This window comes from Ambystoma mexicanum, chromosome 10 (assembly GCF_040938575.1).
Source record: "Ambystoma mexicanum isolate Mex_15411 chromosome 10, UKY_AmexF1_1, whole genome shotgun sequence".
Classification (NCBI taxonomy): domain Eukaryota; kingdom Metazoa; phylum Chordata; class Amphibia; order Caudata; family Ambystomatidae; genus Ambystoma; species Ambystoma mexicanum.
Genome location: NC_090932.1, coordinates 225,363,890 through 225,508,068, shown reverse-complemented (window position 1 = coordinate 225,508,068; position 144,179 = coordinate 225,363,890).

Here is a 144,179-nt window from a genome sequence, read left to right as displayed (position 1 = left end):
CGCACAAGCACCCCTATAAAAGACCACGCCCAAGAGCTTATTCCCATTGTGTTTCTGGCTATTCTTCAGAACACATGATTTTTGCTGCCACCTGCAGACTACACCATCATCGAGATGGCATCCTTGGCTGCTGAACTGCCACTTGGTGCTGCACCTGCTTCAGCACCACCCCGACCCCCTCCACCACCACCACCTCCAAAAGGGCCTGAAGAGGGGAACAGGAGTGAGGATGCGGAGGAGGAAGAAGAGGATGATGAGAATGAGGTAGAGGAAATCCCTACTACCCGCACTAGGCGTGAGTCTTGGGTGTGGCGGTTATTTACCATTCATGGGAATGGTCCTAAGGCTCATGCGAACCGTGTTACCTGCAATGAGTGCAAAATGATACTCAGTCGCGGGAAGCATGGTAAGCACAGCTTTGGGACCTCTACTATGAAGCGACACCTGAGGTCATTTCACTCTGGGGCTATTCGCAGGGTTGTACCTTGCGAAGAACGTAGCAGGTTGATTTCCTCTACTTCATCCTCTGTTTCTGATCCTGTCACCACAAGGACCACCTCTGTGGGACAACGTCTTTCTCAAGCTGCCTCACAGGCCATACAGAATGCTGATGACCCTTACCTTTCGAGGGTCACAGTTGTATGTATGTACTGTGACACAGTACTCTGCAGGGGGGAGTGACTTCGGAGTGCTTTTGAGACTATCGTCTCAGAGCACGAGAAGACCTGCTCACTACCCAAATAAAACCCACTCTACATCTTCCTCTCTCAGCTCGCCCTTTCTTATCCCTGTGTTTGGTGTCCCCCCCTTTACCCTCCTTTACCCTCCTCTCCTAGTGTGTCGTGTCTGAAAAACCAAAAAAAATACTAAATTACAAAAATCAAAAAAAATAAGGCTCTTTTCAGAGCCGCCTTTCCCAGTTAAAAAATAGAAGTGAAAATAAATGAAGCAGGGCTCTTTGTATTTTTTAGAAGTCCGCGGACAGTTCGCGAACATTAAAAAAATTGGGTTGCTACTCCATCACAAACATTGTAATTTTCTCTGGAAAGAAGTGGTGGCTCTGAAAAGAGCCTTTGGGTGGTGTTTGTAAGTCAAAAATTGTAAATGCTTAACATCTACTTCAAAATCGTTGTTGTAATTCCAAAAAAGGTCGCAATGCATTTTGTACATTTCTCAGAAAAATCTGATTGCCAGCATAAGTAAGATGGTCTCCATCTCTGCGAAAAATGTATGTACTACAAAACATAATATTTTCATTGTGAAAAGAAGACATGCCAAAATCTCTTAGAAAGCCACAAACAGCCTTATTAACATTGCGCCTTGCTTTTTCCATTTGTGGACCAAATGAAGAAGAACAAAGCCACATTTGTCTCTGCGCAATCCGTGAAAATATCACTTGAGAATTAGGAAACATGTCCATAACCTTCCTAAGTCCTTCTTTCATAGCAAATTGCAAAAAAATTCCAGTCACATGTCCTAAACTGTTCCCTCCACAATGAATTACAATTATGTCTGGATGTTGCTCTGTCTCCAAAGTAGCACAGAGAGGTAGCAAGTCCAACCACTTCATTCCACGTACTCCATGCCAGTGTACTTCTACATGTGGGAATCCAAGATCTACAGCTACTCCACAGCTTTCTGCATGCACCTTCAACCAATGTATCCACGAATCTCCTAAAATCCAAACAATCTGTTTTCTGAAACACACAGCCATAGCTATCTTTTGTTCTCTCAACAAAAAGAGTATCTGAGAAAATCTCTCCTGGCACAACACACCCACCAAACTTTCCTGACCAATCCCTTTCAGTGCGTATTCTCATTTGCATGACTTCTGAACCCAAAAATCCCCGGATGTAACTCCCGATGTCCGCGAACTACCGCCATGTCCGCGGACATATCGTAACATGAACAGCCCTTCTACCATTTCCGCTACACTCTCTCTGCCATTCCCTCATTGGATGTACCTCAGAAATCACATGACCATGCACCAATCACATTCAAGACCTCTACATCTAACTGCAACATCATAGATCAGCACTGCAAATGTACTCTGAATCTCTCTGAGTACAAGTGTCATATCATTGGCAAGCAGCATCTACCAGAAATACTGTACAAGTCTTCAAGATTTCTACTTGCAGCTCCATGCATATCCATATGCATGAACACAAACTTCAGGTATGCATATTTTCTGTATAGTAGATGAACACATTTTCAAACAGACTTTTACCTTGTAAAATCTGTAAAATGAATTTACTGTACTTTTTTCAATTTCCTAAAATCAACTATCACGTGTAAACCTTTATACTTTTTACTTTCTTTATACACACACACTCAAATCATGTTAAACTAACATTTTTTAAATGAAATATATAGACTACATATATTCAAACAAAATTGCATGCAAACACAATCTATGTTTAAACCTTTATAAAAATACTTATACAATTTCATATTTTTTGTTTTTATTTATTTATTTACTTAATTACTTTAAATTAGACATGACATTGAGGCGCTATTACCTAGAACAGTTTACTTACAGAAATATTGGTATTCACTAATATATTATAAATTTCACAAGACATAGTAAAGATATTTATTTTTGCTACAGTCATTCAATACAATTTGTTCAATAAGAACTTATCATATGTACTGAACTGATGCAATGTATCTTATGTAAATAAATTAGTTTAATGGTTTTACAGAAGGCACTGAGGATTTCAATTAAAAAAATCAATATCTAAATTAAAAACAGTGCTATATACAAACAAAGTTACTAATTTGAAGCTTTTACAATTGCAGTGAAGACCAGTTTCCTGAAAAGAAGCAGCCGAATTCGAAGAAGAAAGAAAAACTAAGAAGTTACCTGTTAATTTAAAAAAAAAGTAAGTAAAATATCACCATAATATTTGTATTATTAATCAAATATACTATAACATTAATACGAGCTATTTCGGTTTCTAAAAATAGAGATTTTGTACCATTTTGTCCAAAAATGTCCATGTCTTAAACAGCGATTTACAGCCAGAATGGCCCACAAATTTCTATTTTTGGACACACAAATTACCCAACTGAACCACTACAATTTTCATATTATAGAACAAACAACTGTTTTAATTGTATACATTAGATTGACTATTTGTACTTTTCCACACCACTAGCTTACTTTTTTTTGTCATCTGAACCCCAGTTTAGTAACACATAAATTCAAGAATACCTATCCCTACTAGTTTTAGTTCCCAATGCACAATCACACACCATTACATACATCTTTATCATCTTACTCAAACACTCATGCACACAGCACACATACATTCCAGAACACCCCAACCCATATCTTCTTTATTTTTTTCAACAGACCCTAAAGAATGCCTACCAAAAGTCAAGTCCGTAGAAAGCAACGAAAAAGTAGAGCAAATGAAAATAAAGGTGTCCAACATAAGCATCCATCTCTAGCAGAATTTGTAAAAAAAAGTTGAAACAAAACAGCTAATACAATCATTTAGTGAAACACAAGAAGTGTCAAGTACAACAACTAATCAGATAAATGAATACCACTAAATTAGGCCAAAAAATACACAGTTAGAATACCCCAATTGGTATCTAACTGTCCCAAAATTTAACAATATCCAAATAGATAAATCAAAACCACTAAAATATATTAAAAAAATAGACAGTTAGAATACGCCAATTGGTATCTAACTGCTCCAAAATTTTATAATATCAAAACAAATGAAGAATCTGTTACTGCTCCAAAAAAATACAACAAAGCAAAGTATAAAGCATTAGCCAGAAACAACAAGTGAACACTGAAAATAAACAAACAAATAAACTGTAGCATAACAGAAAAAGGTTTTTTTTTAATCCAACATGGATTTTTTTTCTCCCACAGACCCAATAATTTTAGCAACAAATACAGAAACTGAGCAAATTGCACAGTATTCTGATTTGTACTCTACTAAATTTGAGGGTCGAAAAAAAATAAAAGTATATTGCTTATACAATGTAATAAGTCATTACAAAATACTAATACTAACATGCTATTTTCTTTTATCACAGAAATGAAGAAGAAAAACATGGACTCCCATTACTAGACCAAACAGTAAGTATACAATAATAAGGACAACCATAGCAGCATATCACATCCATAGTATCTAATACCTTTGTTCCTTATACATTTGTTTTTCACCCAAAGTTATAAGCAAATATGAATGTGATATGCTGCGGTGGTTGTTGCCAGGGCATAGAGTCTTGGTTGCATGGCCATTTGGCCATGCACCCAAAACTCTATGCCCTGGCAACAACCACCGCAGCATATCACATCCATAGAGTCAAACATTTGAACTATGATCTATGGGAAACTTTTAATGTCTGCGAACAATGTGAGTGTTCTTAGAACACTTTGAACGTGCCAGCAAACAATACGGACACTGTTTTCAGGACACCCCCTACGAACATTTCAGAACAACGCGATAGTTCTTAGAACACTTTCAACTTAACAACGAACAATACGGACAGCGTCCTAAGGACACCCCCTACGAACACTCCCCGGACACCGCGAGTGTTCTTAGAAGCGTCTTCAGAACACCCCCATTTTGTTTATTTGCGAACATTTCAGGGCACCACGGGTGTTCTTAGAACACATTCAACTTGACAGAGAACAATACGCACAGCGTCCTCAGGACACCCCCTACGAACATTCCAGGACACCGGGAGTGTTCTTAGAAGCGTCTTCAGAACACCACCATCTTGTTTATTTGCGAACATTTCAGGACACCGCGACTGTTCTTAGGACACATTCAACTTGACAGAGAACAATACGGACAGCGTCCTCAGGACACCCCCTACGAACACTCCCCGGACACCGCGAGTGTTCTTAGAAGCGTCTTCAGAACACCACCATCTTGTTTATTTGCGAACATTTCAGGACACCGCGAGTGTTCTTAGGACACATTCAACTTGACAGAGAACAATACGGACAGCGTCCTCAAGACACCCCCTACGAACACTCCCCGGACACCGCGAGTGTTCTTAGAAGCGTCTTCACAACACCCCCATTTTGTTTATTTGCGAACATTTCAGGACACCGCGAGTGTTCTTAGGACACATTCAACTTGACAGAGAACAATAGGGACAGCGTCCTCAGGACACCCCCTACGATCACTCCCCGGACACAGCGAGTGTTCTTCGAAGCGTCTTCAGAACACTCCCATTTTGTTTATTTGCGAACATTTCAGGACACCGCGAGTGTTCTTAGGACACATTCAACTTGACAGAGAACAATACGGACAGCGTCCTCAGGACACCCCCTACGAACACTCCCCGGACACCGCGAGTGTTCTTAGAAGCGTCTTCAAAACACCCCCATTTTGTTTATTTGCGAACATTTCAGGACACCGCGGGTGTTCTTAGAACACATTCAACTTGACAGAGAACAATACGGACAGCGTCCTCAGGACACCCCCTACGAACATTTCAGTACACCGGGAGTGTTCTCAAAAACGTCTTCAGAACACCCCCATTTTGTTTATTTGCGAACATTTCAGGACACCGCGGGTGTTCTTAGGACACATTCAACTTGACAGAGAACAATACGGACAGCGTCATCAGGACACCCCCTACGAACACTCACCGGACACCCTGAGTGTTCTTAGAAGCGTCTTCAGAACACACCCATTTTGTTTATTTGCGAACATTTCAGGACACCGCGAGTGTTCTTAGGACACATTCAACTTGACAGAGAACAATACGGACAGCGTCCTCAGGACACCCCCTACAAACACTCCCCGGACACCGCAAGTGTTCTTAGAAGTGTCTTCTGAACACCCCCATTTTGTTTATTTGCGAACATTTCAGGACACCGCGGGTGTTCTTAGAACACATTCAACTTGACAGAGAACAATACGGACAGCGTCCTCAGGACACCCCCTACGAACATTTCAGGACACCGGGAGTGTTCTCAAAAACGTCTTCAGAACACCCCCATTTTGTTTATTTGCGAACATTTCAGGACACCGCGGGTGTTCTTAGAACACATTCAACTTGACAGAGAACAATACGGACAGCGTCCTCATGACACCCTCTACGAACACTCCCCGGACACCGCGAGTGTTCTTAGAACAGTTTCACTTTGCTTGCGAACAAAACGGACACATATTGAGTCCTTAGAACACCCCCTAGTCAGTTTATTTAGAACATTTCAGAACACCCGTGATGTCCGCAAACAAATCGAACACAAAAAGAACGTCTAACACATAAAAAACACAACTTTCATCCTATCTCATACACTCCCACCCTCCCCAAACACTCCTAAACACCAACACACTCTACAAAATACACATTTTGAACAAAGATTCACCGCGCTGTCCGCGGACGTCCGCGAATCCAAGATGGCGGGAACTACCGAAAAATATGACGCGCTTCACGCTCCACGCCGTCCAAACAGCGAACACGTTGCATGTCCGCGAACATCACGCAAGACGATTGGCCAATCAGGACACTGTCCGCGGAGCGAACAGGGAAGTGTGTCCGCGAACCGAACACAGATATCACTAATTTTATTTTTACCTACTTTTTGGTCATTTTAAAAAAAACTACTGGACGGATTTTCACCAAATTTGCAAAAGCACGCTTTCGGGACCACGCCGCTGCTCCTGGTCCAAATTTGGTGGAAATCTGTCCAGCGGTTTGGGCTGTAGGCGCGAGCAAAACATTTTTCCCATTCAGTCTATGGGAAAAAAAAAAAGTTTTGGAACCCCCCCTATAACTTTGCCCCCCCCTGGAGGAATCCTCACCAAACTTTGCAAATAAATTCAGAGTGACCCAAATACTTTTTTTGCGAAGTTTGGTGAGGATCCGTCCAGGGAGAGCGAAGTTATAAGCCACCCAAAAAGTGCTCTTCCTATGGAAACAGCAACTTAACCATAACTACATGGCCACTAACATGGCCATGTAATATATATATATATATATATATATATATATATATATATATATATATATATATATATATATATATATATATATATATATATATATATATATATATATATATATATAAAAGCACAAAGCTTTTGACACCACTAGTTTTTTCCAAACATTTATTTGACATGAGAACAAATGGGGATTGCAAATGGGAATTGCCAAACGTCTGCTCCAGAGTCCTAAACCTATCTGCAGAGAGGGTCTGGATTTGGGAAGAAAGAGAAGGGTAACTGTCCAATCCAATTTTCGAGACCTCTTGCAAGGTACTCCCCAAGATTGTAAACTTGACGGTGTCATTGCTGCTATGTAAAGTGGATGCACTATGAGGAAGAGACAGATCACTGCTGCCGTACCATCTGCTCCTTGTGGCATCAGCCCTGCTGGCACACAGCCACCCCTCCATTTGACTGCCAGCTCCTAATTTGCTTTGTTTGCTGTGAACCGGCACAAAGAGTATACTTAAGATGGCCGCCGCTCCCCAGATGTTACACGTTGCCTAGCAACGCCTTCCATGAAGCTACATGACCCGATTGGCCACAGCTCACTATTTTCCGGGCCTAGAAGCACGGGAAGGCGCAAGCCGGCACCTCCCTCAGAAGGCCCACCTCAAAAGGACAGTGCCTGCCTGTGCCTGCGCGGGCCTTTCATGGCCTCGGGCCGACCACGCAGCTCCAGGCAACAGCGACGTTCACCACCTAGATTACAGACTTGCATGGCAAGCAACTCCCCCCCTTCACTAATGTACAACAGATTGGGTCCACCATTGCATACCTGCCAAACCGATGATCTGCCCCTTCAACCTACTGTGCGTTAACACTGCAGTCCCACAAGTACCTTCATATTGAAAAAACTGCCAGGCTTCCAGGTGCATCAGCCATACTTCCGCTCAGCTATCCACTAGCTCGGGCAATCCAGCCAGCTCGCTACTTCCCGCCATGTGTGAACTCTATTTCCATGCTGCAGTAGACCAAATGCGTGCCTTGTAGGTGTTCACTTGGGTACTCCCAGATAGCCTGATGTAGTGCGCCACTTCCACTATTGTCCTTCGGTTATTCGTGAAATTCTGCATATGGCCCACCCGATGCGTGCATCATCTTCTGGCCCTTGCACCTTGATTACTGATCGCACACAGCGTGCACTGTTCCTTCACTTTGTATCTTTGTGCTTGCCTCTTGTTTGAACATAACATCACCATGTGTTGACTCCAATTGCCTGCTTTCCCTTTGTTACACATTCTGACTACTCCATATGCCTGTTTTTATATGCTACTTTTTGATTGAAGCACATGCCTGTTTTATCCAAAGTGCACCTTGCATTTGACGAGCCGCGGTACTAAACTAACTACTCTATGGCCCTCATTACGACCCTGGCGGAAAGCGAAAAACGATGGCGGAAATGCAATACCGCCATCGAATAGCGCTCGGTGCGACTATGACCCGTCACCGCAAAGTACGAAGCCATTAGCGACACCGTAGTGAACGCCAACGCTAACTGCACCACCACCATGGCGCAAGGGTACGCCAATTCCGACCCTAGCGGACATGTACCTAACGCCATCAGGCATGGCGTAATGTACCATTCCGCCATGGCGAGAAGTACGGCATCGCGAATCAACCGTAAACGGCCCCACTGAGTGCCTGTACACCGCTCCCTGCCCACAAAGTACAACTCCCCGTAGGTGCAATGAAGTCACAATGCAACCATTGAAATGTACAAGTCACCCATGCATGCCAACGAACAAAAGCAACACAAGAGGGGCCAATGGGAGCTGCAGGGCACAGATGGCACGAATACAGAAGCCATCCCAATGGACATGACCACAGTCCCCCACCAAGAAACGCACGCAAACACAGGCACCTGTGACCAGCAATATTCCGAAAATCACATCATTCCACCAGTCCACCTGGCTGACCGGCATCTGTTACACAAAACCCAATCCCCCGCCCCTGAGCATGACAACATTCAAACTGTCATATAGGCAGCCCCCATCCCTGACCCCACGGGCTTAGTAGGCAAACGCGCCCAGTACAGTACCACGCAACTAAACCCCGAAGCTGGAACCCAATGCAGATCTCCTCACAATACATCGCCCCCCAAATAGGCATATGCCACATCACTTGCAAAGAAAAACGCTACACGGGCCAAATCAGAATAGCAATTTATGCACATCAAAGTCACCAAGCCCATACAGCCATCAGGCCATGAACTCCAAAACACTAATCACCATTGTGGGCTGCATCCGCAAGAAATGACCAGCCACTACTTGTGTGTCGCCCTGTTCCCCCATGGTACACAGAGCCACATTCACGTACGAAAAGGCAACATGGAAGCGCACAGAACCGCAGGGCCGTCCCAATGGGGAGGCACTAGTCCAGCTGAAAGGCCGAAATGTTGCTCCGAGCCACCAGTACTGCGTAAGGGCATGTGGGCCATTGGCGATCGTCCCATAAGATCGTAATGCTGCTCCACTGATTAACACGAAGCAGCAGGTGTCGGGAGTAAAATCCATCTGCAGGAGTGGCATACAGATGGCAGTGGCAAAAGGGGAGGAGATACCTGTCAACCAAAAGAAAAGAAAAAGAACAAAATGGCCATCAGAACTACATTCGAACAACTCACTTCAATGATCACACGAAATCCACAGCCATATGCATGCTAGCCCACTCAAAAGGATCATCACCACCCCAAAACCACTTGCGACTCATAACCATCCATATCGAGGTGCAAACACCATCACAAACGAGTGTACCTGTGCATGCGTCTGTCAAAACAGATTCCATCAGATGGGAATGTTAACGTGCATGGACACAAGTGTCTGAGGGCGCCTCGAGACAGGGAGGGCTCAACAAGGCCAGATAGACGATGGTCCCACTATGGCAGCCCTGCATCACATAGCGTAGGGGAGGCGGATAGATCCCAAGAAGCCCTGTACATGGCAAACTCTGTATCAAATCACCTGCCCATGCATCCATTCATCATTCCCTCATCCCGGGATCAAAACGCCTGAATAATTACTCACATAACATTAGAAACATCCATTGAGTCTGTGCGTTATGCAGCCTGCAAAATCCACAGTGCCCCAGCCCGTAATTCCAGTGTTGTGAAGTAACATGTATTTGGGAACGGCCGGCCTCATCGCCCACGTAGCTATTGCGCATCCCAAACTATTCATATCAATCATTGCTCCCTCGCCATGGGCCCTGTCTCAAGGACATTGAACAATAGAACGTTATATTTGCAGTCAGACCTGTGGGCATCTCCTCGCCGCTAGCTGAAGACCGAAAGCGCCGCCCTTCGAATTCCTCATTTGCAACACCACGTCGGAAAGGCATCTGTGGCCGTTTGAAATCACTAATTATTCCATCGAGTGCGGCTGTGTGTGAAAATGGCAACTGCCTTCACCCACGAATGGGACGCCCCGCCCGTCGTTGCAACTCGGTACAGTGATGCATGAGGGCCCACCGTTACTCGAGTACTACGTTCCACTGACCCTTCACAAGTCTGTTCGCGACTGCACAGATAGAATGGGAAACAATGGGACCATAGCCGAATGAACATATCAACCAATCTTACACGGCCATCGGGTACAAATACATGATAGCAAGAGCAAGATGCCATTCCCCGAATTGCAGCGTTGTGCGCGTGACGTGCTCGGCCAAAGGGGAGGGCAGTTTGCACAGGTGGAATGAATCACCACAGGTGGAGGCCATACAGCCTGAAAACACATAAATTGCACAGCCAGTCTCCTCCCACAACCACACCGAAATGCTACCGGCAGGACTCGCGATGTTGGCCCTGGGGGACCTGATAGCACTGCAAGTGCTCCAACTCCAAGAAGAAGACGAACACCAACTACAACCGGCCGCACGGAGGAGACGCAGGAGGAGGAGGAGGGCAAGGCAGGGCCAGCAAGGGCTGCCAGCACAGCCACTACCACCACGCAGGCAGCCCGCAATCCCACGCCTCCGAGCACATCCGTTCAACCTCACTGATGAGCAGATCCACACCCTCTACCGTTTGGACCGGGACACCATAGCCGCCATTGTGGACATGACACAGGCTGACCTTTTCAGCATGATAGATAGCCCAACCGCCATCCCACCCCTACTGAAGGTGGTGTCTGTACTCCACTTCCTGGCCACAGGCACCTACCAGCACACAGTCGGACAGTTGCATGGCATTTCTCAGCCACTGTTCTCACGGACACTATTGCAAGTGCTCGATGCCCTCCTGCAGCACGCAGACGACTACATCTCCCTACCACGCTCGGAGCAGGAAATTACAAACACGAAAGTGGGATTCCATGCACTTGCCGGCATACCGGGTTGCATTGGTGCCATCGACTGCACCCATGTTGAATTGGTCGTCCCACATGCCATGGAGGCCCAGTACCGCAACCGAAAACAATTTCATTCCCTGAATGTACAAATGGTGTGTGACTCCAACAGGATCATTACACATTGTTGTGCCCGATTCCCTGGATCAACCCATGATTCTATGGTCTTGAGGAACTCTACAATACCACGCTACATGGAGCGACACGCAGGGAACAGATCCTGGCTACTCGGTGAGTCTCATTACATGCATGATGATGTGGGGTATGTGAATTGGCAATGACCTGGCAGGAAGGCGGGGGGGGTGTGCGTACGTATCAATGGCATTCCACATCATACGTTTCTCGTCCACATACAGGTGATGCTGGATATCCACTGAAGAGATGGCTCCTCACACCAGTCCGGAACCCACGGGACCAGCATGAGGAGGACTACAACCATGCCCACTCACGTACCCGTGTAGTCATAGAACAGGCATTCGGCCTACTGAAGGGCCGTTTCCGCTGCCTCAGCAGGTCTGGCGGGGCACTCCTGTACCGCCATGAGAAGGTTGCAAAGATGGTGATGGCATGTGTCATGCTCCACAACATGTGCGTACGTAGAAATGTGCCCATGCCCCCTGACGCAGAACTGCAAGCACCTGAAGATGGTCATGATGAGGGTGGGGATGTGGCAGCACCTCATGGAGTCTGCGAGGCACCGGAGGCCCGTGACATTCGTCAGCATCTCATTGATGTATGCTTCTAGCACTAACGCCTGGTGGCTGATACATGGACACGGGACTTGTGGCACTGCGTGTGTCTGGGACATGCACAATATGGACTGTACGCCTATGATGGCCTAGTACACAAAGATCAATGTCCACACATCTCATTGGTTGATCGTGCACTTTTTATGGCATATGTGATGTCATGTTGAACACCCTATCGACCCGCCACCCAAGTGAGCCCAACACACCCCCTCCACCCCCCTACCTCCCCCCCGAACACCAGTGTCCAAAGATGCTCATTGTCAGTGGGCTGTCGCTATTGCATGCCCCCTCTGCGGGTATCAGGGGCACCCCTGCCTGTGGAGCGCAGGTTCCTTCCAGATCTACGTTGGGGGCTGCCCTGGACGGAACTTGCAACGGATGATGTGTCTGCCTGCTCACGTCCATGCATGTCCCTAAGGGTTTGCGAGAGCTCAGTGAGCACACGGCGCAATGCGGCAAGTTCGGCACATACGTCCTTGGCCGTCGCATGCAGTTCCCCCCTGAGGCTCTCGGTGCTTCTCTCCATTTGGACTCTCAGGCTCTCGGTGCTACTCTCGATTTGTGCCCTAAGTGTCTCAGTTGATGTTTCTATGTCTGCCTTAGTGCCCCCACATTCATCAGCATGGTCCTTGAGGAGCGTGGCCAGTTGCTGCTGTTGTTCGATCAACTGGTCGAGGGACTGTTGCCTCTGCTGGGCCATGGCCATTTGCGGGGGTGTCACAGAGGGGCTGTTGTCCTCATGTTGCCTTGCCACAGGGCTTGTGGGGGATGGCCAGTCGTCGTCTTGTGGGTGCCCCTGCGTGGTATCCTCATGTTGTACGGGATGGGACAGACAGGGGGATTGGGACAGGTCATGGATGGATCTGACTTCGGCATCCCCGTTTTCTGTGTCGGAGCATGCTGCCATCAATGGGGTGTCACCTATGGTGCTGCTGCCACCAGAGGCAGTGCCTTCTGTGGCATCCATTGGGGGGACCTGTGGTGGTGGTGTTGTGGGCATGCTGGCTGCTGGGGTGCCTGTTGATGTTCCCTCCTCTGTGCTGCCACCTGATTTGTGCTGCTGCCGTGTCTTGATGCGTGCAGCTGAGGTGGAGGGTCTCTGGCCGTTGGTCTTGGCCCTCTTTGCAGGTGTGCTGGTAGGGGTGTCCTGTAGCTCGTCGTTTGGATCGGACCCTGTGGTGGAGTAGAGGAGGGCGAGGGTTATTGATGGGTCTGTGGGAATGAGAATGGCATTGTATCACATGCATTGGGGTGGTACCTGAGGGTGATTTGGGTCGGGGCCTTGGAGGTGCTTTGATTTGTGTGTGGAGTGAGGGTGCAGTTGTTTGGCAGCCTGCAGTTAGGGTGTGCCTGCTGCACGTGTAGTGCGTGTATTAGGGGTTTTTAATTATTTATGTATTTATTGTGGGTTTTAACGTGCGCTATCAGGCCGATGTGTGTGGACGTTCTCCTGGACATGTGTTTCTGTTGCACTATGTGGACGCATGGTACTTCACATGGATGGACTGTGTGGATTTGGCATTGTTTTATCTGGCCCACCTACCTGTATCTTCGGATGTCTGCACTCCTTTCTCCATCCCTCCGACTCCCTCTATGCTCTCCATTCCGATGGTGGAGGCACAGATTTCTTCCCAGGGGGTCAACTTGATGGGTGATTCAGGACCTCCCCCGGTGGCTGTGGCAATGTTGCGGTTGGCAGAGAGTATGCTGCGGACGCGTATCCGCAGGTCGTCCCATCGCTTGCGGCATTGCTGTGGGGTGCGGGGTGCGGTCCCCACCGCACTTACCCGCTGTGCCACCAGAGCCCATATGGCCTTCTTGTTTGCAAGTGCCGTCCTGGTCATTTGCGTGCAGAAGACGACGGCAGCATTCTCCTGGAGGGTCTCTGTTAGCACGGTGAGTTCCTCACGGGAGAAGTGGACCTGCCGCTTGCGGTCGCACGCTTTCTTCGCTGCTTTTCCCATTTTTCTTGGTTTCGCTAGGGTGGTTGACGGGTTGGGGTGTGTTTCAGGGTAGTGATTTTAGTGGTTGTGTGGTTTTAGTGTATTTATAGGTGTTCGGCGGGATGTTTCCCGTTCCGGGCCCATGTTTTAACTTCCGTTTCCGTATATTTCCGGGCACCGTACTTTCCGGTAGGCGCACACTGCGGTGACCGCTAAGAGGGGTGGCGGTATTGCACCTAGGGCGCCGTACGGCGGCGGTGTGGGCCGTTTTGGGGTCATTTCCGCCATCGCGGACTTTGCACTTCCGCCATGCCGTGGTGCTCGTGCCCGATGGGTCGGAATGGGCCGCACTTTGCTCCTTCGTGCAATGGCGGAAACGCTATTTACGCTGTGGCGCTCCGGTCAGTCGCTTTCCGCCAGGGTCGTAATGAGGGCCTATGTGTCGAGCCTAACTGTCCTCACCCTCTTAGTAGTGCACTGTACGCATTCACAACTGTACTTGCTGGCCCCATTCGTTGTACAATTGATTGCTTTCCATTCTTGCCGCATCATACTCTGACTTGTTACCTATGTGATTCTTTATTTGTTACCTGGACTGAAGTATATGCTTGCCTAATCATGTTTCCGCACGTATTCTACTTATTGTAACTGATTGCATTTTTGTTGCATTACAACTAGTCCACACTACTTGCCTGGCTCATTGGATGCTATCTCCTCCAAACCACATGCCTGCCCAACTTAAGCTTCCAAGTTCGTACACTGTGTCTGTCCAGCCTCCTGTGTTAACCTAATTGTACACTGCACCCGCCCATACCGAGATCCACTATCAGCAGTTCACACAGGTTCTTCAAGCCTAGGATTACCTGCATCTGACTTGCCCAAGCTCCTACCTCCTCCAGTGATCACACTAGCATAGCCTCATACCATTGTCATCAAACTATGCATCTTTGTTATATAGCTCACTACCTTCAGTTACTACTCTGCATAGTGCCACAGCTCAATTGCTCAGTTAACAACATGCCCAATATCATCAGCACCACTTTGACTATGTGCAGTATACTCCCATTATCAAACAGCATCCCTCCATCTGCCTTTCTGCCCCCCTGCATTCATTCACCCAGTATCCAAAACTACATTTCACAATACACCCACAACGCACAACCCTTACCTAGACTCACCGGCCCTTTGGCTCCAATAATTCGCCATGAAACTGACACCCAATATTCCCTGTACACTGAAAAAAAGAAATGATAGACTGGGCACAAGATTCCTACATGCCACAGCAGCACCCAAAACGACCACTTCGACCAAACCCCGGGCTAACCGATTCACATCAGCCGGCCCCAAGAATCTTTCCATTAAAGGCAACTTAACTTGCGAAATCATCATGCCTACCCACATCAAGCATAGCCACAACAAGATCATCCCTCCCATTAAGGGCTCTCTAATTAACAACAGGTCACTCCCAGCCCATTCACTTGATATCGCGGACTACATCACATCACAAGATCTTGATTTCTTAGCTATCACAGTGACCTGGCTACATACCGCAGCTGGGCCCACTCTCTCTTTTTTTTATGCATTTAGTTTATATTCCGTAAAGAACAAACCTTTGCATTTTTTAATCAAAACAACAGGATAAAACAGAGAAAGAAAACACATATATAATCTAAAAGGATAATATCACTTAAGAATTAAAAAAAAACACAATTTCTTAACTACTATACATATAAAATAGGAAAAATGAAAAAAATGGTAAATAGGAGAAACAGTACTATCCTATTTAAGAAAACTAGCAATTGGCTGCCCTAATTTTCCATATGTTGAAAGAGGCCGCATTAATAACTATGGATTCTGCGCCCATCAGGGTTGACCAAAATTGATCTCGGGGTATATTTTCAATATCTCTAACAAAGCCCCCATATCCTTTAACATACAATGGTTTGAGTATGGCACATGCTGTTAGTATGTGTCTGCTTGTCATGTCTACACATGTCATCTTAATCAGTTTTATTCCATTTCTTCGTATATTCCTTTGTGCCTAGTATGTTAAACCTCAGTTGCATCGTAAATCGCTGCAGGGCCGGATTAGAGCATTTTGTTAGGTAACTTCTAAATTCACCTTTTTCAAAGCCCTGATGTAAATAGTCTCTATATCTCTTCAGACTGTTCAGTTTATCTGTTGCCCTGAAAATGTCCATCTCAGTGATTTTCTTTTTATGAGTAAGGCACATTCTGGGCGCTCACAAATTTCTCCCAAGGTGAGGCCTAAGTTATTCAAGACTTCTTCCGTGAAGGTGTGCAGATCATTAACAAATTTGTTAGGATTACTTTTTTCCAGGTTTTTGCACAATAATTGAAGAAGGTGGTTCGAGCTTAATGCCATCTTTTCGATTTTAAGATATAACATAACCCTTTTATAGGTCCAAATGGAGAGCAAGGGTTGTAGGCCGTACTCCAAGCACAAGGCCTCTACTGGAACTCCTCTTGGCATATTTATAATTGAGGGGAGGAGTTTAGCCTCAAATTTCTGGAGCCAAGCAACTTCACTGATAGAAATAGTTTCCAATGCGTAGAGAATAGCAGGCACTATGCTTGATTTGTATATTTGTACATAACCTTCGATGTTACTGCCGCCCCTATGCTCCGCATAGGATTTTATGGCTGCCCATCTCCTCCTTACTTTGTTACTAATATGTTCCTCATATAGCAAGGCCACTGGGGTAGACCATATTGGAAATCCTAGGTATAGAACATCCTTTGCGGTGGTCAGATTTGTATTGTCATAATTCCATTGTAAGTTCCTGGGCTTGGAGGATGACTCCTTCAGACACATTGTTTTCGTTTTGATTTTATTTATCACCATAAAGTTTTCTTTGGCATATTGATCTGATACTTCCAAAGGGTGATGAAGGCCGATCAGTGTTCGATCAAAGATTATGATGTCATCTGCATATGACATACTTGTAATCTTTATTGCATTTATGGTTGGTGGAACATTTCTAGTTGCCTTTAGAACTTCCTCCATGTCTGCCGTATAAAGTTTATAGACTATGGGGCCCAATGGGCAGCCTTGTTTGAGCCCCCGGTGAGTTAAAGTATAGTTTGAAAGAGCCCTCTCCTTATTTAGGTGAACAGCGACCGTTGTGTTACTGTATAACAGTTGAATGCAATAAAGCAAGGCAGGATGAATATCCCAGCTTTTTAGTTTTGCCACTCTCTCTCTTGTCATCCCTAATGAGTATTCTATTATTAGATGTGACAGAGATTCCAACCATACTAAGGGTGGGGGTGTTGCCTTCATCTCCAAAACCTCTCTAGGTCTCAGACCTCTATCGGGCCAACGTTTCCCATCAGCAGAATTACTGTCTGTCAAGCAGCCAAAAAAACACTCACTGTGCATCTTATTTACAGCCCACCAGGGCCAGTATCTACCTTCGAAGAAGCCATCACTACCCTTCTCTCAGCTAAAACCAAACTAAGCTCCCAGATCATTTTATTGGGTGACCTCTATCTAGGCATCCAAGACACTAATGATACCAACGCCTTAGATATTGACATCATCTGATCTCATTCACTATCAAACACGATAATCAGCAACCAAAGCAGAATCTTTCTCCCCAGTCACGCAAAAGGAACAACAGGGACATAACATTAGAGAAATTGCTTCTACTTATTCTAACTATCCTCACCAACTGCACTGAATCACATACAGACCCCACTGTTTTAGTGGACATCTATAACCAAACCCTCCTTAAGGCCATAAACACTATCACCCCACGCAAACTGTACAAGCCTAAACCCCGCGCACATCTCAATTCATGGTTTACGCCGCACCTCAGAGACCTACGGAAAAAAAAAAGAAATGCAGAGGCCCTCTGGAAGAGCCTCTCCATTGAAACCAACAAAGGCAATCTTCTGTCAGCATCCCTTAACTATAAAGAGGCGATACTACAGGCAAAAAAACAACACGTACAACAACCGGATCATCCAAGCTAAGTCGAGTACTAAAGAACTCTTCAACATTCTGAAAGAACTGGAATCCCTGTCTACCGCCCCTGACACCTGTGCCAAAGATATCACATGGTGCTCTAACATTCAAAAAGCACTCCTAGGCAAAATTACCATGCTCCAAGAAAAAGACGAATACAAAAAAACAAGTCTTTCTCTCGCCACACTACAAATGACTTCTCAAGCTCCGTCCCAATTCACCAGAAAGCTATTCAATTTTTCCACGCTATCTACTCATGATGTAGAAAACATAATACTCAAACTGAAACCATCTAACTGCCAGGAAGATACATGCCCAACCCCCATCATCAAGGAGGCCACCAAAGAATTGGCTCTGTTCATCACCTCCATAATTAACGCCTCCTGTAATACAACTATAGTCCCAAACAATCTAAAAGATGCTTGGGTTCTCCCGTTACTCAAGAAACCTTCACTTGACTGCAGTACCCCTACCAATTATAGGCCTATTACAACAGTCCCCTTCCTTTTAAAAATCCTGGATAGAGCAGCCTACTTGTAGATTCTAGGAGCACCTAGAAACTAACAACCTCCTCGGCCTTAGGCAATCAGGTTTTAGACCTAGACACGGGACGGAAACCGCATTGATTGACTTGAAAACTCAAATTGAAAAACTCAAAGACAACGGTAAACTCGCCCTCCTCTTACTGCTTGATTTGTCAGCAGCATTTGACTTGGTTAGTCACCAAGTCCAATGCAACCAGCTCATCTCAGCAGCACACAGAAAAAGCTACCAAGTGGGTCCAATCATTCTTGGAGAACAGATCAATGAGGGTCTTCTCGCTGACAGCCTCTGCCGAACTGGCTCCAGTCACTTGTGGAATCCCCCAAGGTTCTTGCGTGGTGCCAACCCTCTATAATGTGTTTACGAAGCCCCTTTTTGATAATCTTGGCCATTTGGGTGTCACCTACACTAATTATGCAGATGACACCGAAATACTCATCCCCATCACTGGCGATCACTCAGTTCACTCCAAAGCACTTAATAACATTTACTTGGTCATTCAGGCCTGGATGGCGCAACACAGGCTCTCTCTTAACGATGATAAGACAGAGCTACTCCTTCTCGGATCACAATACAGTCATAGCAAGCTAGATGCTAGCTTTGACTCCTTCATCATTGATGGCAATCCTATCATGGTTTCGAAAGACGTAAAAACTCTTGGTATCTACTTAGATTCCACTCTAACCCTAGCCCGACAAACGCAATAACATCCTCTATGGCATACACGTGCAAACTAATCACAGCATGCAGACCTTTTCTAACTAATAACAATTGCATCACCATAGCCAGAGCACTAGTACTGTTGAAAATCAACTATTGTAAAGCGTTCTACTTAGGTACCAGCCATTGGAACATTAATAAGCTTCAAGTCTTACAAAATAATGCCATTAGGTCCTCCATGAATATCCCCAGAGCCCAACATATCTCGGGAACCAGACTCAGTCTCGAGTGGTTATCTATCAACGAGAGAATCAAATTCAAATCCTTATCTCTCACGCACAAATGCCTCGCAAACCGTGCACCCTGCTACGTGTGCAACCTTTTCTCACAAAACATCTCTGATCGACCCAGCAGAGCAGCACAAGCTCATTGCCTCAAGATCCCAAGATTCAAACTTCAAAAGGCGGGTGGCAACAGCTTCCCCGTACTTGTCTCCAAACTTTGGAATACATTACCTATCCCACTCGGATCCAAACCATCCTATCCCTCTTTCAGAAGTAAAGTCAAAAGTTGGCTAATATCTCAAGAACTCTTGTCTACATACCTAGACGTTTCTGCCTGGTATAAGCTGAATCCATGGTGCACCCGACTCCTGCTCAATGTACAATTGTTTTATGCCTAGTACTTCTGTAAATCCTGTACAATATGCTATCAATGTCCATTGTATATAAGTAATCCTGTGTAAATCCTGTACAATATGTTATTAATGGCATCTGGGTGGACCTGTCTATTGCTAGGGAGGCCTACAAAAGGCTAACTGGACTCTATGGTGAAGAGCTGGGGACCATCCTTGAGATTGCTATGACCAGGCCCCTGCCCTGTCCTCCCAGAGGGTCATGACATTTAGCTGGCTTTCCTGAACTTTAAACAGAGGTTTTCTATGTAAGTAGAATGGAACCCTTTGCAACCAAAATGTGGGGATATGCTGGCCTTAAATCATGTCCCTTTATAGCAGCAGGTTAGGGGAATAGGGGGCGAACTGGGTAGATCCTTAGCCTATTTAACTAAAGAAATATTAATTTAATTAATTCCCCTTGGCAGAACAGCACGGGGTGATTTTTCTCAAAATTCAAAATGTACAAAGCTCATTCCTGGTGTGTGCTGAAAACTATATACTGTGATTTAATTGGATAATCCTATGGGTCCAGCTTCCCCAATACAGGCCTTTCAGTGGAGGGGGTTCTGAAATCCAAAATTCTTCATTCATCTCAAGTTTTCTGTCAGACTTCCCCAACACAGACCAAAGTAGGGGGTCGGGGTCTGAAAAACCCACTGCTAAATCACCCTGGGCCTCATTACGACTTTGGCGGTGGCTGCTACCAAAACCGTGTCCGGGTTCCCTGAATGGGGAATAACCGGGCCATTCCGAGTTTGGAGAGCCCGGTAATTCCTCCTACAGGGAACCCGGGCCCGGACCTTCCCCATTCCCATTTGAGCCCCCATAGGGCTCAATGGGAATGGGTGCGGGAGCTTACAACGAGCCGATTACGACCGGCCCGTTGTTAGCTCCCTGGTTCCCTCGCGGGACCCGCTATGGACGTCTGGTAAAACCAGACGTCCACATCGGGTCCCGCGAGGGAACCTTGTACTCTTGCAGAATGGGTTTAACGGGTCCGCCACCATTAGCGGCGCCCGTTAACCCATTCCGCAAAGGTTATAATGAGGCCACCTGTGTTTACTTTAAGGAACAATTGTGGGTGAAATCATAATTGCCGTATGGATTTGTACAAATATGTACACAAAACTGCCAGTCCTTTTAAGCACGCAGTAAAATCGAAATTGCACAGCATTGCAAATGTAATTGTTTTTGTTTATTGATCAGATTAATGATTTCTTGAAGTGACATTTGTAGAAAGTAAAGAATTGTGATTTGTGTTCTTTTCAACTCACTTGTGTGATTTATTTATGTTGAGAGAAGTTTATTGTGTTGCTGGTTATTCAACAGTTTTACTATATGTCACAATGTGACAGCAGGGTTCTCAATATTTATACAGACACAAACAACAAAAGATACAGTTAGTGCTCATCCGAAGTCATTGTCTTGGATAATTAGTCAATGACAAGTACATACCGTGGGAACCTCGAAGGATCACATGAGTAACACATCTTAAACAAATAGTGCATAGTGCTTAAATGCACCAAAATAAAACAAGTGTAAAATGGACACTGAGACTAAAAGTCATATAGTCAACACGACTGTGTTTCGGCCTTAGAGAGCCGAATTTGTAGCTGTTTTTGTGTGGGCCTTCACCAGGACTAGATAAGTGGTGGTGGGAGCTTCCTGTGGACTATGTTGGAAAGATGGGACAGAGAGACGTGTAAGGAGTGTGCGCAGGATTCTAAACTATAACTATTTGCATTAGTTAGGGCAATCAATGCATGATTTGAAAATTGAGGTGTCTCTGATTGGAGACGGATCTGCAAGTACTTACTGTGTGAAGTTGGAACCACAGTGAGGGATGGCAGACCATATGGACTGTTCAATAAGTCCTCGACCAGGACTGAGTAATTATCCTGTGGCGAAGTTCAATCTATGGGAAAGGGGTATTAATACCAATGCACAAAGGTAGAGAGTCAGTGTCCAATGCTAACACAAACTGCTCAAAGCAAACTAATTAGTCCATCTTACCTCATTTGGTAAGCCAAATCCAAATAGGTTGGTGGGTAATGGCATGTAGATGGCGGTGCGTCCGCAGGATCACACCTATGGGATGACATAAGAAATGCGGAGGCCCCTCTATGAGGTATGTCAGGGAGATGAGAGGTGTCTTTCCTACCGAATCGTTCTAGCGCGTGTAGAAGTGCAGAACACACAGAATAGGGAGTAGGACCCCATTCCCAGTAGCAGGCTAGTTGTAAAACACGTCCCATACTGTTAGTGAGGAAGGGTAAATCAGTCTTACCTTTCGTGGGGAATGCAATCACTGCTTCTAAAAACTGGATGGGGATGTCTGTGTTCCTGCTCTCTATATGGCAGAGGAGAGGCACAGAGGACCCCAGCCAAGATTCTCTATTCGGTAGCTATGGTCGAGCAATCAAGGCCTAACTTCTCAGGAGGTGATGCGGGCTGGTTCTTAAGTACAGTGTAGTCCCCAAGCACCCACAAAGGAATGTCCGCACACTGTATTAGTGAAAACACAGTCCTTATATAATTAAGGTTCAAAGTTATGTACACAATCACAATAACTCACTTTGTGCTCAGTTAATCTACAATGGCAAATATATACAGTTCTAAGTGGTACCACAATTATTATCCGATTTCATTAAAGTGCATCAACTGTACTCTGGTCAAATGTCACACAAATCAATTAATAAAGGTAACCAACAATAGGCATAGGAGGAAAGCAGTTGGTTAGAACAATTGGCAGAATACTGGCCTCTACCACTAGACACAGTTCTGTGTGGAGATCCCCCACCTGGGCAACCTGTAAAATAAAGATAAACTACAAGCCCAGTCCATATATTGTTCAATTAGTCTTATTTCCTTCTAAAGTCTTTCTACCACCCCAATGTACCTGGAATAGCAGAGTTCCTTGAGGAGGAGTCGATGGATCCTTCTTGAGTGACTCCCTTCAAAGCAGGAGCCACGGATCATCAATGGGCCTCGAAGAAAGTGAATTTGGCGTTGATGATCCTTGATGAAAAGTTCGGTGGCGTCGAGGCAACAGCTTCTGTCTTGGCGGTGCTCATCGACAACGAGTCAAAGACGTCCAGCAAGGATGAGGTGTGCGGGGCACCTCGATGTTGATAGTTCAGGACCGTAAAGAGTTTGTGAAGAACTTTGGCCAAGCAAGGGTGTCGAGTCATCCAGCATCTCTGCGGTCTTTGGGTGGTGGGAAACCCACCTGCGGATGCTCCTCTGTGTGTCGACGGCCTGGCCTTCTCCGGCGGTATAAGGCAGTCGGCGGTGCGGACAAGAGCGTCTGGGAATCAAATGTCTTAATCAATGGAGCGTTGCGGCTTCCGGTCGTCGATGGCACAGCGTCAATCGGTCCCTGCTTCTGGGCAACACAGCTTCGACGGGCCTCCAGCAGTTATAGCGAACCCTGGGCGACAACGGTGGATGGAATGTCCAGTGCTTCTCTTCGTTCTTCTCAGTGGTCCTCGTCTCCGGTCCGCAGCCTGTCGAGGGTCTGACTTACAGGGAGCTTCAGTGAATGTTAGCAGTGCTCGATGGTCCCTTGGAGCTCGATAAGATGACGCCTAACCAGGTCCTCTCTCGGATCAGTCCTCAATGAACTGGACAGCTTTCAGATCGGGTCGAAGCAAATGCAGCAGCAAATCTTCTTCTTCCAGCTGGGCTTCAAGGGTAAGCTTCAAGTGTCAACTTCAGCTTCTGAACGGCGTCATTTTCGATGTCAGTTTCAACTTCAGCTTCTGAACGAATTATAGCAGTGAGAGGCCCCCAGATATACTGATGATCTCCCATTCATTCTGCTGGGTCACAGTCAGGCAACCAATCACTCAGAAGGGCATTCAGGCAGTCAGTCAGCCAATCAGGCGCACAGTACATTCAGGCCATTCTTCTCCCTCTCAGACACTCTCAACAAGGAATGTGTAATGGGACAAGTACCCAGCCATTCAACACTACACACTGCATTCATACCAGTTTCGGGCAGGGCTGTCTCAGTCATTGTATTTCATACCAGAAACCAGACATCCACAACATGAAGTGCATATTGGTCACACACTCCATTAACTCAGGTCCCACCTACAGGGTGTACCCACAACATACAGTCACTGGGAAGGCTCCAGGTAGTCTGGCCTGGACTTCACTACAATACCATATATGGAACTTCCACCCAACAGCCAGTCAGGGGGAAGGGACAGAGTCAGGGCTTCCCATGTCTTTGGGAAAACCAGGTAACAGGCAACTGATTCCAATGGCAGTGCCTGGGTATCCCCAAAATGGAGGATACTCAGAGCACCTGTCAAATTCAGCATGGAGCTGCCACCAGCCCATACCCTGCTCTGTGGGCCACACACAGGTGCCCAAAAAAATACACTAGGGACAGAGGGATGTACTCCCACCCATGGGTGCCATAAGGGTATCCCATGGGTCTGTATACCAAACCAAAAATAGGAAGAGCTGCACTGCCAGGAGTCCCACATGGACTCCTGAGCAAAAAACAATACAGAACACCAATGAAAAAGGACTTCAGGACAAGGACAGGGAGTCCCAGTCCCTCCAATGCATTTCCAGCACCACACTGCTGTAGGGCGCTGGTGCCTCCAGCAGTCTGCACAAAATGTTTGTCCTGTTGTCATGGCTACAGTTATTCTTACAGCGGTGGACATTTTGAGCCTGTTGACGTGGCAGGAACCCAAGGCGAGGAAAGCAATTGTGTAATCCTGGCCTTCTGTGTATCATATGGCAAAAACAGACAATTTACATTGATGTCCGGGGTGATGGTGAAATTGTGATAAAATAAAAAGTAAAATCGAATTTTGTTGTCGCAAGTTGCCATGGCAATGAGCTGCGGGTAAAAGCGACATCTGTGCAATGCTGGATAGCAGCGTGTGCTGCTCAAAAAAGGCAGTGTGATCCTGGCATCATTGTTGGTGGAGCTGCTAGATATCAGGGATAGTTGTGGCTGCTCAAGTGGTGCAGCCAGTGCGCGCCCGTTGATAAAAATGATTACCAGTGTGTAATGATGAGTGTGTAATGACGTACCGTGGGGAAAGGTCAGTCATCCTCGTGTACATGTGGCGGCTACATGGACAAACCCAAGAGCAAGAAAAAATGTTGCATGGGTTAAAGAAATACCTCAGAAAATGACAAGAGGTGCATGTGTGCCATAAATTGCATTAGTGTTCACATTGGTAACATAGAGATTACAAATATGTCCATTCTCTTTGAGAAAAATTAAGTACTATTACAGATGTCAACGTGCTCCAAATAGGAAAAACATTTTGTACCGTGCTGTCTACGCTGTTCATTAGTCACGACACACACAGTTGTAGCACAATTTATCAGATATAGCCATACTTTGAGATCAATTAGGTCTTCTTACAGATGTCAATGTGCTTTAAATAGAGAAAAAACCTCTTTGTACATTACTGTGTTTCACTGTTCGCTAGTGATGCCTAACACAGTGTTTAATTGTTCAGAGTAAAGTGCTCAAGGCCCATCAGGGACTGGTCTCAGAGTTAAAAAGCCAGCTCTCTGAACACCATAAGGAAATAAGGAGAGAAGCAGGTGTGAGAATTTGGCAAATGAAATTAAAAATGACAAACAGTCATTGAGGCACCCTGACCAATCAGGGTATGGGAAAGGGCCATCTGATCCTTGGGTGATGCCTTCCCCATCAGGAACCTCATGCCAGCTAACCACAACTTCCTATGGGCCGTCTGCGACAGACCTCATGCTTTCCACCTAAAGCCAAACTGATCCAGAAGGCCAGCCCTTATCTGAGTTTGAGGAGTACTCACCTCTATCACATAGAAGGGAAGGTGGCCAGACCAGTGTGCCCTGGGATGTTAAGAATAATCCAGTGACTGCTTCAGACCATGAAAACTCCCTTGATTAGAAATGTGGAAGTTGGACTTAAAAAATGAGATTGCAGAATGACCACCTAGCTCGCTTCGTTGGAGAAGAACATTGAAAGCTTTAGCCCAGGAAGGGTATCTTAAAAACCTCCTTACCTTCAGTTGAGTCAGTCTGAGGAAGAGACTGAGTATTATTCTGTGTGAAAAGGTGACTACAGAGGAAATGACCCTGAGATTTCACAGCGGCACAGGCAAGTGGATTCCAGACCCTGTGGTTCTGGGATGTATTCCCAGTCTCATAGAGATAGGGAGCACCTTGAAGAGAGGGAATACAGTACCAATAGCAGCTCTGAGTCAGGAGGTGAATGGACTCAGGTGCAGAAGAAGAAAAAGACAGGGACACAGAGCAAGGGTTTTGCGAAAGACCCAATAAGACAAATCAAGGCCATGAAAAGCTTCCTGACCCCATAACACAAAAATGCCAAGTATTCAGTATATGAGCACCTGGAACTTTCTGAGCAGATGATGGCATCTTTCCAGATCAGAAATGATGTGAATTGTATAGCATTCGCTAAATGGACCGTCTCTCCTAAGTACTCCAGTTTCTTTGCAGGACTGGAGGACCAGGATCATTATAAATGTTCCACCTATAGGGTGGCCATTTCAAAACATTTCTCCTTACATGGAAATCCACAGGAGGCCTGGAAGGCTGCATATAATTTGCAATGTGGGGAGGATCAGGCACCTATATAGTTTGTGCAGGAGCTAAAGTGTGCATTTGCTCAGACTTCACTGCAGGTGAACACAAATAGTAAGGAGTTCATACCTACATATTTCCATGCACTCCCCAAGTACATAATGACTCGATTGGTGCATGAGTTTCATGAGCACAGAACCTTAGATTGGGTGATTGAACAGGGCACCAGGATCTATGAGGTCCAAAACCCGGCTGAGAGTATCAACACCCCCAAAAACCCCAAACCATCTAACACACCTGCTGCTGTGAAGGTGGTAGAGGTAAAAACTCGCTCCCTATTGGATCTGGGGATGGGGTAGCCTAAAAGTAACCCTCCTGCCAACAAAGCGAAATGGAAGGCAGAAGTTACCCCCCAACACAGCCCAATCAAATGGTAGTCAGGCAGGGGTACAAAACAATGATCACTCATACCCTGCCACCTACGAATGCCCTAGGTAAAAGGGTACCAAACCAATCCTGGGGTATGTATACACTCCCCCGGCCCAGGCGGGGAATCAATCAGGTAAGTACTGCCCGGGGAAACTTCCCTCCAAACTTCACTCAGGAGAGAAAAATATCACACCACCTCGCAATCTAAACATTTCCCCAGATATCCCCCGAACCAGAACTTCCAAAATAATCATCCTTTCTCTCCTCGGTTCCAGGACAATAGACCCCAGGACCCGGGAGAAGGGAGATTCAATAATTATGGGGAAAATTTCAAGTACCCGAGCTACTCTAGGAGAAGGGATGGTTGCCCTTTTGAGGAGCAGCAGAGGTATGACTCAAGACCTCCCTACAACCCAGTAAAGGTCTTGCAGCTGGAGCGACAGGTGCAGCAACTGACGGAGGACCTGGGGCGCATGCTGAGGGCTCTGTCCAACCCTCAACCTAACCCTGCTTCCTAGCATTCCCCAACACCCACGTCTGATGCCCCAGGGGGGAAATGACAGGAGGGAACATCCAACAAACGACAGGTTCCCGAGGCCCTGGTGGACGCCCAGGTTCCTGAGGCCCAGGTGAGGGGGGATGCAAAGCCCTAGAGGAAGCTTCCTTTTTCACCCAAACAGAAACCCTAAAAACCTCTCAACCTGAAAGTGACTCTTCCACCCCTGAAATGTTAGAACCCAAACAGCAAAGGGTAAGTAGGAGAGGCCAAAGATAACCCGCTTTGTGGAGGAACTCTAGATCATCCCCTTTGAAAAAGATGAGTCCCTGGAGGACTCAGGTAAGCAGATCTTCTCTTTAAAAAATGGGGGGATTCCTCCCAAAAAGAAATGGTTCCCAAAAGACCCTGAGTGGGACTGGGTAAGTATGGAAACCAAACCAGATCATGAAACCCATGAATCCCAAAATGGTGAGTCAGACAGAATTGAAACTGAGGGGGTGTCCTTTCCCCAAACTGTTTCTGAGAAGTACCTCCAGTTGAAGGTGGAGAGCAAAGAATTGGGGGAGAAAGAGGATTCCCCAAATCCAGCCATTGTTAGTTGCAAAAGTTTATTTACAAATTCATAAACTCTGACACAGAAAATTACCCAAGATTACACAGTGTTGGAGTTAAATATTAAGAAAATGACCATGGGCTGTCAAATAACTCCCACTTTCCTTGCACCTTGGAGGAGAAAGATGGCTGATTCTATGCACTGGACAGGGTGCAGGGTCAGTGTGAATTATCAGCTCTGGTGGATACTGGACCCCAAGCCACCAGCCTGTGCAAAAAGGCATTTGACCAACTAAACTCAGGACGGGGGAGGGCCACCAAATTCCCCTCACACCACTTCCTGGACAACGCCAACATTTCAACAGGAATGACATTTCCGTCGAAGGGACTGTGGATCGGGAAATAAAAATTGGGTGACATCGAGTTAAACATCCGGTGATAGTTGTGGCTCCAAAGGGCACACATTGTTTACTGGGGAAATATCTACTGAAGAGGGTATCACCTTGGAACGACTGTGTAAATAAGGTCCTCTGGACCAAGACTAACCGGCCTATAACATTAAAAATGAGTACCAATAATGTAAGTTTGAATGGTACCTGTCATTTAATTGATTGAGTTTCTAAGAAAATAGAATTCCATTTCAAGAACAACCACGTCCCAGACATCACTGCCATCTCTGTAGGAGAACAGGAAAACAAACAGGTGATTAGAACCCTTCTCTATTTTTGAAAACCAACCTTCCTCCCAGTTTTAAGTGGCAATCCACACTGGAATGGAACACCCTAAAATTTAACACCAGTCCAAAAGCAATAGAAACCCTGGGTACCGGGAAACCAGATAAGGAAGAATCCACTCAAAGTTTGATTGACATTCAGAAAAAGGGCAAACAGTTGTTTTTCCCCATTCAGTTAAATGAGGGGAAGGAGCCGGTGCTCGCCAGAGTATGCCTGAATAAGGGAAGGAGCTTCATCAGTGAAGAATTATTCAGGAAACTCCCAAAGGATCAGACCATTTCAACATTTAAAATGATTGACAAATGGGAAATAGGTATGGATACCCCAAATTCCAAACATCACCTGTATAGCAAGTACATGCTAAAAATGTCCCTTGGCAAAAAAATCATAGAACACATATGTTGGGTTGTGAGAGATGTCCCCTCCCCCTTTTATTTGGGCAGTGACATAGTCAACCGATTCGAATCAATTTGGACCTAATTAATAATAAAGCCTTGAGCCTGTCTGTGGGGAAACCCCATGGGCTTTGACAACATGGAAAAAGCAATTCTGTCAGGTCAATTGCTGCCTTAAGCACTTGAAGTTCAAGTGGGAGAAGAAAGAGGTTACCATCCCAGGAAAGGTGCGACAATTTACTAGTTCCCTCAAAATTATGCGAGGACAGAACCTCAAACATCAGAATGCCTATATAAATTTAAATTCCCATCTCCAACAACAAGGTTTGTATTTAAATCTAACACCTCTAGCAGACTTAGAACACAACACCATTCAAAAATCGGTGGCTAACAGTGACCCTAAAAGTATCATTTCGGGCGCCGACACCTTTATTGGAATGGTTGTTGATACCCAGCATTATTCTATTGATTTAGGTAATGAAATAATGGGACCAATCTCAGATGACTGTTTCTACATCAGCAACGGCATTCCTCCAGAAAAGATTTTTTACTAGGCATCGGGGGAATTTCATGGTGTACTTTTCCTACACCTACAGGGTGGAAGAGGTGACCTGTGACATCACGGGGGAGGAGGTAGTGTTCCGAGTTAAGCACCACTTCTTCAAATCCCTGGAACCTGCTGTCCAGGTCGACACCATCAAAATAGATCTCTCCACTCAATTGGAGGATACCCTTGAAAATGCCAAGCCCGAGGTCTTTACAGGTTCCAAGCTGATGGTCGAGAAATGGACCAATCTTGCTGATGCCTGTGAGACAGAGGAGCAAAGACAAAAGCTGAAACAGGTCTTCCTGGAATTCCAAGATATCTTTTAAAAGGACTCATACGACTGTGGATGCACATCCATTCATTCAACCACCATACCCACGGACCCCGAGATGGCTCCAAGATTTGTCAAACAATACCGGTTACCTCTCGTGTTCATGGAGTCACTCACAGAGATTATTAAGAACTTAGAATCCAGTTTGATGAATCGTCTTATCCACAGTACCTTGAACAACCCGGTACTGGGGATACTCAAACCGAATTGTCCATGGAGACTATGTGCAGACCTGAGGGAGTTGAACAAATGGGACTCCACATGTCAAGATGACCACTTCCCTACATTGATCAGGGACTGGCCTAGATCCAACGGATACTGGACAGTATCCGTGAGTAGGGAAGAACAGTACAAGTTTGCCTGTACCTTTGGGGGCAGCAGTACACATGGACCCAAACCCCCTTTCGATACGCAAACTCTGGTAATGAGTTCAACATCTTTCTACATAAGGGCATGCCCGACTTTGGCAAATGGGAAAACCTGGCCTATGTAGATGATATTCTGATTAAGAGCTCAAATGTGGAGGAGCATATAGCAGAAATCTGCTATGTTCTAACACAGTTGCATAAAGCCAGAGCAAAACTGTCCTTTCAGAAGGCACATAGGTGTAACACCCAAGTGAACTTCTTAGGGCAATAGATCACCCAAGGGTCTTAATCCCCAGTCAAAGAAGGTGGAAGCCTTATTGAAATGAAAAGACCCTACTACTCTGTGAGAATTAAGAAGCCTCAGTGGACTCACTAATTATAGTCAGAAGTTCATTGAAGACTATGCAGAGGTCACTCGACCCTTGGTCCATTTATGAAAGGCAAGAGTCAAGTGGAAGAGGGGTACCGAACATGCCAAGGCAGTTAAACAACTGAAAAGCCTTTCCCATTCTCCTTGTTTGGCTTACCGCATAAAGAACAAGGAGTTCTTCTTGGAGAACTTGCCTAACACCTGTGTTCTATCAAAAGCATGACAAGGTCAACAAGGTAATTTCATACACGAGCAAGACTTTGTCCTCTGTGGAGGAAAGATTCAATGACTTCAAGAAGGCACTCCTGGCAACGGTGTGGGCATTGACTAATTATCGGCCATTCATCCAGGGGGAGCACATCATTGTTGAGACTCCTCACCAGCCCTTGCAATATTTACAAAGTGACAGAATCCAGGCAGGGAATGTTAGTAATTCCAGAATTACTTCTTGGATTCTGTCCATGCAAGGATTTTCTGTGGAGGTCAAAACAAGAAGAGTCCGCTAGCGCAAGGTTTGGCAGACTTACATGATTGTGTTCAACAAAATGAAGTAGTCAGGTTACAGAATTGATGGCCATTCATCAAGCCATCCCAACTGCAGTGCACCACCAACTCAATTAACTGGTCATAATCACTGACTCTGATTATGTCAGGAATGGGTTCATGGAGCACCTGATTAACTGAAAGAATCGAGGCATGCTTTGTGCCAACAATAAACCCCTAAAGCATGCCAAAGTGATCCAGTAAATTGACGATCTGGTGTCCTCCAATGAGATGACCAAGTTGCCACCATCAACAGGTAACAAACTTGTGTAAATAGTCATCTCTCGACAGCCCAGTGGAGTAAAGATACCCCAAATGCAGATTTGATCACTGCTCAGAAAGAGGACCCAATCATTCGGAAATGTTATCGACAAATTGAAGACCATGTGTTTTCCTCTAACAGAGTTGGATTTTACCGGCAAAGAGGATCTCTGGGTGTTGATGAAGTTTTCCAAGATGTTCTGGATCCAAAAAGTTTTTTTGGTTAGGAGAGCCCTATCTGGCTGTGACGAGTAGGTGATATCTACCTCTTTTCGAAGCCTGATGTTGAACCATGCCCATGACACAGCCACTGTCAGTCAAAGGGGGCATCACACGACATTAGAAATCTTGCACAATATTGCCTACTGGCCACACATGGGCCAGGACATTCACACTTACCCAAGGGGCTGTCTTTTGTGTGCTCAATTTCAACCCAGTTCACTCCCACACAGAGCTCCTCTACAAAAAAGGGGAATGACACTGCCTTGGTCAGATTTGCAAGTTGATTTCAATGGGCAAATGATTCGCTCCTCTAGAGGAAACAGGTACATGTTGACTGTGAAATGCTTGTAAGGTGGAGACAGCTGCTGCAGTAATGCTCAATCACATCTTCTCTCATTTTGGCTTCCCTCAAAGGATTGAGTCAGATCGAGGAAGTCTTTTTACCAGTGAGGTGATGGCAGAAATGTGGGAGATTCTAGGGGTAAAAAGAAAACTCCACATTGCCTATTGCCTGGCCTCAAGCCGTAGAGAAATACAACAAAACAATTGTGAGTATCTTAAAGAAATTTGTCACAAACTCTGGACACAGTTTGGACATCTGATTACCGCTGGTCCTGATGGCTATTAGGTCTGCAACCTCTTCTGCAACAAACATGTCTCAAATTGAGTGGATGAAAAATGGTTTTACCTCAGCATCTGCTCTACAGAACTCAGGAGTAGACACTGATAAATGCATCCACTACTCATAAGTACATTTAACATTTAAGGAAGCACCTCCAGCATGCTTTTGCTCATGCTTATGCTCAGCACAATTTAGAAAAGTTGGCTTAAGGAATGAAGACCTATTATGATCTAAAGACCACCAAGAAAGAGTATGACGTAGGGGGCATGGTTTACCTGTACAATTTCCAAAGGAATCAGACCAAGAAGCAGACATTTCTCACATCTTGGCGTGGTGCCTTAAATTGTAGCTGAAATAAAAACTGTTGCCTACAAGATCTGCATACCAAAAGTAGAACAGACAGAAGAAAAATGGGTCCACATCAATCAGTTGAAAAGCTGTCATCCCAGACACACTTTATGACTGATTGAGGAGCCAAATGAAATTTTAGCAGAGGAACCATCTGAAGAATGAAAAGGAAAGATGAAAAACCAGATGGAAACTAAGATTTTTGGGGGCCTTTGATTACACCCCATCGTTCTTCCAGGATTCTTTGGTGGGGAAAAGCAGGGCAGAGTGAGGTTTCATCCGACATCCCCTTTTCTTTTTCTTATATTTTTGTTTTCTTGGAACCCGTCTGTTTCAATTTCCTTCATTAGGGAGTGGACACTCTAGGCTCCCCTTCCGTCTCTGGGTTAGGGGTGTGGCATGGCACCCCCTTGATTCTTTCTTTCCGGGATCCCTAGGGTACTCTCCGGACTCCCCTCTTGCCTCCAGGCTGGAAGTTAAGCAAGTTATTTATATAGAAAGAAAAAAAGGTTCAGTGCTTTTTAGACACCACCTTTCCCCAGAAGATTTACACTGAATTGACAAAAACAACAACAGCATACAATTATGAAACAAGACATTTTCACCTTTCACAAAACCGTATTCATTTATTTTCTTCCTTTTTACAATGAGCACTAAGTAATTCACTCTGTTTCTCTCTCTCTCTCTATATATATATATAAAAATATAAAACGAAGTAAATTGAGACAGACGGGTTCCAAGAAAACAAAAATATAAGAAAAAACAAAGGGGATGTCAGATGAAACCCCACTCTGCCCTGCTTTTCCCCACCAAAGAATCCTAACACTGACACCCAAAATGGCTTTGCATGTTTGTTCGCCGTTTAAAGCAAGACAAGAGAAAAATGGTCCCCTTCAAACAGAAAGATGCCAGGGAAAAGACATAGTGCGTGTAAACAAGATGTAATATATATTATGCTTCACATGCAAAATACAGACAACAAGGGAAAAGAAAAACTGTGTTCCATGGGTCACATGAAGATTTCATTTAGTCCCAAGGCAGACCCTTTTGGTTTGTTGATGGGAAAACTTCACAAAGAACTCCCTTGCTGGAATCCTGGCTTTTACATCCCCCCCAGCTATTAGCAACTGCAATAAAGTGTGTCCTGCTAAGGGTGTCAAAAACCAAGTGCCTGCCAGACTTGTTGTCTCTGAAAGCCCAGTTCGGGGCAGGACAAATGGTACTAGCCGGTGTATCCCGGGTATTTACGAGCTGCAACCAACTTCAAACAACCAATTTCAAAGAAACTAATAAAAAAACTCTGGTCACTGGCTGGTCCAGAGTGGCAAATGGCAAATGGCCTGGAGGAAGGGATGCTCACATTTGCACATATGAAGATTCCCTTTGTTTAAATGGACTGTCCATTTTCCCAGCATCAAGTCACACTGATTACATGTATGTTTCATTTTTTAGATAATGTCCCAGCGATTTTGGTGACATACAATTCATCCACCTGTGACTCAGGGAACTGTGATGGCCATCTAAAATGGGTTTCTGGCTGCTTTTAACATGTCCTGAATGTGAGAGTTTGCATGCTGGTGGAGGGTAACATTAGGAATATGGGAATTAAATTAAATGCTTCTAACTATTATGCTTTTTGTAAAAACAGCAGGAAATTGCCAAACGGCCATGCAACATGGTGCAGACCTCAGTGATGAAGATCTGGGGATCATCCTTGAGAGTGGAGTGACCAGACCCATGCCTTGTCCTTCCAGAGAATCCTGACATGCAGCTGGCTTTCCTGAACTTTAAACAGAGGTTTCTATGTAAGCAAAATTGAACCCTTGGCAACCAAAAGGTGGGGGATCTGCTGGCCTTAAATCCTTTCCCTTTATAGCAGGCGGGTGGGGGAACAGGGGGGCAAAACTGTGTAGATCCTTAGCCTACGTAACTAAAGAAATATTAATTTAACTAATTTCCCTTGGCAGAACACCACAGATTATTTTTGTTAAAATTCAAATTAAGAAAACTCATTCCCAGTGTGCACTGAAAACTATAGACTGTAATTTAATTGGGTAATCTTATGGGTCCGGCTTCCCCAACATAAGACTTTAAGTGGAGGGGGGTCTGAAATCCAAAATTCTCAAATCACTCCAATTGTTGCTATCCAGCTTCACCAACACAGACCAAAGTAGGTGGGGGGGGTGTCTGAAAAACCCACTGCTAAATCACCCTGTGTTTATTTTAAGGAAATAGTGCGGGTGAAATCATAATTTCCATATGCATTTTTCCAAATCTGTACACAAAATTGCCCGCCCTTTTAAGCATGCACAAACATTGAAATGCACAGCATTGCATACGTAATTGTTTTTGTTTATTGATCAGTTTAATTATTTCTTGAAATGAAATGTGTAGAAGTTAAAGAATTTTGATTTGTGTATTTTCAGCTCATTTGTATGATTTATTTATGCTGAGAGAAGTGTATTGTGTTGTGCCACGGATAAAGTGGTGTTTGACATTTTAGTATGATTTTCTTAACATCTAATTCAAATAAATATAACTATATTTCTTGTACATCGGCCTGGTTTTTGGCTTATCAATAGCTCAGGGGGAGGGAACGAAAGGGTATGATATGAGGCTGATATAGGTCTGAATAAAATAACTGACATTAACTGTTTATTGTGTGACATTTTGCTTGGGGAGGAAAGGAACTGCCTAGGTTGAGGGGGGCCTCTCAATAAAGTGTCACACTATGCATAGACCTGTGTACTCTGGTTAGACACAGCCTACAGGCACAGCCCCCTGTCATATTTAGTTGGAATCTGACAGGTGGAGTACACGATGCATCCCGAGAAGGGGGGAGGGCCAAACCATTCTCTGCAATGGCCAGCTTATTAACTCACAAAAGCTCCATTTGTCCACCCTGTCTTTTTGTTGAGCCCTGTAGCTGGTGGCAGCATTCACATACTGATCAGAGTTTAATTCAAACGGGCCCACACGGGACCTGGCTGCAGAGGCTAACAAAGGAGACAGGAAAACACAGCACACTTTCATATGCACTGTGTCAACTTGATGCCAGATCCCACACTCAGTATCGATTGACAGTGAAATGTCATGTCTGCGACTGGGGGTTTACAGTAGTCATCCCCGCAGGGAGACCCCATTCAAAAGATACGAGTTTATGGATTGACGCAGTCAGAAAGTCTGGTCAGAAAGTCTGGTCTTGCCGCACCGTGAAGGGAGACCTGTCGCTTTAATCAGGAACCACATAGAGCTCCATTTGAAGAAACCCATTGCTGACCGTCATAAACACAGTCACTTATCAACCGGGCTTTGTCCTTTCTTACTCCGCCATTGTTCTCTTCCATGTAGTGTTCAACAGCATCACTCACTGCCTGGAGGCCAAGAGGCTTGGTACCTCTCTCCAATGTGGTCTCCGCGGGATACACTGCAGGGAGCCAGTGCTCATCCAAGTCTTGAATGCCCTCATTAAGGGTTACAACTTCCATCTGTCATCCATCATCATTCTCCTTCTTCTCACTGCCACCTTTGGCACAACTGATCATCCCTCCCCACTTTAAAGCCTCTTATATCTTTGCTTTCAGGGCACCATCCTTCGCTTGGGAGGACTCCTACTTGCTTGATCACTCCATCTCAATTTCCTAAAACACTGGCATTTCCTAAGCTACGCCCCTTGTAGAAGGTGCCCTGGAAGGGTCTGTTCTTGATCATCTCCTCTTCAACACCTCCTCTGTCAGCGCTGTCATCTCCTCCTTCGGCTTCTCATAGCCTCTTTATCCAATACTACTCAAATCGTTTCTCCTTTCTCTCTTTCATCCCTGATTTGCATCCTCCCACATCCCTAACTGCCTATCTGCTGTCCATCACAGGATGGCACTGCATGGCCTAATGCTCAACTCCTCTAAAACGAATGTGATCTTTCGATAGGCTGCAAATGCACACTCTTCCTCCCCTGCTTTCCATCCTTTCCCCTGCTATGGCTGCCAGTCTGGACCCCATTAAAGCTGACCAAGCTATTCTATAATAGCGAGTTGAACCCTCTGTTAGACCTGGTGCACTGCTAGCAGTGGTCGAAGTGGGCGGGAGCGGTCGGGAGCGCTGCTCCTATACTTATTTTAATTAAGTTTTACCGTTCCGGAATGGTTTCGTTTTAAAATAAAAGCATAGGAAGAAGTTGAAACTTGCACTTTCAGTGCACTGCACTGGACGTTCCTTTAAATATCAGGCACATGTGTTTTGGGGTTTGTATTGTGCATGGGAGGGGGCGTGGTGATGGGGTTTGTGGGGGGCGGTGCAGGCCAGTAGGGAACATAGTTCCACTACTTCTTTTCGTACACTTTGACCATGCCCAGCTGTCTCGCCTTTTGAATCTTGCAGAACTCTAACCGTGTGCCCTATCTATCTCACCTCCCAAACATCTGTAATGTTCACCTGCATCTCATCTCTCACTGCACCAAAAGAGTAATCACCACCCTGGGCCACTGAACCAATGGTCAGATGAGCCACCCTCTCTACCCCTTTTCTCCTCTCAATAAGGTATTGAACTTTTCTCCCCATTTGCACTACAACTGGCCACAATCATTGTCCATCTCTGGCCAGCATGGAAAACTGCTCTCTACTCAAATTCCCTCTTCTTGTATTTACATCCATCCATTGGCTACCACGCCACTCCATTCCCTGCTACTAACTCTCTTTCACTCTGCACCCCCAAGCACTCCTCGCCATAATTGTCACATGCCCCTGCTGCGCTACCTCATGCTTTCACTTCTTTGTCCTCCCAGCTCCCTATTACTGGAACTCGCTACTCCCACAAGTAAGGGCATCTGAACAATGATTGGCGTCCGGAAGTGTACGAAAGTGTACTGTTGGACTGGCTGCTGTGTCGGCGTGCTCCGTCCTCAAGCACTGTAACTTTGGACTTGCTGCCCGTGGACTCGTGAAACCACTAGTCCGCAAGAGGAAGGTTCGCGTTCCTCAAAACACGCTGCTAGCGTCCTTAATCCTTGGAAAAAAAAAAACACCGCCCCACACCATCACCAGTCCCTCCTCCCTCCTGGATTTCCATTGGCTGCAACCTCTACAACTACTCCGGTCACGTGCACCGCGCGCGCACCGGAAGTGTACGAAAGTGTACTGTTGGACTGGCTGCTGTGTCGGCGTGCTCTGTCCTCAAGCACTGTAACTTTGGACTTGCTGCCCGTGGACTCGTGAAACCACTAGTCCGCAAGAGGAAGGTTCGCGTTCCTCAAAACACGCTGCTAGCGTCCTTAATCCTTGGGAAAAAAAAAAAAAAAAAGTAATTCTTTATTCGCTAAACCAAGTACTTACTAATAGTACTTGCTAGCGGTACTTGCTAGTATTTCTGTATTGCTTTGGAGAGTTGCTTTCCTTTCGAGAAGCTACGTTCACTAAAATACTTTTTCTTTTTCTTTTTGTCCCCCTCCTTAGACACCGCCCCACACCGTCACCAGTCCCTCCTCCCTCCTGGATTTCCATTGGCTGCAACCTCTACAACTACTCCGGTCACGCGCACCGCGCGCGCACCGGAGGTGTACGAAAGTGTACTGTTGGACTGTTTGACGGTGTGGCGGGTGTCGGGTGGACCCACATATAAGTAAGTTGTCTTTGAAAAATCTATGAAACTTTACTTTTAGCTTTGTGCACTGCATGTTACTGAAACTCGCACATTGTGCTTTTGGGTCATTATTATTATTATTACTATTAATCTAATTGTTCAATTATGGTTGGGAGTCTAAGAAATGGAAAGAGTGTCTCTAAAGATAAAACAGACACTGTGCTTGATGGTAATGTACCTATTCAGCTTCATGACTCCATCTTGAACGAATCTGTTCCTATACTGTTTGAGGCACATGGAACGAAACGGGTGATGGATGTTAATACGGTCCCCTACAGCCTCCAGTCTTTGTCTGTCGAACCAAATGATGACATAGAGACAAGACAGGGTGCGATTTCAGCAACCTCTTTTGGAATAGTACAAAAAGGTAATGCCTCAAAGATGCCCATATATACGACTCCTTTTAAGGGGAAAAATCCTCCCTTCTCATCTATTAAGATCGCTAAAAATGAGCTGTCAGACATCTCCATTATGGCGCCAGCTCTGATAAATGAATGGGAAAAACGCTGTTGCATCTCCCTAGGGCCTTCTTCACCTGCAATATTGCATCCCGGGGACATAGAAAGCATTTATTTGCATAATGAAGATATTATATCACATGTTGCATCTTCCTCTGAGCATGATACTCCGCTGATGCCACCTCTTACAGGCCCCTCTACCAGTTCGCCAACTAATCAAACTATGAGGGAATTATCTGGAATTGGGGTATCAGGGGTACTTGCGCCCGGAATCCCACATGTGAATAGTACAGGGGGTGTTGATGAAATCAATCCACTAGCTGAAAACACAATGAATAAAAACTTTGACACTGCTTCAAACAGTATTCTTAATCCACCGAATATGGGTGATGAAAATGCAGCATTCCCGGTGATCACCTCTATATTGAACCTATTAGATAAGGGGCATGACCTTACACACGCACATCTAATTACGATTAAGAATAATTTGGCTGACTTGTCTGGAAAAATTTGTAAAATTGAGGGATTTATGTTGGCCTATGTCACGTGTCAAAACGAAAAAATGATGTTGATTGACTCTCACCTAACAAAAATGGCCCAACCTATACTCACACGAAAACAGGATACCTCCTCTCAGACTGAGGAAGTATCGTATGCAAAGGCTCTGACTTTAGGGGTAAATATGCAAAATTTAGCACCTACAACATCCACTAATGTGTTGCTAAAGCTCATCCAGGCAAACTCTGTAAAAATAGATGAAGTGTTATATCGCTTAACGGTACAACAATGTCTTGCGCAAAAAGCCTGTGAAATGGACACTTGTGAGATACCCCCTGCGATCCTAGCTGAGGCTAATCACGAGGTGCATCCTAGTAGCCCTACGCCTCTTGTTGACCTGATAATGTATAATGACCCAGATCTTGGAGAATTAGAGGGTGACAAATCTAGTTCTGACGAAATTGTAGCCCGAGAAAAAGATTTAATTAATCTCGAAAGCGAAATTGTATCTAGCAAAGAAAATCCAACAACCTTTCTATCTCGAAAGATGAAACGCGCCCAAGCAAAAGCCTTAAAAAAAGTAAATCAAAAAATTAAAAAAACTCTTGCCCAGAGTACTCAAGAATCTTCTAAAGTACAAAAAAAAAAAGAAAAAAAAGAGAAAAAATTCAAGGACAACAGAGTAACCCTATTGATGACCAAGATGACATACATGCGGTGACTGAGAATGAGCAAGTTAATGAGATAGTGATTAATTTATCACAGTTGAACGAGGAATCAAAAGCACTGCTAAATTTGGCTCTTCCACATGAACAGAAACTAAAAGGTATGGGCAGGAAGAGTACAGAAAAAGACACACACAGCCAGACGGCTATGGCCTCTGATGAATCGAATGTTCAGAAGCAAGGGCGTCTTTCAGCATTCTACCCCGTTATTAAAATCAAGACGAGCAGAACAGATTCCACTCATGATACAAATACAAATACACAACACAAAGAAACCTCATGTGCGACTGTGAGTGAACTGATTGTTAAGGAGCTGCAGAAAATTAGAGAGGATACTCGGATTAATATGCAAAAAAACGTTGCGGATAATGAAAGTAAGGAAAGCGATGAAAGATCTGAAATGGTCAACGCGATAACTAAAAATATTCTTGAAAGCATTGAAAACGCTGCCTCTCATCAAGAACAAACGAACCAAAAATTGAGTAACATATCCAGAAATAACATTCAAGAAGAAAGTGAGTTGGAAAATCAGAGCCAGCAGGCACACACAAATTCAGTGGTAGCTATGGAACAGTGTTCCTTTTCAAGGGACACACGCTACATATTGGGTTGGCAGAGCGATCCCCAGATGAATGGTCAGCAAAGAATAAATAGATCATTCTTATTTAATATATATTCAAAGGGAGTCCGCAACTAAGAACTTTACACTCTAACGATATTGAATGGATTAGGCTTGCAAACCATAACAACTTGCGTATGATCTGTGCTCCTCAGTCACAGATTATTACGAAATTGTTATGGGAACACAGGCAGGACTTTGAGATGCGTGGCTTGGAATTATCTCTATTGCGATCTATTGAAGAAGCGGAGGTTTTTTTGGATGCACAGACTGCTCCGGATGAGAGCAAATCTGGTGAGAAGAGTCGAGCTGGTAGTCAAGAACAGGCAGCAGACCTTATCACCCAGATTACTACACTAGTAGGTGTAGCATCTAATATAACCTGGCTAGGGCCCCTAATGACATCTATCATCGATATGGCGGCAAATAAAAAACAATCCTAATCAGGCTGAACTGAGATTCATTTCTTGGAACTGCTGTGGGATGAAAAACCTGGGCGATTGGCTTAAAGAGTCTGTGTGTATACAATCGCCCACGGTCATATTCCTACAGGAGCCTTCTTTATTGATGGCTTTAACACTATTAGTGTACCTGCTCGCCAAGGATTAGCTGGTCGTCCTTCCGGTGGTGTGGCAATCTTGATTGATAATTCTATTGATCATAACGTGAAAACCTTATATGCTACAGACAATCTAATGGCAATTGAATTCTCCGTGTGTGATCACCCTGAGCATATTTATCTTTTAGTCTGTGTGTATTATAATCCTGCTAAGTGCCTTTTAGAAAAATTTCTGGAATTAATAGATGGGATTTTTTTGGCTGCTATGGAACGAAACCCGAATTACTTGATACTGATTGGTGGGGACTTTAATGCTATTTGCACTGACTTGGGATTAATTGACAGACAAACTTATATCTCTAAATATAAAACCAATTTAATTAATAGAGGCGATAATTTGCTGCATTACTTCAAAGCCTGGAACGTTGTCCCTGTGGACTTTGAAGCTGGGTTACTAAATGGTACCTGGAGGAGGGGTGGAGTCGAATCTTATCTTGACTACTTCTTTGTCTCAGTAAATCTTATGGGGCGCGTGAGTAGGATCATTATGATGGATACACCTTATAGTGATCACACGCCCATAAATATGACTATTAAATTAGTTTTTACAACTCTTGAAACTAGTTCTATTCTTAAATTGATTAACATCAAGAGAGTTGAACACTCAGTGAGATGGCATCCCTCCTTATGTAGAAGTTTGAACTTCTTGGTCAACAGGGACCTATGGAGAGTCCCCAAAGGAGATGATTCCAAACAGAATGTAATTTTACGTGAGGCATGGAACAATCTGATTATAAAAAAACACCTTCAATCATTCATAAACGATGTAGGGACGCAAAATGTTTGTCATCCTCACACGTTTAATGTGAAATTGCCTCTTTGAAATGTGAAAAAAATCTGCGTTTGAGAAAATTACGAAAACTGAATTTGACTACTGAACTTTATTTACTATGCAAAAAGAAAATCTGTTTAAAATACACTAATAAGAACAAACGTATTAAACACAGAATTAAGCTAATGGAGAACCAGCAAATCATGAAAGCCATTATTCGAAATGACACCCGCAGGCTCTGGTCTATCATTAATGATACTAATGGACGAGAGCAGCATGATTTAAGTTCTTCGGTCTCATCTGAATCTTGGAAATCATTCATGATTGAGAAATTCAAGTTACCATCAAAATTTCATAAAATTGACTCAAACATTTTAACTGAAAAGTGCAGGGACAAACTAGCACTTACTATGGATGAGATCTTGGATGCTATTAATCTACTTAAACCTTCAAAAGCTGCTGGTCCTGATGGGTTGCCTGCATGTGTTTTAAAGGATGATCCGATTTTCTGGGCTACAATTCTCTATACCAAATTCTCAAACATTCTGGATTCAAATTGCATTCCCAAATCTTGGCAGAATGCGATAATCATTCCTATCTATAAAAAGGGTGATCCAACTGACCCTGCAAACTTTCGTCCAATTGCCCTTATGGATGCTTCTGCCAAGGTCTTTGCCCTTTGTTTATTAAAAAGACTACAAAATTATATTGATAACAATGATATTTACTCAAAGTTTCAATCCGGATTTAGAAAGAATATCGGAACATCTCTTAATGCTATAATTCTTGCACACTTTATCTATAAATCTAAACTACCTGAGTCTGGACCAATATACTTTGCATCGCTTGATCTAACTAGTGCATTCGACTGTGTAATTTGAGAAGTGCTGTGGGAAAAACTATTGAATTTAGGTTTTCCTCAACGACTTGTGCAACTTCTTGCAATGTTACATACTAATACATCTTTCCAAATCAGAATAAATAGGGAAGGTGCTCTTACCTCGCCTATTGTTACCGAGATTGGGGTAAAACAGGGTTGCAACCTAGCAGCAATCCTATTTAACTTGTACCTTTCAGATATGGATCGATTGTGGACAGGCAATGGCATATTTCCGGTAAAACTTGGTAGTCTTAAACTTGATTGGCTTTGTTTTGCCGATGACATTATTCTGTTTGATAGGACCCCTTCGGGACTACAGCATAAATTAAACATTTTTTATGATTATGCTGCAGAACACAATCTCACGGCAAATTCTAAAAAATCTCAAATCATCATTTGTCATAATAGGAAAAAAATAAGATCGTACTATTGGACAATTGCGGGTAGCAGGCTTGAAATGGCAAAATCGATTAGATATTTAGGTTATCCTTTGAATAACAGCTATTCACTGAAATCATGGAAGGAGTTCTTAACTTCAAAATCTTGTTCTCTCCTATCAATGATGAAGGTGATTTATGCTAAGTACTGTATGTTCTCGGTTGAGCCTTTATTGGACTTCTACTTGTTAAAGGTTGAACCCATTATTCTTTATAGTTTAGATATTTGTCTAATGAACATTGAACAGATCCTTAATGGGATTCAAGGGTTTCTTTGGAAAAAAACCTTGTGCTTGTCATCAGCAATACCAAATTCGATAATTTGCCATGAACTGGGTCTATCTACATTAGCGTCAAAATGGAGATGGCGACAATTAATGAGCTATATGAAAATGCTGTTGCCCCCAGAAACTCATTGTATGAAGATCTTCACAGTTTATTACATAATGGTGATGTTAAATCGTTGGATATGTTTAAAAAACAAATGAATATGCTTTTGGACACCATTGCAGTAACAATTGAGGACTTAGAACTTGGTTTAGCTAGAAATAAACGCAAAATGTACGAATGGGACTGGAGGATGATAATTGAAAAAAATCATAAATATGTTTTATACACAGAGTGTGCGAATAGACTTAGGACGAGGGGTACTCTTCCACTATATCTTATGAAATGTCCCGATCGTAGAGTACGTAATATCTACCTAAGATTCAGATTAAATCAATTCTCTACTTTGGAACGTATCTTTAAATGGAATGTTGGTAGCGAATTGATCGTGCACCCAAATTGTCGGTTTTGTGCTTCGATTTGTCAAACTGAATCTATAAAGCATCTTGTGGTATATTGCCCATATTTTGAGGAAAAGAGATGCTTGTTATTAGGCGAATTTAATCCAGGCCCAACATATATTGCACGGGCCGCGTTTTGGGAACGCAGCATTCAAGGGGATAGTATGCGCTTTATTTTGACTTTATCAAGGCTCCTATTCAAAATTGACGAGGATTTGAAAACTAAAAATCTGGGCTTAAACATGCTTCTTGTTGAAGAATTACAGTAAATTAAATGAAATCGATGAATTCAGGATATAACTGATGTATTATATACTTTACTTGATTAATTGCATCATTATGTTACTTAAAGCAATGTTTTTTTTTTTTTTAATATACTATATACAAGATTGATTTGGGTTTTTTGTTGTCATGTATTAAGAAAAGGCCTATTGCAAAAATATATACTCATGTAAAGAAACTATATAAATTCTAATGTTACTAAGTATGAAAATGTGAAAATCGTAAAATAGAAATGATTTATGCTAAATATATCTTAATGCGTATAGAGAAAGAAAATGATTTTATGCGATGCTTCTAAGAAATGTAGTGTTTTAAAGTTGATGAAATAATTGTAAAAGTTTATAAAATTGATGTAAACTATAAACAATTTTTAAATAAAAAAAAATAAAAAATAAAAATGATTGGCGTCAAGATCACCCTTTAGAATGACCTTCTCTGACAAGAGGGAGGCCTAGAGTCTTAGAGTGCTATCATCCCAACACCCCTGTAGTGCTTCCTGTCCACTGTCACAAGGAATTGCATAGCTCTGTATATTTATTTATTTATTTTTGTTGCTTGTATAGCACACCGAACCCAAAGGCATCTGGGCGCTTGCTTACATAATAGATCACAATTGTTACACATGTTACAGTCGTACTTATTGCATTTTTACATTTATATATAAATACTATAAATACTTTGGACTGTGTTTTGCCTCTGTGCAGAGGGTCACCAACGACTTTCTCTGCTGCTCTTGGGAGTGCATTCCACTGGTTAAGCTTTTCCCGGTTCCATTCTGGTTCTGGGAAATTGGCTTTCCCCCTTTTTTTGAATATATATATATATATATATATATATATATATATATATCTGTATTTAATAACTGAAGATGTATTTAGGATCTGGCTTGTACTCTCCCTGTTTACTGTTTCAGGCTCCTACCACCATTTTAACTACTATATCACAACTTTGAGAAACACCTAGCAACAGGTCTGCCTCTCTCAACAATATGCCATTTCTGATAAATAAATACAAATACAAGTAGAGCACACAAGATGTAGGATGCATCTTGGCTCACATCAGAACTTATGCCAATTGGCTTGTACTTGATGAGGATGTAAGCTGGGTCCCTGCACTTTGTTTGGGTTGCTGGTAGTGCACAAGCATCAATTGGAACTGTGGCAAGTTTCTCCTGGGACCCGTGTTGTTCTGTTTAGTTTTAATACTGACTCCAAAGTTTATTTATTTATTTCAATTTGTATAGCGAACTGAAGCCCGAAGGCATCGAGGCGCTGTATCAGTGTTTAAGAAGGCTTGATTGAGGGTTACAAAGAAGCCGCCATTGATAAAGACTTGGTACAATGCAGGTTAGAAGGTTACATAGATGCAGCCATACCATACATGGTTACACAATCAAACAAAGAGTCTTGTTTTGATGGCCTTGTGAAAGGCGAATGGGAGTCAATTAGCCTGATGTGTGGAGGTAGGGACTTCTAGGGAGTGGCGGCCATGGTGGGGAAACTGGTTGCGACTGCTGGAAATCAACCTACTTTCTTGTTGATTGCGTGAAGATCTCATTATCAACCACCTGCATGGCCACTGATCTATCTGTCCTTAACATTCCAATATAGTAATCTCCCAAGCACCATGCACATGTTCACACTAGTGCACAGTTGTACCCCAAAGTCTGAAACTCTTTTGGGGCAAATAACTAGTCCAACATATATACCATTCTGGAAATGGGTTAAGTTGCTCTTTCCATGCCTCTGAGGCCCAAGGTAGATCTGATTAGTTTGTAAATGTTGCATGCATTGGTTGAAGATAAAAGAAAAAATAGAAAGCCCTGAAATGAGGTCAGGAATGCCAAATTCCCAATGCAATCCTCCGCCCTGTACGAGGGCGTGGGGGCCAGGTCAATATGCTATGTTGGTTGAATTTGCAACATGCACCGCTGCCATTTCCATGGACTCTGTGCACTCTTGTGGCTCTGCAAGAGAAATAAGGGGAGGGAGGATTGGTTAGGGAATTAGCTGGAAATGACAAAATGTTGTGCTGAACTGTTGGTGCTGGTAGAGGCAGGAGAAACTGGCATGATATGATATGGCATTTATAACGCGCCTATACAGTGTTTCAAGGCGCATCTGTGAGAGCGAGTTCTATAGATGGTTAGTGGTGTTTCCCTAGTGGTTTTTGTTTCCGAATGAGAGATCTTAAGGGGATCTGGGATCAGTGCATTGTCGGTGAGTTTTAGCAGTTTGTTGAATATCGACTGAGTTGTGGTTAGCCAGGTATTTATTTTAGCCGCGTTTTGCATCGACGAGTTGGTGTGTGTTGAGTGGGGTGTTTGAAAAGTGAGGTTCTTAGCTGATTAGGTTGTTTCGCTAGTTCTTGTGGGCTAGATTGATGCCTTTTGTTTGTTTTTGATTTGCCTGAAAATTAGCTTCTAGTTGAACATAACTTTAATGTAAGAATGTTTGCATTCGCTGGGTTGTGGTGGTGGCAACGTGTTGAAGTGCTGAAGTGTTGGCCTGAGAAGGCAAGCCCTTTTCGGTGGTGCTATGTTTGTCAGTTTGAGTTGTGTTTTTCCTTGGAGGATATTGCAGCAGTTGTGTTCCTTTTGATGTTTCATTAGTTGAAAGCAGTGTCAGGCGGTGTATTGATGGTATTGGTGTGGCGTCCTGTTGTAGTGTATTTACTATGAGGGATCAGTTGTGGTTTGCTTCCTATCAGTGTATTGAATGGCTAGGTTTTTAGTAGTTTCCAAAATGTCAAATGGGCTTTGTTTTTCAGATTTCTGTTGGGGGGTGAGTTCTACAGTTCTGCAATGAAGACAGAGAAGGCAGTGCCTCCGTACTTGTTTTTCTCATAGTGCCCTGATTCTATACATATGTCGTTGCATGATCTCAGTGTCCTTCTTGGGCAGTGGAAGGCAATTCTTGATTGGAGGAATTCCTTAAGGGAACGAGGGGAACAAGGAAGTACAAGGGGAGAAGTAGGATGCCCTATGAAGCCTAAAAGATGGGGGTACAAGGAAACAGGAAAGCGAAAAATTACATGGATTCTTTAAAAAAGGGTCGGGATAAGAGCGTGTCGTCCTTGCCTTGTAGATGCGTAACATCACCAGGACCCAAGAACCCCGTGGGCTTGCAAGGAAAATCAATCACATAAAACGGCTTGAGGAAGAAAGTTACTCTAAATATCAAAATACGCATGCTGATGGACCCTAGCATGGAGTCCCAGGAAAAAGGCCCCCTGTAAAATGCACACACAGGCTGAGACGATTACTATTATACCAGGTCAATCTCCACTTCATCTGCACTAGGAGACTCAATGCAGAGTTTATCATTCCACCACTCCCGCCTTAAAAAAATAGGCTCTCTTCCACCCCCTTTGTCCTCTATGTTTCTACCTTCAATGTTCTCCCGACTCAGCCTCCCTAACATCTGCATTTAAGCGACACAGCTTAGTGTCATAGGCATGTCCAGGGAGTGCATACTTGCCAACATTCTATGACCAAAAAGATGTAGGATTTTCAAGTTTCAAAAATAATAATTCGCATAGCAATGACATCACAGGAAAATACAATACATACATTGTTGGCACCATCGAAGCATTCTAAAATACACAACCCATCAAACAGCACAACATGGAAAGATGTTCAAATGTTAAAAATGTATAATTCTGAATGGCAAGTTAACACCAAATTTAATTACACAGAAGGTAATCACAGAGAGCTGGTAGGCAAAGTTTGCCACTGCTCTGTAGCAGCAGCCTGGGCAATACATTTGTATTCCTGCAGTGCATGCTGAACACTGAATGACATGCAGACTGATAACCCCCTCAGTCTGATACTGTGTGATGGCGTTATGCTCTGCCACTTGCCTTCACTGGTGGGTCACCTAAGGGTAGTGGATTGGTCTGAGCCTAATCAAAGTAATCACCTTCTAGCCCACTACACAGAAAATGTATATGTTGCATGCTTTGTCCTGGATGCTACCTTAGAGTCACATAAATCACCTGCCACTGTAAAAAGCAGTAGGACCTGTACTTCTGCTTCTTCTTCTACAATTTGGCACTTCAGAATTATTAGGTATATAACGACAAGACTCTCCGACCTCTAGAGGTAGGCAAGGCACTCTTCCCTATACTTCAAGAAAAGGGCAACCTATTTGCATCTTCTGTCATCTGCCTTACTGCCTCTCAAGTACATCTACATCTTCTTATACAACTTCATACTTCAGAACATTTGACATCCAAAGACAAGATATCTCGACCTGTACATGTAGGCAAGGCACTCTTCTTTCCTACACTTCATGAAAATGGCAGCCCCTTTGCCTCTTCTGTCTGCCTTTCTTCTACTTAAGTACTTCTGCTTGACTCTTTTCAAGAAACCCAGCTCCCTTCCCCAGCTTTGTTCACTCCTTCTTGGTTCCAGTAACTACCCTCAAGCTGTATTACCATTCTTCCAGATTCAGGTAGTAATGCCACCCTTCTATCAGAGGGCACTGGACCTTTAACAATCTCGTAAACCAAATGGATAGTTTTTAATGGGCTGGTTTTAATGTGGAAAGGTTTAGCGTCTTGGCTTGGGTAATGCTTGTTCTTTTAGTCAATGGAACAACTTCAGGACTACAAGAATAAATGTTTCAACTACTGCATGGTTTAGTCTTTAAAGGAAAGCAAGATTTAGGTACACGCGATCACTCTTTCATATAGATTTTTAGGTTTAAAGAGTTGCCTGTGATTCTATTTCCTATTTAATATCACAGAGACGGCTTCCGACTCCTGTAAGGAAATACAATGGGTCACACGCAACCTTTCTTTGATGCTCAATATTTGTATAACACTTGTGGAAATTAAAGTCAGGTTTTCAAAGTGGCTGTAACAAGCGTTCCCCTTTTTTATGGGAGACACGCGACCACTGCGGCAACAGTATATTCTTCGACAATGGATTTAACAGGCTCTCCTTCTTACACGTACACTATTGCTCTCACTAATAGTGTGTGTGATACGTTTCCATTATTAAGAAGAACTTCCACAATGATGAACAGTTTCTACCTCATGCAAGTTCTTTCTGAGCTGGTAACAGTTACCGGCAAGTCTTGTAAAGTGAATTTGAACGCCAAGCTTCACTCACCGGCTCCAGGAACACTGTGGTTGTGGGCTGCTTCATGTTCCCGACTTCTTCAACTTCTACTACTGCTTCTGGCTCTCTTGGAACCCAAACCCTTTGGCATCACATGCGTCTGGAGTCTGGTTACGTTAATTGGGAGTCTCCTTCACTCCTCAGTCCCTTGGCTTGCCTTCTGCTACTAGGCGCACATGGGGAAAGCTCCACTCTCAACACGGCTTCCTCAGTGCAGCCATGGCAATGCAGGATTTGAGACCACAGGACCCTCTATGAACTTGCAGGTGAAATCTGCTGTCTTCACGCTCCGGTGTCCTTTCTGTGATTACACTTCCACGTGAGTTGCCAGCCTCGTGCTCTGCTAGTACTACTTCTACTGCCTGCCTTCCAACTCCTGTTCCAGCTCCTTCTTCCTCTCCTCTCCTGCTGCAGCCTTTTATGCCTCACAGGTTTGGCAATTGGCTTCAGGTATGAGCCATTGACTTCAATTGCCTGACCTTTATGAAGGCTGTTAGGCTTAAGTGCCTGACTACTACATCTACATGCGTCTTCATTCCTCTTCTTCGTCTCAGTCCCTGTAGGATTCTGGGACATGTAGTTTACCTTATTAAAGTAGGATATTTCTACTTCTAAAATATCTTTAAGTGTAAATTTAATTCCCCTAGTAATTGTAACAGAGGAACTGTATGTTTTAACGGGGCTACAGGAAGATGATTTAGAGAAGACATTTCCGCCATTCCTTGTAGTGAACCTTTGGTAGTGAGGAGGGTTTTTAATTTTAGGTACAGGGGAGATTCCTTCTTTTGGCCTAATACGTTTTGGTGTTACAATTTTAGGGTTTACCACCTTAGTTTCCATGGGAGGTTTAGAGACATTAAAATGACAGTAAGCCTTGACTTCAACTGGCAACATCGTAATAGTCTCCCCATTAGAGGAAAGATACTGTGTCTCATCCCATGGCATCTCCCCACTTCCCTGGGCCTTGTCTCCACCAAGGTGATCCTCGTGCAGTACACCACCCCCAGGGTTGGGTTCAGGAAGCGTCTGTCATCCCCTGGCCACCTGCGAGGAGACTTTAAGCAGGGTTTCAGAGAGGGATCTGCAGGATTCTTAACAAGAGCCAGCAGCAGGCAACACAGCAGAAAGGGAAACAACCGGGAGGACTCACATACTAAAAAGCCAGTGTGGCGGGCTGCCGTTGACCTGAAGGTAGTGAGCATTTGGCCAAAAAACTATTTATAGCTCAGAAAGAAGATGCTCTAAAACAGGTGCTGACTTAAAACCTCATTTCTAATGTTGCTCGCTGAAATCCCAAATCCTGCAAAATAATTCGGCCACTTACTACCCCATCTCTATTACCAGAAGTACTCTTAATCATGACAGTGGTGCTGGAAGTATCCAACAGATCCCATGTCCGCCACCCAATTCTGCTAATCCCCATGCAGGCACTGCACGTCTCAAATAGCTGCCCCTTTGAGTTGGCTAGAAAAGGATTCCTACGTCTCTCAAATGTTGCAGCACTACTACCCAATCAGATGTTCTTGACAGCAGATCCAAGGCAACGCTCCTCTCTGAAGATGATTGTCAAGCACAGTCAATTGTTCCATATGTTTTTCTGGCAGGGCGTTGTGCCGAAACCTGTTTACTGGGTTGTGCTTTGGTGCGGTGGGGAAAGACTTTTCTGGGCCTGTTCGCCTCTACCCTCTTCTTTTGTGTGGGATACCCCCGCAACCCATGGAGGTTCGCTGCCACCTTACCCCCAATTCCCCCTTCTCATACATGGGGCACCCCCACAACCCTGGTACATCGATGGAGCTGCTCCCTTTGTCACCCTACTTTCCCACTGCCCCACCCTCTGCCAAGCCTAAACCCCACCCTGCAACCTGCCCGCTCCATAACTTGTCAGCCTCCCACCGTCGTTGCTGTGGCATCTGGGTCTCAAAGCAGAGGCATTGCTAGGGGGGGCCCTAGGGGCCTATAGCCCCTGGTCATTTGTTTGTAGCCCTGGATAGAAGCTCAGGGGCTACAGCCAAAAGGCAAGCTAACCCCGAGTCCCAACAGCCCTGACCTTAGCGTAGCCCCGGATCTCTTCTAGATCTAGCAACACCCCTGCTCCAAAGCAATGCGCAAATTAGCGCATGCGCTGGACTTCATAGGCAGTCATTCAGGAAAGGGGCGGAGAGCAATTAAGTAAACAATCTAATCAAATACAGTGAAGAAACAATAATCGATGTCCAAATAGTAATCATAGAAGGTTTTTAGGAAATTAAAACTGGAAAAAGAATATTGGAAACATAACCAGGGTCCATAGAACCATACAGTTCTTTCTATCTATATAGTAACCTTGCTCTCCCTTATGAAAGTGGGGCCCCAGAAGATGGTGCACACAATAGGAGGCAAAAGTGGATGTATCAGTGGGCGAGTGATTGGGCCCAAACATTGATGTATGAACACATGTGAACAGATACCAATGACAAGTGGCATGAGGCCTAACTCAGCACCTAGGGCCAACAAATGGAGTGAGCTCTCCCGGTCAACAATGCAATGTTCCTGAGGGCTCAGGGCCCTGTAGGGCCGGGTCATCCAGTCAAAGAAGTCTGGGTTCCAGGGCACCGATAGCTAGCGTCCAGACTCCTTGGTTGCACTCCTTGAGATACTTGTATGTTCGCACTCAGACTTTGGACAAACATTAGTCCAGCTTCTTCTGTTCCTGTGGCTCTTTACTGTACAGTAAGGGGTGTTTTATTTTGGGGGGAGGAATTGCAGAAATCCCCTTCATTATCTCTGGAAAATGTATGATTACAAATTTGCCAGAAATCCTCTTCATTATCTCTGGAAAATGTATGATTACAAATTTGCCAGAAATCCTCTTCATTATCTCTGGAAAATGTATGATTACAAATTTGCCAAGGCTCAACAAAAGCACAGGAATGCGCCAGAGCACCTGCTAGGGACATATCTCTTTCCCCTGCTCTTCCCTTTGGGCCCAGGCCCGACTGCTGGATTTCTTTCATTGACTTTGAAGGTGAATGAGGCTTTTGAACCTCACTCCGCTGTTGCGTTTGTTTTTGTTCTGGGGAAACTGGTTAAACTTTTTTAGTTTTTCGGTACTAGTGGCAACCTTCTCACATTACTCTGCCTTGTATGTTTTTCTCATGGCAGCACCCATCACCCTCTGTGAAGTGCTGGCAGGGGCTTCTAGACGCCCCTTTACATGGCATTTCGGGGGGCACTGATTCGCCCATGTGTAGGAGTGCTAAGAGGTCACCTCCTTTTTATAGCATATATGTTTTCCTGTGCAGCACAAGCCATTCATTTTCCATGGAGTGCTGTGGGGACAATTTGTGCCCCCTTTATATGGTTATAAGTAACTCTTTTGTTACTTTCCATGTTTCTTCTGAACAGGTTGGTGGCAGTTGATAACATGCTGCCTTTCTTTTGGAGGTAACATTGAGTGTTGTCTTTTTAGCTACGATTATGCCTTTAGGAGGATTATTTACTTAAAATGGAAATGGCGGCTCCTTGTTTTTTTTTAATCCTGTTTAAGATGGCATGTCTTTGTTGGCCATCCTTGTACCATTCCATGTCGGGGAGGGTTTCTTCCTTTGTGCATCTTTTCTGGGGTTTCCCCTGGAAAGCCGGAGTAGGAAAGATACCCGTGTGTAAGCTAGCAGGAAGTGGGGACACTAGCTGTCCACATTCCTACAGAGGTATGGCTGTTGCTGGGCAGATTCTGGGAGGCTGCCTGTCCACTATTGGACCTCTCCTCCAAATTTGAAGGTTGTGAAGTCCCTTATTAGAAGGCTGGATAACCCCCAATCTGATATCTGATCTGGGAAGAGCAACTGTTCCTGGGATAAAAAGTTGATCATTGCAACTGGAAGATCTCCGAAGACGAAGATGGATGAGAGATGCCATAGGACTCCTGCAGGAACCAGTCTTGCTCAGCCAACATCACCCTGTTTCGGATCACAACCTTCTGTTCAGCAAAAGAGTCCTTTGGAAGGTGCCTCTCTCCCTCTGAATGATGGGCCTAACTAGTCAGCTGTTGTGCTCAAAATGCATCACCGTGTGTGGGCCGAAGGAGCTTGCATCTTAGAAATTCACCTGCAGCACCCAGTGCCAGATTTGCTCCACTTTAAGAACTTCTATCCTGCCTGGGCAGTGGAATCTTTGTGGGCATGCTCGCAGCTCTGCTGCGATGCTGGAACACTGCAGTGCTGACCCTCATCCCTGCAGACAACCATGAGGATCCCTGCTAAGTCATGGAGCCTACCCGGCAAGCTTCCAGCACCATCCGAGGCTCCAGAGAAGCTAGAAGACTACTGCCAACGAACATCCTCAATCCCATGACTCAATGGCCCAGCACAACTAAGCCAGGCAAGTCTTCTGCACCTCTTCTTGATTGACTATGGGTGTTCCTAACTCTGTGAGTCTCCGGTGGCTGGGAACAGTTATATTTTTTTAGCCGCCCCTATCTCCATTCAGATGTGATTGGGCGCAAAGTCCTGTTTACATAAGCACTATCCACAGCTGACCTAGGTCTGTGGTGGCTGGGCCACTTTAGGGGCTAAGTCCTCTTGTACCATATGGTCCAATGGCCCCAAGGCCTTTCCCACCTGCTACCTGATGGTCCCTGCCAGAAACACACCCTTTGATCTTGATCTATCATACATTAACATCAAACTTTCTGCTTTGAAGGACCGCAAGTGTTATTTGCAAACCGTTTTCGGAGAGTTAATAGATTAAGTAAATGCCAAAGGAAATGAACTCCTAGTGTAATAAAAGTGTCTTAACCAAGGGTGATGTCTACCACTTGATGTTTAAACAATCTGTGTGTTCTTGCATCTGTTCCTTGCACTGAGGGTCTGTTAAAAACAAGCACAGGCAAAGCCAACAGTGTTGGTGTGGGTATGGGTGTCAGATAGGCATTTTCCAAGCATGTTCAGGATATTGATTCAGTGAAATAACTTTGTTAAAGGGACGTTATGGTTAAGTTGAACTAATACAAATCTAACCATTTTAATGGGAAAACTTTGTTAAAGGGATATTATGGTTGCAAGTAAAATCGAAAACCCCAAGAAATTTGTGATGTCATCTTTGATATCCTGGGTGTTAGTCTTATCAGTGCAGAGTGGTGTCGGGAGTTATGTTTGCTTAGCTTACCATAACTGGTGAATTTCTGGGGTTTTTCACTTTTACTTGTAACCATAATATCCCTTTAACAAAGTTTCCCATTAAAATTGTTAGGGTTTTATTAGTGCAAATTAACCATAGCGTCCCATTAACAAAGTTTTTTCACTGAATTTCATGGGTTTTTACCAGGATACACTTAACTTTTCCACATGTCCCTTACATCATAGTGAACCCCTGCCCCCATCATGATAGCCACAGAGTCCGTGGACTGTGCGCATGTCCGCGGACTTCGGATGGCATTCACATGGCCCAAAAGCATATGGGTTACCTTACATTATAATATCCTGCAACAAAGACAAATAACTACAACAGATATATGTAGCACATTCAAACATTCTATACTTATGAAACCAGAAGTACAATATCATAGGTTGCACAACAAAATGGAATGCACCAAGCACAAAACTGAACTGCACATCTAACAGTACAACCTCAGTGCAACCTTGCGTACACACTCGGAAGCAACTCCAAGGGGCTCCGAAGAAACCCTTACTGAAAGTAGTAAGTACACTATATTTCCTCTTATAACATTAGAGTTTTTTTTTATATGTACATGACTTCTAAGAAATAGCATTATTATTTTCTTTAAACAGTAATGGCAAGCACCCTGGAGTGGCTATAAGAAAATTGCCCCCACGATGAAATGAATGATGGAAATCACTGTAATGGTACAGAATTCTATTTTTAAACCAGAAAAAGTGTTGTAAATTATTGCACGTCACTACAACCTGGTTTTCTTTTTAACACTACATAGTGCAAATGAAGAAAGTTTGCCCCGAATTACCACTATATGAGCAAGAAGATGGGCAGAGACAGCCCCAACATGCAAATGTTGCAAATTAACTAATAAGTCTCTCTGCAAAAATGGATGAGGTGAACACTAATTTTGTACAGTTAATGGCATTTGTCAAAAGTCACATTACAGACAATATTCGCTACCACTGCCCCACTTGTACCTGTGCCCCTTCCCCCTGTCCCAGCCAATCATCCCCACCAAATTCCTTTAATCAACAACGCTACGATGAGACCTCAATCCTTTCCTCCGCTGATGAACAGCCTGTTGCAAACCCCAATTCCCCCATATCCCCTATATATGTTTCCCTTTCTGCTACCCCTTTCCTTTCCTAATTGAGTGTTTTTCTGTATCATAATAAATATTTATGTGTGTACTATTGGTGTGTGTGTTTTTTTTTTTAAAAGCCCCATCTGTAGTCTGCGGACAGCGCGACTGTCTGGGCTGTTCGCAACCAAAATGTAGGTGCCCCCAAACAGCACGCCTGTCCAGAGATGTCCGCAAAGTCATGATGAACTTTTATATAGTTTGGGGGCTCCGCCCCTGTCCTGCGTCACCTGGGCACATGCGCATCCGAACCACTGGGCCCTCAAAACACAGTGCCTGTCCGGACATGTCTGCAAAGCTATGACACACCTTTATGTAGTTTGGGGGCCCCAACCCTGTCCTGCGGTCACCTGGGCAGATGCACATCTGAACCCCTGTGCCCTCCGAACACTGCGCCTGTCCAGACATGTCCAAATAAGTTATGACGCACCTTTATGTAGTTCGGGGCCCAGACCCTCTCCTGTGGACACCTGGGCACATGCACATCTGATCCCCTGTGCCCTTCGAACACCACTTCTGTCTGCAGATGTCTGTAAAGTCGTGACCAGTGGTTGAAGTGGGTGGGAGCGGTTGGGGGCGGTGCTTCTCTACTTTTATTTTTTACGTTTTCTGTACCTATAATTTTATTTAAAAAAGGAGGCATTCCAGAATGGTTTGGTTTTAAAATAAAAGTGTAGGAAGAAGTAGAAACTTGCAGTTCAGTGCACTGAATATTCCCTTAAACAGCAGGTGTGTTTGTTTGGGGGTTTGATTGCAAGTGGGAGGGAGCGTGGCAATGGGGTTTGTGGAGAGTGGCGGCAGTACAGCAAGGAACATAGTTCCACTACTTCTTTTCGTACACTTCGACCACTGTACCCAGATCCTCTTACCGTTGACTTGAGATTACGGCACGGATTTGGCCTTGGTAAACAGAGTGTACATCATCGTTCAGCCATGGATGGCCTCGCACGGTCTATGCCTGAATGATGACAAGACGGAACTCATGATCCTTGTACCACCCCCACCATCAATAAACTCTCCCATAACTACTCCAACTTCATCATAGATGGTAACCCCATAATAGTAGCCAAAGAAGTTAAAACCTTAGGCTTCTACCTGGACGCCACCCTCACATTCAACAAACAGGTCAACTCCATGTCCTCCTCTACCGCCTACACATGTAAATTAATCAGAGCAGCCAAGCCTTTCCTCTCCTCTAACAGTTGCACCACCCTGGCAAGAGCCTTAATTTTGCCAAAGCTGGATTATTGTAACACCCTATATCTAGGGAGTAACAAATACATCACTAACAAAATCCAGAGTCTACAAAATAATGCTCTTAGAGCAGCATTGAGTATTTCCAAAATATCCCATATATCCGACATAAGGAGAGCTAACAACTGGCTCATCACAAAAGACAAAGGGCCTCATTACGCGGTAGGCGGTAAGGGATTACCGGCACCGGTAAGGGCACCAGTGCCGGTGATCCCTTACCACCCTATTCTGAGGTCCCTTAGCAGGTCCCTTCCTGAACGCCTGGTTTTACCAGGTGTTATGGAAGGGACCCGTTAAGGGACTTCCGAGCTAATAACAGTACCACAAATTGCGGTACTGTTATTAGCTCCATCCCCATTCCCATTGAGCCCTAGGGGGGCTCAAATGGGAATGAGGAATGGTTCCCAGAATGGGGACTTACTGGGTCCTCCAAGGTTGGAATGACCCAGTAAATCCCTATTTCGGGAACCCGGACCCGGAATGCGGTAAGGGGGTAGCCATGGTGCTAATAGCGCCATGGCTACCGCCTACCGCGTAATGAGGCCCAAAATCTCACTTAAAGTAGCATCACTCACTCACAAATGTCTCAACAACACTGCCCCACAATATCTCATTGACAGATTCCAGAGACACTCCTCCAACCGCCCCACCAGAACTGCCAACTCCAACCGGCTGACAGTGCCTATATTCAAACGCATCAAAACTGGAGGAAGCAGTTTCCTGGTAAAAGCTGCACAACACTGGAACTCCTGTCCCCATGCCCTAAGGGCAGACCAGTCTTACCCACACTTTAGACACAACCTCATCCACTTGATCCACTTGACTCCTACCTATTTCACCCTTCCCAGCCATTCCCTCTGCCACCCCTCTGTTTGTATATTATCTGTATATTTGTTCATTACTGTACAGCAATGTAACCAACGCTGAAAACCGTCTTGTTGCTTCCTGCGCCCAGATACCCTCGGGTCTGGCGTGCATTATAAATAATAAAACAAACAAACAGAGAGATATAGTAGTTCTGTTTGACCTACCAAACATGAGCCCACACACTGCCTGAACTTGCACTCACGTTTGGGTGACACTTCCTCCTGCCTTCAAATCTCATGAGTGTGCCGAATCCCAGCTGCAGGATTCAGTTCACCCATCTCTATTTATCGCTTCTCTTGGTTAACAAAAGAAAGGGAATGTACTCTGATCCTTCCTAAAGCAAAGCAGTGTTTATTGGCATTTTTCAAATATAGCAATTACCATTCTTAGTTGTGGGCAGAAAAATCCCTGGCAATTCCTTTTAATATTATAACTCACCTTTGGAAATCATTTGATCAAAAAAGTCAATACAATCTGTTGAATTTGCAGCAGAACATGCAATATGACAGTACAATAAAATACAGAGACAAATGTAACTATGCATACTGTTCATTATTCATCCGATAACTAACTTTTTCCGGTGGTAGCTCTGCCCATACACGTGACCAAGAGTGGTCAAGATTTGGTGAACATAAACAGGGGACAGGCAGATGCCTTCCCACTCATGAACATAAACATGGGACATTGCATCCCCCGCCCCACTTAAGAGATCAAATTCTGCAATCCAGCGCATTTCTTCAATCCATCTCGTGGGTCTGTGAATTGTTCTTCTCAATGGACTCTGAGCGGTGGGGGTGCATTCCTCTCTTTCACTGTCACTGTCATTGGTGTATATGTCCCCATCCATGACATCGGTGCAGCTCTGTGATGAGTTCTCTGAGAGGACAGTTTGCTCTTCTCATTGCATTTCCTTTCCTATTTTCTTGAAGAAAGAGGAGTTTCTAGTGATGTGTCCCCCATGGCTCGCCACTGTTATCATGGTCCCCTTGATGTGCGTCACAGTCAGGGGTTCTGGGCTGAATGCGGGAGATTCTTTGGACCATTGTGACTGTCGCACCAGCACTTTGAACATAAAGTTCTTTAAGTAGCGTATCATGCAGTGGATGGGAAGCAGAGTAACTCTTACACCAAATAACGGAACCAACTCAGGAAGATGGCAAGTTTGACTGTTTTAATATCAATTGTCTAAAACAGGAAGTTACAATGGACATCAACAGATGTCGCATAGCATTCTCTCCAAGTATTTCATAATAAATTACACTTTTATAGCAAAAATGTGTCATACTTGGCATCATACTGCGTGGCAAATAAGAAAAACCTACAGTAGAGTAGTGATGGATGAAGGGGAACATCTAAGTATTTTTTCTGTATGGGATTGGGTTGTGATTGGACATCTACTGTCAGGTGGACAACTCATGCCCAACCCTACTGCAAGTCATCTTCAACAGTTATTAGAAACACTTTATATCATTAGCCCTCAAACTATAAGGCCCTTAGTTATAAGGCCCTCTACAATTGGTTGGCACGCTCATGCTCTTCTGGAACATTGGGCTGACTAGCAGCATGTAAGCTCATACTCCAGGTGTCAGGAGATGGACATGACTTTACCTCCCCACCTAACTAGCCCAACATCTCTCATCACCCATGCCTTTTGCCATGAAGATTGTCTTTGAACTTGGCCTTGCAATGCATTCTCATCTCTGAGAATATAAGGGAGTGCTGGCACACGCTTATCATAGTTCTGGAACTGTATGCTCAACTCTATTTTCATCTTTGGTTCACGTGACAGGAGACCACAATTCGGCCCATTTTGCAGCATTTCATTGTCTTGAATTTATAAAACTTGGCACTCATGGTGTTCTTTATTTGCACCTTAACAACGAATGATTCAGCGTCTCACGTCCACTGCCTTCAAAGGTAGATAACCAGTTCTTGGCTGCTTCAACCTTAACACTAGGCCAGGCAGCTCTTCCAGGCCTTTCCACGATCTCATCTGCTTTTCTGCTGTGACACAGCTTTCGGCCCTTCTCTACAGGTGTTTGAACTTACTAAAGTTGCAACACTGATGTCCAGCCTCTACATAATGGCAGCTCCGCCTACAGTCTATTTACTACGTATGGCTAGCTTCTAAGATTACTTGATCTACTTGTGTTGCTGCATCTGTACAGTTATCTAAAGATTTGCATTTTCTGCCGTGCTCTTCACACGTGCAATCTTTGTTTTGCATATGAAAGTTTTCTTGATTCTTTACTTTGCTATCCATTTCTATAAGGTCCATACACTCCTTTATTCAGCCAATCTTCTCTGTGCGACATGCTTTTTTCCTCCAGGAGATTGTCCTCTCTGCGGGAATACATCTGATAGGGTTTTCTTAGTGGATGCCTTCTCTCGAAGATTCGCTGCAGAATAGTCATGTCTGCTGGTGTCAAACATGGCACAATTTCAGGCTGCCAGCATACAGATAGTAAGGGGCAGGACTTCTGGCAGATGCATTTGGCTGCTCCTCTACACTCCCCCCTCTGGTTGATTAATTGACCACAACTTCACCATTCTCCACATTATTGTTTCTACTCTAGAAGAGTGCTTCATCAGGGTCCAAATCTTCATCACTCCTTTCAGGGAACCTGCTGATTTAACATATTCATCCACACTCCAGATCATGTAGTTGTACTGTCCATTCTGATTACAATAGACCCATCGTCCTACGTACTTCTTGTGATTATTTGGGTACGGGAACTTCATTCCTTCGGGTGCTACGATGCTGGCCTCTATGTATTTCTTGACATCATCCTCAGTCATCTCCTTGGGTCCCACATCGATCATGATCTTCATTCCTACTGCCTTCTTCGCTGCCTCCTTGCACTGTGTAATTATTATCCTGATCACACAGAATCCAAACATCACCATCATTAATACAGCTTCAAGAAACTTGAAGATGTTCACCATCCATTGTGGAACCCATGAGAAGATAGACGCAAACCAACTGTCATCTGCAATGTCCTCCATCTCATTTTCCAACCTATTATGTAGATTCATCAGCAGTGTTATGGCCTCTGTCAAGGTCCCATTCTCGTAATTGTGAGAAGGTCTGAACGTGCAACATGAGGGCCCGATTTTAGCACAAACTCCTCCTTCCATTGCAGTGATCATGTCAAGGACATATCTTTCTGCAGGGTCATCAATCGTATGGCCCTCAATTCTTCTTTGATCGCATTGAATCCCTTTATGGTGGTATTGATTGTTTGCAGAAGTACCCACCTCGTGATCTGCAACCATTTGGCACTGGCCATCGTCTGGATCCCAGGCATGAAAATAGTTGTAAATATTGCAGCAGTCTGGCTAAACAACCTGTGCTCATATGCAATAGAATCAAAGGCTTGTATTGATGTTGCTGAGAAATAATTCTCCCTCTTTGTTTGATTGGGAAATTCGAGAGATCTTCTCCTTCTTAAATGGCCATCTACTTTTGGATATTCTCCAAAGAGCACCAAGGAACACGTCCCACCCCAATCCTTGGGCAACTTCATGTAGGGCCTGGGCCCACAAGCCGAGTATCAATCCATTAGGACGACTGTCCCTGCTCCCATTCTAGTAACGTCAACTGTGGTCTTGCAGCCTATGTTATCTCCCACATGCTTCTTTCCATGTCTTTGGAAGCACAATGTCGCATTTGTCAATGGGATCACAACCATAGGACCTGATTCATCTTCTACCCATGTCAACAGCTTGGCATGTTTGGCGCTTGACTTCAAACACCCATCGTTCACTCTCTGTACTTCTTGCACATATTCTGGCTTCAATAGATGAGCTGCACAGGACATCAGTCCCTCTTCCCATCCCTTCTTGGATTTCACACGTCCATAGGCTAAGACTTCTGTTTGTTCCCAGCATCCAGGTAATCCAGCTATTTCTATTTTGCCAGGACAGTCCATTCTCTTAATCTCTGCAATGACTACCTCTTCCTGACCTGCCGCCAGATAAGTAAGCATCTTGCATTTCCATGCAGGTTCCTTTTCCATCTGTGTAGTCTTGATATAATCATCCTGGAACAGAAACGACTATTGCGATCTTCATTGCAGAGTGGCCCAACTTCCTTGAAATTCTCCTCTGATCATGCAAGCTGCAAGATGAACAAAACACCTGGCATCATGTTCTGCAACTTCTCTAGAGATTAAGGTTTGTACTTCATCAAGGCATAGGGTATGAGGGCACAGACATAGCACCTTCCCTTAGATGTTCTCTCTCCCACCTTTCTCATGTGCTGGTACGACACATTATTACCCAGGTGTGTTAAATTGTCTAGATAGGTATTTATCGCCTTCACTATATTCCTCTGCATTTCTCCTAACTTTCTCATAAGCAAGGTTTATGTGTTGCCCTCAAAGTGAATCAAAAGTGGTTCTCATAGTGGGCAGAACCAAAGGGACATCTGCTTTTTTAGGACTAATGTGATAGAGAGTGTGAAACAGGAGAAACAGAAAGACAAAAAAAGTAATTTTACAGGCATATAATATGCATAAAACCATGGACATCCACCTTTCTCGCCATCCTGGTACTGGATGTGCTTGTTCACTCCCTAAAATCATGTTAGTTTCACCATTCCTCATTTCTAATGTAATCATAAGAAAATCCCTTCACTCCTGCAGCTGCAGTATATGCTCAATGATTGCAATTAACAACCTTCTAATTATAAGGCCATTCTTAGGATCCTGTAAAAAAGTGTGAATATCAAGGTTTCTTCTGAGTAGAGAAGATAAGCTTGAAGGACAAATACAAAAACAGAAAATACAATTCGATTTACATCCCTGTCGGTGAGGACGATCGGGCTAACCAAACAGATATCTAGTGAGAAATGAATCTGAATATTGATCTTGTTTCCAGCTTCTTATTAAGAACTGTCGTTTAGTCATAATTTTAATACATCAATGTTATTTCTAAACTTCATTTTTCAACATTCCTAAGGCTCTCAACAAGGGATGCACTCCTGCTATAATATGTATAAGGAGTATCCGATTGAGCCCTAGTCCAATGCAAAATCTGAATTAACAGCTGGTTGTTTTATCATCCTTCTTCTTCATCATCAATCGAGTCTGCACACAATGAAATTCTTCTTCTTGTCTTGCTTCTGGATCGGCAACCATGGGAGGGGCGGTCTTGCCTTTGTATTGTTTGGTGTCACTTAAATGAAGCCAAGCTCATCTGACTTGGACTTTTACTGCTGAGGGGGTTACATTTTCAATGACAAAGAGGCCATGGAAATGTATTAGAATGGTGTCACCAATAAACAGTTTAGGTGCCGATAAAAGTTCACTTGATCCGGTAGCTGGATTGTCTTCATCTGTGTTCTGAGACGACCCGTCTGATGCTTGAGTTGATCTGAAATGAGAGAGATGCTAGAGGTCATATATGTAAAATATTCATGCAATTCATCACCTAACAGTTTAGCTGTACTCCTGGCATCACTTTCATTCCTCAATGGAGGCATAGCAGGCGTTCTCATTCACCTCCCTGTTCGGGTTCATCGGGGGTGAGGTGATGGTCCAACTCAGGCTGATTCTGAAAGGCATATAAAGCTAAGGGTAAGCAATATGCCATCCCTTCTTCAAAGTTAATTTGATTTTGCCGATCCTTTAAGGAGGCCGTTGAGTCTCTCACATATTCCGTTCGCTTGCAGGTGATAATCAGAAGAAAATGTATGCTTAATATTCAATAGAAGCCCTATTTGCTCAAATAGGTCATTAACAAAATGTGGCCCATTTTCGGATCTGAGCACTTCACACAACCCCCATCCTGGAAAAAACTCTCACTCTAAAATCTTTGCTGCGTAGGTGGCGTCATGGTGTGTACACATCCATTAAACACCTCCAGCATTTCAACATAATCAATATGTAAATGCTGACAAGGACCATTTGGTCTGGGTATTACCCCACTAATCATTATCAGAGTATGCCCAGTGGTAAACCTTTGATATACGATGCAGTTTACTACAACAAATGCAATGTGTTCTAACAAATTTGGTATGAACCAGTCTTCCAAAATCATAGCAGCACGGCTCTCCATAGTTACATGCACGGGGTAATGCAGCTCTTCAAGATTATCTTTAACATTGCTACTGGCATCACCGGCTTTCCACTGCTATCCTGTCACCACAGTGCTTCTGTGGGGGATAAAGAACACCTCCTTCATTTCCATAATTCCTGCTCTTCCTGTTGTGCACTTCCTTGAATCCCCATGATTTGGGTCATTGGTGTTCTACAAAACCCTTTTTGCATCACCATGATTGTGACTACCTTCTCCCTTACATTTGGAGTATCAAAACTTGAAATATCTGGGGAAAATGCAACCCTTCTGGCTTCTACATCTGCAGCTTTGTTCCAGCAAGAAATACAATGGGCCTCATTACGAGTTGCCCAGTAAAACCGGGTTCATTACCGGCATGCCGGAATGAGCGGATCCGTGGTCATATGAACCCACTAATAGCGGGTGATTACGAGTGCGCGAGCACACGCGTTACCCCATGCCAGTAGTGGCAAAACCGCCATGCCGGTAACGGGCCACCAACCCCCTATACCGGCATTGCGGGTACCGCCCATTCTGTAACCGCGTCATAACAACCACTAAACACGGTAATACCGGCACGGTATTACCGTGGTCGCAAAAAAGGACCCGGAAATTACGCCATCGCGCCGGAACGGGAAATGAGCCGGTGGCCATCTTTAAAAACACAATCCATTGCCATCCTCCATAACCACCACTACACTCGTGTTGTGTGCCACAACTGAAGCAGGATGTCGAAAGGCCACCAGTAAATCCTCCCAAAGGAAGAGGAAGCAGCGCTTTTCTGATGCTGAACTGACTATGCTTGCTAACACCCTCGAACAGCATGCAGACACAATCAGGAGCAAAGACCTCAAGCATGCGGCACAAACCAAAAAAAAACAGGTCTGGCAGGAGGTCGCTCAGAGTGTGTCGGCAGTGGGGAGCACCCCAAGGAGTGTACGTGACTGCCGGAAGCGCTGGGACGACCTCCGCCTTCGGGTCAGCAAGATCCTGGCGGAGAACAAGAGGGCCGCAATGGCGACAGGCGGTGGCCCACACTCCCCTGTGAAGCTCACCACATTGGAGGAGACCGCAAGTGCATTCATTGACCCGGAATCCATAGTGGGAATAGGAGACCAGGAGTTCGGCACTGCAACTACCACAGAGGAAGGTGAGTGAACCATCACATCCACGTATACCAAAACATGATGTGGCACAAGTAATGTGGAAGTTAGACTAGGCAAGGCAATGCATCTTCCAAGACTACATCAACACATCCATAGAATAATGAGTGCCACACCCTGCACCACACGCATGCTGAGTGAAAATCCCAATCCCAACAGAGGTGCAACATGACCCCACCATGTCCATGGGACCCACCACACAGACACCAAACCAATGCTATGCCACCAGCTATGCATTGATTGCCAACATGTCCCCTCAGTACACCAAATGCCACACACCAGAAATGAAATGATGCCTGAATGTATGAACATATCACACCGCAATACATCATAGCTGCCATTTGACAACATCACTGATGACCTGCATCTCTTCTATCTCCCAGGCACCGATGAGGAAGGTGGAACACAGGACAGGGGTGCGAGTACATCGCGTGCACGCAAAGGGACCAGGGCCACCGCCACCCCCCGTCCAAGAAAATGCCTGCAGCAACACCCAGTGTGCCACGCAAGGCATCAACCCTGCAGGGGGCACCTGCAGCGACAGAACAGCAGCAGGCACCCACAACAGTGGGAGCCGTTCCGCCAGCCACCACGGACGTTGTGTCCACAGAGGTGGATGATGAGGCTGGAATCATGTCTGGAATACCCACCCCAAGCCCCATTGCCAGCCCCCACCCACCTGCGGAGTCTGAGAGCCTGGATGATCCGTGTCTCCATGACTCTGACCTTGGAGAATCAGACATTGGGATCTTCCAGGAGGACAGTGCCCAGGACGAGGAGCCCACGCAGGTGCCTTCCACCACCCTGCCAGCCACCACCCTGCCAGCAACCACCCTGCCAGCAACCACCCTACCAGCCACCAGTACACCTGCGGCCGACACCTCCTTCGAGGATCGCCTGGCAAGGGTAGAGGCCCGCCAAGAGTCAATGCTGCAAATCATGCATCGTCAGATCGACGCTGGGTATGAGGCCATGAGGGCCATAGCCACGGCCATTGCAGCCAATACAGCTGCTGTGGAGGCATCTACGTGTGCATTCAGGGAGTGCAGGGGTCACTGACACAGGCCCTTCGTGCCAACATCCCGCAAATGTAGCGTCAACACCTTGGCCTAGCCATGGCACTGACAATAGACACCTCCACTACAACAACCCCTTCCACCTCGGTGCAATCGAGCCCTGTGCGGTTAACGCGCAGGAGCGCACAGCGCTCGGCCATGGCATCCCCAGACCCAAACGTCTCAAAGAAATAACAGTATGGCCAATGACAATGTGAAGAACTACATTGGTGAAGGGAACACTGTTTGTTGCACACATGGGGACATTTGGGATCTGTGGGGTGGGTGAGGGAGTTTGTTGGGGTATTTTCTGGGGTTTGTGGGGTAGGTGAGGGAGTTTGTTGGGGTATTTTCTGGGGTTTGTGGGGTGGGTGAGGGAGTTTGTTGGGGTATTTTCTGGGGTTTGTGGGGTGGGTGAGGGAGTTTGTTGGGGGGTCTCAGAGGGGGGAGTGGGCACATTTATGCAGTGTTAAATAATGCACATGTTGTGAGAAGAAAAATCCATGGCTGGAGATTGTTATTTTTCGTGTGCGCCCATTTAATGTGTTACGGTATTCAGTGCCCAACTCCCAACATTCCCTGTGTGCATGTTCATATTGGCCCAGTGTCTGACTGACACAAGTCTTTCATAGTCCCTGTGTTTCAGAGGTATAGTTGAATTTGTGCTTGCCGTACAGCATGGCCATCCCGTGCATCACGTACTGGCAGTGGGGCTACTTCACCTCCATCTCCGTCCTCATCATCCTCACCCGGCCCATGCATGTCAATGTCAGGTGACAATGGTACATTTCTCCGGACGCACATGTCGTGCAACATGACACAGGCCATGGTGATCTTTGCCACCTTCTCAGGCCTATATAGGAGTGCCCCACCAGACCTGCTGAGGAAGTGGAACCGCCACTTCGACAGGCCAAAGGTCTGCTCAATGACTACACGGGTACGGGTGTGCACACGATTGTACTCCTCCTCATGGCCATTCTGCGGGTTAGGCACAGGGGTGTGTAGCCACGGCCTCAAGGGATATCCTCCATCACCAGCAAGCAGATTCAAATAGGTGTGTGTCACTCTGAACTCCCGTAATTCAGGGAGCACAGTCATGCCGCCAGATATTTGGTGTGGCCATGCACATGTCCCTGTAAGCATGAATAAATGTTATCTAGGTGCAATCTGTAGGTGTGGTAGTCTGGTTGGCATTCAATAGATGATGCAGGGTGTAATCATGCATTCTGAGGGAGATATGCTGTGGTAGTGCAACAATGTTTTGACTCCAATTCATGCTGTTCATTATTTACTATGCATGGTCACACTGCCCACATAGCCACACTTGCCGTCCTGTTCATTCATGCATTGCTTGCCATAACCATGGTGGCCTGGTTGTTTCCTCTTACTTGTTCTCATTGATATGCATTATTTGTGATATGTGGCCCAGTGAAGTGTCATGTACCGTTTGACTGGTTCAGGTCAGGAGTGTTTGGCTCTGCATGCATTCTCCAATCACCAGCTATTCCCACCCAGGTGTAGTATTGCCCCCCCTCATGCATCCCCACAAATCAGTACCCTAAAGCACTGCCATGGGACGGTTGTGCAACTCACCAAGCAGCCAGGCACGTGGTCCGGCATGTCGCTCCATTTGATGGGGTACCGTGGATTTACCCAGTAACATGGCATCATGTGTTGATCCAGGAATTCGGGTGCAGCAATGGGTGATGATCTTCCTGGAGTCACATACCATTTGCACATTGATGGAGTGGTGTTGTTTGCGATTGTGGTGCACGGCCTCTATGGCATGGGGGACTATCAATTCCACATGGGTGCAGTCGATGGCACCGACACAATTGGGCATGCCTGCCAGTGCATGGGAGCCTACTTTGGTTTCGGCTATCTCCTGGGCAGTCCGTGGTAGGGATATGTGGGTGCTTGCATGCTTCACGAGGGCATCCAGCACTTGGTTCAGCATGCGTGAAAATAGTGGTTGTGAAATGCCATGCAGCTGGCCCACTGTGTGTTCGTAGGTGCCTGTGACCAGGAAGTGTGGCACAGACACCACCTTTAGTAGTGGGGGGATGGCAGTGCATATTTGTATGTGGCTGGCAATGTCATTCTGTACCATGTGCACTATGGTGGTGATGGTGTCATGGTCCAGCCGGTACAGGGTGTGGATCTGCTCAGGGGTAGGGTTGAATGGGCTGGGTCTGGTGCAAGGTATTGCTGGCTGCCAGGCTCTGGTGGCTGCGCTGGTGGAAATGAATGGGCCTGTCTCAACCTCCTTCTCCTCCTGTGTCTCCTCTGTGCTGCCTGTTCTTGCTGCTGTTGTTGTTGTTGTTGTTGCAGTTGTTGCTGTAGTTGTATCAGTATAGGCAGGTACTCCTGTGCCATGTTTGCAAATGCTAGTGGTGGCATTTTGGTGTAGGAAGGGGTGTGGTGTTTAGTTGTGCTCCTTTTGTACTGGGCAACTCTGCATTGCCTACACCGGGGGGAGAGGGGGTTGTGGTGTGTGGGTGTGCTCAGTTCATACTGGCACAGCCTCCTTTGACTCCACCTGTGGGGATTGTGTGCACCTGTGGCAGCTGCCTTGTATCTTGCTTGCTGTTTGCGGGTGGTCTGAGATGCCTGTATGGCCGGCATCATGCAGGCCGTGATTACCGGCTTCGCTATGCCGGTATTTGCATGTATGCGTGGGTTGGAATTACCCCCTATTACCGGCATGCCGGTATTTGCTCCCCGAAGGGGCGCGCATACGCGCCTATGCCGCTATTAGCGGCACCGTTGTTTGGTATGCCGCTAATACCGGGTTTGCGGGTCGGAATGCTACGGAACGGTAAATGATGCCGGTATTTACATACCGGCATCGTTTTTCCCTTACCGGCATACCTCGTAATGAGGGCCAATCTGTTTGTTTAGTGTGAGAATCGCATTTAATGACCGTTATGGCCACTGGGAGTTGTAGTGCCTTAATAAGCCTGTCCAATAAGGACGCTGTTGCACTGGAGTGCCATCCGCATGGAGGCAGGCCCTATTTTTTCCAATGTGCTAACCCTGTGTTTACAGTTAATGTCACATAGGCGGAGCCACTGTACACCGTTACTTCCTGCCCATCTGTTTTTCGAGCGCAACAATAAGCGCTACCAATTCTGCTACTTGCACTTGCTACAACTTCAAACTCGCTATTTAATCTATGCCTCACAACAGCTGCGCCAGAATGCCTTTCCCCACTAGTTTGATCAATTTTCAAAGAACCATCAATGAAGAGAATTCCCCCTCCTAACAAGGCCTCTACCTTCACATGGGGTATATCATCATAGAATTCAACATAATTATCACAAACATGCACTTGATCGCCCTCTGCTATTGGCTCAGCTACAAATGTGGCAGGATTCACTATTTTACATCTGACCATTTTAACCGCTGGGTTCGAAATCATTACTTCATAGGTTGAAGCTCTTTGGGATGTCAATGTACCCTTGGGTAGTTCTAAAATGGCAAACAGAGCATGCTCCACGAAGAAAGTCATAGAGCAGCCCATGGGAATACTTGTAGACTTCTCAATTGCGAATGCGGCAGCTGCCAATGACTGTTTGCAAGGAAAGTGTTCTCTCATAACTGGGTCTAAAATACCAATGTAATATGCTAAAGGTTTGTACCCCAATGTAGATTTTTGTGTAAGCACTGCTGCCATGACCGTCACATTCGTGTGTGAGAATAAATAAAACTCCTCAGCATAACTGGGGATTCCCAAAACGGGGGCTGTACAAATGGCTTTCTTCAACTCTGCAAACCCTTCCACCATTTCCTCAGTCCATTCTATTTTTACTTTGTTCCCTTGTGCTTTCTTTAAAGCCTGTGATAGAGATCTTGCATATGTGCTGTAGCCAAACACCCAGGCTCTAACATAATTACATAGCCCCCAAAACTGCTGCATGTTTTTGTTTGGTTTTGCGGTTTTCATTATTGTCTCAGCCCTTTCAGGTGTCACCTCTTTTCCCTCCACGTGAAATCAACTGTCCTATGTATAACACCTCTTCTTGACAATACTTCACTTTCTCCTTGTCTACCTTGTATCCTTTGTCTGCTAAAATAGTCATCAACTGATTCAAAACTTGCCTATACTCCTCTTCTGTGGTGCTACAGATTAGAATGTCATCTGCGTACTGTATCACCGCACTCTTAAGATCAATATTGACTAGGTCCATTTGTAGGACTCTGTTAAAAGTTGGTGGAGACTTGCAACACCCTTTATGCAGCCTAGTGTGTTTCAGTCGAGTTTGGCAGAATGTAAAGGAAGTCAAGTCTTGTGAGTCGTTGTGCAAAAGGATTGAGAAAAATGCATTTTACAAGTCAATCACCATAATAAATCGAGCGTCCACTGGGATACTACATAGTGTCAACCCCGGGTTAGGAACTACAGGAAACTCTGCATCTGCAATCTGGTTAATTGGTCTCATGTCTTGTATGAATCTCCACGACCCTCCCTTTGATTTTTTGATAGGATACACCGCGGTATTGCACATTGGTTCTGATGGCACCAGAATACTGTTGGGAAGGAAGTGGTCCTATCCCAACCCCCTAGTCACAGCCAACATGAGTAAACTCTATTGAAGCTACAGGGAGAAAAATCGCACCTCCACGGTATGTGTAAAGAGTCTTATAAAATAGAAAATTAGATGAATAACGCCACCCATGTCTCAGCACGAAGACTCCATTTTGTACTAAGCCTACGCACCATTTTTTACTAGGCCCAAAAACCGCCACTCTGTGATGCTGCAGCACTCGCAAATCCAGTCTCACACACAGGGACCAAGCTATCAACATACCAGGCCAGCTCCGCATAAGCCTTGTCCCCACAGAAGTCCATCCGTTCCATGTCCTTTCAATGTTGCAAATACCTAGTATCGTTTCTCAAGAATGTGCTCTGCGAGGAGCGTGAGACAGTACCAGGCCCAAGCACTGCGTTCATCCATCTCCACTAAACTGCCAGAGCACCCCTGAATCCCACCCCTGCCAGGCCAGAGCCCACCATACCTCTCAGTCCCACTCTCTCAGTCCCACCCCCAACCCCTTCCATGCCAATAAACATCTAATCCCCTCATCTTGACCATTTCAGTTTACCCACCACAGATCTAAGCCTGTGCAGCAGCATTTATTCCCAATAGCAACACACGTCTGCTTGTATCATGAGGCACCAGAGAAGTTAGACGATAGATCAAACCCCGGGGAGAAACTTGAGTGCGGCAACTGCAGCATCAACAAATCCCTGAATGTGAGGTCAGCATGTGGGGTCAGCATGTCTATATATTATTCGCTCTTCTCAAAGGTACCCCTTTCGTATGATGTTCAGATGCCTGCCATTGCTCATGAATTACCGATTCTTATTGTTTAGCTTAGAGTAGATAGGATGTTTCGCCAGCATGACGCGACCTTGACTGCAAAATGAGCCCAGCTGACCCACGTGCGCCAAGATCAACCGGGAAGCAGCAGCTATCACCTATGGCATCCCCTTATGGCATCTCCTATGGGGCGGGCTGTGCTATTTTTTCCCCCCAACCAGCAACATGACTTTTTGCCATATACACTGTCATCACTAATGATGCGTTTGCCCTTTCAAATGTGCTGCTTGTGTCATTTTTGGCTGAACGGTTTCGGGCAGCAGAGTTCTTTTCTGGCATATAATATTATATAAACGTTGTTATCCTTGCAAAATATCTCTTGGTCTTATTCCCTGACGGGGTGCATGATTATTGGGATACGTGTTCAGAGGTCGATGCCTTCAGTAGCTTGTTTCATAAGTGCTGAAATAGTTTTGAAAATACCCTCATCAGCCTCTCGAGGCATGGGGTACTGTTTTGCTCGAGGTAAAATTGCCCCTGGCTTCAGCTTTCCTTTGACTTCTCCTATTCCCTTTAACACTCCTATGTCATGTAGGGCCTGTGGTCCATAGGACAGTTGGCACCTTTTCCAAGACTTCCTAAAAAAATGCTGGACGCTGCTGTATTATAGCTATTCGCTGTGGGATTTCCCTTTTCTCTATTCTGATCCAATATGTAATGCTCATAAAGTACACCACTTCATCATCTGTTGGGTCTTCTCTAAACATCTCATCATCAGTAATGTCCGTCAACTTGTACCCTTCTTCAATACCTTTTACTGTCCTCCATGGTCTACCCTCATCATCTGTTCCTTCGAGCATCACCATTTCCCTTTGTACTATGGCTGCTTCTAGCTCTATAGGGATTGTCTGTTCCCCCTCTTCGTCCATAGGTATCCGCGGCCTAAACAAGAACTCATCAGGTATTCTCACAATTTTCCTACTAAGCCAGGTAGCCATGTCAATGGAATGCTCACTTCATAAAGCACCTCGCAGAGCCACTTGCCCTGTGAACGCCAGTATAAATTTGCCCACATTTAAGTAGTTTATTCCTGGTGTGGAACACACTATCCCTTCATCAGTAAATGAAATCATCATGTTAACTTTTGTAATCAAATCTCTTCCCAAAATGTTAACTGGTGTCTGTTGTGAATACAACAATGGAACAGACATGTCACACTCTCCTATAGAGACTAGCAATTCATCAGTAAAAGGAACTCGACTCGTACCTCCAGAGAACCCTTGAGCATTCATGGCAATACCCGACATTGGATATTTTCCCTCTCATATACATAAACAAGTAGCGCCAGTGTCTACTAGAAAAGAAAAAGATTTGCCTCCTATCGTCATGTAGAGAAAGAGCCAAGTACCCCCACCTCAACCACTTCGCCTATATTGCCTATATGTTGGAACCAGAGTGTGCGGTACCAGTGAAAATACTGATATTGAAGAGAATCCTGGAGGCAAGGTTCCCATTGAGACAGCCATACCTGCATACGAGACAGTATGATGACCATTTGAATGAAATCCCAGAAGAAGCAGGACCAATAAATGGAAGGGAAGAACGGTGATGTCACATGAAGAAAACTGACATACATAGAAGAGATGCAGGTACAAGAGAATGGAGATATTCTATAAGGCATCAAGGAAGTATTAAAGATAAGTGACATCTTGGGATCAAGATGAAGAAACGTATGCTGCAGAAACGATGAAGATATCAAATTATTTTACACGTGTACAGATGCAAAGAAACGCAAGCAGACAAAGAATTCTTGAGGCTAGCTTTATAGTGAATAGATTGTGGCATGCGCCAACATATACATATATATATGTATATTGAAGTGAGTAAAGAATGGATGTTTCCACTATGTATTATAGCAGAGCTGGACGAGAGAAAGCAGGCCTCTTTTCCAGTGTGTCGCAGTTACAAAAGCAATGGAATTACAGCAGCAGATCTCAGAAAGGCAATGCTGGATGGTCTTATCAGGTTGGGGTGAGCAGACATTGGATACAAATCGGGTAAAAGAATGGAACTCTTGTTCAGAAGACTTGGACAAAAACAAGGAAGACATCAGAGGTCTATTAGAAAATAGTATTTTAAATACACTAGGGCTTGATTTTGTGGTCTCCAGTCACGTGTGTGGATGAAGTTGGATGAACACGATGGTCACACCTCCGCATGAGGGAAGAGCGTGCCTTCACTCCCCTGAATTCTCCAGAGCAAAAGAACACTCCCAAAGACACGTTCAAAGCCTTAATTGACAGCAGACCACTGAGGTGATGATAGATGAATATGCTAATTGGTGGGAAGCTATGGTTAAGACTAGCTCACCAGCACCTGGAAGGCCAGCCTGCATGCTGCTAAACGTAGGTGGAAAAGTACTGAAGGAGGTTAGACTGCCAACCAATTGTAGGGGCCCGCGTGATTAAGGGTCTTATAGTTTGTGTAACCGATGGGAGGTTGTGTATTTAGTGACATTCATAGTGACCTGTTTAAGAAGAGGGCTTAGTTGCCCCACCTGATGTTAAGAAACCTATCACTTTTCTTCACTCTCTTAGGTGAGTATGGCTCGTACACTTAGAGGTTCCTTAAGAACCTATCACAATTACCACTAGGCTTTTGTAGTTTGACACGTAGGATGACGTTAGTAATACATAGGTTAATGTCATCAATGATGATTATTTTCTATAAAAGATCATTTTTTTAAGATGCATTGTGAGATCTAACGCTGAGACGTCTGTTGATGTCTGTTGTACTCCCTGTTTTAGATAATTGATATTAAAACAGTTACCTTTTTGCCAACTATCTGAGTCGTTTCGATTATTGATGTTTGAGTAACTTCTGCATCCTCATCCATCTCAAGGGGATTGCTACCTCGTCTTAAAGGGCTGGAGTCCACCAGTTCACGTGGCAGCGGAGTGGATGGTTTAAAATCGATCGAGATAGTAGGCTTTGGGGTCCTGGAAATAACGCACAACCTCTGCCATTCGGCTGAAAGGACGTGAAGCTTCCTGTAGATAGCGGATATTAGTTTAAAGTAAGTTTTGCAAGCTAGGTTAGACGGGTCCCTTGTTTTGTGAGGCTGTTAAAGAGGCGCACAATCCTGAGAGTCAGAAGTTGAAAAAATGAATGGTGAGCAAAACTGAGTGAGGTGACAAAATTGTGAATGGGCAATGGGTGAAGAAAGTGATAAAGGAAAAACGAGTAACAGAGGGAGGTTGGGGTAAAGTAACTTGAGAATGTTGAGCATTGAAATATTAAGGTAATTGACTTGAGTAGAGGCCAAGCAATTTAAAGGTATCGCAAGGGAAGGTGCCACGGTAAAGGATAAGCCCAGTTTCCTGCGTTGTAAAGACACAGAAGGAATCGTTCCAAGAGCCCTATTGCAGGGTGACGTAGACTACGAACTCGGTTAAAGACGAGTTTAAAGAGAACGATTCACATCCCAATCTGGCTATTTTTAGTGGTAGGTAAAGGTCGGTCTTTAGGAGAGGATTGAAATATATGTGGCCGGTCGAGTATGTCAGTTTTTCTGTTAGTTTTATGTGACTGAATATGGGGAAAACAATAGAGGAATAGATGGAAGTGAAAAAAAACACGAGATTTGAGAATTCATTATTTATTTAGTGGAAATTGAATTGATGGTGTTTAATGAAAAAGTAGATTAAAGTAAAAAACTTGATATAGAGGGTTTGGAGCACGCTCATATTGTGTTGTTTTTCTGAAACATATTTTTGAAAATCTGCAAAGTGTAAGGGTGAATATTGACATGTGTCGAGTCAGAATGGAGGATATTACTTCACTTATGCACCAATGCAAACAGTTGCCGAAACACGCACCCAAGCTTAGACAGTACAGTGCAGAATGCGTTAAAGGGACGGCAGAAAAAATGTTCATGCCATGGCCACAAGGGGGATCTTTATCGAAGGCAGTTTTGCAGCATATGACAACATATTACTGCCTACAGCATATATGGGAGAAAAGTTAGATAAACAACTAGCAAGCTTAGAGCTCTGGAAAATGTACCAGGAGGAGAGAGAAGAGCCACCTCCTGAAGACTGGATATTGAATATATGCCAAGATGAGGGTGAGGAGCCTTCTGCTCCACCCGCGGCGCCTGAAGCTTACGGCGATAGTAAGAAAGATGATGGGTTAGTAATCCGTCATATGAGTTGCCTGCGCAAAGCAGTGACGAGGGCCCAGAGAAAATACCTGAGAGAGATGCAATCTCTAAGGTCCCGAGGGACAAGGAGAGACACGACAAGGCGAGAAGTGATCGACCAAGTACATCCATAGATATAGGATGAGAAATAAAGAGATGGAAAGGAGAAAAAGATAAGACTGATGAGTTAGCACTTATACAGAACAAATGGATGGGTGGTCAGATTGTGCTCAAACTCAATGGTAAGAGCATCGAGGACGTAAGGCAAAGGGAAGATTGAGACGGACAGGACAAAAAGGATAGAGAAAGAGAGAGGAGATTGAAAGAAGATGGAACAAAAAGAAAGGATAGACAAAGACGGGAACAGTTGTAACAAGAGGAGCAAATGAGAAAGCATGAAAGAGCAGAGGAACAGAGAAAGTTTGACAACAGACAGAGGGCAATCAAAGAATGAGAACGACAAGAAAGAAATAGCGAGGAAGAGGAGGAACAGAAATTAAGGGATAAAAGAATACAAAGACAAAAAGACGAGGAGATATGAAGGGCAAATGAAAGGAGAGATATGAAAAGAAAAGAGGAAACAAGTGTAAGAGAAGAAGCAAGGAAACAAAGAGAGTTTGATGACAAACTAGAAAGAAAGAGGAGGCAGAGAGCACGTGATCTTGAACGTGTGTTTTGCAATTTGGAAAAAACGAATGCTTTTCTTGCCTGCTGCTGCCTGCTACTGTTGCCGGCTGTTTTGCGCTGGGAGTTTCCACGAACTTGTGCTAAGACACACGCTTGCTTCCAGGAGGAGGCGGAGCACCGTGGCTGTAACGTGAACAGTCACGTGACCCTTCCTTGCCACAAAGCACAGCCCAATCCAGGCGAGCGCTGTGTGTTTTGCAATTTGGAAAAAACAAACGCTTTTCTTTCCTGCTGCTGCCTGCTACTGTTGCCGGCTGTCTTGCGCTGGGAGTTTCCAAGAACTCGCGCTAAAACACACGCTTGCTTCCAGGAGGAGGCGGAGCACCGTGGCTGTCACGTGAGCAGTCACGTGACCTTTCCTTGCCACAAAGCACAGCGCAATCCAGGCGAGCGGCATGTGTTTTGCAATTTGGAAAAAACGAACGCTTTTCTTGCCTGCTGCTGCCTGCTACTGTTGCCGGCTGTCTTGCGCTCGGAGTTCCCAAGAACTCGCGCTAAGACAGACGCTTGCTTCCAGGAGGAGGCGGAGCACCGTGGCTGTCACGTGAACAGTCACATGATCTTTCCTTGCCACAAAGCACAGCCCAATCCACCCTTGCGGCGATAAGCCCGACGGGGTAAAGGGCGCTGGCTGTTGTGCGGCTGTTTGGCGCTGGAGGAGTACAGTATAAAGGTAACTGACTGACGGATAAACAACATCTGAGTGTTCTTACCCAGAGCTGAGACTGGAGTCCGGTTGTACTCAGTGCTTCGGATAAACAAGGTGAGCTAACCCCGCACATTATGTAAACATCTGATACTATCTTTTTCTGAAAGCCGAGCAAAAAGCGCCAGATTCAAATAGTCTATCATTTGGGTAGGGTGTTCTCGGAAGACTGCGGAGGGACTGACCCCTTTGATCCCTAATCCCCCACAGTATGGAGATCATTCTAAAACTGAGCTGAGCTGAACACACACCTGTACAGACTCGAGCACTCACCCCAATAAGAGAATGACTGAAACGCGGACCTAATAGCACGGAACAAAATGGCGTCTGCTGGCCGCCTACACGCGGAAAGCTTGCTACACCCACAAACAAGATTACAGTTGCGACGATGGAACTCGCTGGCTACCCCTACCTCACGCAATCCCACACGGCGGCAGCCGAGCAAGCCCGATTGCAAACCTGACTGCAAGTCAGACTGTGACTGCACGGAGGAGATAAACCGTTCATCATCAGCATCTGATCCTGAAAACAGACAAGATCTAGACCAGACGCAAATAAGAGAAGGACAATTGAAAATTCCTGATGATATGATCACTAATCAGCTGCTCACTACAAGTCCGCAGAACGCGTGGGTAAACCGGATAGCGAGCTCCCAGCGGCTTTATGTCTCGCTCTCCTTAACACAGAAGGAGCCCCAGAAAGTGACCCTTTAATTGCGCTCCTGAGTAATGATACCTGCGACGCCGAGTCAGGCACTAATGGTTCTCCTCGCAAACTACCTCTAGAAGTCGACGTGGGCCAGGCCTTGACCCCCGATGAAAGTGGCATCATACCACAGGTCATCGAGACGGAAGCAACGAAGGAAAGCTCAACCACAAATAGAGCTGACTCCTCCCCAATCTCCTCGAAGAGTTTACTGGCAAACGGAGAAGTGCATCTGCATCTAAAGCAAAAAATGGGACTCGGGGATGAATGGGTTGGCTCTCCTAAAGACGATGAAGTTTTCCTTCAAGCACATCACGACACAATCGAGACTCTTTGCATCAATTAGTCTACTGCTATGGGATCCAACAGGAGAAATTCACTGAAGGTCGTTAACAAGATACTAAACGACATCTCACTAATAAATAAAGCACGAGGCTCCACAGTAAAAAATAGACCGGACACTCCAATCCACGAGCCCAGTGTCACCAAGGCCATTGAAGACATTGTAGATGTAATGAAGGAGACCTTGGGAGCTCCGCCTCTATCACAATGGAAAAACGCCTATGGGAAACGTAGGCGCATCGACCACAGCCTATCTCCTACCCTACCGTGTTCACAGAGAAAAGGCACAAAAATCCCTCTACAGACTTTAATGAGACCAACAACACCCCCATCCAGGCACGTAGGTGCCCTTGAGACGAGACAATCACCCCTCTCTTCGTCATCATCGTCAGACTCTTCTTACTCAGAGCAACAGTACAACAAACCAAGGTGCCCCAAATCCCGAACGCACCTAACCCCACAAAATAAGCATGAGGAGCTTTCTTCTGAACTAGTCGGATGTATAATGAAAGAGATTCAACCGCTAGAGATGTCTTCTCTTGCAATATCTATAGCTCCGTTTCTAAAACTATACAAGCAAGTAGATGAGAACCTCAGAGATCTGTCCACACTAGTTGCAATGATCAACTCAAAACTGGTAGGTCTGGACATGCAAATCACATTAACGAACCAAGTTCAACGAGATTCCAATAAAAGAATTGAGGCTTACCTGAATACTCTTCTGGATCAAAGGAAAACTAACGGATCGGAAAAAAAGTTGCTGGCAGAAATCACTAAAGAAGCACTCAACCTCTTAAAAACAATAAAACCCCAACGGAGTTTGCCAACGATAAAAGCATTAGCATCCGTCCGGATTCCCAAGAGATTATCTGCATGAATAACAAAACATGTGCTCAGGCGAGCACCTACCTGGAGCCCAATTTGAATAAACGCGATTCTCCATTGCAACAACCTGAGAGCATCACAAACGGAAGCCAAGAGGTGCCTAGCCCTCTGCCACCCCCGATAGATCTAACCACAGATGATGCCACACAGCAGAAAAGTTCACATGAAGACATAAGATTGGAGGAGATAAGGAATCCTGAAGTACTTGATAACATGACAAAAGTTATTCCGCCTAGTATGCACTTACAGGAACAACATAACAAGCCTTGCTTTCAAACAATCTTAGATAAAACGAGATCGACACTGAATCCAGCCTCCCTCGATCCACAAATACCAACTACCTCAACTGACATCGAGAAATGTGGCAGACAGCAAGATTGTGCCTCCGGGAATCTTGACACTGAGGCTGAAAGGAACAATGGTATCTTTGCGATCTTTAAGGGAAATACTAAACATATTACTGGGACACACATAAATCAAACTAGTAAGCAACCACAAACAAAAAAAAACAAAAATCAATGCATTAAGAACTCTCGACGTGGCAACAACTCCAGAAAGTTCTTACGTTACATAAAAACAGTAAATGTAACTGTAAACCAGAACATAAAACCTGTGGATCCAACCCTGAATAAAAAGAGCTTAGAAAAGGAGGTGACAGGTGAGCTCTCAGATCAAAAAAGTGAGGAATCTGACAAGGAAGCCGAACAAATGAACGAGCTGATGAATATGTCAACCTATGAGGACACTGATGAATTGGAGCCAACGGAACCTAAGACTTCAACTGGGTCACCTTCAAGTCAGAATGAGCCACCACAAGAGACAGAAAAAATGAGTATAGAACCAAACCCAACATCCACATTGTTGTCTTCACGTGTTACAATGCCACAAAGAATTTGTACAATGATCCACCAAGACCGAAAATACCGAAAAAGCGCTACCTGTGGAGGCTAGTTCTATCTTCCTCACTCTGTCAGAAAAACGGGAAAAGATGTTCAAGAAAAACGAGGCTAGAGAGTGTCAAATGACAAAAGTACCCAAAAGCTTTCCCCAGCCAGAACGCAGGAACGAAAATCGTGAGTTTCATTCTGATGTTCGAAAATTTGCACCAAACAAGTGCAATGGGAAAGGACTATCGGCGATCAAAGCTCCTGCTATAAAACAAGCCTCTTGCGAACACAAAGGAAGTGCCCCTCACCAAAATGAGCAGTCAGGCAACAAAACTTCCATATCCATCTATAAAATAAAGATGGAAAGAATAGAAAGTCAGGATCATGAACCGCAATAATGTTCTACGATTACTCCACTGCGTCCCGTGACTGAGAACAATACAATCGTATGACATCCAAACAGTGGAATTTCCACAGGAAGGCCAAAATGATCTTGTAATACTACATCTGAAATCAAAAATGATAACCAACAGTATCTTTGATGCAACGTCTGAGCTGATGTCGCTTGGATTCGACATTCTGGAATTAACCAACGAAGATATTTACAAAAACCACTCTAATAAAACTACAGAACCACAGTTAGTCTCACCCTTTTGGAAGAAAAGCAATGAAGTGAAGAGCTCTGAGAAAACGCGAGAGGTTGACCGACAGAATAGAAACCAGAGCAACGACAGCGATTGTGGCCTAAAAAAAGTGGAATACGCTCAAAACGACTTGGCGGAACAAATCCAAATCACAGTCATTGGTAATCAAGCCATCAACAAGAAAAACCACCAGGGGCGTGGCTAACTGCCATGTAGAGCGGACGTGTCTCCTGTGAGCTCCGCACCGATGTGCCATCATAAGCTGATTTTCATGCATTTCTGCTAACTTTTAAAAGCTGCAACTTGCACCATTCGTCGCCGGATCTCATCAGCTGTCGCTTGATCCGTCTTTCAGACGGTTGGAGACAACCAACACTGACGTACATCGAGCTAGAAGAGCCGGAGCCGAGAACCAAAATGGCGGCTCCCGCGTCCTGAGTTTCAAGGGACCCGGATGCGCCTGCACCGCGGAGGACGTCGTCCATCGGGGCCTGCCGGGGAGCCGGAACAACTGGCCAGCCCACACCGGGGTCGGGAGAGAGAGCAACCGCGTTCCTGGACATAGCGACCCGACCCCTGAGCCTCCATCCTGCGGCATCCTGCCCGTGGCCGCGGGGCCCAGCGGAGCCCTGACAAGACCTGTGGCCGGCCGGAGCCGCGAAGGTGAGTGGGGCGGGGGGTAACCAGCGACTGAGGACTTGCGACCGCATATCACCGGGGCCTTGTCCCACCTCCCCCCCGCCAACGCATATCTGCGCCTGGGAGTGTCGCCGAAGCTGACTCCACCACCTTGCGCCCCCCAGCCGACCCCGAGAGCGACCCAGGCCCGACGCTCCACATCCACAAGATGAATCCCCGGACTGCCGAAACCTGACGCCTGCCTCTTCGGATGCCTGAAGCCCCGCTTCGACGCCCAGATATTGCAGCCTCTCCCCCCCCTTCGCCTTCATCTTGGCCCTGGGCCCCGTGGCAACAGCTCGAAGAACCCCGCAGCACCTCTTACCGGCGACCTACCAATGACGCCCCTGGCGCGAGAGAACTGTGCGCTCACAAGATGGCTGGTAAAAGTAGCAGGCCAAAGCAACGGCAGACCACCCTGGAATCATACGCAGCCAGCGAATCTCCAAACCCTGAGAGCACGATTTGTGTGCCCACAATTCTTCAATCGGTCCATACAGCACCGGCGGCACCTGAACCAAGCAACACCCAGCTCCTCGAAGCCATCAAACTTCTACAAACAATGATGGAGCACAAAATCGATGCTGTTGCCGTTGACCTGGGCCTTCTGCGCCAAGATGTCCGCTCTCTGGCCGGCAGGACTGACGCACTCGAAATACAGGTCAATGAAAATACAGAATCCAAAACGCAACTCCTCCGAGACGTAGACGAGCTCCAACAAAGAGTCAAGAATTTGTAAGACAGGGCGGAGGAAGCGGAGGGGAGAGCCCGTCGCAACAACATTCGTCTCCTTGGGCTACCTGAGGGTATTGAGGGCTCCGACCCCACTAACTATATTGAGAACCTCCTGCTGCAAGAGGTGGGAGCTGGCAAACTCTCCCAAAGCTTCTCTATCGAAAGGGCCCACAGATCCCTTGCTAAAAGACCTCCGCCGGGCGCTCCACCCACGCCGGTGATCGCGAAAGTCCTTAATTAAAGAGATCGAGAAGTGATCCTAGCCTTTTCTCGAGCAGGTGGTCAAATCAAACGAGACTCTGCCACAATTGCAATCTACCCTGACCACACCTTCCAGGTTCAAATGAACAGAGCCCAGTTTATACACACAAACGCCAGATTGAAGGCAGCTGGGTTACGCTACATGCTCCTGTACCCTTCGAGACTCAAAGTGCTGCACAACAACAGGGCACACCTTTTTGAAACTCCGGCACAGGCCAGAGACTGGATGGATGGACAGCAAATTCCTGACATCGAAGAAAGAAAGTGGAAACCTAGATAACGTTTCTCCTGTTAGCCCGACAGCATTCAGGCAGACTTCACCCACCACTGGCGGGCGGAATGAGCCCCCTACTCAGCTGAACGGATCCTGATATGGAGACACTCGAGTCATGGTCCACTCCTCCCCCTGGAAATTTCTTTCCTTTCTTGTTTTTTGGGTGTACATACCCACCCGTAGGGCACCTAGTGACCCATGCACGGTCCTATGGAGCGGAATCCGGATTGTCATAACGAGGGTAACCTCGCTGGGCTAGTTCTATGTTTGGGTTGTTTACAGTTAAGGGGAGAGGGTGGGAAACTGGGAGTTATTACTACAGTTGGGAACCGCAAACAAGAATCACCAAGACCACGGAAGCACTCGTCAAGCATTTCAGCATCAATAAGACTCAGAGTCCTGCCGGCCCCACTCGTCCGACTACGCAACAACTATGGCTGACACAGTTAAGATCGTCACATGGAACGTTAGAGGCCTGAACAGCTTTGTCAAACAACGACGCGTCCAGTCCTACTTGAAGAGATGCAAGGTCGGAATCGCCATGCTCCAAGAGACTCACCTGTCTGCCAAAAAACTAGACGCCTTGGCCAAAACTTGGCACGGCACCCTAGTGGGTTCCACATACTCCTCCTATGCCAGAGGGGTCCTGATCTGGATTGCCCCCACGGTCCCCTTCAGGCTCACCAGCACCAAATCAGACAGCGAGGGGAGAATGGTTGTGGTTTGTGGTTCCATTGAGGGTAAAGAACTGTGCCTCGTCAGCACTTACGCACCCAACCACGACGCAACTACCTTCTTCCACTCCCTCTACACATGACTCACCCCGTATATGGACAGAATTATGATATGGGGGGGCGATCATAACTGCACCCTCGATCCTTTGCTGGATAGATCCGACGACAAACATGACCGCCCCTCCCCTCCGGCCAAAATACTTTCCAGATTAGTCCACCAGCTACAACTAAGTGATATTTGGAGGGACCAGCACCTGGGGCAACGTGAGTACTCCTTCTATTCCCCCCCACATGCCGTGCATACCAGGTTAGTTTATATCTTTCTCAGCCAGACACAGCAGTCCATGTTTGTTGATGCGCATTACTTGCCGAGGGTACTGTCCGATCATTCTCCCCTGCTGGTTACCTGGGAGGTGTTCCCGCCTAGACCCCCCATACCCACATGGAGATTAAGAGCCGAAGCGCTACTTGATACATCATTCAGAGAGCACATTAGAGACGAGACCGAAGAATATTGGGAGAACAACCTACACAGCGTTAAACACATAGGCACCGCCTGGGAGGCAAATAAGGTGGTCATGCGGGGTGAGATGATCGCAGCAGCCGGGGGCGCCCAGAGATCCATCACAACCCTGCTGGAACAGGCCGAGGGAGACCTGCGCACCCTCGAGGGCAGGGCTGACTCATCTCCCGATCATCTACTTAAAATTTCCGATTTTAGACAAACCTGCCTAAAGCACTGGGAAGCCCTTGGTAAACTAAGCTACGCCAAACACACAGAGAGAGTCCATGCCCTGGGAGACAAGCCCGGGAAACTCTTAGCCTGTCAAGATTGCTAACAGCTAGGTCTCTCTCCCGTGACCCCTCCTCACCTGAGGTTTCTGAAGAAGTGTTCAAAGTTCTTGAGGACCCTCTGCTTCCTCTAGTAGTGGTCGTCTGAGTCTTTTTTCCTTGTCCCTTGACCTTCTTATCGTGGAGGTAGGGTCGAGCTCCACTGGAGGCCACCTTGGCAACTGGGGAACTCCCCGCCAAGTGGGACCCCCAGTAAGCCCGTCCAAGTAATCAGGGAAAAAGCGTCTGCGGCACCAAAAAACCCTGAAGCACACAGGCTGAACTTGGAGCTTGATCTTTCCGGTGGTGGAATTCCAGAGAGAGATAAGGTATATAGAGGAAGGCAGAAGGAAGAGGAAGAGGTAAACAGAAACGGAGCGCCAAGGGTAGCTTTAGAGTGTGCAGGGGAACAGGAAAGTAAGGGAATAAAGCGACCCTATTCGAGTTGGCACCGGGAATCGAAGTCAGGAAGAAGGAGTTAAATCAACTGAAGGTCGGAAGAGAGAGAGTGGGAGCGAGGAAAGATGGAAACGAATCAATCCGGGTGGAAAGCGCAGAGCGAGGAAGGACGGAAGCCGGAGAAACTCCCGCAGAAAGGACCTGGAACCAGAGCGACCAGAAGGCGAAACGAACCAGAGTAAACAAAGTCACAAACAGGAAGTGGAAGCGATACAACGCACTGAGCGTAGGTCTCAGTGCGTTGTTATAGAAACAAAGACTGGGGGCGGCCATCTTGGAAGAAGACTAGACCGTGCGAAACGGTTCTGGTCGTAGATCACTCACCTAAGTCGGGAAAGGGACCATTTTTGCCAAACCTTCCATGGCCGGAACATAACAGTATGACCTCTTCTCCTCGGGGTTCCCCCCGGCTTGCCAGGATGTTTTCTGTGGAACATACGCAACAGACGAGGTGCATGGATGTGATGACAGGGTTCCCAGGTACGTTCCGCCACTGAGTATCCCTTCCAATGGATCAGATATTGTAGGGACCCCCGGTAATATCTGGAGTCAACAACTTGAGACACTTCATATTCTTCAGGCTCAGATACAGGGGGTATCTTTGGTTGGATTTTGGGTCTTTGGTAGGAATCAGGCACATAAGGCTTTAACAGGGAAGTATGAAAAACTGGATGAATTCTCTTCATCTTCTGGGGGAGTCGGAGACGGTATGCTACTGGGTTAATTTGTTTGATGATTGAGTAGGGTCCCAGGTATTTTGGAGCAAATTTGCCAAGATGTAACCATCTAGGTAGGTATTTGGTTGAAAGCCAAACCAGCGTTCCAGGTGTCCATTCCGGGTTACTTCGTCTATGTCGATCTTCCCTCTCTTTTGTCTTCTTGCGGCTGTCCTCCAATGCCTTCAGGGCCATCTTTTGGGTAGATCGAATTGTTTCCAATAAACTGCCCACAGCGGGAGAGTCTGAACAGTTTTTCCGAAGGCCTGGTACGTGGGAAGGGTTGAATCCATAGGTGCACAAAAACGGACTCATCTTTATGGCAGAATGATAAGTGTTATTATATGAAAATTCTGCCAAGGGTAACAAGGAAGACCAGTTGTCTTGCTCCCTGTTACAGAAACTTCTGAGGTATTGTTCTAGAGTGGCATTAAGTCTCTCAGTCTGGCCATTACTTTGTGGATGGAATCCCGATGATAGTGCTCTCTGTATTCCTATTTGTTTACACAAGGAAGCCCAGAATCGTGATGTAAACTGCGACCCTCGGTCGGAAAGAACTGTTTTGGGTAACCCATGCAGTCGTACTATTTCACGAAGGAATACTGTTGCCATTTCTGGAGCTGTTGGGAGTCCTGCAAGTGCAATAAAGTGGGCCATCTTACTAAAGGAATCCACCGTGACCATAATGGTTCTAAGACCTTCCGAGGGTGGCAAATCCACTATAAAGTCAGTAGACACGTGTTCCCAGGGCTGAGATGGTACCTCCGGTTGTTGCAACTGACCCAAGGGTCTACCAGTTTGGGGTTTGTTCGCTGCACATACCGGACACGAGAACACGTATTGTTTGACGTCTTGAGACAAGGTTGACCACCAGAAAAGTCTCCTTACCAATTCCGTCGTATTGCTCAGACCCTTATGTCCTGCCAGGGGAGACTCATGGCACCACCTCAGCACCTGTGTCCTCAGATTCTGTGTTGGGATGAATAAAGCTGAGTCGTGAAATAATAGTCCGTCTTTGAGAAGGAGATTGGGGTCTACTCGGTTGCTGCACTGAATTTCCTCTTGTATTGCCTGCAGAAAACTAGAAACCACTGAGATAAATTTCTTGTTGGCAAGGAGCAGCTCGTTGCTGGACTGTGTCTCAGAAGAAACGTCCCAACTTCTAGACAGGGCGTCTGCCAAGATGTTTTGAGAACCTGGTAGATATGTAAGGTGGAAATCAAATTGAGAAAAATAATAGGCCCACCTAGCATGTCTAGCGTTGGTGCACTCCATCTGTTGTAGCACTCGCAAATTACGATGGTCAGTTCTTATGACAAAGGGCTCCAGGGATCCTTGTAAGAGGTGCCTCCATTCCTCACAGGCTTTCTTCATTGCCAGAAGCTCTTTCTCCAGTACCGAGTAATTTCTTTCACTAGGACTCAAGGTCTTGGAAAAATAAGCTATCGGATGTTCAGCTGTGTCCTCTGATTTCTGGAGCAGAGCCGCTCCAATGGCATTCTCCGATGCATCTGTCTCCAAAACAAAGGGACGAGTCTGGTCAGGTTGAATTAGAATGGGAGCAGAAGTAAACAAACTCTTGAGATACTGAAAAGACTGTATTGCGTCGGAGTCCATCTGAAACCTAACCCCTTGTTTCAATAGTGCTGTGAGTGGTTAAACAATCTTAGAGAAGTGAGGGATGAATCGACGATAAAAATTCGCCAGACCTAGAAACCTTTGAATCTCCTTGACACACCTGGGTTCTGGCCATCGTAAAATGGCCTCGATCTTTCCTGGGTCCATCTTGATACCTTTATTGGATAGGATGAAACCTAAATAGGGAATAGAGTCAGCATGAAATTGACATTTTTCGGGCTTAACCAAGAGCTGATTCTCCTGAAGACGTCTCAGAACTTCTTTTACCACCTGGATGTGTTCGTTCAGATGTACAGAAAATATAAGGATGTCGTCAAGATAAACAACTACGGATCGGTATAGTAAATCTGAAAATAGACGATCCATAAATCTTTGGAATATTGCAGGGGCATTGACCAGACCAAAAGGCATCACCCTGTATTCGAAATGGCCTAGGGGAGTCCTAAAAGCAGTCTTCCATTCATCTCCTTCCTTAATCCTAAGGAGATGATAGGCCCCCCTAAGGTCCAGCTTGGTGAATGGATGTGACCCCTGCACCGCCTCCAGGATATCTCTTATTAGTGGCATTGGATATCGATCTCTACAGGTGATCCTATTGAGACCTCTGAAGTCAATGCAGGGCCTTAGTTCTGTAGTTCCCCTCTTGGGTATAAAGAACAGGGAGGCCCCACCAGGAGATCGTGACTCCCGGATCAGTCCATTCTCCAGATTCTCCTCCAGATATTCCTTAAGGGCCTTCCTTTCTGGGAGAGATAGTGGGAACATTCTTCCAAAGGGCACCACTGCACCCTCCTGTAACTCGATGGAGCAATCTTCTGGTCTGTGAGGTGGCAAAAGACGTGGAACCTTGTCTTCGAACACTTCAGAATAAACTTGGTATACCAGCGGAATGCTCGAGACAACCCTAGTCTGTAGAGTGTTACTTCGCCCCTCCTGTCTCACTGGTACCTGCTTACTAAGGCAGTTCTTATGACAGAACTCAGAGTCAAATCTTAATGTGTTGAGGGACCAATTGATGTAGGGATTATGCTTTCTGAGCCAAGGGATCCCCAGTATAATGGGGAAATGAGCCGCTCTTATCACATCGAAACTGATCTTTTCTTGGTGATCACCCATCTGTATCCATAAAGGTTCAGTCTCGGAAACTATGGGTCCAGAAACAAGAGGTGTACCATCAACTCCTTCGACAGGAATAGCTCTGTGTTTAGTCTGACAGAGAACTCCTTGATCCGTAGCCCAGACCCCATCCACAAAGTTCCCTGCCGCGCCGCTATCCAACATCGCCAAAACCTCCACGGACTTCTCGGTAACCAACTGTAATCGAACCTGGAAAACCATTAAGCGAGAATCCTCAGCTACACCTGAGGCTTGGGTGTGATCGCAGGGCTTGCGATGGTGTCCCCCGAAGTCGCCCCTGCACAGACTCGGGGGGTAGCGTTTCCCTTCTTCCGGGGAGGCACATCAGGACAATTCCGGAGTAAATGTTTAGATGACCCACAATACATACATAGGCCCAATTCACGTCTTCTTCGTCTTTCTTCAGGTGTCAGCGGGCCCCTGGCTGATCCAATCTGCATAGGTTCTTCAAATACAGACTCTGGTTTAGGTACCAGCTTGGTTGCTGGAGGAGGGTCATACGAGGGAGAGTAACCTCGTTGCTGTCTCTTCTGAAGGCGTCTCTCATTGAGCCGATATTCGATCTGTAGAGTTAAGGTAACCAGTTCTTGAAACGAGCCAGGTCGTGAAACCCGTGCTAGTTCATCTTTGAGTTCTTCGTGTAAACCCCTCCTAAAGATGGTTTGTTGTGCCGAATCAGGCCATCCAGCCTCGGAAGCCAGCTTCTGAAATTTGGAAACATAAGTTTGGACGTCTGCACCACCCTGCTTGACGTCCAACATTGCCTCATATGAAGCAAAGACCACCTCACGGCGATCGAATCTTGCTTGAAACTGTTGCGAAAATTGATCAAAATTCTGTAAGACTGGGTCATTATTAGTCACTAGTGGAGTGGCCCATGCCAACGCGTTCCCCACCAAGCTTGAGATTAGGAAACCCACCTTCGCCTTATCTGTCTCGAAGGTCTTTGGTCTAAACATGAAGTACACCTTACAGGCATCCATAAATTCCTTCCAAGCCCTGGGATGTCCATCATATTTGCCAAACGATAGAGGCATCGGGGGAAGGTCTCCTCTATCCTCATTGCGGGCGGCCACTTGTTGTCTCAAAGAGTTGTTCTCTGCCTGCATGTTTTGCATTTGTACTGTGAGACCCTGGATGGCGGCCACCAACTCCTGATATTGTTCCAGGGTAGCCATAAGTGTTTTCGGGCGTTGTATACTGTCAAGATTGCTAACAGCTAGGTCTCTCTCCCGTGACCCCTCCTCACCTGAGGTTTCTGAAGAAGTGTTCAAAGTTCTTGAGGACCCTCTGCTTCCTCTAGTAGTGGTCGTCTGAGTCTTTTTTCCTTGTCCCTTGACCTTCTTATCGTGGAGGTAGGGTCGAGCTCCACTGGAGGCCACCTTGGCAACTGGGGAACTCCCCGCCAAGTGGGACCCCCAGTAAGCCCGTCCAAGTAATCAGGGAAAAAGCGTCTGCGGCACCAAAAAACCCTGAAGCACACAGGCTGAACTTGGAGCTTGATCTTTCCGGTGGTGGAATTCCAGAGAGAGATAAGGTATATAGAGGAAGGCAGAAGGAAGAGGAAGAGGTAAACAGAAACGGAGCGCCAAGGGTAGCTTTAGAGTGTGCAGGGGCACAGGAAAGTAAGGGAATAAAGCGACCCTATTCGAGTTGGCACCGGGAATCGAAGTCAGGAAGAAGGAGTTAAATCAACTGAAGGTCGGAAGAGAGAGAGTGGGAGCGAGGAAAGATGGAAACGAATCAATCCGGGTGGAAAGCGCAGAGCGAGGAAGGACGGAAGCCGGAGAAACTCCCGCAGAAAGGACCTGGAACCAGAGCGACCAGAAGGCGAAACGAACCAGAGTAAACAAAGTCACAAACAGGAAGTGGAAGCGATACAACGCACTGAGCGTAGGTCTCAGTGCGTTGTTATAGAAACAAAGACTGGGGGCGGCCATCTTGGAAGAAGACTAGACCGTGCGAAACGGTTCTGGTCGTAGATCACTCACCTAAGTCGGGAAAGGGACCATTTTTGCCAAACCTTCCATGGCCGGAACATAACAGTATGACCTCTTCTCCTCGGGGTTCCCCCCGGCTTGCCAGGATGTTTTCTGTGGAACATACGCAACAGACGAGGTGCATGGATGTGATGACAGGGTTCCCAGGTACGTTCCGCCACTGAGTATCCCTTCCAATGGATCAGATATTGTAGGGACCCCCGGTAATATCTGGAGTCAACAACTTGAGACACTTCATATTCTTCAGGCTCAGATACAAGGGGTATCTTTGGTTGGATTTTGGGTCTTTGGTAGGAATCAGGCACATAAGGCTTTAACAGGGAAGTATGAAAAACTGGATGAATTCTCTTCATCTTCTGGGGGAGTCGGAGACGGTATGCTACTGGGTTAATTTGTTTGATGATTGAGTAGGGTCCCAGGTATTTTGGAGCAAATTCGCCAAGATGTAACCATCTAGGTAGGTATTTGGTTGAAAGCCAAACCAGCGTTCCAGGTGTCCATTCCGGGTTACTTCGTCTATGTCGATCTTCCCTCTCTTTTGTCTTCTTGCGGCTGTCCTCCAATGCCTTCAGGGCCATCTTTTGGGTAGATCGAATTGTTTCCATAAACTGTCCACAGCGGGAGAGTCTGAACAGTTTTTCCAAAGGCCTGGTACGTGGGAAGGGTGGAATCCATAGGTGCACAAAAACGGACTCATCTTTATGGCAGAATGATAAGTGTTATTATATGAAAATTCTGCCAAGGGTAACAAGGAAGACCAGTTGTCTTGCTCCCTGTTACAGAAACTTCTGAGGTATTGTTCTAGAGTGGCATTAAGTCTCTCAGTCTGGCCATTACTTTGTGGATGGAATCCCGATGATAGTGCTCTCTGTATTCCTATTTGTTTATACAAGGAAGCCCAGAATCGTGATGTAAACTGCGACCCTCGGTCGGAAAGAACTGTTTTGGGTAACCCATGCAGTCGTACTATTTCACGAAGGAATACTGTTGCCATTTCTGGAGCTGTTGGGAGTCCTGCAAGTGCAATAAAGTGGGCCATCTTGCTAAAGGAATCCACCGTGACCATAATGGTTCTAAGACCTTCCGAGGGTGGCAAATCCACTATAAAGTCAGTAGACACGTGTTCCCAGGGCTGAGATGGTACCTCCGGTTGTTGCAACTGACCCAAGGGTCTACCAGTTTGGGGTTTGTTCGCTGCACATACCGGACACGAGAACACGTATTGTTTGACGTCTTGAGACAAGGTTGACCACAAGAAAAGTCTCCTTACCAATTCCGTCATATTGCTCAGACCCTTATGTCCTGCCAGGGGAGACTCATGGCACCACCTCAGCACCTGTGTCCTCAGATTCTGTGTTGGGATGAATAAAGCTGAGTCGTGAAATAATAGTCCGTCTTTGAGAAGGAGATTGGGGTCTACTCGGTTGCTGCACTGAATTTCCTCTTGTATTGCCTGCAGAAAACTAGAAACCACTGAGATAAATTTCTTGTTGGCAAGGAGCAGCTCGTTGCTGGACTGTGTCTCAGAAGAAACGTCCCAACTTCTAGACAGGGCGTCTGCCAAGATGTTTTGGAGAACCTGGTAGATATGTAAGGTGGAAATCAAATTGAGAAAAATAATAGGCCCACCTAGCATGTCTAGCGTTGGTGCACTCCATCTGTTGTAGCACTCGCAAATTACGATGGTCAGTTCTTATGACAAAGGGCTCCAGGGATCCTTGTAAGAGGTGCCTCCATTCCTCACAGGCTTTCTTCATTGCCAGAAGCTCTTTCTCCAGTACCGAGTAATTTCTTTCACTAGGACTCAAGGTCTTGGAAAAATAAGCTATCGGATGTTCAGCTGTGTCCTCTGATTTCTGGAGCAGAGCCGCTCCAATGGCATTCTCCGATGCATCTGTCTCCAAAACAAAGGGACGAGTCTGGTCAGGTTGAATTAGAATGGGAGCAGAAGTAAACAAACTCTTGAGATACTGAAAAGACTGTATTGCGTCGGAGTCCATCTGAAACCTAACCCCTTGTTTCAATAGTGCTGTGAGTGGTAAAACAATCTTAGAGAAGTGAGGGATGAATCGACGATAAAAATTCGCCAGACCTAGAAACCTTTGAATCTCCTTGACACACCTGGGTTCTGGCCATCGTAAAATGGCCTCGATCTTTCCTGGGTCCATCTTGATACCTTTATTGGATAGGATGAAACCTAAATAGGGAATAGAGTCAGCATGAAATTGACATTTTTCGGGCTTAACCAAGAGCTTATTCCTCTGAAGACGTCTCAGAACTTCTTTTACCACCTGGATGTGTTCGTTCAGATGTACAGAAAATATAAGGATGTCGTCAAGATAAACAACTACGGATCGGTATAGTAAATCTGAAAATAGACGATCCATAAATCTTTGGAATATTGCAGGGGCATTGACCAGACCAAAAGGCATCACCCTGTATTCGAAATGGCCTAGGGGAGTCCTAAAAGCAGTCTTCCATTCATCTCCTTCCTTAATCCTAAGGAGATGATAGGCCCCCCTAAGGTCCAGCTTGGTGAATAGATGTGACCCCTGCACCGCCTCCAGGATATCTCTTATTAGTGGCATTGGATATCGATCTCTACAGGTGATCCTATTGAGACCTCTGAAGTCAATGCAGGGCCTTAGTTCTGTAGTTCCCCTCTTGGGTATAAAGAACAGGGAGGCCCCACCAGGAGATCGTGACTCCCGGATCAGTCCATTCTCCAGATTCTCCTCCAGATATTCCTTAAGGGCCTTCCTTTCTGGGAGAGATAGTGGGAACATTCTTCCAAAGGGCACCACTGCACCCTCCTGTAACTCGATGGAGCAATCTTCTGGTCTGTGAGGTGGCAAAAGACGTGGAACCTTGTCTTCGAACACTTCAGAATAAACTTGGTATACCAGCGGAATGCTCGAGACAACCCTAGTCTGTAGAGTGTTACTTCGCCCCTCCTGTCTCACTGGTACCTGCTTACTAAGGCAGTTCTTATGACAGAACTCAGAGTCAAATCTTAATGTGTTGAGGGACCAATTGATGTAGGGATTATGCTTTCTGAGCCAAGGGATCCCCAGTATAATGGGGAAATGAGCCGCTCTTATCACATCGAAACTGATCTTTTCTTGGTGATCACCCATCTGTATCCATAAAGGTTCAGTCTCGGAAACTATGGGTCCAGAAACAAGAGGTGTACCATCAACTCCTTCGACAGGAATAGCTCTGTGTTTAGTCTGACAGAGAACTCCTTGATCCGTAGCCCAGACCCCATCCACAAAGTTCCCTGCCGCGCCGCTATCCAACATCGCCAAAACCTCCACGGACTTCTCGGTAACCAACTGTAATCGAACCTGGAAAACCATTAAGCGAGAATCCTCAGCTACACCTGAGGCTTGGGTGTGATCGCAGTGCTTGCGATGGTGTCCCCCGAAGTCGCCCCTGCACAGACTCAGGGGGTAGCGTTTCCCTTCTTCCGGGGAGGCACAACAGGACAATTCCGGAGTAAATGTTTAGATGACCCACAATACATACATAGGCCCAATTCACGTCTTCTTCGTCTTTCTTCAGGTGTCAGCGGGCCCCTGGCTGATCCAATCTGCATAGGTTCTTCAAATACAGACTCTGGTTTAGGTACCAGCTTGGTTGCTGGAGGAGGGTCATACGAGGGAGAGTAACCTCGTTGCTGTCTCTTCTGAAGGCGTCTCTCATTGAGCCGATATTCGATCTGTAGAGTTAAGGTAACCAGTTCTTGAAACGAGCCAGGTCGTGAAACCCGTGCTAGTTCATCTTTGAGTTCTTCGTGTAAACCCCTCCTAAAGATGGTTTGTTGTGCCGAATCAGGCCATCCAGCCTCGGAAGCCAGCTTCTGAAATTTGGAAACATAAGTTTGGACGTCTGCACCACCCTGCTTGACGTCCAACATTGCCTCATATGAAGCAAAGACCACCTCAGGGCGATCGAATCTTGCTTGAAACTGTTGCGAAAATTGATCAAAATTCTGTAAGACTGGGTCATTATTAGTCACTAGTGGAGTGGCCCATGCCAACGCGTTCCCCACCAAGCTTGAGATTAGGAAACCCACCTTCGCCTTATCTGTCTCGAAGGTCTTTGGTCTAAACATGAAGTACACCTTACAGGCATCCATAAATTCCTTCCAAGCCCTGGGATGTCCATCATATTTGCCAAACGATAGAGGCATCGGGGGAAGGTCTCCTCTACCCTCATTGCGGGCGGCCACTTGTTGTCTCAAAGAGTTGTTCTCTGCCTGCATGTTTTGCATTTGTACTGTGAGACCCTGGATGGCGGCCACCAACTCCTGATATTGTTCCAGGGTAGCCATAAGTGTTTTCGGGCGTTGTATACTGTCAAGATTGCTAACAGCTAGGTCTCTCTCCCGTGACCCCTCCTCACCTGAGGTTTCTGAAGAAGTGTTCAAAGTTCTTGAGGACCCTCTGCTTCCTCTAGTAGTGGTCGTCTGAGTCTACTTTCCTTGTCCCTTGACCTTCTTATCGTGGAGGTAGGGTCGAGCTCCACTGGAGGCCACCTTGGCAACTGGGGAACTCCCCGCCAAGTGGGACCCCCGGTAAGCCCGTCCAAGTAATCAGGGAAAAAGCGTCTGCGGCACCAAAAAACCCTGAAGCACACAGGCTGAACTTGGAGCTTGATCTTTCCGGTGGTGGAATTCCAGAGAGAGGTAAGGTATATAGAGGAAGGCAGAAGGAAGAGGAAGAGGTAAACAGAAACGGAGCGCCAAGGGTAGCTTTAGAGTGTGCAGGGGCACAGGAAAGTAAGGGAATAAAGCGACCCGATTCGAGTTGGCACCGGGAATCGAAGTCAGGAAGAAGGAGTTAAATCAACTGAAGGTCGGAAGAGAGAGAGTGGGAGCGAGGAAAGATGGAAACGAATCAATCCGGGTGGAAAGCGCAGAGCGAGGAAGGACGGAAGCCGGAGAAACTCCCGCAGAAAGGACCTGGAACCAGAGCGACCAGAAGGCGAAACGAACCAGAGTAAACAAAGTCACAAACAGGAAGTGGAAGCGATACAACGCACTGAGCGTAGGTCTCAGTGCGTTGTTATAGAAACAAAGACTGGGGGCGGCCATCTTGGAAGAAGACTAGACCGTGCGAAACGGTTCTGGTCGTAGATCGCTCACCTAAGTCGGGAAAGGGACCATTTTTGCCAAACCTTCCATGTCCGGAACATAACATAGCCTGGCTCTACAAAAGGGAAACCCCCAGGCCGCCCATATGCCACATACTCGCACCAGATGGCACTACTGTGCATACCCAACTGGAAATCAACTCGGTCTTCTCCAGCTTCTACCATAATTTGTACTCTGAGACCCCCCCCCCGGACACGGGGATCGAGGACGCCCTTGACATCATCGATTTGCCAAAACTAGACCCGCATATGGCCGAGACTCTCGATGAGCCCATCACTCCCGATGAGGTCAAGGTGGTGATCAGAACGCTACTGGCTGGGAAGACCCCGGGCTCGGATGGCCTCCCGGGGGAGTTCTATAAAACCTACGAGGAAACACTCGACCCTATACTGGCCCAGGTCTATAACGAGGCCTTCGAGCGTGGCGCTCTCCCGGATTCCCTGAGCGAGGCCGTGATAATACCCTTACTCAAACCTGGGAAGGACGGAGCAGATTGTGCCTCATACAGGCCCCTTTCCATGCTAAATGTAGACTGCAAGATCCTCACTGCATTGCTCGCCTCCAGACTGCGCAGGGTGATCCCATTGTTGATCCATCAAGACCAGACCGGATACGTCCCCGGACGATCCATTACTGAGAACCTGCGTAGGCTGCATCACGTTATTTATAGTACCGAGGGAAGACCACAGAAACTTGCGGTGGCATCACTGGACGCCACCAAAGCTTTTGATTCCGTGAGGTGGGAATGGCTATATGCTACCATGGCAAAGATGGGAATCGGTCCCGTATTTCTAAAATGGACCCAGCTGGTTTACGCCAACCCCACGGCAAGAGTCCGAACTAATAGAACCTTTTCTGCGAAATGGTCCCTGCACAGAGGCACCCGCCAGTGATGCCTCCTATCCCTCATGCTGTACATCATTGCAGCCGAGCCTGTAGCAGCCTACCTGAGACAGGAATATGGAGATGGGGGTATCACCATAGATGGGACAACTCATCTTGTCTCCATGTACGCGGACGACACCCTCTTATATTTGCAGGACCCCGAACACCTCCTACCCTACATTCTGGAAACACTGGACAGCTTTCATAAGCATACCGGGATCCAGATTAACAAAAATAAATCTTGCCTCTACCCCCTAGCCGCACTACACAGTGATCATTATGGGTCCCTCCATACCCTAGATCTTGAATGGCAGGCGACATTGTTTAAATATATGGGGATAACCATACATCGGACCCCCGGCATGGAACATATACTTAACACCGTAAGGGCCAAAGACTCCCTCTCGAAGTCCATGGAATTTTGGGGGCGGCTTCCGCTCTCGGTAGCCGGGAGGGCGGGCCTCCTTAAGATGGTCGCCCTGCCCCGCCTATTGCACTACTTCACTAACATTCCCTTCTACATCCCCCCGGCATTCTTTAAAGACCTCAACAAACTCTGTAGGGGCTTCCTCTGGCAGGGAGGCAGGCATAGGGTGGCGTTGGCGACCCTCCAGAGACCATACAAGAGGGGTGGGCTGAAGATCCCCAATTTCGAACTTTACTTCCTAGCCAGCCAGCTGAGACACATTGTGCGGTGGATGGCCGACGAGAGCACAACAGACACCTGCCTCCTCCAACCGGCCCTCCCCCAGCTATTACTCAGGGATCTGCTGTGGACCAAGAGGGGGACTCTCGAACACTGCCCTTACCTCGTCAAGCTGGGACACCGACTCTGGAAAAGGGCCTGCAAACTTGTCGGGTCTGAAGACCCATACTCCCCACAGATCCCCATTGCTGCACTCATGTCCAACCATTCCTGGGGGCAACTTGAGACCCGTACTCAATGGGAGCCCCTGGGGGTGGCCACGCTTGGGGACCTGATCCAGGAGCAGATGGTTTTAGCCTTCCCTGACCTTAGTGACGCCACTGGCCTCCCGGCCAGGCAATTCCTACTGCACAGAGCGGTCATACGGGCCCTAACTAGCAGGTGGCCCGTCGTTGGCAACCTGAATGACGAAAACAAATGCATTGAAACGATTCTTAATGCCGCCGAGGGGGGCCACGAAACCTCACTTATTTACGAGGCCTTACTATGGGGCTCCACCAAAGAAGACCTCAGATACCGAGACAAATGGGAAGTCGAACTGAATCTGATTTTCGAGGACAAAGCATGGGGCGATATAACCCACTACCATAAAAAAATCTCCCGGAACGCCCGCTTACAGCTCATTCAACTGTACGTCACGAACAGAGCGTATCTCACCCCGGAAGCCATATCCAGATTCACTGGTGCGACCACCCAATCATGACCCAAATGCAGCGAGCCCAAGGTAGGCATGACCCACATGTTAAGGGGATGCCCAGTGATTAGAGAATTCTGGACTCAAGTGAGGGATAGAGTGGCCGGTGCAGACATTGACATCGAAGTGGAGGAGCCCTCGGCATGCATCTTGGGCAGGTTTAGGCGCAGCAGGGAGAACAAACCCCTCAACAGGCTGAGAGACCTTATTTACATAACTGCCAAAAGGCGCATTGACATGGGGTGGAAGAGCCCCAAAGGCCCACCTATGCCCCTATGGTGGGGGGACCTTACAAAGTGGATCGCTGCGGAAACCGCGGCATGGGAGACTGCGATCCAAGTGCAGAGGCTTGACTCCAGCAAAGAGCTACCTTATTTACATAACTGCCAAAAGCCACCGCTGGGTGGCCTTAACTGTACCCTTGTTGTACCCTGAATCACAGGAGAGCGAGACAGCTGTGGAAAGCGACCCAGGCTCGAGCATGGACTCTTGACGAACTTAGTGCTTACTGTGGTCTTGGGGTGGAGGGGAGGGAGGGAAGGGTGGGGGATAGTTGGGGATTTAATTTTTTCTTCTGATATGCTCAATCATCTCCACTGATACCTGTTTTACTCTTTGTTATTGTTTGTAATGAAACTAATAAATATATTTTTTTTAAAAAAAGAAAAACCACATAGTGGAACTGGAAAATAACGAAAACGAATCACCAGACAACTGGGGGTGGCTTGCAAAAGCACTGAATAAATCAACTCAAAGCTAATGCCAACTAGAAAACTCGCCCCCGACTGTCAAGTTTGGCTCCTGGAACACCAGAGGATTTGTGCATTTATACCAAGAGAACTGATTTCCAGGGTTGGATGTCGTGTGCCTTCAAGAGACTTGGCTGGACAACTGTCCCATTTCTTTCTTTATATGAGATCGCATTCAATCCAGCTATCAAACAACTGATGGGTAGGCCCATGGCAGGCCTTATTACCCTGGTCAAAAAAAGCTCCGGATACCAAATCCTCAATACCGAAAACGTGACTCCCTACATTCAGTCAACGACAATCGCACAAAGTAACGTAGGAAACAAGAAAATCCACATCCTGAATCTATACTGGAACCACAAGATAATAAGCAGCAGTGGATATATAGACCAAGTTACAACTGTCATAGATGATTGGTTCGAAGCAGACGCTGGCGCTGATACTGTGATTTGTGGAGACTTGAATATGAACTGTCTAACATCAAACATTGACTCGAATCCAAATAACTATAACAAAACACAACTCTCCAGTCAATGGGCGACAGAGATGGAGCTAAGAAACCTCATGCTAATGAACAGAAACTTAGCAGGTGATATTCCAGCTAAACCAACTTGGTCTAGAGGCACCCAACGATCGACGCTTGACTACTTTTACGTTAGTGAGAAAATACATCAACGCTCGATATCACTCGTGGTGCACCCTATGACCAACAGTGATCATGACTTAGTCATTCTGTCATGTATCACAGCCCATGGAGCTAAAACCTCAACATGGAACTTCCCGGTAATGATTGAATCCAACAGGGTCAGATTGAAATTAAAGAAGACAGAGGTTAAAAACATACTAACCACATATGTGGATGAGCAAAAGGAGACTGAATACATCCATCTCTTAGACGACTTCAAAGAAAAACATCAAGGACTCAAAGCTCGTGGCTTTGTTGCAAAACATAAATTTGACATAGAGGTGAGAAAAAGAAAGAGAGAATTAAGAGCGCAAATAAGACATCTACTGAAAACTGACTCCAATAGTTATCTAACTGCAAAAAGAGATTGTAAACAAAAGTACAAAAACTGGTTCCGAACACACAAAGCAGATATGATGCAGAACGATTCAGAACTAATCATGGAAAAATTGGAAAACAAAAATCCTCGGATTTTTGTAAGATAATCAACAACGAAGGAGCCCCGCAATTGGCATTACTGACAAATTTAATTACTGAAGCTGAGTGGATACATCACTTCTCGAAGCTATACAGTAAAAGAACAACCGCAGTAGAGACTCCATCACCTAACCTAGAAAAATGGAAGATAGATTTTGATAAAAACGACATCGAGGAGATAATAAAAAGAGTTAGCTCCTCCAGAGCACCAGGCCGGGATGGTCTAACAAACCACACAATCAAAGGAAATCCGGAGCTATGCCACACGATGTTCAAAAGAATAGTAGCCAATTGTAAAAGCCCGGATTCATGGAAATGCGCAATAATCATTCCAATCTTCAAGAAAGGGAACCGTTCTGACCCGACAAACTATCGACCCATTCCGCTGCTAGACGTGCTAGGCAAAGTGCACGCGACTCTGCTACAACAACAACTTGTGAAATGGGCAGCCGACTCAAAACATCTGGACCCACGACAGACTGGTTTTGTCAAGGGTGTAGGCTGCGCCTTGAATCTCCTCTTAATCAATCTTCTCAAAATGGAAGCCATAAGAACAAGAACCAAGGTGTACCTTGCACTGATAGACTTCTCACACACCTTCGACAGCATAGATAGAGAGCTACTATGGGAGAAAATGAAGACGTGGGAATGTCCGGAAGATCTGATAGCGGCCACCAAAGAGCTCCACACTGGTACAAGCATTAAAATTCGCCTGGATCGAAAAGGCACCCTGTCCAAAGCGATAAACACCTTCTGCAGGGTTAAACAGGGCGCCCACTGGCTGCCATAATATTCAACTTATTTTTATCGGACATCGGAGGAGCAATTGACAGCATACGCTCCTTTTCTCCAAAAATACACGGAGCCCCACTAAGTTGGATGTTATATGCCGATGACCTAATATTGTTAGATGTAACACCTATAGGCCTACAGCGAAAGATTGATGCAGTGGAACTATATGTGAGAGCTAACGACTTACAAATCAACAAAAAGAAGTGTGAGGTGGTAACGCTGCAAAACTTGAAAACATCAAAGCACAAAAAACCTAAATGGCACTTGGGAAAAGAGTGGCTAAGTAACACAACAAACACAAGATGCTTAGGCATGCAAATCAATTCAAGCCTGAATGACAGTCAATGGGAACAGGTAGCCAAAACCAAATGCCGGCAATTTGCATGCCAACCTAGCATATTACACAAGAAACACGGAAAATTCTCAATAAAACCGGTAAGGAACTTCTACTGCCAAAAGGTAGTGTCGGCCCTGATCTTTGGTGCAGAAAACGCTCTCGGATGCTCTGCGGATGTCTGATCCACCCTAGAAAACATCTTCTGGGTAAGAGTTTTGCAACTACCAAAGGGTACATCAACTGCATGTATCAGGTACGAGCTAAACTTAACATCAATCAACGCACTAGTTAGCTGGAACCTGTTGAGCCTCTTCAGAAAGGTGACTATGAAGAAAGTGGCCTTGAAAATTGAAATACTACAAAATCCAAGCAAAGGAAATCCCAACTGTCTGCTGTCGTTGTGGTATAAACGCTGCGAGGAAATATTGGCTTTCTACGACATCGACCTAAAAATCCTACATGACAACCCGGATGCCGCAAAAACTAAGGTCTGGCGACTGGACTGGATCGTGACTGGGAACTTAAGATCAGCTAACAATTTAATGAAGGATGTCCCGTGTGAAACTAGAAACCTAAAAACTCAACAGTCTTATATCGAATTGTTCCCAGATAATGGCAGCAGAGCCCTGTTTTTACACTTCAGACTAAACGCATTTAGAACAAGAGAGTGGTCTAGAGAGCTATGCAAAACAGAAGAACTCAATGTAGCCTGTAGATTTTGCAATCAGATGGAAGAAACCTTAAAACATCTGACACTCCATTGCAAGGGACTACATCGAGAGAGAACACTGACATTAGGGCCTCATCTAACGAAATTTCAAACGCCAAGCGCGGACGACTGGTGGCAAGCCCTGTTCAACAGCCTGGAGAAACAACTGAACTACGCGTTAATTTGCTTCCTGAGCCTGTTGAAAAAACTACTGACATAATACCTAAAACAAGGGAAAAACTGTAAGAACGCATTAAAGAGGCTCCCAGCTGGCAAAGGCTCAAATGCGGCCTGAGAGCTTATGGTGTTAAGGTTTTAACAGATGAGAGTTACCCAGACATTTAAAGGGAGACAAGTGAGAACAAATTGTAGTGTAATATCTGTTCTTCTTTTTTAAAGGTATTTTTGCCAATAAAAATAAAAAATAAAAAAAATTTAAAAAATGAACGTGTGGAAGAGGAATTAATAGATCCTAATCCAGTAGTGGCATGGGAAGACATAGAAGAGTTCTTCCCTGCATATGAGCCAATAGCAGGTCTGTCTAGAGCAAATCTAGAGGATGTGTTTGACTCTAGAAGCATTAGGGATGCTATCGATAAAGTCTATCATGTTATGAGGACTAAGAAAGTGCTGCAGGTGAAGGGTAAAAATGATCGACTCAAGAGTACACCGTTGTACAACAAAGAATGAGCATCTTGCAGTTTTGAGCCAAAGGAGCTGTCTTTAGATAGACTGACTCTGAATAGAGGTGAGGAGGAGAGAAGTCACACAAGTTGGGGACAAGATATGTCAGACGAGGACAGGGAAACCTTCCATGGGGAGGAGGAAGGCACTGCATGTGGCCCTGAAAGGTGTTTTTCAATGGATAAGGAAGTAAGGTGGTCGGATCTAGACCTACCCAAATCACGGACGTCAGAATCATTGACGCGGTTAGACCCATCTAAGGGGCGATCCCATGGTGAGAGGGGGGACTCACCACCTTATGTGAGCAGGCTAAGGTTGCTGCCAGGTAGAAGACACAGTGGAGCCATTGTCTATGCTATGCATAGACAGAGGATAGGAGACGAATGTGAGTTTGGGATCTCGCAGTTTCCTTTGTTAGAAAAGGGAGGAGCTAGGCCACAGTATATACCTTGGCCACAGTATATACCTTGGCCACAGTTGGATAAGGATAATTTAAGGTGTAAACTCCTGAATTTAACCTCTGGCACTGGGAAATGGATACATGAGTTAGAGAAAATGACAGGAGGGAACACTTAGCTATAGGGGACATTAAAGGTCTCCTGATTGCCATTCTTGGGGAAAAGGCTGATGACGTATGGTCAAGAGCAGGGTATTCTAGTGTTACCACAGTAAACAATGCTCATGATGGAGCACCATTCAATAACTGTAGGCAGTGGTCTGGAAAGCGCTTAGAGTACTGTATCCGGACACATCGAACATGGGAGCTATAATGGCAAAGAAGATGCAGGAAGAGGAGGATCCTCTTGTTTATATTCAAAATGTCCAACAGCAGAGGGCTTTGGAGACACGCGAGGCTTGGGGGAAATCAATACCTGTATTTTATCGTATATTATGCCAAGGGCTGCCAGAAGCAGTACAAAAGCAACTCAAGAAATTAGTGGGCATGGAAGCAAAGCCATTGGCAGAGATTGAGCTGACCATCGTGCATTATTGCAGGCTTTTACAAGAGAAGAATCGAAAGAAAGACGATGCTAGGAAAGGTGATTAGGAAAAGTTAGTGCAGAAAAAACGATCTAAGTACGCCATTGAAGGGGCGATGTTGACTAGTGGAGCCGGATTGGATTCGCAGCACGCAGCAAGCATGCCGCAGGAGAATAACCAAAGACAGTTCGATCACGGTAATAATGGATTTGCACCACTGGGAACGGGAGGCTTTCGAGATAGAGGCTTCCAGAATAATCAAGGAAAATTCCAGAGCAATCAAAGTGGGTTTCACAACATGCAGAACGATAGTCAAGGCATGCAGGAGGGGAAAGTTAGGAGACCTCCTCCTCCTATATGTTGGACATGTGTATGTCAGGGTATGATGCTTGCACATATAGAAGTCAAGGATTCTTCCAGAATGGGCAATTCTCAAAAGGGGGGACAGCAAACCCGCCTGCATATTCGCAGCAGAATGGAGATGGTTTACTCAGAATCAGACAGTGCAGCAAACACAAGCGCCGATAATGCAACAAGATTTTCAAACACAGTAGGCAATAATTAATCTCCCACAAGGGCAGTCACAGCAGTGACCCATGCAGATACAGCAGAGTACAAGCACAGGTCAGTTAATGATTCCTAGAATAGGGGGAGTCACTGTTGAAGGAGGAAATCCTTTCACAAGTTACGAGGATGAGAATGTATCCACAATAGGACAGTTCACTGGGAAACTTGTTGTGTTCAATACTATCAGTGACGCCTAATCCTCAAGAGGAACCAAGGGTTGATGTCAATATAGGATGCAAATCTTTTTCTTTTTTAGTAGACACAGGTGCACACGTTCATGTATACGAGAGCGGACATTTTCGATGTCTGGAAATGCCATGAATACTCAAGGGTTCACAGGAGCTACAAGCATAGTTCATTTTACTGAAGAATCTTCTGTCTCTATAGGAGAGTGTGACATGTCTGTGTCGTTGTTATATTCAAGGCAGACACCTGTCAATATATTAGGTCGAGATTTAATGACCACGTTGAACATGACAATTCCATTCACTTATAATGGCATAGTATTTTCAACACCAGGAATGCATTATTTAAACGTGAGTGAATTTATAATGGCATTTGCAGGACAAATGCTCATGTGAGGAGTTCTGTTAGAACCAGAAGTTTTTCACTATGGGGTACGCATTCTGTTGACATAGCTGACAGGTTTAGTGGGCAGAACTTTGAGAAGACCTGATGAATTTTTATTCAGGCCAAAGATACCTATGGATGAAGAGGAAGGGTGAATCTTTCCTTTAGAGTTACAAGCAGCCATAGCAGCGAGGAGAAATGGCTTTGCTTGATGGGAATGATAATGAAGGCAGACGATGGTGCACCGTGATTGCAATTGCGGAAGGTTACAGATTGACTGACGTCACTGATGAGGATATGTTTGGAGACCATCCATCATATGACGAAGTAGTATTTGAGATAAGCATTACTTATTGGGTGAGAGCAATTAAACGTGAGGTTCTTCAGAAAATGATGTTAGCCCAAGTATTTCGATGAAGACATGGCAAAAGTTCCAGTTTCATTATGGATAGCAGACCCCTATGACGTAGGCCTGTTGAAGGGAGTTTGAGAGGTGAAGATTAAATTGAAACCAGGAGCAATTTACCTCATGCATGACAGTATCCTATGTCTCGATAGGCAGATGAAGGTATTTTTAAGACGATATCTGCTATGATGGAACAGGGCATCCTAGTGATGTCAGAGTCACTGTGTAATACCGCAATTTATCCTGTGAAGAAAGGTGAAGAGGAGTTGTTGCGTTTAATTCAGGATTTACGCCTTATTAACCAGTTTGTAGAGGCCGAGTTCCCTCTAGTTCCTAATACTGCAACGATCTTATGTAATATCCCTGTTGAACTATATTTCCCTGTTGAAGCACGATATTTCACTGTGACTGACTTGAGAAATGCATTTTTCTCAATCCCTTTGCATAAAGACTTGCAAGATCTGACGTTATTTACGTTCAGACAGACTCATCTTAAAAGTACTCGCCTGCCCCAGGGGTATTGTGAGTCTCCGTCAATTTTCAATAGAGTCCCACAGATGGACTTAAGCAATATTGATTTGAAAAGTGTTGTGTGGCTTATTGGTCTCTAGCACCTCAGAGGAGGAGTGCAGACATGATTCAGTTCAACTGATGATTATTCTTGCAGACAAAGGATATAAAGTAGACAAGGAGAAATTGCAGTATTGCCTTTATTATTTATTTATTTGTTATTATTTATCTGTTTCTCCTCTGCTTGGCACTTTCCACTTCTCCCCCTTCCATGCACTTTTCCCCTCCCCCTCTCCCATGCATTTGCACATTCTCAATGTCACTGGGCCTAGTAAGATTGCTGTTTTCTTCTCCCCTGTTCCCCTCCCTTGTCTTGTTGCGCTCAGAAACACTTGTGTACAAGCACGATAGAAATAAAATATCAATATCAATATCAATAAAAAGGAAGTACTATACATAGGTAAGTTAATTTCACATGAGGGAAAGAAAGTTACTCCCGAGAGGGTTGAGGCTATGTTGAAAACAGTAAAGCCACTCACGATAAAGCACATGCAGAGATTTTTGGGATTGTGTAACTATGTAAGAGCATGGTTCTTTGATTACAGTTCATACATAAGGCCCTTGTTGCAAGCTCTGAAGACAGCATAGGCAACTCATGAGTACATTGTTTCGACTGAGGAAATGGAGGAAGGATTTGATGAGTTGAAAAAGGCAATTTGCACAGCTCCAGTTTTAGGGATTCCCAATTATGCTGAGGAATTATTTTTGTTCTTGCATACAAATGGCACTGTTATGACAGCTGTACTTACACAGAGAACCACGTTAGGGTACAAGCCCCTTGCATATTAAATTGGGATTCTAGACCCAGTAATGAGAAGTCATTTTCCGTGCAAACAGTCTTTGGATGCTGCCGCGTTCACCATTGAACAGGCTGCTAGCATAGTAATGGGGTGTTCCATGACAATGTTTGTTGAACATGCATTGTTTGCTATTTTGGAAAAACCTAAAGACACGTTGACTTCTCAAAGGGCTTCAGCATACGAGGTAGTCATATTGAATCCGGCGATTGAAATAGTCTGATGCAAAATAATGAATCCTGCCATGATTGTAGCAGAACCCCTGGCAGAGGACGAGCATGTACATGAATGCTCAAATTATGAGGAATTCTATGATGAACTCCCGAGGGGGAAGGAAAATGTGTTGCAGCTGGGGAGATTCTTTTTATTGACGGTTCTTCTAGAATCAATCAGAATGATGGACAAAGATATACAGGTGCCGCTGTGGTGAAGCACATGGTAAATGGCGAGTTTGAAGTATTGTTAAGTGCATGACTACCGTCTCACTTTTCAGCACAGGCTGCAGAATTAGTGGCGCTGATTATCATGCTCGAGAGACACGCAGACCAGGAAGTAACAGTGTACAGCGACTCCGCCTATGTGACGTCAACAGTGCACGTGGGATTAGCACATTGGAAAAAGAGGGGCTACCTCCAAGTGGACGGCACTCCAGTGCAACATGCAGCCTTATTGTACAGGCTTATTAGAGCACTACAACTCCCAGTAGCCATTCCAGTAGTTAAATACACAGCACACACTAAGAGATCAGACTTTATCTCACATAGAAATCAAAAAGAAGAGGAAGCAAAGCGAGTTGCATGTAGACATATTATTATGTTGTTTGATACGCCTGATGTGAATGAAAGCATATTGGTGATGATGAGTGTATCTGAATGTTATAATTACTTGTCTAGGATTCAATTGGCAGAGATTCAAGGGGAAGCACGTCAAGATGAGAAAGACTTGTGGACGCGGAGAGGGTGTTCTTTAACCCCTCTGAAGCATTATGGCGACAAGACAGCACTGGTAAACCAGTGATGCCTGTAGCCTTATTAAGGGTGGCATTGGAACAGCTGCACTATCCTGCACACGCAACTAGAGACAGCTTCTCTGCAGCTATTGCAGAGGATTGGTTTGTTCCGAATATAGTAGAACACGTTGCATTTTATGTAGTAAATTGTATCGTATGTCAAAAGTTTACTGCTGGGCACACACTGTGCACAATTAGAGGAGTTATTCCAAGACCTAATGGACCCTTTTAGCATTTACATATTGACTATGTCAACATGCTGCAAGTATGTAATGGATACAGATATATGATTGGAGTGGTATGTCCTCTCTCGATGTGGATTGAAGCTGGACCATGCACACACCCAGACTCTGCCTGTGCAGCAACATTTTAGTACGAGAAGTATTTCCTAGATGGGGAATATGTGAAGTATTAAGATCAGATAATTCCAATCTTCAAGAAAGGGAACCGTTCTGACCCGACAAACTATCGACCCATTCCGCTGCTAGACGTGCTAGGCAAAGTGCACGCGACTCTGCTACAACAACAACTTGTGAAATGGGCAGCCGACTCAAAACATCTGGACCCACGACAGACTGGTTTTGTCAAGGGTGTAGGATGCGCCTTGAATCTCCTCTTAATCAATCTTCTCAAAATGGAAGCCATAAGAACAAGAACCAAGGTGTACCTTGCACTGATAGACTTCTCACACACCTTCGACAGCATAGATAGAGAGCTACTATGGGAGAAAATGAAGACGTGGGAATGTCCGGAAGATCTGATAGCGGCCACCAAAGAGCTCCACACTGGTACAAGCATTAAAATTCGCCTGGATCGAAAAGGCACCCTGTCCAAAGCGATAAACACCTTCTGCAGGGTTAAACAGGGCGCCCACTGGCTGCCATAATATTCAACTTATTTTTATCGGACATCGGAGGAGCAATTGACAGCATACGCTCCTTTTCTCCAAAAATACACGGAGCCCCACTAAGTTGGATGTTATATGCCGATGACCTAATATTGTTAGATGTAACACCTATAGGCCTACAGCGAAAGATTGATGCAGTGGAACTATATGTGAGAGCTAACGACTTACAAATCAACAAAAAGAAGTGTGAGGTGGTAACGCTGCAAAACTTGAAAACATCAAAGCACAAAAAACCTAAATGGCACTTGGGAAAAGAGTGGCTAAGTAACACAACAAACACAAGATGCTTAGGCATGCAAATCAATTCAAGCCTGAATGACAGTCAATGGGAACAGGTAGCCAAAACCAAATGCCGGCAATTTGCATGCCAACCTAGCATATTACACAAGAAACACGGAAAATTCTCAATAAAACCGGTAAGGAACTTCTACTGCCAAAAGGTAGTGTCGGCCCTGATCTTTGGTGCAGAAAACGCTCTCGGATGCTCTGCGGATGTCTGATCCACCCTAGAAAACATCTTCTGGGTAAGAGTTTTGCAACTACCAAAGGGTACATCAACTGCATGTATCAGGTACGAGCTAAACTTAACATCAATGAACGCACTAGTTAGCTGGAACCTGTTGAGCCTCTTCAGAAAGGTGACTATGAAGAAAGTGGCCTTGAAAATTGAAATACTACAAAATCCAAGCAAAGGAAATCCCAACTGTCTGCTGTCGTTGTGGTATAAACGCTGCGAGGAAATATTGGCTTTCTACGACATCGACCTAAAAATCCTACAAGACAACCCGGATGCCGCAAAAACTAAGGTCTGGCGACTGGACTGGATCGTGACTGGGAACTTAAGATCAGCTAACAATTTAATGAAGGATGTCCCGTGTGAAACTAGAAACCTAAAAACTCAACAGTCATATCGAATTGTTCCCAGATAATGGCAGCAGAGCCCTGTTTTTACACTTCAGACTAAACGCATTTAGAACAAGAGAGTGGTCTAGAGAGCTATGCAAAACAGAAGAACTCAATGTAGCCTGTAGATTTTGCAATCAGATGGAAGAAACCTTAAAACATCTGACACTCCATTGCAAGGGACTACATCGGGAGAGAACACTGACATTAGGGCCTCATCTAACGAAATTTCAAATGCCAAGCGCGGACGACTGGTGGCAAGCCCTGTTCAACAGCCTGGAGAAACAACTGAACTACGCGTTAATTTGCTTCCTGAGCCTGTTGAAAAAACTACTGACATAATACCTAAAACAAGGGAAAAACTGTAAGAACGCATTAAAGAGGCTCCCAGCTGGCAAAGGCTCAAATGCGGCCTGAGAGCTTATGGTGTTAAGGTTTTAACAGATGAGAGTTACCCAGACATTTAAAGGGAGACAAGTGAGAACAAATTGTAGTGTAATATCTGTTCTTCTTTTTTAAAGGTATTTTTGCCAATAAAAATAAAAAATAAAAAAATTTTAAAAAATGAACGTGTGGAAGAGGAATTAATAGATCCTAATCCAGTAGTGGCATGGGAAGACATAGAAGAGTTCTTCCCTGCATATGAGCCAATAGCAGGTCTGTCTAGAGCAAATCTAGAGGATGTGTTTGACTCTAGAAGCATTAGGGATGCTATCGATAAAGTCTATCATGTTATGAGGACTAAGAAAGTGCTGCAGGTGAAGGGTAAAAATGATCGACTCGAGAGTACACCGTTGTACAACAAAGAATGAGCCTCTTGCAGTTTTGAGCCAAAGGAGCTGTCTTTAGATAGACTGACTCTGAATAGAGGTGAGGAGGAGAGAGGTCACACAAGTTGGGGACAAGATATGTCAGACGAGGACAGGGAAACCTTCCATGGGGAGGAGGAAGGCACTGCATGTGGCCCTGAAAGGTGTTTTTCAATGGATAAGGAAGTAAGGTGGTCGGATCTAGACCTACCCAAATCACGGACGTCAGAATCATTGACGCGGTTAGACCCATCTAAGGGGCGATCTCATGGTGAGAGGGGGGACTCACCACCTTATGTGAGCAGGCTAAGGTTGCTGCCAGGTAGAAGACACAGTGGAGCCATTGTCTATGCTATGCATAGACAGAGGATAGGAGACGAATGTGAGTTTGAGATCTCGCAGTTTCCTTTGTTAGAAAAGGGAGGAGCTAGGCCACAGTAAATACCTTGGCCACAGTATATACCTTGGCCACAGATGGATAAGGATAATTTAAGGTGTAAACTCCTGAATTTAACCTCTTGCACTTGGAAATGGATACATGAGTTAGAGAAAATGACAGGAGGGAACACTTAGCTATAGGGGACATTAAAGGTCTCCTGATTGCCATTCTTGGGGAAAAGGCTGATGACGTATGGTCAAGAGCAGGGTATTCTAGTGTTACCACAGTAAACAATGCTCATGATGGAGCACCATTCAATAACTGTAGGCAGTGGTCTGGAAAGCGCTTAGAGTACTGTATCCGGACACATCGAACATGGGAGCTATAATGGCAAAGAAGATGCAGGAAGAGGAGGATCCTCTTGTTTATATTCAAAATGTCCAACAGCAGAGGGCTTTGGAGACACGCGAGGCTTGGGGGAAATCAATACCTGTATTTTATCGTATATTATGCCAAGGGCTGCCAGAAGCAGTACAAAAGCAACTCAAGAAATTAGTGGGCATGGAAGCAAAGCCATTGGCAGAGATTGAGCTGACCATCGTGCATTATTGCAGGCTTTTACAAGAGAAGAATCGAAAGAAAGACGATGCTAGGAAAGGTGATTAGGAAAAGTTAGTGCAGAAAAAACGATCTAAGTACGCCATTGAAGGGGCTATGTTGACTAGTGGAGCCGGATTGGATTCGCAGCACGCAGCAAGCATGCCGCAGGAGAATAACCAAAGACAGTTCGATCACGGTAATAATGGATTTGCACCACTGGGAACGGGAGGCTTTCGAGATAGAGGCTTCCAGAATAATCAAGGAAAATTCCAGAGCAATCAAAGTGGGTTTCACAACATGCAGAACGATAGTCAAGGCATGCAGGAGGGGAAAGTTAGGAGACCTCCTCCTCCTATATGTTGGACATGTGTATGTCAGGGTATGATGCTTGCACATATAGAAGTCAAGGATTCTTCCAGAATGGGCAATTCTCAAAAGGGGGGACAGCAAACCCGCCTGCATATTCGCAGCAGAATGGAGATGGTTTACTCAGAATCAGACAGTGCAGCAAACACAAGCGCCGATAATGCAACAAGATTTTCAAACACAGTAGGCAATAATTAATCTCCCACAAGGGCAGTCACAGCAGTGACCCATGCAGATACAGCAGAGTACAAGCACAGGTCAGTTAATGATTCCTAGAATAGGGGGAGTCACTGTTGAAGGAGGAAATCCTTTCACAAGTTACGAGGATGAGAATGTATCCACAATAGGACAGTTCACTGGGAAACTTGTTGTGTTCAATACTATCAGTGACGCCTAATCCTCAAGAGGAACCAAGGGTTGATGTCAATATAGGATGCAAATCTTTTTCTTTTTTAGTAGACACGGGTGCACACGTTCATGTATACGAGAGCGGACATTTTCGATGTCTGGAAATGCCATGAATACTCAAGGGTTCACAGGAGCTACAAGCATAGTTCATTTTACTGAAGAATCTTCAGTCTCTATAGGAGAGTGTGACATGTCTGTGTCGTTGTTATATTCAAGGCAGACACCTGTCAATATATTAGGTCGAGATTTAATGACCACGTTGAACATGACAATTCCATTCACTTATAATGGCATAGTATTTTCAACACCAGGAATGCATTATTTAAACGTGAGTGAATTTATAATGGCATTTGCAGGACAAATGGCCATGTGAGGAGTTCTGTTAGAACCAGAAGTTTTTCACTATGGGGTACGCATTCTGTTGACATAGCTGACAGGTTTAGTGGGCAGAACTTTGAGAAGACCTGATGAATTTTTATTCAGGCCAAAGATACCTATGGATGAAGAGGAAGGGTGAATCTTTCCTTTAGAGTTACAAGCAGCCATAGCAGCGAGGAGAAATGGCTTTGCTTGATGGGAATGATAATGAAGGCAGACGATGGTGCACCGTGATTGCAATTGCGGAAGGTTACAGATTGACTGACGTCACTGATGAGGATATGTTTGGAGACCATCCATCATATGACGAAGTAGTATTTGAGATAAGCATTACTTATTGGGTGAGAGCAATTAAACGTGAGGTTCTTCAGAAAATGATGTTAGCCCGAGTATTTCGATGAAGACATGGCAAAAGTTCCAGTTTCATTATGGATAGCAGACCCCTATGACGTAGGCCTGTTGAAGGGAGTTTGAGAGGTGAAGATTAAATTGAAACCAGGAGCAATTTACCTCATGCATGACAGTATCCTATGTCTCGATAGGCAGATGAAGGTATTTTTAAGACGATATCTGCTATGATGGAACAGGGCATCCTAGTGATGTCAGAGTCACTGTGTAATACCGCAATTTATCCTGTGAAGAAAGGTGAAGAGGAGTTGTTGCGTTTAATTCAGGATTTACGCCTTATTAACCAGTTTGTAGAGGCCGAGTTCCCTCTAGTTCCTAATACTGCAACGATCTTATGTAATATCCCTGTTGAACTATATTTCCCTGTTGAAGCACGATATTTCACTGTGACTGACTTGAGAAATGCATTTTTCTCAATCCCTTTGCATAAAGACTTGCAAGATCTGACGTTATTTACGTTCAGACAGACTCATCTTAAAAGTACTCGCCTGCCCCAGGGGTATTGTGAGTCTCCGTCAATTTTCAATAGAGTCCCACAGATGGACTTAAGCAATATTGATTTGAAAAGTGTTGTGTGGCTTATTGGTCTCTAGCACCTCAGAGGAGGAGTGCAGACACGATTCAGTTCAACTGATGATTATTCTTGCAGACAAAGGATATAAAGTAGACAAGGAGAAATTGCAGTATTGCCTTTATTATTTATTTATTTGTTATTATTTATCTGTTTCTCCTCTGCTTGGCACTTTCCACTTCTCCCCCTTCCATGCACTTTTCCCCTCCCCCTCTCCCATGCATTTGCACATTCTCAATGTCACTGGGCCTAGTAAGATTGCTGTTTTCTTCTCCCCTGTTCCCCTCCCTTGTCTTGTTGCGCTCAGAAACACTTGTGTACAAGCACGATAGAAATAAAATATCAATATCAATATCAATAAAAAGGAAGTACTATACATAGGTAAGTTAATTTCACATGAGGGAAAGAAAGTTACTCCCGAGAGGGTTGAGGCTATGTTGAAAACAGTAAAGCCACTCACGATAAAGCACATGCAGAGATTTTTGGGATTGTGTAACTATGTAAGAGCATGGTTCTTTGATTACAGTTCATACATAAGGCCCTTGTTGCAAGCTCTGAAGACAGCATAGGCAACTCATGAGTACATTGTTTCGACTGAGGAAATGGAGGAAGGATTTGATGAGTTGAAAAAGGCAATTTGCACAGCTCCAGTTTTAGGGATTCCCAATTATGCTGAGGAATTATTTTTGTTCTTGCATACAAATGGCACTGTTATGACAGCTGTACTTACACAGAGAACCACGTTAGGGTACAAGCCCCTTGCATATTAAATTGGGATTCTAGACCCAGTAATGAGAAGTCATTTTCCGTGCAAACAGTCTTTGGATGCTGCCGCGTTCACCATTGAACAGGCTGCTAGCATAGTAATGGGGTGTTCCATGACAATGTTTGTTGAACATGCATTGTTTGCTATTTTGGAAAAACCTAAAGACACGTTGACTTCTCAAAGGGCTTCAGCATACGAGGTAGTCATATTGAATCCGGCGATTGAAATAGTCTGATGCAAAATAATGAATCCTGCCATGATTGTAGCAGAACCCCTGGCAGAGGACGAGCATGTACATGAATGCTCAAATTATGAGGAATTCTATGATGAACTCCCGAGGGGGAAGGAAAATGTGTTGCAGCTGGGGAGATTCTTTTTATTGACGGTTCTTCTAGAATCAATCAGAATGATGGACAAAGATATACAGGTGCCGCTGTGGTGAAGCACATGGTAAATGGCGAGTTTGAAGTATTGTTAAGTGCATGACTACCGTCTCACTTTTCAGCACAGGCTGCAGAATTAGTGGCGCTGATTATCATGCTCGAGAGACACGCAGACCAGGAAGTAACAGTGTACAGCGACTCCGCCTATGTGACGTCAACAGTGCACGTGGGATTAGCACATTGGAAAAAGAGGGGCTACCTCCAAGTGGACGGCACTCCAGTGCAACATGCAGCCTTATTGTACAGGCTTATTAGAGCACTACAACTCCCAGTAGCCATTCCAGTAGTTAAATACACAGCACACACTAAGAGATCAGACTTTATCTCACATAGAAATCAAAAAGAAGAGGAAGCAAAGCGAGTTGCATGTAGACATATTATTATGTTGTTTGATACGCCTGATGTGAATGAAAGCATATTGGTGATGATGAGTGTATCTGAATGTTATAATTACTTGTCTAGGATTCAATTGGCAGAGATTCAAGGGGAAGCACGTCAAGATGAGAAAGACTTGTGGACGCGGAGAGGGTGTTCTTTAACCCCTCTGAAGCATTATGGCGACAAGACAGCACTGGTAAACCAGTGATGCCTGTAGCCTTATTAAGGGTGGCATTGGAACAGCTGCACTATCCTGCACACGCAACTAGAGACAGCTTCTCTGCAGCTATTGCAGAGGATTGGTTTGTTCCGAATATAGTAGAACACGTTGCATTTTATGTAGTAAATTGTATCGTATGTCAAAAGTTTACTGCTGGGCACACACTGTGCACAATTAGAGGAGTTATTCCAAGACCTAATGGACCCTTTCAGCATTTACATATTGACTATGTCAACATGCTGCAAGTATGTAATGGATACAGATATATGATTGGAGTGGTATGTCCTCTCTCGATGTGGATTGAAGCTGGACCATGCACACACCCAGACTCTGCCTGTGCAGCAACATTTTAGTACGAGAAGTATTTCCTAGATGGGGAATATGTGAAGTATTAAGATCAGATAATTCCAATCTTCAAGAAAGGGAACCGTTCTGACCCGACAAACTATCGACCCATTCCGCTGCTAGACGTGCTAGGCAAAGTGCACGCGACTCTGCTACAACAACAACTTGTGAAATGGGCAGCCGACTCAAAACATCTGGACCCACGACAGACTGGTTTTGTCAAGGGTGTAGGATGCGCCTTGAATCTCCTCTTAATCAATCTTCTCAAAATGGAAGCCATAAGAACAAGAACCAAGGTGTACCTTGCACTGATAGACTTCTCACACACCTTCGACAGCATAGATAGAGAGCTACTATGGGAGAAAATGAAGACGTGGGAATGTCCGGAAGATCTGATAGCGGCCACCAAAGAGCTCCACACTGGTACAAGCATTAAAATTCGCCTGGATCGAAAAGGCACCCTGTCCAAAGCGATAAACACCTTCTGCAGGGTTAAACAGGGCGCCCACTGGCTGCCATAATATTCAACTTATTTTTATCGGACATCGGAGGAGCAATTGACAGCATACACTCCTTTTCTCCAAAAATACACAGAGCCCCACTAAGTTGGATGTTATATGCCGATGACCTAATATTGTTAGATGTAACACCTATAGGCCTACAGCGAAAGATTGATGCAGTGGAACTATATGTGAGAGCTAACGACTTACAAATCAACAAAAAGAAGTGTGAGGTGGTAACGCTGCAAAACTTGAAAACATCAAAGCACAAAAAACCTAAATGGCACTTGGGAAAAGAGTGGCTAAGTAACACAACAAACACAAGATGCTTAGGCATGCAAATCAATTCAAGCCTGAATGACAGTCAATGGGAACAGGTAGCCAAAACCAAATGCCGGCAATTTGCATGCCAACCTAGCATATTACACAAGAAACACGGAAAATTCTCAATAAAACCGGTAAGGAACTTCTACTGCCAAAAGGTAGTGTCGGCCCTGATCTTTGGTGCAGAAAACGCTCTCGGATGCTCTGCGGATGTCTGATCCACCCTAGAAAACATCTTCTGGATAAGAGTTTTGCAACTACCAAAGGGTACATCAACTGCATGTATCAGGTACGAGCTAAACTTAACATCAATCAACGCACTAGTTAGCTGGAACCTGTTGAGCCTCTTCAGAAAGGTGACTATGAAGAAAGTGGCCTTGAAAATTGAAATACTACAAAATCCAAGCAAAGGAAATCCCAACTGTCTGCTGTCGTTGTGGTATAAACGCTGCGAGGAAATATTGGCTTTCTACGACATCGACCTAAAAATCCTACAAGACAACCCGGATGCCGCAAAAACTAAGGTCTGGCGACTGGACTGGATCGTGACTGGGAACTTAAGATCAGCTAACAATTTAATGAAGGATGTCCCGTGTGAAACTAGAAACCTAAAAACTCAACAGTCATATCGAATTGTTCCCAGATAATGGCAGCAGAGCCCTGTTTTTACACTTCAGACTAAACGCATTTAGAACAAGAGAGTGGTCTAGAGAGCTATGCAAAACAGAAGAACTCAATGTAGCCTGTAGATTTTGCAATCAGATGGAAGAAACCTTAAAACATCTGACACTCCATTGCAAGGGACTACATCGGGAGAGAACACTGACATTAGGGCCTCATCTAACGAAATTTCAAATGCCAAGCGCGGACGACTGGTGGCAAGCCCTGTTCAACAGCCTGGAGAAACAACTGAACTACGCGTTAATTTGCTTCCTGAGCCTGTTGAAAAAACTACTGACATAATACCTAAAACAAGGGAAAAACTGTAAGAACGCATTAAAGAGGCTCCCAGCTGGCAAAGGCTCAAATGCGGCCTGAGAGCTTATGGTGTTAAGGTTTTAACAGATGAGAGTTACCCAGACATTTAAAGGGAGACAAGTGAGAACAAATTGTAGTGTAATATCTGTTCTTCTTTTTTAAAGGTATTTTTGCCAATAAAAATAAAAAATAAAAAAATTTTAAAAAATGAACGTGTGGAAGAGGAATTAATAGATCCTAATCCAGTAGTGGCATGGGAAGACATAGAAGAGTTCTTCCCTGCATATGAGCCAATAGCAGGTCTGTCTAGAGCAAATCTAGAGGATGTGTTTGACTCTAGAAGCATTAGGGATGCTATCGATAAAGTCTATCATGTTATGAGGACTAAGAAAGTGCTGCAGGTGAAGGGTAAAAATGATCGACTCGAGAGTACACCGTTGTACAACAAAGAATGAGCCTCTTGCAGTTTTGAGCCAAAGGAGCTGTCTTTAGATAGACTGACTCTGAATAGAGGTGAGGAGGAGAGAGGTCACACAAGTTGGGGACAAGATATGTCAGACGAGGACAGGGAAACCTTCCATGGGGAGGAGGAAGGCACTGCATGTGGCCCTGAAAGGTGTTTTTCAATGGATAAGGAAGTAAGGTGGTCGGATCTAGACCTACCCAAATCACGGACGTCAGAATCATTGACGCGGTTAGACCCATCTAAGGGGCGATCTCATGGTGAGAGGGGGGACTCACCACCTTATGTGAGCAGGCTAAGGTTGCTGCCAGGTAGAAGACACAGTGGAGCCATTGTCTATGCTATGCATAGACAGAGGATAGGAGACGAATGTGAGTTTGGGATCTCGCAGTTTCCTTTGTTAGAAAAGGGAGGAGCTAGGCCACAGTATATACCTTGGCCACAGTATATACCTTGGCCACAGATGGATAAGGATAATTTAAGGTGTAAACTCCTGAATTTAACCTCTGGCACTGGGAAATGGATACATGAGTTAGAGAAAATGACAGGAGGGAACACTTAGCTATAGGGGACATTAAAGGTCTCCTGATTGCCATTCTTGGGGAAAAGGCTGATGACGTATGGTCAAGAGCAGGGTATTCTAGTGTTACCACAGTAAACAATGCTCATGATGGAGCACCATTCAATAACTGTAGGCAGTGGTCTGGAAAGCGCTTAGAGTACTGTATCCGGACACATCGAACATGGGAGCTATAATGGCAAAGAAGATGCAGGAAGAGGAGGATCCTCTTGTTTATATTCAAAATGTCCAACAGCAGAGGGCTTTGGAGACACGCGAGGCTTGGGGGAAATCAATACCTGTATTTTATCGTATATTATGCCAAGGGCTGCCAGAAGCAGTACAAAAGCAACGCAAGAAATTAGTGGGCATGGAAGCAAAGCCATTGGCAGAGATTGAGCTGACCATCGTGCATTATTGCAGGCTTTTACAAGAGAAGAATCGAAAGAAAGACGATGCTAGGAAAGGTGATTAGGAAAAGTTAGTGCAGAAAAAACGATCTAAGTACGCCATTGAAGGGGCGATGTTGACTAGTGGAGCCGGATTGGATTCGCAGCACGCAGCAAGCATGCCGCAGGAGAATAACCAAAGACAGTTCGATCACGGTAATAATGGATTTGCACCACTGGGAACGGGAGGCTTTCGAGATAGAGGCTTCCAGAATAATCAAGGAAAATTCCAGAGCAATCAAAGTGGGTTTCACAACATGCAGAACGATAGTCAAGGCATGCAGGAGGGGAAAGTTAGGAGACCTCCTCCTCCTATATGTTGGACATGTGTATGTCAGGGTATGATGCTTGCACATATAGAAGTCAAGGATTCTTCCAGAATGGGCAATTCTCAAAAGGGGGGACAGCAAACCCGCCTGCATATTCGCAGCAGAATGGAGATGGTTTACTCAGAATCAGACAGTGCAGCAAACACAAGCGCCGATAATGCAACAAGATTTTCAAACACAGTAGGCAATAATTAATCTCCCACAAGGGCAGTCACAGCAGTGACCCATGCAGATACAGCAGAGTACAAGCACAGGTCAGTTAATGATTCCTAGAATAGGGGGAGTCACTGTTGAAGGAGGAAATCCTTTCACAAGTTACGAGGATGAGAATGTATCCACAATAGGACAGTTCACTGGGAAACTTGTTGTGTTCAATACTATCAGTGACGCCTAATCCTCAAGAGGAACCAAGGGTTGATGTCAATATAGGATGCAAATCTTTTTCTTTTTTAGTAGACACGGGTGCACACGTTCATGTATACGAGAGCGGACATTTTCGATGTCTGGAAATGCCATGAATACTCAAGGGTTCACAGGAGCTACAAGCATAGTTCATTTTACTGAAGAATCTTCAGTCTCTATAGGAGAGTGTGACATGTCTGTGTCGTTGTTATATTCAAGGCAGACACCTGTCAATATATTAGGTCGAGATTTAATGACCACGTTGAACATGACAATTCCATTCACTTATAATGGCATAGTATTTTCAACACCAGGAATGCATTATTTAAACGTGAGTGAATTTATAATGGCATTTGCAGGACAAATGGCCATGTGAGGAGTTCTGTTAGAACCAGAAGTTTTTCACTATGGGGTACGCATTCTGTTGACATAGCTGACCGGTTTAGTGGGCAGAACTTTGAGAAGACCTGATGAATTTTTATTCAGGCCAAAGATACCTATGGATGAAGAGGAAGGGTGAATCTTTCCTTTAGAGTTACAAGCAGCCATAGCAGCGAGGAGAAATGGCTTTGCTTGATGGGAATGATAATGAAGGCAGACAATGGTGCACCGTGATTGCAATTGCGGAAGGTTACAGATTGACTGACGTCACTGATGAGGATATGTTTGGAGACCATCCATCATATGACGAAGTAGTATTTGAGATAAGCATTACTTATTGGGTGAGAGCAATTAAACGTGAGGTTCTTCAGAAAATGATGTTAGCCCGAGTATTTCGATGAAGACATGGCAAAAGTTCCAGTTTCATTATGGATAGCAGACCCCTATGACGTAGGCCTGTTGAAGGGAGTTTGAGAGGTGAAGATTAAATTGAAACCAGGAGCAATTTACCTCATGCATGACAGTATCCTATGTCTCGATAGGCAGATGAAGGTATTTTTAAGACGATATCTGCTATGATGGAACAGGGCATCCTAGTGATGTCAGAGTCACTGTGTAATACCGCAATTTATCCTGTGAAGAAAGGTGAAGAGGAGTTGTTGCGTTTAATTCAGGATTTACGCCTTATTAACCAGTTTGTAGAGGCCGAGTTCCCTCTAGTTCCTAATACTGCAACGATCTTATGTAATATCCCTGTTGAACTATATTTCCCTGTTGAAGCACGATATTTCACTGTGACTGACTTGAGAAATGCATTTTTCTCAATCCCTTTGCATAAAGACTTGCAAGATCTGACGTTATTTACATTCAGACAGACTCATCTTAAAAGTACTCGCCTGCCCCAGGGGTATTGTGAGTCTCCGTCAATTTTCAATAGAGTCCCACAGATGGACTTAAGCAATATTGATTTGAAAAGTGTTGTGTGGCTTATTGGTCTCTAGCACCTCAGAGGAGGAGTGCAGACACGATTCAGTTCAACTGATGATTATTCTTGCAGACAAAGGATATAAAGTAGACAAGGAGAAATTGCAGTATTGCCTTTATTATTTATTTATTTGTTATTATTTATCTGTTTCTCCTCTGCTTGGCACTTTCCACTTCTCCCCCTTCCATGCACTTTTCCCCTCCCCCTCTCCCATGCATTTGCACATTCTCAATGTCACTGGGCCTAGTAAGATTGCTGTTTTCTTCTCCCCTGTTCCCCTCCCTTGTCTTGTTGCGCTCAGAAACACTTGTGTACAAGCACGATAGAAATAAAATATCAATATCAATAAAAAGGAAGTACTATACATAGGTAAGTTAATTTCACATGAGGGAAAGAAAGTTACTCCCGAGAGGGTTGAGGCTATGTTGAAAACAGTAAAGCCACTCACGATAAAGCACATGCAGAGATTTTTGGGATTGTGTAACTATGTAAGAGCATGGTTCTTTGATTACAGTTCATACATAAGGCCCTTGTTGCAAGCTCTGAAGACAGCATAGGCAACTCATGAGTACATTGTTTCGACTGAGGAAATGGAGGAAGGATTTGATGAGTAGAAAAAGGCAATTTGCACAGCTCCAGTTTTAGGGATTCCCAATTATGCTGAGGAATTATTTTTGTTCTTGCATACAAATGGCACTGTTATGACAGCTGTACTTACACAGAGAAACATGTTAGGGTGCAAGCCCCTTGCATATTAAATTGGGATTCTAGACCCAGTAATGAGAAGTCATTTTCCGTGCAAACAGTCTTTGGATGCTGCCGCGTTCACCATTGAACAGGCTGCTAGCATAGTAATGGGGTGTTCCATGACAATGTTTGTTGAACATGCATTGTTTGCTATTTTGGAAAAACCTAAAGACACGTTGACTTCTCAAAGGGCTTCAGCATACGAGGTAGTCATATTGAATCCGGCGATTGAAATAGTCTGATGCAAAATAATGAATCCTGCCATGATTGTAGCAGAACCCCTGGCAGAGGACGAGCATGTACATGAATGCTCAAATTATGAGGAATTCTATGATGAACTCCCGAGGGGGAAGGAAAATGTGTTGCAGCTGGGGAGATTCTTTTTATTGACGGTTCTTCTAGAATCAATCAGAATGATGGACAAAGATATACAGGTGCCGCTGTGGTGAAGCACATGGTAAATGGCGAGTTTGAAGTATTGTTAAGTGCATGACTACCGTCTCACTTTTCAGCACAGGCTGCAGAATTAGTGGCGCTGATTATCATGCTCGAGAGACACGCAGACCAGGAAGTAACAGTGTACAGTGACTCCGCCTATGTGACGTCAACAGTGCACGTGGGATTAGCACATTGGAAAAAGAGGGGCTACCTCCAAGTGGACGGCACTCCAGTGCAACATGCAGCCTTATTGTACAGGCTTATTAGAGCACTACAACTCCCAGTAGCCATCCCAGTAGTTAAATACGCAGCACACACTAAGAGATCAGACTTTATCTCACATAGAAATCAAAAAGAAGAGGAAGCAAAGCGAGTTGCATGTAGACATATTATTATGTTGTTTGATACGCCTGATGTGAATGAAAGCATATTGGTGATGATGAGTGTATCTGAATGTTATAATTACTTGTCTAGGATTCAATTGGCAGAGATTCAAGGGGAAGCACGTCAAGATGAGAAAGACTTGTGGACGCGGAGAGGGTGTTCTTTAACCCCTCTGAAGCATTATGGCGACAAGACAGCACTGGTAAACCAGTGATGCCTGTAGCCTTATTAAGGGTGGCATTGGAACAGCTGCACTATCCTGCACACGCAACTAGAGACAGCTTCTCTGCAGCTATTGCAGAGGATTGGTTTGTTCCGAATATAGTAGAACACGTTGCATTTTATGTAGTAAATTGTATCGTATGTCAAAAGTTTACTGCTGGGCACACACTGTGCACAATTAGAGGAGTTATTCCAAGACCTAATGGACCCTTTCAGCATTTACATATTGACTATGTCAACATGCTGCAAGTATGTAATGGATACAGATATATGATTGGAGTGGTATGTCCTCTCTCGATGTGGATTGAAGCTGGACCATGCACACACCCAGACTCTGCCTGTGCAGCAACATTTTAGTACGAGAAGTATTTCCTAGATGGGGAATATGTGAAGTATTAAGATCAGATAATGGCCTTCATTTTGTTAATGAAGTCTTTGAACAAATAAGCTTGTTGCTTAGCATAAAGCACAAGATTTCATCGGCATATCTCCTGCAAGTGAATGGAATCTGTGAGAGACTCAATGGTTTGCTGAAAGGGAGAATAGCCAAATTGAAGCTTACCCTGAAGAAAGGATGGTTGCATTGTCTACCACTGGCATTGTACGCGTTGAGAAATCAACCAGGTTCAGACTACCATCTTACCCCCCATGAAATAGTGACTGGGAGGTGAATGAGGACACCTCTGTCTAGAACTAGAAGTGCTGCCCAGACAACAGCAGAATTGTAAGGAAAGGAGTTACGTGATTATTAACATGGATGACCTCAAGTATCTCTGCCATTTCAGATCAGCTCAAGTAGAAGGGGTGTGGGGCAGCTCAGAACACAGAAGGAGATGCTACAACAACTGGAGTTGAAAAATTATGTCTTTCCAAAATTTTCCCCAGTGATTCGGTCTTGATCAGGAATTTTACTAGGAAGTGGCACGAGCCACATTTCAATGGTCCCTTCATAGTGGAAGGCGTGACACCATCTGCAGTCAAGGTGCAGGGTAGATGCACTTGGATATTTCTTGGAGACATGAAAATCAACGCTGGAGAACCCCCTTCACCCTCACCCCTGTCAGAAGCAAGCATCGGGGAAGAAACACAGCACGTGCAGATTAGGTCTATGACGAGGAAGAAGGACCCAGAAGCTGTTGAATAAAGTTAAAGAGTACATTGGACTGTGGCTTATTACGGGACACTCTTTCCAGTCACTAAAAAAGGAGTTAAGGGAAGTTATTTGTTCTCGAGCCACAGGAGTTTGTTGACATTGGACTGAGACATGTTTAAGTCTTGCTCATAAAGGAGAGCATGCCAGATTTGGAGTTCATTTTCGATGACTGGAAGAGGGAACAGTTCCCTGATTCCTTTCTCACTGAATTTCTTTTTGGAGGTGCCCATGGTGGTGCCCCATGACAACGTTTCATGGTTCTTGCAGTTTTCCTGTTTATTTTGCGCACATACCCTGTACTTGAGGGGAGAAATACTAGCATTCATTTGTTCCTGCAAGATCCTAAAATTGTCCATTTGTGAGAAGATTGCTTGCAGCTGTCATTGAGCGAATCCTTCAGCTTCCTGAGTACAGCGGGGAAAATGCAAATGCCCATATCAGCAGATAATGCACCTAGACTGGTCAGTTTGGTATTCTATTATTTGATTGAGGAATGCCCGCATCTCGTTGGGAGACAAACTGATGTCTGAACGTTCCTGAGGGATCCGAGGAATAATGCTGCACTTAATGGGATACTACGAGACATCATTGCGCAGGTGAACTTTTAATCTGAGAGAACACTGAGAACTGAATGAGACTTTGGAGGGGAGAGATCCAGGAGGCTGTGGATTAAAGTACTTTGCTCATGCTGATGGAGAATCGGCATGTCTTCTGGCAAAAGGCCAATTTGTAGTATTCACTGGGAACTTTTGTTTATCATCACATAGTCAGCCAGCCGAAGCTGATTGAGGGAACTTGTGGAGCAGACTCAGCAGCTTCCATTGCATTGCATAATTTTGCCTGATTAAAGTTTACTTTTTCCTTCCTTAAAAAAGAGTAAAAATAGGCAACATTAATAGTAATATTTTTATGGCAGATCCTGAGAGACGTCCACAATGTGCAAGAAGCAATTGTTGTAAATGGACTTACCTGTACATAATTTATACTTGTATCCTGTTCAGAGTGATATTGCTCTCACTTAAGTACTGCTTAGTATATAGACGTAAATGGAGCAAAGACTCCTGTGCATTTTACTGTACAGAAGAAGGGTAATGATGTGGCAACTACGAGGCGGCCGAGACCTTATGTGATTGTTCCTACTCTAGAGATACACACAAGGGCACCTGGTCCTGTGATGGATAGGCCTGGGTTACCTTTTGGAGGGAGGTCCCATGAAGAGATTATAGCAAACTCCAAATGTCCGGCCTGCTGCTAAAATGAGGTTTCAGGAGAGGAAAAGACTTTCTATGGTTGGTCCAGTAAGGAGAAATTATGCTGACATATTAAATGAGATGATTAGAGAAACTTGTAAGAAAAGAACGAGATCTAAGAGAAATGCTAGGGAGGATGATCATGAGCTGAATGATTACCTGGATAGTACAGCACACTTGGGGAATAACATATGGTATCAGCATATGAAAGATGTAGGAAGGAGGGCCTCAAAGAAGGAATGCTTTGTATCTGCACTGCTTCCCTACAGCATGGGAAAGTCTAAGATCTGCATAGCTATTGAAATAGATGTCCAGACAGCACATTGTCTTTCACACATAACACTGTGTCGCACAAGAGGTCAGTTCATGGGTCGAGATGCCTATCTCAATTTGGGCAACTGAATGGACAAATGTAGATGAAGATGATTATATCCAAGACACGAAGACAAGAAACAAGGCACATACCAAGAATCATGTGAGCAGATACAAAAAACCTGGAGTGAAAGGAGCTGGAATCAGATGGGAAGTAAACAAAAGACTGGAAAGTCCAGGAAAATCTGCAGAAGAAATTTGTAGATGGAAGAACAGAGAATAGATGCAGATCTGGGGATCAGTGCTATCACCAGATGGATGGGAAGAAGGAGTGGTGGTCATTGGTTGTCATCAATCAACCATTGACATAGTGCAGAATGGATGCAAGCCACTATGGCCAAAACTTGCTAAGCTACTGACCTGGGTCGAAGATAGAGGAGGACCCTTGCAGAGAGTGCAAAGCTGTGCTTTAGAAACAATGGCACAAGAATGGTTGGAGAGAATCAGAACTGCGGTCGAATCTTTGATGTACCAGGAATGAAACTTGGAACAGCAGTGATCATGGATCACTATTGGGCTTGTGGATCCAGAGCATATATGAGGCTGCCCAAGGATTGGGGAGGACGATGCTCACTAGTGAATGTTCATGTTCCAACGTTGGTGATTCCTAAAAGTGATTTGAACCTTGACAGTTTCCCAAAAGCAGATGCTCACCTGAGGAAGAGGCGATCTGTGGAGCTGATTAATCGACTGTAGAGGGAGAACTATTTCTTTGCTAAGTCAAAAGAAGCTTTTGACACCATTCTGTATGAGCACATGCTGTTCAGCCAGACTTCGTCGGTGTTCACACTGATCTTCATGCCGAGAATCCAGATTGAAGCAAATACCAAATGGCTGCAGATTACCAGATGGGAATTGCTGCAGACAATCAACACTACCATAAAGGGATTCAATGCTATCAGAGAAGAGATGAGAGCCATACGACTGATGACTCTTCAGAATAGATACGTCCTGGACATGATTACAGCTATGGATGGAGGTGTTTGTGCAAAAATCAGAGAATCATGTTGCATGTTCATACCTTCTCATGACGACGAGAATGGCACCTTGACAGAGGCCATAGAGATGCCAATGAAGCTACACGTCCAGATGATAGACGAAGTAGAAAACATTGCTGATGACAGCTGGTTTGGATCACTTTTTTCTTGGGTTCCACAATGGATGGCAGTCATGTTCAAGTTCCTTGGAGCCCAAGATAATAATCAAACAATGCAAGAAGACAGCAAAGAAAGCTATAGGGATTAAAATCATGATTGATGTTGAATCAGGATGGAAGGCCAGAGATTTGACAGATGAAGAAATCAGAGACTTTGTAAAGGCCAGTATCCATGAGGAACGAAGTTCCTGTATTCAAGGAACCATAAGAAGTATGTCTGAAAGTAGATCTATTGCAGCCCAAGTGGACAGTGCATGCCTATGACTTGGAATAAGGATGAGCATGTGAAATCAGCTGGATGCCTTAATGGAGTCATAAAAATATGGATGTCAGAGAAGCATTTCTTCAGACAAGGATGTCTAGAGATGAAGGATGATGGGAGAGTGTTTGATGAATCGCCCAGAGGGGGGAGTGTAGAGAAGGAGCCAAGTACCCCCACCTCAACAATTTCACCTATATTGCCAATATGTTGGGAACCAGAGTGTGAGACACGTACAGTACCAGTGAAAATACTGCTATGAAGAGAATCCTGGAGGCAAGGTTCCCATTGAGAAAGCCATGCCTGCATGCAAGACAGTATGATGGCTATTTGAATGAAATCCCGGAGGAAGCAGGACCAATAAATGGAAGGGAAGAATGGTGACATCACATGAAGAAAGCTGACGTATATAGAAGAGATGCAGATATTATATTGCAGATATTATATAAGGCATCAAGGAAGTATTAAAGATAAGTGACATCTTGGGATCAAGATGAACAAATTTATGCTGCAGAACCGATGAAGATATCAAATTATTTTACATGTGTACAGATGCAAAGAAACGCAAGCTGACAAAGTATTCTTGAGGATAGCTTTATAGTGAATAGATTGCGGCATGCGCCAACATGTAAATATAAATATTGAAGTGAGCAAAGTATGGCTGTTTCCACTACGTATTATAGCAGAGCAGGACCAGAGAAGGATGGCCTCTTTTCCAGTGTGTCGCAGTTAAAAAGGCAATTGAATTACAGAAGCAGATCTCAGAAAGGCAAGGCTAGACAAGCCCCAAGATGCTAAGGTCTTATCAGATTGGGTAAACAGACATTGGATACACATCGTGTGAAAGAATGAAACTCTTGTTCAGAAGACATGGACAAAAACAAGGAAGACGTCAGAGGTCTACTTGAAAATAATATTTTTAATACACTAGGCTTCGATGTTGTGGTTTTCAATCACATGGAAGGATAAAGTTGAACAAACACAATGGTCACACCTATGCATGAGGGCAGAGCGTGCCTTCACTCCCCTGTATTCTCCAGAGCAAAAGAACACTCCCAAGGACACGTTCAAAGCCTTCATTGACAGCAGACCACTGAGGTGATGATAGATGAATATGCTAATTGGTGGGAAGCTATGGTTAAGACCAGCTCACCAGCACCTGGAAGGCCTGCGTGCATGCTGCTAAACGTAGGTGGAAAAGTACTGACGGAGGTTAAAGTGCCAAGCAATTGTAGGGGGCTGCATGATTAAGGGTCCTATAGTTTGTGTAACCAATGGGACATTGTGTATTTAGTGACGTTCACAGTGATCTGTTTAAGAGGAGGGCTTAGTTGCCCCATATTATGTTAAGAAACCTATCACTTTTCTTCACTCTCTTAGACGAGTATGGATAGTATACTAAGACGTTCCTTAAGAACCTATCACAGTAGTCACTAGGTTTTTGTAGTTTGCCACGGTATCAACTCTTCCTTTAATCTGACCACTTTGTCTTCCGTCTGCAGAGCGTCAGTGGAAACCGAGCAGGGATTTCTTCAAAGAGGGACCTGCCCACCGTCTCGATTCTTCTTGCAAGTTTATTTCTATCGGCTGCTCTCCACAGGAAACTCTGCAATCTTCCAGCTAATGGCGGAGGATGCCTGATCGCCCGAAATTCTGGAGCCAAACTGTTTTGGATCTTGAAACCATCCACACTGCTACCACGTGAGTTTATGGCCCTTAGGAACGTGCATATGGAATGGATGGGATTACACCAGATTAATGCTAAATCCAAATAATGGAACCAACTCAGGAAGATGGCAAAGCACTGTTTTATTAACCATTATCCAAAACAGGGAGGTTACAACAAACATCAACAGACGTATGCTCAGTCTCTCAGGGATCGCCCCACAAAATATAGACTTCATGCTAAATAATACATCAGAGCGACGTCATACTATGTGGTATTAGTGAAAAACCTATCAAGGGTCGGGATTGGTTATGGGAGACATCCAAGTGTATATTTCTATAGTAGCTAGGATCGTTATTGGCTGTCTGTTATCAGGTGGACAATTTATGTCTACCTCCAAAATATGTAATTTCAAATACATTTAGATACACAGTTTCCCATTAGTCTTCAAACTATAAGGTCCTTCGTTATATGGACTGATGTAATTGGTTTGCATGCTTGTGCCAAGTCTGGAACATTTGGTTCATTTAGCAGCACATAAGCCCAGACCGAGGTGCGAGGAGATAGGACATGAAACTACCTCACCACTCAATTAGCCCAGCATTTTTCACCGCCCATGCCTTCTGACATGAAATTGTCTTGGTACTGGGCCTTGCAGAGTATCCTTGTGTTTGAGAATGCACGAGAGTGAGGGCACTCCCTGTCGTGTCTGGTACTCATAGTTCAAGCTCTATTTCCATCCTTGGCTCATGTGACAGGAGACCACGATTTGGTCCATTTTGCAGCTTTTAAATGCTCTAAATGAATTAAAGGTTGGAATCCCTTGTGTTCTTTCTTGCACCTTAATGTGAGAAGGTTCATCCTCGCATACTTGTTCTTCTTCAGAATAGATAGCTGACCTCGCTTCTTTAATCTTGACTCGAGGCCAGGCAGCCTTGTAATTCAGCTCCATGAGCCTATTATTCTTGCTGCAACACGGTTTTTCATTCCCGCTTCATAGGTTCTGGCTTAATTAAATCATGATACCAATGTCCAGTTTCTGTAGAATGGCGGCTTTGCCTGCATTCTATTCACTACTAATAGCCGGCTTCTATGATGACTTAATCTACCTTGCGTTTCAGCATCTGTACATTTATTGAAGGGTTGTTCTCTGCAGCACTTCGTATATATATCATCTTCTTTTTTTATACTTAAGTATTCACTTGATCCTTACTTCATCATTAGCCCTCTAGGATTCATACATCATCCTCAGCCAGTGCCTCGAGACGTCGTGCACACTTTCTTATGCCACTAGCTCTTCTTCTTTGATCCTTTTCCTATTCCATCAGGGTGTTCTTCCCGCAAGTTATCATCGCTTTGGGGTACATTCAGTAAGGTTCTCTTAATGGGTATCTTCTTCCAAACACTCGCTGCGGTATTGGCACAATGGCTGGTATCAAACACAGCACAGTCTCATGTCTCCAATATAGGGGAGGTAAGGGGGGGCGGGATCTCCTGCAGAGGTATACAGCTGTTCCTGTAAAGTGTTGTGGCAGTCTCTGTTTCTACCCTTCCAGGACAGGAGTGGGGAATGGACAGACTAGACACCACTTTAAGCGGCTGAGCATGAGTCCTTTGCACGTGGTAATGTGTGATCGTGCATCTGCCTCAATGTCGATTTGTGAAAAGAAACGAATGAAAAAATGACACTTTTTTTTTCCTCACTTGAGCATGAGTCTTCCAGGTAGGTCGCTCGACTGAGTCCCACCCTTGGGATCGTTTGGGAGGTTCACAGTGGAGGCCAGAGCACTTCAACTTTCCCATCCGTGGCCCGGGTGGCAACAGAAAAGGAACGGGAGGCTATGTCCTGCAACACTCACCAGAGCGGTGTTCTGCGCGAGCCTTGTGCCACCCACAGCACGACTCGGATTGTGGCGGGCCGTGTCGGCTGATGGACGAGCGCTCTCACTGCTTTCCGGTCAAGCCGGCTGAGCAGCGGGATTCCACCATGAGGTGACTATCCTCTGTGTCGACCGCCTCGTCGCCAATGTTGTGAGGGAGAGGCCTCGCCCTGGTGAGTCCTTCCCAGATTACAAACCACCCAGAGACCAATTGTAGTCGCTGGGACCCTGTGCTTGGTATAACCTCATGAGCACGGGGCAGCCCCCTTTTATTAACTTCTCCTCATGACACAGAACATCACAAACACCTTAAAGGGGCACATGCCACACATAGGAATCCTCGACTTGCCCCGGGCCCAGATGGGCCAGGAGGCATAGCAGAGGAGGAGGCTCACCGATGAACCAGTGGCAGATGTGTAGACAGGGCTGGACTGGGAACTAAGAGGCCCTGGAAATAATTACTAGGGACCAAAAGAGGCCCTGGAAATAAAGTTCAAAGTGGCCCCATATGACAGATTTTCAGCAAGCCCAATGCTTTTCCTATGAGAAAATTTGGAAATACCACAGAAAAGAGGCCCAGGGTGCAGAGGCCCACCGGGAAATCTCCAGAGTTCCGTATAGGCCAGTCCACCCCTGTGTGTAGAGACCCCAACGTCTGCATCCAGAGTAGCGAGGGAGCACAAAACGAGTGCACTGAACCCTCCTGCACCACTGCTCAGTTAGGCTGAGCCTGGGTGGGTATTTACAAGGGACTCTCTTGCATGTGCCCACCCGCAGGTGTGAGCCACCCATAGCAGAATGCAGTTTGGGGAAACAAACATCCACGGAGGAAAATATTGAAATGCACAGCCATGGAGAAGACTATTTAAATGTGCCGCCATGGAGGAAATCACCATGCACATCGCCATGGAGGAAACGAAACATGTGAAGGGCTGCCGGTCATGGATGGAACCCACACTCAGCAGGAGGGATGAGAGGCAAAACCTTGACAGCCACCCATGGCAGAGCGGGGTCTGCGGCCACACATGGCCTGCTGATATGATCTTCCCATCCAACGGGACACAAAGTACTGTGCCTTCAAAGGGAGGGCTGGATTGTGCATAGGTGAGGAGACTAGAGAATAGGGTTCTTTCAGGACATAGAACAAATAAATATTAAGGCAGACTGCAGCTGCAACTTGCCACAGGCTGACCACGGAGCACAGGGAACACTCTACCCATGGAGGAACTCATGGGGGCCGTAGTTGATACACTATAGAATGACTGACAGGCTAAGGGACATGGTAAGGGATATGAATCGCATTTATTGAGAACAGCAGGGAATATCAGGTATTAATATCCCCACATATATGGTCGCCGTAAATAATATCGCCGGGAAAATGTTGTGGCGATATTATTTGGGTGAACATATATGTGGCGATAGGGGCAAAAAAAAACATTTAAAAAAAAATAAAAAATTAAATTGGGCGTTGCAGTGGTGTCCCCCGCATGTTCCATGCAATAATGTCGCTACAAAAAACGACAATTTTTCGGCAATATTTTTGTATGGCGATATTTTTGTGGCGACATTATTACATGGTACCCAGCAGGGGTAGGAAATGTACTGCAAATAACAAACCGTACTAAAAACTCACCCTTCTGCATACAGCTCTCAAACTCTACAGCACCACAAACCGCATGTACTTCCCAACACCAAAGCAAACCACACATATGGCCCGATTCTGAGTCTGGCGATCTGAAATTAAGGGTGCAGGCAGCAATGTAGAAGGTCCCTTTCCGGACCGCCAGACTACAACTATGCCTGCAGGGGCCGGTGCACCTGGCAGGTCTGACCTGCCGGGGGCACCGGCCCCTGCAGGCATGGTTTTCACTGAAGCACTGGCAGCGTTAGGAATGGTGCCGCTGCTTCTGTGTCCTCATTCCCATGGAGTCCTCTGGGACTCTACGGGAATGGGGACTTACACGTTCCTCCGCCTGAAACCCCCAGCCGCCGGGACTATCAGGTGCAAAAACAGCATTACAAGTTCGGCAGCAACCCGCCGGTTTTACCGGCGGGTTACTGCCCAATTTGTAATGAGGCCCATAATCTCACCCATCACCACATGGCGGCCACCAACCGAAAATCAAACCTATGCTCAGTGAAAGCTGTAACCATGCTGAAGCTGCCAACAGCACATCACAGCTCTCTTGCAATTCTTTCTGTTTAATCCTACTAACCACCCCAATTCCCTCCTTGCATTACAGATCCGCCAGAGTGCCAAGAGACCACGCAGGCGGCAACAGTGCGCGGTATAAGAATACATAACATAACATGTTAAAGGGAAACTGTTATGAATTTAAGGATAAGAGGCGGTAGTTGCTATGGGGGAGTCTGGAAATCCAGGGGAGGAGTACATTGTGGCCTGCCTTAGGTGCAGCAGGTAAATTGGATTGACCATGGTAATTATCACTTAAACCCAGTATCAAGGGGCGGCCAGAGCTAGTGGTATGTCGAGACTGGGACGCAAGGGGATACTTTGTGTTATAGGACCTGTTGATATGTGGATTTTTTAATGTAATTGTCAGCTAGTGTTTAAACATCCCCCCTTCCCTCGTGGTGTGCGTTATTGAGAGATAAGAAATCAAGTAGTAGCCCATCTCCTGTGGTAACATGTCTAACATGCTCCTTCAAAAAGACCAGGGCTACCAAAAGAAAACACATATATAAGTTGGGCGGTATACCAGCGGTAAATCTGCAAGAATACCACCCAAACTAATTACTGTTACCGCCAATTGGTGGGGGTGTAAGGCCACCAATTACACTCAATGGGGCTTTTTTGGCAGAATTACCGAAGCGGAATGTCCAATTTTGCCGATTTTTGGCCGGTGAGTTGGAGGATTTACCGCCAGGATTTTCCTGGAGGCAAATCCTCCACTCAAAGGCCCAAATTCGTAATTTGGCGTAGTGGTAAAGTTGGTGGTAACAGAGTTACCGCCAACTTTACCACTTACCACCAAACTCGTTATGAGGCCGTAATGTATGTAACAATGATGCCTTGCAAACTGCAGCACCAGGAAGCCATTTTGATATTGCAGTGTGCTTAACCAACACATAAGCATAGGTGAAGTTGACAGCGTGGTGTGCAACAGGAGAGAAGTGTGTGGGTCCCAGACCCCGAAGGGCAGCAGATGCATCAGAAGAGTGGTGTGAGGGTGCGGCACTGGACCTGCACAGGGTGTTGCATGGCAGGATTACGCTGCATGCCTGATTCATGTGTGGGTCTTAGTCCTTGAATATCAGGAGGCGATGCACAGTGCAGGTCACTATTGAGGTTCATTGACCGAGCTCTGTGTGGGGTCCCAGTACCAGCCGTCCCTCACGGCTTGCCCTTTTGCGCCAGGTGGTCTGACAGTCTGGCTCTGCACGCTGGACAGAATTGTGTCCATTCTGTTCATATTTTTTTTTATGGGTCGGGAGAATTTGTCCATTCCTTGAAGCACAGATTTTTTCATCCAGGACATACAAAGATATTTTTGTATCTTTTTTGGCAGAAGAGCATAACGCTTGCAAGACGCAGCCTGCGGGGGACTGGCTACTACGCTTGAGGAAGGCGGGTAGAGGCATATCTCGCACTGGGCCAGCGGCGGAGAGGCCTGTAGGGGAATCGGGCGATTTCTGGCAGGCCAGAAAATTGATACGGCTGCTAACGGGGCAGTGGCGTATCAGACACTGTCCGCCTTCATGGACACCAGTCCTCCAGCAATGCACAGACCTTTGCATGGGGGTTTCAAAAGCACACATCCAGCTGGGGAGCAACAGAGCTAGGGACAAAAAAAGAGGAAGGGTACAAAAGCACAGTAAGGGGGAAGGGGGAAGGGATGGAGATGCTGTGGTGGTCCCTGATCTGCTGGTGAGTAGGGTATTCAACAGGGGCCAAGTCCTAAACATTCAAGTGGGGGGGGACTCCTCAACAAACGAAGTGGGATGTGACGTCGCCAGAAATTAGCATATCAAGGTGAAATGTGGACATTTCATTCAATTGGATTTGCATAACCACCCAAATTGAACAGGACGAATGGCATTTGCCTTTCATAAAATCGACACACGCACAAAACCAAGAGAGGTCCTCTCTGAGAGGATATTTTCTTCTAACAGTGTTTTTCAAAACTTTAAAAGGTGTGAATGTTTTAAACTCCAAGAACCAATACAAATGTTTTTCCTGGGACTTGCAGTACCGTGATGTGACATTTCACCTTTAGTTGTTTGTTATCTTTCATCAGGTCATATAGTGCAGTGGTGAAGTGCCCTGCCTTCAAACCTGACGACTGGGTTGGCTTGCATTCATAAATTCAAAGAGGACATTCAAAGGTTCTCATTTAAGCTGGGGGGGACTGAGTCCACCCTCTGAAGATAGTGGGTGGACTCTGTCCCCCTGCATGTACCCTCGACTTCAGCCCTGGTATTCAGTTTCTTCAGTAAGTGCATGAGGGAATGAGTATCCAGATCTGCATGGGGGATGTTGTTCCAGGCTCTGGCTGAGAGAACACTGTTTTCTAGCTTTCTTCTTACTTGCATTTCTTGTTTTCCAGCCTGGCGATGTGAACACTTTGCGTTGCACTGACCACTGGCCTTCAATATGAGTTTGGCGGTATTCTAGCCGCAAATCCACTGAAATACCATCAAATGGAATGAACGTTAGCGCCACTTGGTCCTGCGGATATACTGTAGGATTGCAAGTGGAAGTAGGGTGATGTAAATCCCATGGGGATTTTAGCAGAATTACTGCCGGGATAATTCCGCTGCGGTAATTCTGATGATTTTTGACAGTAGGGAAGACGTTTTACTGAATTACTGCTGCACCACCGCTCTCATTATCAGCCAGGTAGTAAGGGGCCTTGGTCACCACTGCCTTTTATCTGTTGCAGGCTTTCCAAAAGGTGATTCAAGACTCTAGTGGCAGAGATTCCAGGTGCATCAGGATGGGCTCTGATGTCTTGGAATGTTCTTGCTTCATTGATGAGACAGATTGTGACTTGCTGGGAGGCTTTTAGCAAGCAAAAAACAAGGGGGGTCCTGGGAGTCTTTCTGCCAGTCAATAGTCCTGGTTACGAGAGCCTTACCCAGATTCTTTAGCTCAATATCTTTCACAGAGGAGAAATATCCTAAACATATCAGTCTGTGACCTGCCCAGGATCAGTCCAGCACCGAAAGGCTATGGCAAGTCTCCTCTGAACAAGAGTACCAACAGCAACCCCAGACACGTGTTTCTGTCTGGTTGGACCTCATCAGTAGGGTGGAGCTGTGCCTCTCTAAGAATAGTGAACAAGGGGTCCACGTCTGGATTCCCCTAGTAACTTAAGGTGAGACCCAAAGTTACTTAAATATGCAGAAAAACAAGGGGGGATACTGGGAGTCCCTCTGCCAGACATTAGTCCTGGTTACGAGAGCCTTACCCAGATTCTTTAGCTCACTATCTTTCACAGAGGAGAAATATCCTAAACATATCAGTCTTTGTCCTGCCCAGGGGCAGTCCAGCACCAAGATGCTAGGCAATTCTCCTCCGAACAAGAGAATCAACAGCAACCCCAGACACGTGTTTCGGTCTGTTGGACCTCATCAGTAGGGTAAAGCTGTGCCTCTCTATGAATAGTGAGCAAGGGGTCCACGTCTGGATTCCCCTAGTAATTTAGGGTGAGACCCAAAGTTACTTAAATATGCAAAAAACAAGCGAGGTCCTGGGAGTCTCTCTGACAGACACTAGTCCTGGTTATGAGAGCCTTACCTAGATTCTTTAGCTTACTATCTTTCACAGAGGAGAAATATCCTAAACATATCAGTCTTTGTCCTGCCCAGGGGAAGTCCAGCACTCGCATATTTAAGTAACTTTGGGTCTCACCCTAAATTACTAGGGTAATCCAGACGTGGACCCCTTGCTCACTATTCTTAGAGAGGCACAGCTCCACCCTACTGATGAGGTCCAACCAGACCGAAACACGTCTCTAGGGTTGCTGTTGGTACTCTTGTTCAGAGGAGAATTGCCTAGCATTTCAGTGCTGGACTGCCCCTGGGCAGGACAAAGACTGATATGTTTGGGATATTTCTCATCTGTGAAAGATAGTGAGCTAATGAATCTGGGTAAGGCTCTCGTAACCGGGACTAATGTCCGGCAGAGAGACTCCCAGGACGACCCTTGTTTTTCGCAGAGGTTTTTAGCAAGGCTTCGGATGACACTGCAGCATCAGCATGGAGGACATTGCCACAGTTCAGGAGGATGAGGGCCTGGTGAACAGTCCTGGAGTTAGAGGCTGGTCTAAAGGTCATGGTCTCGAGCAGAACATTGAGCTGATACCAGGCCTTTTGAGTTTTCCTGGAGACGTCTACCTTCATTAAGAGGTGGTCAAAATTGATCATGAAGTCAAGAGACTTGGCACTGTCAGCAGGAGCCGGAGAACCCAGAAAGCTTTGTTCTTGCTAGCCAGACGTTTACTTGACAGTGCTTGGAAGGGCTTCCAAGGACAATGAGCATGACTCTGCCCTTTACGGTGTTTGTTCAGCTTGGGGTGGGCATTTGCCATCAAGGTCTGCATGAGGCAAAGCCAGACTTTCAGAGAGTGTATGATATCAAAACAGTTGACCTTCATGTAGAGCTGAGTGTTGTCGTGATTGGGAGGAATCCCTCTATCTAGGCATGCAGCAGATGGGCCATAGGGAATCCCATGCCCAAAAAAACAAAAGCCTCCAGTAATGTGGAAAATGTACTGTTTGATTCCATTAATCCAGAAAAAACAGGGACAGCAATGGATATCACAGTGATCTCTGATCCTCTCTCAGCTAGGTACAAGCTTGCCACTGGGCTTTAAGACGATATGACATCACAAACAAATGATACATTGCCAAACCTAAGTTGGGATGGGATTTAGTGAGGGATTTAGTGAGTAGTTTGGCTAAGTATACATACTATATGGGGTTAGAAGTGTAATTGGTCCTGCCATATCTAATAGCTCAGCCTGGGACCACCTACAAATGATACATGGGGAATATGTCATCTGGGAGCTATATGAGGGGTTGCTGCAACACTGTTGAGGTGAGCATTAAAGGTGAATAGGGATTGGTCAGGGATGGCTTTCTCAGCATTTGCATCCTGGACGGTTACCAGCACATGAGTTTTTTATTGTTTGCTTGTTAGGCGCTTATACAATTATGAAATACTGTTTCAAAGTGCCCACAGGGCAGGGGAGGGAGCAGGAGTGGGTAAATACATAAAAAACAAAATAGTTAATACAATAATACATTAAAATACATTAAAACACAATATTTAAGAGCAGTGGGGGGAAGGAAAAGAGGACAAGCCTACTATGGCTTGTGAGTATTCAGAACGTGCAAGTGCAGCAAAGAAGAGGGCAGAGGGGGTAAGTACCGGGGAGTCTGAGCTCAAGGGTAAGCCACAGATGGAGTGCTGGGAATGTGGAGTTCTACATGGCCTGGAGCCACGAGAGGTGTATGTGCGAGCCTATAGGGCGGAGGATGTAAGTTCAAGTGCAGTGGAGAGACAGGAGCTGGGCCGATTGGGTGTGGGAGGTCAGGGCCCTGAGGATGCATAAGGGCCCAGGACACCAATCGCAGCCACTCTAGGATTAGCAGAGGAGAGAAGAAGAGAAGGAGGAGGTAAAGAGAAAAATCTTAAGAAGCTTCTGGAATTTAAGAAGATCGTGCTCAAGGTGCAGAGGGAGGGGGAAGCTGTTCCTTAGGAGAGCCAGCTGAGGAAAGTAAATGACCGCCTAACCTCTGTTTAGCAAAACACTTTACATACAGAGAGTTGTGCCAGAGGAACGTAGTGGTCTAGAGGAAGAGTATTTAGTAAGATAAAGTTAAAGATAGTTTGGTCCCGGGCCCAGACAGCCTTGTGGATGATGCAGAGGGATTTGAATTTAATCCGTGCAGCAACCGGGAGCCAGTAAATACGTTTTACTGCAGGAGAGATGCTAGATTCAGGATGAGGCTATTACAATAGTCAAGCCTAGAGAGAACCAGGGCTTGGGTTACAATAAGCTTCTAGGGGAAAGTGAGAAAAGGGGTAATTCCTTTGAGAAGGAATAGCTGAAAGTGGGACTTCTTGACAATGTCCTGAGTGTGAGGGAGGAAGGAGAGAGAGGAGTCGAAGATGACATCAAGGTTTCTGGCTTCAGAAGAGGGTGCAGGAGGAGAGCCCAAAGAGGAAGGCCACAGTGAGGGGAAGAAGGAGGGAGCAGGCGTCCTGATGCAAAGGATCTCAGTTTTACAGGCGTTGATGTAGAGATTGTTGGAGGTGCACCAGGACTGGATGACAGGTAGGCAGTCAGGGATGATGGAGGGTGCAAGAGAGTCGGCAGGGAGATTGAAAAAGAGCAGTGTGTCATCTGCGTAACACTGGAAGTTGGAAGAGAAGGAGGAGATGAGGCATGCAAGCAGAGCAAGGTAGGTGTTAAAGAGCCAGGGGGAGAGGATAGAGCCATGGGGGACACCGCAGGTGGAAAGGGAATTAGAAGAGGAGAAGGTGCCCAGGATGACTTGGGAAGAGCGGTCAGTAAGGAAGGATATCAGCCAGTCCAGTGCCCGTTCTGAGATACCAAAGGTATCATGGAGCTTTTGTATGAGGATTGAATGATTGACTGTGTCAAAGGCAGAGGAGGGATTGAGAAGGATAAGGACAGATGGGGAGTTGGAGTCCAGAGATGCGAGCAATTCTTTCCAGGTGTTCAGAAGAGCTGTTTCCGTGCCTCTGGATGCTCGGAATCCAGATTGATGGTTGTGGAGACCACAAACAAGTTCAGTGTGTGAGTTGAGTTGGGGCAAAACCAACTTCTACCGCAGTTTCCCCAGGAAGGGGGTGATGGAAATAGGGCAGTAGTTGGTAGAGCAGGTAGGACCTGAGGAAGGTTTTTTTCAGGAATGACCGCACAAGGGAGTGCTTAAGGGAGGAGGGGAAAGATCCTGTGACAAAAGTGTGATTGAGAATGGCCACAATGTTCTGCATGTCCCAATAAGGTTACCATTCTCTGATTCCCTAGGCTGCAAGCCAGAAAACATAGCTTTCAACTTCATACTATATTGTATCTTTTGTCCCAACTATATGGATAGAAACAAAGGTCTCTGTCTGCCCACGTCTGGCTCTATTGAATATGCATTCTCTGCCAGCTGAAAGTCAGGTTTGTAGGGGTCACATTTTAAAATATTCTGTTCAGTAATTTAGGAGGATTTTAGCCCTTTTTACTATGGGTATCATTACCTCCTAGGCCTCTAGGGACTTGTTCAAGCTACTTTTCACTCAGTGTCAGGTATGAACTTGTGGGAATCTGACCTTCCAGCAACATTTGTTTCCTTGCTTCGCCTGATAGAATTATCCCATCGTCTGGGACCTGGTTCTTGTCGGGACTTTTCCAATGCTGGTCCAAACCTGCCTTTCCCTGATAACCTTGGCAAACTGTGCAATTGCTATCTTGACTGTTCAGGCTTAGATATTTTGCTGACTCAGCAAGACAGGGTCTCTCTGCAGTCTTAAGGCTTCTCTGTGTCTCACGTTCACCTAATGTGGCTGCGTCCTCCATCTTGGTTTACATGGCCACTAGGTTTAGTTATGTTCTGCATTAAGCACGCTTTATGTTTATTATCATGCGTCTTTTATTTTAGCATAGAAGAGAGAGCATATGTATTCTAACCTAGTGGATGCAAGCATGTTCTTTGTATCTAAATGCAATTTTACATATTTTTGGTGTATCTTCATGTTTGATGTGTATGTGCTTCGTGTCTAATGCACCTACATGTGCTGGCCTCTGCCATGACGTCATTTGTTTCTTTCATGATTACAGCTCATCCAGTTGCTCCATCGCCTGCAAGTTTATTGCCTAAGTGACGTCATCTGGATTGGCTCTCTAGGGTTGCCTTAGAGGGTTACTTCTCTTGCATCAGCGATACAATGGTGGTGAGGGGTTATATGCCATGAGTGAGGTAAACCATTCATGTCTGTACCGTCGGAATGGGGAAGGGCCGAGGCAATGATGGACTAGTTCATCTGCCTCTCATCATTCCCCCCTCTGGTTGTGTCATCGACCACACTAACTGGAGTCCCTTCCCCACTGATAGGTATCTTGGGGTCCACACATTTGCTACCCCACTTAAGTTGTCATGAAACTTCACATGTTCGTCTACACTCCAGGTCATATAGCAGCACTACTCGTTTGGCTTGTACCAGACCCACCATCCGACATAATTGCGGGCATCCTAGATAAAAGAATGTTCTACCCGGAGGAAAGAGGGGACTCTTTTTCAGGTGTGACAGCAGCACTGAAAAAAAATGCACGTTTCCATCTTTCTTAGTATCAACATCTACTAATATTTTAATTCCTATTGTTTTCTGAATCAACTTCTTGCATTGTGCTATTGCTACTCTAATGACACAGAAAACAAATAATACTACCACTATTGCAGCTATGGGTACTTTTAAGCTGTTTGCCATCCAGGAGGGGTTCCGGGAAAAGATGTATGCCAACCAATCGTCATCTTTCCCTATTGAGTTTGTATCTTCCTCAATTTTAGGATACAGGTCTGACAGCAACGTTATTGTTTTTGTGAAGATCCCATTTTGCTCATCATGGACAGGTATGTGGGTACAGCAGACGTCCAAATTGTTGTGCAGACGCCGCCCTCCATTGCTGTAATAAGGTCAAGGACATATCTATTTTGAATGGTCATAAGCCTCACTGCTCAGAGTTCTTTCTTTATGGCCTTTATTGCCATAAAGAAAAACCCTTTTATTGTTGATTCGATTGCCTGCAAAAGCTCCCAACGTGTAATCTGCCACCACTTGGCATTAACATTTGCCTGTATTCCAGGAACTACAGAGGCAAAGAACATCTCTTTTCTGCTGAACAGCCATGCTCCTCTCGTATTGCGTAAAGTGCTGTTTCCATCTTTGTGGAGATGTAATTTCCTCTCTTTACTCGGTTCAGTTCCAGAGACCTTTTCTTCCTCTGGTGTGTGTCCATTTTAGGGAACCCATCTATCTTTATCTCTTTCGGTGATACCACCAATGCTGGTGTGTTCAGTAGTACTAGGGAACATATGCCTACCTAATTCGGGGGTAGCTGCATGTAAGCTGTGAAACCACAGGCCCAATAGTGGTCCATGAGTACTGCTGTGCCTACTTTCATGACAGGTATCTGCGAAATGTGTTTGCATCCTCTCTTCTCTCCAACCTTCACTGAACCGTCATTCTGGTAACATAGTGACACGTTCTTGATGAGTGTTATGGCTAGAGGTTCTGCTTCATTTTCCACCCATGTGAGCAATTTTGAATACTCTGCCCAATCATTGAGGCACTCATCATTTTCTTTCTTCACTACTTCCACTGGAACTGTCAGGAGACCTTGTGCTTTGCACCCCATCAGCCCTTTGAACCATTCTTCTCCTGTGAATACCTGTCCATACACTAGTAGTTGAGGTCTCCCCCAGCATCCAGACATTCCCCCTACCTCCCTTCTTCCAGTTTTAGGACACTGCAACTCCTTTTGTGTTACTATTCTATATTACCTGTTCTTTGGGCCATTCAGTATATATTGTATCATTTTATCTGCAATAGTTATCTATCATTACATGTGTTTTTATAGCTATCCTCATAAGGAAACATCTTCAGTGACATCCATCTTAATGCTATGAACATTGCTGGATTCACTACTCTGCACCTCACCACTTTGGCTGCTGGGTTTGAAATGATCACTTCATACCCAGACGCTCTTTGTGTTGTCATTGTACTCTTCGGTTTCTCAAGAATGTGCTGCCATGTGAGAGCATCTGAGCCCTGACCCTCCTAGGCCTTCCAATCTGCTTAATTTGTTCTATCTGTGCCTCTTAGTGACCCCCGGTCCTTGCCCACACCTTTCTCTCTCTCCGTGTTGTGTTTCCCTTTCCCTTCCTCCTCCCGTCTCCCAACCCACCTCCCAGGCCATGATTGGGCATTGCACTCCTTTTAACTGACCTCCCTATGGCAGCCCTCTGCCCGTGAAGCCTTTGTGGCTAAGGGACCCTAGGCAATGGGTGGCTCCCTCTGAGGCAGCTGTGTCGGCAGGTGTCCGCAGGGGAAGCCAGTAGCCAGCCGTCAGCCAGCAGCTACTAAGTAAGGTAGGAGTGGCCCGAGTTAGGAGTGGAGCCTTCACTCTACCCCTGATAATGTGCCACTTAGCAAGCTCTCAAACTTAGGTGTGTTTTCTCCTGTTTTTAAAATTGCATTGCGAAACCTAGGCCTTTTCCTCCACTTTCAGGACTCTCAAACATAGGTGTGTTTTCTGACGTTTTTAAAAGTGCATTGTAAAAGTCTTTAAAATTGCATTGTGAAACCTATGCCTTTTCCCCACTTTCAAGACTCTCAAACTTAGGTGTGTTTTCTCCTGTTTTTAAAATTGCATTGTGAAAGTAATTAAAATTGCATTGTGAAACCTAGGCCTTTATCCCCACTTTCAGGACTCCCAAACTTAGGTGTGTTTTCTCCTGTTTTTTAAAATTGCATTGTGAAAGTAGTGCCGTTGTGTGGCTTGCCTCATAGCATAGCACTCATCTAGCAGACCTTTCTACCACTATCTAAGCGCCTGTCGTCTTGTCCAATTGTCAACTTTTCCTATCTCTCTCTGTCTCATCTGCTTGCTCCCTGCCCTGTGTCCTTCCCTATTGTTCTCCCCTACTACTTCCCACTCCCTTCCTCTTCTCTCCTCTCCCTATCTACTCTATGGTGCTCTCCGTCTCTCCTATCTTTTCTAACTACTTCTCTATCGACTATCCTGCCCTCCTCACTAAATCGGATAGGAAGAAGTTTAAAAAGGACATCCTGGTCGGGGGCGCTGTTGCGCACGAGGAAAATGGCCGCTTGATTTCGGAGCTCCTGCTCCACCGTAATATCCTGCGCCAATTTATCCATTCCGAGGCTGCTGGAAAGCTGCGCTGTCAACGACCCAGACAGCTGATCACAACCAGAGAAAATCCTAGTTGGCTGCGACCCAAATTCGCCAAGATATGGCCAAGTGAAGACTAGCCGACACTTAGCACTGTGGCGACCCGGAGTAAAGACTCAGACAGATTCACCCGATTGCCGTGGATGCGGGTGGACTGCAGGCCGCAGAGGGGGAGGACCCTGAGCCTGCAGCGGTGGTTCGCGCCCGGGCCTGACACACGGGAGCTGCCTTCAAAACGCTAGGAGACAGCAACGCCTGGTGCCTGCCGGGAGTGCCTGTGCTCGATTAGGCTCTAGCTGAGGATTACAAGAGCACCCGACACCATCCCAGACGCCACGAGTAGCAGTGATCCTACGATATCCCTGGGTGCACAGCAGGCGCTTCGGCTCTCTCGTAGAGACACGGTGAACACACACGATCCCAAGTAAGGTGCCGTGTGATACGGGAATGATGTGGAGCGGTGTGTGGCGGGCCTAACCCGGCTATGTGGGGGTTTCCCGCTCATAACGCAGCCTTGCAGCGGGAGCGGCTCCGCGTTCTGGTGTCTGAGGTGGGCGGCTTGGCCAGGGCGCAAGAGAATTGAAACTAACAGGTTTACGGGCCTGTCAGCATGGATCCGTTGAGGAAACGCTAACATTCGAGCGCCAAGCATTGGCGAACAACAAGCAATACGATTTCCTTACTCAAGGCATAATATAAAGGCCGGATCCAACGGTGCGGGGGGGTTCTGACCCCCGGGGCGAGCGCACGCAGTTCGATCGGCCAGCAAAGACACGGTTGGCTGATTCAGGGGGCGCACTTGAACTTTAAGCAGAGAAGTGCCTCTGATTAAGCACTAGGGAGAAGCCATAATAACGCTCAACGCCCAATACACTGCGTTCTCTTGACCATCTGGAGGCGCACAGACACTGTCCCCGCGGCCCGCTAACATTAAGAAGGAAGACACCTGAAATGCACACGGGTCCCACGGGAGAAAGCTGAATTAAAAACTGCGAGATACTATGACCAAAATATCACATATGTGGCAGAGCACAGTCCACCCGTGACCGATACGCTTTGGTGACCTGAGGCTCGGAAAGGTACACAGGCATACCCATAACATCATCCCTTGCAGGCCACGCGAAACACATGGCGAGGGGGTGAACACCTATAAGAATCTAAGCCTTAAACATCGACAAAAGTGCAACTGGGTGTGGCACGCTGCCATGCGCCGACATGGGGGAACCACATAAAACAGGCAAAACATCAAAGACCCCTGGAAGCAAGAAGAAAGGACCAATGGACACTTTTACCAGTAGCCAAAATCAAACCGTGACAGTTGAGATGCATCCGGAGCCCAGTTTAACTGGCGAGTCTGAAGGAGGGGAGAGAGAAGACAAACTGGTAGCACTGGTGCAAAATGGGTTCTTGGCAGTAAACATGAAACTAGATGAAATAGTGGCCACTATAGGCCCCATGAAGGCCAGAATAGATAAGGAGAGCGCACGTGTCATGGAAACCGAAAGCAGAATAAGTGTGAATGAAGATACTATTGCTCATCACAGTCGGGACATTACTCATATCAAAGAAACAATGAGCAAGTTGCAAAGTAAATGTGAAGATCTTGAATCCAGATCAAGG